General features: G+C 41.0%; 4 protein-coding genes across 10 annotated transcripts in view; 2 read left to right on the top strand and 2 right to left on the bottom strand.

Annotated features, from left to right (window-relative positions):
- Positions 1-26326: 26326 nt before the first annotated feature.
- On the bottom strand, positions 26327-94238 carry LOC131989058 (nuclear factor 1 B-type-like). Of its 6 annotated transcripts, none has more exons than XM_059354225.1 (12): positions 93725-94238; positions 88970-89501; positions 54040-54096; positions 52221-52289; positions 48822-48942; positions 48131-48252; positions 44568-44702; positions 44191-44375; positions 41731-41869; positions 41325-41407; positions 36434-36522; positions 26327-32429 (listed from the first exon to the last, which is right to left on the bottom strand). In XM_059354225.1, exons 1-12 carry the CDS (start codon positions 93740-93742, stop codon positions 32297-32299), a joined length of 1683 nt encoding a protein of 560 aa, XP_059210208.1. In that variant the 5' UTR covers positions 93743-94238; the 3' UTR covers positions 26327-32296. The 6 variants fall into 6 exon arrangements, with proteins under 6 accessions (XP_059210208.1, XP_059210209.1, XP_059210206.1 ...); XM_059354226.1 differs by having other exon boundaries at positions 44568-44699; XM_059354223.1 differs by lacking the exon at positions 93725-94238 and adding an exon at positions 92134-93692.
- Positions 94239-105318: 11080 nt separating this feature from the next.
- zdhhc21 (zinc finger DHHC-type palmitoyltransferase 21) lies at positions 105319-116653 on the bottom strand. Of its 2 annotated transcripts, none has more exons than XM_059354328.1 (9): positions 116524-116653; positions 113930-114026; positions 113001-113178; positions 112773-112871; positions 112378-112489; positions 111351-111489; positions 110994-111110; positions 110213-110256; positions 105319-108739 (listed from the first exon to the last, which is right to left on the bottom strand). In XM_059354328.1, the coding sequence occupies exons 3-9, from the start codon at positions 113152-113154 to the stop codon at positions 108607-108609; spliced, it is 798 nt and encodes a 265-aa protein (XP_059210311.1). In that variant the 5' UTR covers positions 113155-113178; positions 113930-114026; positions 116524-116653; the 3' UTR covers positions 105319-108606. The 2 variants fall into 2 exon arrangements, with proteins under 2 accessions (XP_059210311.1, XP_059210312.1); XM_059354329.1 differs by having other exon boundaries at positions 113967-114026.
- Positions 115919-122137, top strand: plaa (phospholipase A2-activating protein). Its single transcript, XM_059354327.1, has 14 exons — positions 115919-116188; positions 116572-116765; positions 116904-117004; positions 117197-117317; positions 117603-117770; positions 117902-118037; positions 118462-118631; positions 118759-118910; positions 118993-119212; positions 119353-119418; positions 119499-119570; positions 119725-119832; positions 120505-120675; positions 120822-122137. Exons 1-14 carry the CDS (start codon positions 116040-116042, stop codon positions 121388-121390), a joined length of 2397 nt encoding a protein of 798 aa, XP_059210310.1. The 5' UTR covers positions 115919-116039; the 3' UTR covers positions 121391-122137.
- A 206-nt stretch (positions 122138-122343) lies between these two features.
- Positions 122344-126183, top strand: part of haus6 (HAUS augmin-like complex, subunit 6) — a 9589-nt gene continuing 5749 nt past the window's right edge. The window contains exons 1-5 of the mRNA XM_059354326.1: positions 122344-122820; positions 124136-124231; positions 124323-124401; positions 124856-124988; positions 125181-125325. Of these exons, the coding sequence (XP_059210309.1) occupies positions 122678-122820; positions 124136-124231; positions 124323-124401; positions 124856-124988; positions 125181-125325 (596 nt within the window). The 5' untranslated portion in view covers positions 122344-122677. The remainder of the gene's footprint in view (positions 122821-124135; positions 124232-124322; positions 124402-124855; positions 124989-125180; positions 125326-126183) is intronic.

Here is a 126183-nt window from a genome sequence, read left to right as displayed (position 1 = left end):
GATTTGAGGTTCTTCAAAGGCACATATGATGGCACTGGCCTGGGTAACAATAGTAATGTAACTAATTATTCTTGCTGTTAGTAAAATGCTGTAGTTACTTTTTGCAATTTACTTTTTTTCAGCACTGCTTGCACTCTACTTTTAACAGGCACTTTAATTTGCAAAGTCTCAGAAAGTTTCTCAGCCCTTTCCCTGACAATCTGAACCAACTAAATAATCTGAAAGTCATGTCATATCTTATGCTCAGAAACATTTAATATACAGTTAAGATGTGTTGTTTCTACTAAGGAGCAATCCAACATTAGTCTCATCCCAATCTTTTCTCTCACCCTGGGAGGATCAGAGCGGAGACACCAGGCTGATACAACTCCTCATGGCCCTCGGCTGTCACTGATAACAACTGTATCTCATTATCCTCCTTGTGGGGGCCACGGAGGTAGCGGCGACCGTAAACACCATCCTCCTATCCTTCCACAATGGGCCTTTCGCAGACAAAAGGCACTCTCGAAAGCTTGAACTCGAGCCAACAGCTCTATTCAAGTTGCTATGTATGGCAGATGTCTCGGTGAGCCTATGTAAGGTTGCACATCTACGTTGCTCATGAAGACAACTGCAATGCAAGTCGGTGTCTTAAGGCATCCACAGTGTGAGAGGAGTGGAGGTATTTTATTTTTTTCAGATTGAAAAGCTAGATTCATTTAAATCAGCAACTCTCTCTTTTTTGAGTAGGAGTTAGAAGAGCGTGTTAAAAACAGTAAACACCTGTGTTGGTAGAAAACCAATATGTCTTTAAGTGTGTAATATCTGTGCTTTGGCTGACTTGCACGCCTTTGGAAGGGCAACCAGTATGTTCTCATCATTAATAACCCTTTTTCTTAGCGTCCCATTGATTTTGCAGCACTTTACTTGGACACTCTGTGGTAAAAGACAAATTGTAGGGGCAACACCACACATTTGCAGGATCCAAATTGAGGCTTAGCTGTTTTCTTGTTTTAAACTGTTATATCTTTATTTATATATAGTTTTTACATTGTTTTCCCTATAGGTTTGTGGGTGACTTAGGTACACCAATTTGACAGGTGGTTTGGAGGACCTCCACTAAGAAAATGTTGTGTTTTTCAATAAAGAAAATAAGCAGTTTCATATACGATAATAAAAAAAACACCCAAGAAGTTTAAAGATAAAACTTGCTAAAGAAACCCACTAGGAACCAGCTACAGCCATTAGAGCTGGGGAAAGTAATTGAGTTCGTTTTGATGCTCTTCACAATGAGTTTACTTTCATTTGGATTAGGTGGTGCAAAAAACAGCAAGTTTGTATGTAAGGAAGTTTCCTCATCTGAATCAAGAAATGAGGATACTGTACACTGTACAGAATGAAGGGCTGTACCGAATGTCTTTTATTCAGTATTGAAATTCAAATATTACATTTATTTATTAAATACATTTTCTTTAATGAGTCTATTCTATATGCAAATGTAATTTATGGTGTGGATCTAATGCTACAATAGTACAATTATAATAACACCAGTGTAACGTCATCTTTTTCTGCAATAAACAGAATTAGACATAAAAAATGTAAGACATTTTAAAAATGTTTCATTTTTGAATATTCATTAAGACCTGAATGTCAACATTATGAATGCAGCTTTGAGGATTCAAAATATTAACAGATTGTTAAGCACTCTGAAGAAATCTGACTTGATTTTACTTCTCTATGTTTCATCATTATCTAACAATTTGTTGACTGGATGCATTATTAACCAATAACAAAAAAAGAGCAATTAATAATGGAAATAATCATTAGCTTTAAATCCTAATGGAACCTTAAAAAAGCCTTGTTTTTTTGTTTGTTTGTTTTTTTTTTACAAATGTTGCAAAAACAATGTGAATGTAAATTTGTTATCCTGTATCTATTCATTTTTCTTTTCTTGCCAATTCCTGTTCAGGGTCACGGGGGTTTAAATGCATCCCAGCATGCACTGGGTCACAGAAAGAGACAGTCAGGGGTCAGCAACCTTAGGTAGGCACGGGGACCATGATTGGCACACAGTGGCTTAAAGGAACACTCCACCGTTTTTTCATATTAAAACATGTTATTCGGGTAAGTAAGATGGCGGAATAGCACTTGGGAGCACTTCGACTCGGCGCAGTAATATCATCACTCCTGACGGAAGTGAGAGGGAGGGGAAGTGATAATATTACTGCGCCGAGTCGAAGTGCTCCCAAGTGCTATTCCGCCATACATTATAGTTATCCTTTTTATCCGCTTCGAAAAGCGCCACGTTTTATTTTGTGTCGCCATACTTGGTCGTTTAACTACTCGTGTAGCTGTATTTAAATAGGGAAAACATGGAGGAGTTTGGTCGCTTCTAACTGTCCATCTGTGTGGATCCTAATGAATGAACTGGGCTAAGCTAAGTGCTAGCCAAGTAGCTCCGCGCGCCAGGGCGATTGAGTGCACGCATTGAGACGCAAGAGGTCTGTATCAACTCGTCTTACTTACCCAAATAACATGTTTTAATATGAAAAAACGGTGGAGTGTTCCTTTAACAAACGGCACACTAGCAATAACTTCAAGAGAGGTTTTGAAAAATGTTGAAGTGCCCTCTCATCTGCATGCCAAATAACCTCTTAGATAAGGATGGCAGCATTTTTGTATAGTGCTCATATTTCAGTTTGTTACACCTGACATTTGCTGATATTGCAACATTAATGAGGGAATGTCATTTAAAGCTGAAATGGGAACTGTGCATATACAGTAGTGTTCAATATACCAGCAGTCCAATGTGACTAACAAGATTAATCCAGGTTTTAAGTATATTTTTTATTGCTACAAGGTACCAGTAGATGCAGTAGATTCTCAGAAAACCAACATTCGTGATATGCAGCTCTTAAGGCTGTGCAATTGTGCAATTAGTTGAAGGGGGTGTGTTAAAAAATATAGCAGTATGGCATTCAATCAGTGAGGTCATCAATTTTGTGAAAAAAAACAGGTGAATCAGATGGCCTCTATTTAAGGATGAAGCCAGCACTTGTTGAACATGCATTTCTCTTTGAAAGCCTGATGAAAATGGGTCATTCAAGACATTGCTCAGAAGAACAGCGTACTTTGATTAAAAAGTTTATTGGAGAGGGGAAAACGTATAAAGAGGTGCAAACAATTATAGGCTGTTCAGCTGAAATGATCTCCAATGCTTTAAAATGTAGAGCACAACCAGAGACGCGTAGCAGAAAACATAAGACAATCATCAAAGTGGTCACAGGATTGCTAAATCCTAGGAAAAAAAAGTTTGTACAAAATAGTTTTGTGTTTGTAAAGTCAACGGCAGACACTGCTATATTTTTGAACACACCCCTTTCAACTAATTGCCCATTTGCACAGCCTTAAGAGCTGCATATCACGAATGATGGGGTCTTGTCACCCTTGTCACTTACTGGTACCTTGTTTGCCATGTAGCAATAAAAAATATACTAAAAACCTGGATTAATCTGGTTAATCACATTGGACTGCTATTATATTGAACACTACTGTAATTTGTAACCACAGCCTGGTACCTTGGACAAAACACAGCTTTACACCTCTAAAATAATCAAGAAGCCCTCTTGACCCCATGTAAAGCTTTGGTGACCCCCTAGTTTGGATTGGGACCCCAAGGTTGGACACAAGTGGCCTAAATGAATTGAATAAATGGGCTAAATAAAACAACAGATCTGTTGAAGATTTAAGTTTTGATGTAGTGTCATAATTGAACTTAATGTTGATACGACCGACTGATTGTCGATGTAAAAATGGCACTCAACATCAAAAAGGTTGCAGACCCCTGCTCTACATTCACCCAAACAAGCATTGACACTTTAGAGCACCTGAAGGAAACCTAGATATACACTGAGAACATGATACAATCATTCTTGAAATGATGATCAAAAGCCAAACTACAACACGTGGCATCACTTAGCGTTAAGTGGCCGTGTTTTCATCCTCCCTGCAGTGTGTACGACTACAATAATAACTACAGCCCTCCATGACAGTTGCAAAATTTCCTATTAAGAAGTAGCACTGTGTGAAAGTCAGAAAACAATGGCATCATTATCAGCACACAGTTAAACATCTCCCCCAACAACCAGAGCTATTATTAAAAAAGCGAACAAATCAATCATTACTGAGTGTGGCACCCTTACTTTCATTAGAAAATCATATAGATTAAATGTTAATCATAGCTAACTCTATACCAGTGGGCTTCTGCCAAGATGACAGATGGACCATTAATGAGAATAACGAGGGGATCTTAGTCTATACACGGATATGGAGATGCAACAACAATCATAACACCACACTTGGCTTCCAAAAAACTGTTATTTAGACAGAAATAGAAGAGGATAATCAGTATGCACATGCAGAATGGCTTCTTTACGAAAGTCAAAGAGTATGTGTTAAAAATGTGTGAGATCACTACAATGTGGATGCAGACGTGTTTTAAGATGTTTTCATAGTGGGCTCTGCCACAGGAGACTGAGGGAAATTGGTGGTAACACCTGTCACACACATTCAGCATCAGATATTAGCATCCGTCTCTTTTACTGGTCTGTGAGCAATGAATAATTACTCTTGTTTAAAAATCTGCCTATTAGCGCTAACCAGGTTATATTGGACATCTGTCTCAAAAAGCTGACTGACATAATTGGCTGCCGTCGTATCGCGCTTCACTCTATAGCAAAGCTTACTGGCATGACAGGCGTCGGGGAGCGTCGCCGTCGCTTCGTGACGTAGCTCCCACATGTCACTTTCACAAGTGAGTCAAATGAAATTTTGCGAGATGAAAGTTGCAGAGAAAACAGAACACATATGTCCATGTGTGGCGCTCAGTGGCATGTTATTGGCACAGTGTTTTCATCAGGTCTGATAACATATGTTTAGAACTCAGGAGGCTTTGGGCAGGAGGGAATAGTGCGGCGTTTGAAGTCAACTGCCGCATTAAGCAGAGAAGCGGCACAGTTGTGTGGAGATGCTCTCTTGTTCAAAGGGATGGAAGGAACCGCTCCGGGGAGCGTCCAACATCAAGAGCTGACCCCGGCACTGTTTCCCGCTACCTTCTGCCATGCGTCCCGCCGCCGTATGCTGTGATTCCCAAAGACCGGCAGGCCTGTGCCATCTGGCCTCACTTCGGATTCCCCGGACACATATTGGGAATCCAAACTATGCCACCTCCCCGTCTCTCCCTTCCCTCTGCGCTCTCTCCCTCTGGGTCGTCTCTGCGCCTCCACTTCATCCCTGCTTGAGTGTTGGCTCAAGTGGAAGGGGTCTGCTCTCCAAGTGATCCCAGTTGCCCTTTTCCTCTTTAATCCCCTTGTGATGGGATCCAGTAGGAGCCCTTTAAATTCAGAGGGAAACGGTCGATAGTTTTTAAGATGAAGGAAAATCCCCAGAGGGTTCTCCACCCAATGTAGTCTGTCTCTGACGTAGGGTGCTTGCTTCATTACATGACCTTCTGCTTTTTTTCTGATCTACTGCTCTGTAAACAACTTTCACTCAGCCAAAAAGCTGAGAGAGATTCATATAACTCAGCACCTCAGATTAAGAACGAGTGAGCTACACATTTGCTAAATTGTTCCCAACCTTCCAGTTTAAGTGTGCTGATTGTGGCGTTAACGTGTTTACAGAGAAACACAAAGAAAGAAGAGGCTCCAGGAAGAGAGCAGTGGTGGGCTGTACAGTATGTTCTGTAGCACTGCCACAGATTTCACACTCTTTTTGTGTGTCTCTTTCTCTTCCTCTCCTCTGGGCGACGCCTCAGTGGGGAATTCGATTCCCTAATAACTGGGGAATCAAAGTTGGACAGCACCACTGCTGAGAATCATAAAGGAAGCAGTGGAGTGGCTGGCCATTCATTCATCCAGGCCCATTACAACGTATACCAGATGGACACTGCACGTCACCGGGTGACATCTCAAGACAGCCGCGGCCGCCTGCCTGCCCGGCTTGGAAAAGATGAAAGTTATGAGGGAGACGGGAGGCAGGTTGCGTCAAACAGAGACAGATCTGATCAACAACTGCACAGAGATGAAATCAAAGTGGTTGAAGCATGTGGCGTGAGGCATCTGGTATTCTAGCAAACAGAAACTAGTGAAGCTGCCAACGCTTTCGGGGGAGAGTTGCCTCCCCCGCTCAGCAGCCTCAAGCCAGTGGAACTGCTACTGGCTTGTGTTTTAAATCCACAAGAGGTGTATTGTTTGGCTGCGCTGTCCTAAAGGTAATTTTTCCAGGTAGTAGAGAAACAAGCGTGACAAAGGCCCTGGGTTGAAATCCTTGTTTACATGGTACACAGATTTTAGACCACCAAGCTGCCAGGACGCCCCCTGTGCTAAGTTCTTAACACAACAAGTCTAAACAGTAGCTTATTTATTCAAAGTAAATCAATAGCAAAGGTGACATTAGAAATTTGTGCTCGCTGGAAAGGCGCCAGTACATCTGCTCAAATCCTGGGCCACTTTTCTTATCTGCAGCGGGAGCCAAGATCTGATAACAGATTTTCAAAATGGTCTTTTGGTTTGTTCTACATCAGCAAATATTGCATTTTCATACCAGATAGTGGATTGTTACAAAAAGCTAATTATAGTATCCCAACAAATTAAAACAGAGTTGATGTAATGTGGGCTTATGTGGTGTATAACAACATTATGTATGGTGTATCTGTGTACATCTGTACGTCAAGTGTTAAGAACCTGTCAAGCCCCTCTGGCATTGATTTTACATTTCATACTACTTCCTGCATAGAGCACTGTGAGCATCTGATCCCCTAATCTCAGAATGCCAGCTTTCACTCAATGTCATCTGCCAATGAGCTGCAACCAGGCGCCCATCCTGCCTCTGGCACCAGAACTGCACCCATCCAGCTTGTGTGCGCTAATACCCACCGTTGCTAGGCTACAACGAGAGGAATCAAATTTAGGTGGCTTCCACAGCTGCGCTGTACTGTTGTGCACCGAGGGATATACATGGCAGCGTTCCCAGTATGCACCTGGATGGAATGAAACAGGAAGAAGTGGAGAAGTCTAATCTACTAGGTACAGTTGTGGCTGTCTGCCCTGTGTTTGTCCTGAAAGTATGTCCGGAAACAAGAGGAAATCTCATTTCACATTACGGAGTTTCAGATTTTCTTAAGAAGCCTTGCACTATTGACCAGGTAAATGTAATGTGTTTTGCTGACAGTAAGGTCAGCAGGGGGACTGAAAGTATTGGGTTTGGAGAAGTCGGACTCTATCTGGAAACTGTTAGCTTCTGGTCTGATTGCGAGCACTTTCTAAAATAGTGCCACGAGGTGTTTAACTGAGCCGTGTGATAAACAGAAACATATGTGATTTAACAAAAGTTGGAGGAATCTAGTGATAACACAAATCTAAAACAGTCTGTTTTCATCTACGGACTCATAATGCTGCTACTTTCAAGTTTTCTTATTGTACTATGATCTCACCCTCTTTTCATCAGTTCATTGCATCACTGAATGCTCCTTGCTCAGATCTGTGAAACAACAGTTTAGAACGATTGCCTGCAAACAGTCTCTCCAACATGCCAAAAACCATAAAGGGCTTCTCCACAGCTGACTTCCTGCATCTTACTTTCAATGTAATCAGTGAGTCGCGCTGCTCAGACATTGTTCATTCACAGGGCTCACACAACTGTAACAACATCTTAACAATCATGTTTCCAAAGTGTTGTGTGCCAAAGGCTGAATTATTAGATCTTGGAAAACATGCCAGACTGACATTAACAAGACACCTATGATGCAGTCATCAAAAAGAAGGCCTTAGTTGAAAGAAAATGGTTAAAAATCTCACATTTCAGGATGTAACTCACAGTACAGTTGAGTGGACCCTGGTGAGTATTAGAGTTTCAATGTCTTAATGTTTCATTAGCAAAAATATGCCTATAATGTGCAGACTTTCCTTCTATAGAAACATTTAGAATACCAAAAGAATACCCAACATTTATTTGTGCTTTTTTGATAATTTAGAGAAGATTGATACCTGACTCGCTCTTGGAGTCAAAATTGGGTGCTTGACAGTGATGGGAAGTCACAGCGTCCAGCCAAGAAATAGTCTGACACATAACTCCCTGTAAAATCTAGCTATATAACATTTTAACTAGTGAGCTTTGAAGATGTTTGTTGGCAAATTTTGTTACCTTTGGATCAAGCCAGTCTAGCTCTTTTCCGTTTATTGTCGGGTGGGTGTAACTTTATCTTTAACTTTATTGCTCTTCTCATCTAAGTCTCGGAGGAGAGCTTATACGTGTATTTCTCAGAATGTGAAACTATTTCTTTAAAGCAACATTACATAGAATGTATATTTGATGTGATTTCCATTCTACACAAGAGCATCCATAACAATACTAATGATCAAATGCTGGCGATTCAACAATTACACCAATCATGTGTAGCAACACAAGACAGAGATAGGCAGCTTTCCCGGGACCTCCCTAAAACCCAGTCTGAGTTTTACTTTTGCGTAGCGGCCTCTTGCTCGGTCACTCTTTTTTTCCTTCCTCTTACCATCCTCTGTAACATCTCCATTCGGTCTCTCTGCCTCTGCCATAATGTCTATAGAGGCTGCTGAACAAGGATCAGATGGAAAAGCAAAAAAAACACTCTCCATAAAAAGTATCAGAGTCACTTTTCACATGTATTGTACCTACTCACCAAAGTTACAGTGCAGGAACAGGCAGGGAGGTAGCAATACATTATTTTGGAGCTGCAATTTATAAGTAAAATAGTTACATAATTTTGCAATAACAACATATTATGCGTATTGAAAAGTGGAAAAAAAGTTGATGCCTCGAGACATTTACATTTGTCCAGATGTACTGATGTCTGTCTACATACCCAAAACGAATCTCCTTTGAAGTCCTTGTTATTCTTCCAACATTAAAGAAAAAAAGTGAACACAATCAGTGAGAGTGTATTCAATTTTCTTCTTTTACTCTGCCTTGGCATATATGGACATGATTGGTAATCCTTTCACGTGTAACTTCAAAGCTGGACTTAACCAGTGGATGGAGAGCAATCGTTTAACACAGGCTGTCAATAGACACTAATAAATGCACAAATACACTTTCATTTGAAAAAGGGCCAAGTTTCTGGACTTTGGGATCCACCCCCTCTCGGGTAGACATAAGCCTCCTCTGCTGCATTTACTGCACCCACACCAACCAAAAATGTTATCCTGGATCTGCATTGTGGCACTAAACAATTATCTCCGAAGTACATCAGGAGCCATTAGAAGCTCCGTATTTGACCAGTATTTTGTTGGTTTATCCCAAAAGTGCAAAATAAATCCTTTCCCTCCTCCAGCTCCTGACAGATGCTGGTGCCACCATGTTGCCAGCTCTCTCAATGGCAGAGAAGATGACAGGAGCTGCCAAAAAATTCAGCCCCCTTTAGTGGTGGATGCTCAAGTGATGTTTAAGTGCATCCTGTCAAGGAAACTGGAATTATCTCACATGTAAACCGGTATATTAATGTGGACATTTATGAAATATTACTTTAACATTTTTGGCATCAATATCAAATGAAATCCTTATTTTGAAAAGTACACGTGTGATTCATTTTCTGTTCCGTTTCTTCCTTTGCTTTGAGCCTCTTTCTTTTCTTCAACTTTCTTTCAGGTAGAATATGAAGTGTTGTGACCAAAAGCAAGACATTTTTAGACCTACATACATGTGACCTTTCTTCTCCTCTGTACTTGTATGTAGGAGTATGTTTTTGTTTGGCATTTTGAACTGGATAGGTTGAATGGGCAGGTGAAGGAGAGCTGGCAGAGGGAGGCAGTTGGCTTATTTCTTTTGCTCTATTGAGATGTAAAACCTTTCACTATTATGAAATAAGTTATTTTGACTTATCTGAAAATATACAACTTTTTGGTACTTTAAGACCCCAGCTCAAAGTATCCAAAATCAATTCTTTCTCTCATACATTAATGCAAACACTATGTGGGAGTAGAACAATCTTATGACTATGTGTCCATTTGATGGCATTTTACACATACAGTCAAAAAAAAAAAATTAGACCACCCTTGTTTTCTTATAATGAAGCTCATAAGAGTTCAATTTAAGAGCTGATATCTAGCCATTTTCCATGGTTTGCTTGATAATGATTTTGGTTATTATCAAGAAATCCAAATTTTTTCCATGACTGTACATCACTACATTTTACAGGAAAATATTGTACTTCCCCCACATTTTTTTTCAACATTTGACATTTAATGGCACATGATCATCTCATATAAACTATTTGGTACTAAAATAGATTAAAGGAATCCAGCAATATATAAAATTCTTAAAATAAACATTATCTGGACAAGCTGTGACGTTACGCTGTTTACATGTTGATGTATCAGTACTAGTAATTCAGTATTGTAATATCCTCATACCTTTGAATATTTAATACTTTATTGCAATGGACTATTTGTACATTGTGATATTGAAACAGATACATTGAGGCAAAAAGATCATCTTCTACCTCTCTGAATTGTTCCTGTATTTATTTTCCTGCTTTGTGCTTGAAAGGTTAAACCTTTATTAAGATTTATATATATATATAACATGATTGCGCGCGATACCTGATAAGAAAAGTGGTCTGAACTCCATCAGAATTGTCCCAAGTGGACACAGTTTTACACTGACACATGTCAGCAGGTGGTGTTTTAAAATACCCTAAGGCTGTAGTACCAAATTATTTCCTTATGTAGTACTATTGCAAAATCAGGGGAGAATTGTGAAATCAAACTTAAGTTCAGTTTTAATGCGTATTGTCTACTGGCTTGTCTTCAGAGTATAGTTCATGGCTCGTCAGGTCTTTTATAATAAATTGAGAAAGACATTTGAATCAGACTACCAGTAAAAACAACTCAGACTCAATCATGGGGATAACCATTGTTATAAAATGAAATATTAAAATTGATCCACATTGCAACAACAAGGATAAGCCATGTTAGACTTTAAGTATTAAAAATAAAATATGTACATCAACAGACTGGGTGTTGTCTAAAGGATGGAGACATCTTTCAGTGACTGCTGCTGGAGTGCAATTTATGAAATCAAATAGCTATATATTGCCTGTGGGAACTGGCATATCTGAAGACCTACAAGCTTCTCTTTCTCACACACACACACACACACACACACAGTCTCACGCCCCATGTGAACACTCATCTTTAACGAGGGGAGAGCTGCAACCGTGCGTGATTGTTTTAGAGAGGCTGCCCTAAAGGCACGTTATCGCTCAATGTGGGACTGCTTCTCCCCGTCATACGTCCCCTCTTGTTGATTGTGCAGCGTGGATCAGCGTCAACAAAGGCATCATTAGTGGGGCTTTGGTCCCCACCAGGCCTGGGCTAATTATGAATGGGGGGCCCGGTAATAATTCAAGGGCCCATCGGTGCAGCTTGAAACTGAAGAGAGAACTTCACAGATTCAGTGGTGGCGTGCTCGGGCCCATCTGCCTCCATTTCCCAGCCACCTGCCTGAAGATCTGACCCACGTCAGCCACAAGGATGAAGCACCATTATACACAAGAGAGAGGCGCAGGAAACATATGGGATTTATACATCGCTTTAATGAATGATTTGCAGTGGTCATTAAAAGATTTGGACAATTACCTGGTTAGAGCACGATGGCCTGCCTGGTTAACTGTCTAACGTTTGTTAATGTTGCATTCATTTCAGGATTTAGAGTTGAACCATCTCTGCTTCCTCACAGCTTGAAAGTGGTAAACACTGTTCATCTCACATACACCCACACACACACAAATATGCAATTAAAACTATGTATTTGGGGGAAAATATGGATAGACGGATTGGAGATGTCTATTTTCTGTTTGAGTCTGCACTTCCTGTGAAGATTCTACAGAGAAAGAAAAGCTAAAATAAACACTTTAAATCATTTTTGTACACTTGTGGTTCTTCATTGCTCTGATTGTTGTAGTAATTGTGTAATTGCTTTACAGCTTCATAGAGAAGTGATCATCGTTTCCGCCAGAAGAGGGCAGTATCCATTTTCTTAATCACATCTCAAGTGATTTCCCCCTTGGCCAAAGCAAGCACAAACATTGCTCCAATTCCAAACCACACAAAAGAGGGAATTTGAAAGTAAACAAATGAGCCCAATGGGATGATCAGCATTCTCAGATTCGCAGCATAAACTCTTTTCCCATGGAGCTGCATCATAATTTCAACACAGGCCTCGGATTTATCTTGCAGCGCTTGATTCAATTGGTGATGAAGCTGTGATTTACAACAGCTCTCACATATGACATCTTTTTTTTAAATCCAAATAAGAGACAGGGTGAGAATGAAATTTAGGGAGTGCCTTCAACACTGGGGAACCACAGTATCTCATATTATTTATAGATGCTGAGAGTGTATATTGTATCATTTTACTATCAGGTCAGATACTGTAGTAAGTTCAACTAATTTTAAATGTGAGCCATTTGGACAAACTTGAGCCATAAAGTATTCATGAAATCATGAGCTGTAGCATAAAGTGGGGTGGCTGGAATGCAAATTAAGGATATGGTTTTCCTTCCAGATGCTGATGAATAACATGGTCAAGCATACAGTATGTTGAGTGACTCTGTAGCATGCTGATATTAGAATTGATAGAAACTCAAAATGCTGTTTTTACAGAGTTAACATCCACAGAGTTTGGTGATGGATGGAAAGCTCAGTTTGAACTGATTTTTATAAATCAAATGTGAACATGTTAAGTATTACCAGTCTGCCCAGGTCACTCGTTAATATGCAAGCTCTAATTTGGGCCCCTACATATAGGAGTCTTTTCTGAATGGAGCAGCTAATTTGAAAATAATCTAGAGTGGCACACAGCTTTTGTCGGCAATGACATCACCCTGCGGATTATTCACGCAGCTTGCAAAGACATTTTCCCAACGATGGGTTCTAGTTATAAGTAATGCCTTGAGGCAATGAGTCCATTCTCTTTTGTTTTGCCTTTTTTTCACAAAAATTCTTGCACCGAACCACATGGTTTTTTTGCTCAAATGCAACATTTTACAAGAATGTGAGTAACAAATATAGTTTTGAGAGCAGAGTGCACACTGCTACGATGCGTCTCCAGAGAGCTGGTCATATTTGTGGCTTATAATGCAGCGCTGCGGTGAGGATTTGCCTTTTCGCTCCCAGTTCCAGGAGCTACTGATTGTGAAGAAAAGCGGAGCTGAACACTGAGTCACAAAAACACAGGGCTGGTTTTGATCTGGATTCAATGGCCTGGAATAACTGGCCCCTGAAGAGCTCTTGTGTCAAATGGTATCTGTGACAGGGAACAGAGAAGGGGGATAAACATGCTGCATTTAACATGTGGACATAACACCTCCCCCTCACACCATCTGGAGGAAAACAACCTCATCTTCGGCTGCTAAAAAATATCTTGTTTTGGTTGCATTTCATAAACTTTAACTAGTCACAGATTCAAATGCAACAACTTGCTCTGAAGGAGCTAATGTTTTTCAGAAACTGTTGCAAAAATAGCTGCCGAAGCTACAATATGAGCATCCTTTTTACAATCCATCTAGCAGTGAAGATGCATCGACAAGTTGGCTGACTCCTCTCTCCCTTTGAATCGTCCTCTGCTTTGTAATGTGAGGGTGTTTGGAGGCAGGTCAAAAGGCCCTTTCAACCCAAGTCCTCACCTACTTCCTAATGAATTCCCAGGGTCCATCAACCTGCAGGCGCTCCCATACAAGCTAACCAATGATTACACCTTGAGGGGGAGAGGGGGCGGGTGGATGAGGAGGAGGAGAGGCTGGTGAGATAGAGCATCCCCAGTACACACACACATACAACCTCACACACAACCAGCACCACCACCACCATCACCCCCCAGATTGGAGGCAGGTGCAGCAGCAAATCAAGCCTCATTAGCTGCACCTTCTGCTAGCGTATACTGTGGACAGATGGAAGCTCGCCCTCACATGTTACCTCACATCAGATGGCAGTTGGAGGAGGGTGGCTAGGGGGTAACAGGGAGGTACACTCGCCCCCTTCTGCCGGCACTACTTCCTCCGAGCTACAAGATGCCCCCAAGCGATGATCCAGCACCGGAATGCTCCTTAACCTTAATCCTGCTGGCAACTACCAGTTTCCAGAGAATATCTTACATCAGATCAGTTGTAACGTATTCCCCGTCAGGCCTGGCCCTGGTTAGAGAGGTGCATTCCTGGCCCAAGGAGGAGTCGTGGACCTGCAGAGGCCCCCATGGCCGGGTTTCTGCCGAATCCATGTAAATAGAGCTGGGAGCGTGTATGCGCTAGCATGCGCGGGCATATGATATGCTAAAACACACTATGAGGCCACCAGGTAAGCGACAGAGGCTCTACTGCAGAGTATCACATCGCCACCTTGTCCTCATGGTACTGACACAAGATCCTGAGCAGCTAATTGAGGCAACGTTGCAATTCATTGGTGCCGGGCCCAGTGTCAACACCTTTTTCAAGGTAACAGCGGATTTATTCCCATCCCACAAGGGACGTGGGCAGAAAGTGTCAAGGGGAGGCCATGTGCAAATTGATTGTGTCCATGTGACAAGAAATATTGTGCTTTTCAACACAGGTTGTCAAAAGTCGATGGGTTTAGGATGCTGGAATTTCCTGTTGTGCCCCTGGAGAGGTCCTGGGTCTAATCAGTGAATCATCCGTGAAGAAAGATGCACACTTGACAGACAGCAACCCAATTTAACACACGTTTTCATTCAATCCTCAAGTGAGGAGATTGCCGTTTTCAAAAAAGTCCAGCAAAGAAATATCACTTTCAAGATCTTCATCAACTAAAAACTCAAGGAGAAAGAGGTCACAGGACATTGATTGGAAAGCACTGCGCTTTAACATTACTGGTAACATTTAAGTGCTTAATCCAGATAATGTGGTCAGGCCCAATTTATGACTCAGATAAGTGGTGTTTTGGAAAGTCATTAAGTATAATGAATCAAAAATCTATATTCTTAAATTCAGACGTGAGTGAATTTAGGTTTAGGTTTGCAGGGGTGGTGATAGGGAAATTCTTAAAAGGGTGTTGGTGGTGTTGCAGGAAGAATGAGGGCAGTGGCACAATGGGCACTTTGTCTACACTTGGTAGCTAGCAGAGGGAGGGGTCACTGCGGTGGGAATGGAGCTGCGGCATTAATGGATTGAACTTAAGTAGTTGGCTTGGAATCCTCAAGTTTTGGGCTTCTACCGTACAAACCACAGCATGGTATTATTCCTTTAATCCAGAGAATGGCTCCTGTATGGCAGAATTACATTTTAAAATGTGACATGTTGGCAGATAATTTGCCTCAAAACTGCTCCAATCAATAATTTTGTAGAAACAATGGATCAAATGACTATGTGTAATGTATAAAGTTACCACCCAGCTCTGCAGTTCCCATCAGCCAGAGACTGTATATGAGAAGGAGACGTAGACCCCATGATGTCACCCACTGGTTTGCGGGCTACAGTTTTTAGGTTCCATGGTCGCCATCTTGGTTTTTGGAAACCAGTGAATGCATAAAATGGCTCTAAACTTGTAATTATGCTATATTGGATAATGCAAGGTGCATCCATAATTCAAAATGAAAAGCCGGCTTCTAACACTGTCTTTTAATACAACTGATTGCTGACTGTGGCCAAAATCAATCAATTAAACATCTTATATTGTAAATAAATAAATACAAATAAAAAAGTGGGATTTCCATGCCTTTTTGAATTCTAAAGCAGGTCTAGGTGCTATATAACTAAAGTATCGAAACCCTCAAGAAATTCCGTATTGATGTTGAACTTTACTAAAAATTAGTTTTTTAACATTACATGTTTTATTAGAAACCCAAAATACAAAGTATGAACCTGAAAACCAGCACAATATTTTAAATTGTGGTGTAGTGCGGCATGATAAACTGAAATGTCTCAATGAATTCTCTTCAAAATGGATATAAATGCCAGAAATAATCTGCACCAAGCTGTATCTTGCAGTAAAAATCATGCCAGGGTCATGTCAGGTTATGTCTGCATGTTGCTCACCTCCAGGATGACTGGAAGCCATGTTGTTTGACTGGTCTTAACACTTTTTCCTCCTGTCTTTCTTTACCAACAGCAGTGTTAGACTGAAGGTACATGGAGGTAAATGTTTAAAACGCAACTTAAACATCATATATATTTTAAAAATGCGAGCCTCTTTACCGAGGCAATGTCAGAATTTCTGTGAACATTTGTGTTTGTGATGTCAAGTCCTTGTGTAAATGAACTGCGTCCGTCTTGACATTTTTAACAACATTAATTTCAATCAAGCTGCTGAGGAGGTACTTCTGTTTGGCTGGGAGCTAATGAAGAGAAACAGACACACATATGGGACTCTTTTTTTCCCCCCTTTTTCTTCCCTTTTTGTCTTATCCTTCCTTCTACATCCAGATCCATATGCCATATGGGAAAGTGTGGATGAGAAGATCCGAGAGCTCAGTTGCATGTTCAGTCTCTCTCCAAATGCAGCTGAAAGAATCAAAAAGTCTCCCTCTCTTGTCGCGCTCACTCCCATGGGCACATGAAAGTGAAGGTTACACTTGCAGCCCTTTTAATGATGGTCCTTTTTTGATGGGTTTTGTTTCATTTAGAGGAAATCTTCATTGTTAATCCGCTGCCTGTTGCCAGGTTTTGAACATGCGGTGCCATATGTTGTACGCTGCCTTGCTACCTTACTTCTAAACCAAGGATTTTATATTTGTCATTTTGATATGCTTCACAGCCAGACAGCCTGTTTCAGGTGGGCTCATGGTCTTTGTTTATGTGATGCTGAGAACAGTTGCTGCGGAAGTACGTTTTAAAAATGCAATGTGAACAGTTGAGGGGCCCCTATATATATATATATATATATATATATATATATATATATATATATATATATGTATGTATGATTGAAATCCTAGAAGATGTTGCCTTATTCTTTTAAGGTAAAAACCTTAAAAGGTTTAAACCCTTCTATTCTATCAGCCTCACATTAAACATACAACATTTCTTAGTAGAAGGTGGTCACAGTTTCCAGCTTCAGAGGAGAATTCTCGCTCAATCACATCGACGTGCTTCAGCCAAGATGAAGTCTGGAAGCCATTAGTTTAGCAGGGCTTCAGCAGAAAGTACAGTAAATGTTAAGCAGGTGAGGGATTCAAAAGCTATAATGATGTGAATTTTACTCATCAATCTTCTACTGAGAAAAAAAAAAAAGCTGGAAAAAGATTTTGTAAAGTCAGCAATGTTATTTTCAAGCTTGGCACTATTTTTTTAAATCTCAGACACTGGAAAACATCTTTTATCACTTTTAAAATGATAACTGAAATGTGCCGCAGGAATCTTATATAATATATGCAGCAGGGTTACATGAGGCAGATGTTTATGGATACTTGAGATCCTGACACAACCCTGCATGCATTATATACATAAAGTAGCTTCCCCCAACATAAACAATTATTACAGCTAGTATTTTCACAGGTGGGAGTGCAATATTAGTGTGCCAGAGTCCATACATTGCACCATTCATCACATAATTAGATTTTCATGAAGTAGATTGCCTTCTTATTGGTTGTCACTTCGACTCTATGCTGTCAACGAGAGGAGCCCCTTCTGTGGTCTGTTCCATCGGCCCATCTTTACTTTGCATACCTGCCATTGCAGCTATGAAGAAATTACCCTAATCATCACAGTAATTAACATCAATAATTATTGACAGTGCCACAGACTGGAGGGAATGACGGACAAAAGAGTTGCTTTCTTTGTTGATCGCTTTGAAGCCAATTTCCCGGAAGAACTGTCATTTAAAAAGTCCATCAACACGCTGTTTAGAGCGAGGTATAGGAGCCAGGGTGATGTCATATACTCGCTAATGTAGAGTGCCAACCGGCAACAGCAGGTGACCCCCCCAACACACACACACACACACACACACACACACACACACACACACACAGAAACACTCCAGCACTGCCACCCCCCCTGAATCTGCTGTTTGCCAGGAGTGCACCTGCAGCTTATTATCCAAGCCTTTAGGTTTATAATGTAGCGCAGGTGCCAAAGTGCCACAGTACCATTGTAACACACACGCAAGTCAACAAACATAACAGGCACCGAAATGGGCATACACACTTGCAGATGTGCAATGATTAATTAATACTATGGTAGGTAAATTCTAAACGGTGTTTCCTCCCAGTGTTGTGAAACACAGGGAGCACATATGCGAAAAGTCGGATTAAAGCACAACACCACTCATTGTAAAGGGGACACAGTATACTGCACTTTTGGAGCTTTAACTTGTATTTTGGGGTTCTACTAAAACATGTTTACATGCTTTAATGTTAAAAGAACACATTATTTTTCTCATATGGCCAGTCTAAATATACCTATAGTCACCCTCTGTCTGAAGCGCTCTGTTTTAGCGCCTGTCTCCTTCATGAAATAGCCCAGTCTGCTCTGATTGGTCAGTGTTACTGGGTCTTCTGCATCTGTGCTCTCTGCGTCCCTGCACCATCATTGCAGCCTGCAATGGCACTGAAGCAGCACTTCCTACATATATAGTAAAAATATATAGTATAATTGTGACATCACAACCTTACAGAAGTCCCATAATAAAAAATAAAAATGAAAAAAATTCAGGGAGTACTACTTTTCTGAACTGGGATTTCTTAGACATGATGCTGGTAGTTCATTTAAAAACAACAAAACAGTACCAGTAACATTAAAATGATATTTATGGTAATTCATGATGACTGATACTTCATTTTATACCCTTTTTTCTTACTTCATTCATAGCCCATCATGCCACATCATGACACAAATACATAACATGCTGAACTGCCAACTCCGTTTAATACACCGCGCTCAACTTCAGCACACCAAAGACTGTATGGGTTGTAGCTGCTGCTGCTTTAGCGGACCAATCACATGACACATTTAATCTAAGAACACTTGCTGTGAATTTCTGTAAGCAAAACCATCTTCTTATTTTTTTTCTAGATTTGAGTAAAAGGACTGAATCTAAAATATATTCCATTAATGATGCACTAGGTAAACCATAAATTACACCAATTAAGCCAAAACCACATTGCTAAAAACTGTCTGTGCCCTGCAACCTCACACATGGGCCCTACCTGGCCTTCTCCATGCCTCTGTTGATCATGGAGGTGTTGGTGCGCAATATTGCAAAACTGGTGATTTGATGTGTTGAGGTTTAATGTAATATATGCTAATATGATACAGTGTGAAATGATGTAATAAAAAAACTGAGGGGAAACACTCACCTTTTCCAGTGAACTGCTGGCTCGCAGGCAGACATTAAAAAGAAAAAAAAGTGTGGAGAGTCACATGACACTCGGCTAACTCATAAAGATGGACGTTTCAGCACACAGCCTTCTACAGGAGAGGAGCAACAGTCACCTGACTGGCATTAACTACAAGTCAAGGCAATCAACTTCAAGTCAGTCGAAAGCACGACACATGTCCACATTAAAATGCAAGCACGAACAAGAGAAAATCTTACATTCATTCATTGAATTTAAATATAAATGTATCGTTCGTATAAATGCCAGTTGACTGTTCTGATCCTAAAGAGAAAACTAGAGTGGAAGAGGTTTCGGGCTAGGTAGGAGGGAAAACAATAATGAGGAATTTTTTTTCATTATGCAGTTCAGGAAAAAAGTCGAAATGACGAGAATAAAGTGAACTTTTTGTGTTGGAAAGATATTCACAGGTTGAAACTGCAAGCTACAACCTGATTTTCACCAATGTCATAAAATGATCAATAACCACAATATTCAAATCTCCGATAAATTAGCTATTCTTGGTAGTGGGCTACAACAAGTATTGTTTTGGAAAACTTTGCTTTTATGTAATTTATGTGAATGTTTAAGAAATATATTAGACTTATTGAGGAAAGGTTGTAGCTCGCAGTCTACTTTACCGAACTCAAAAAAATTGACTTTATTCTCGTCATTTCGACCTTTTTCTCGAACTGCATAATTATATATTTTTTTCTCCTCTCATTATTATCCGTATCAGACACATTGTTTTATTACAGCAAATGACTAATTATACAGCACAGCTATATCCCTTCTCACTTTAACACAACACAGCTTTAATGTACAGCTAAACAAAGCAATAACATCCACAACTGCACAGCAGGGAGGTAAACACAGGTGATCGTCAGTAGAAGAACCAGCAGTTAGGGCGAATAGTATGTTGCGTAAAGACGCTTCATAACACAAAGACTATAAATAAACGTGATAATCAGTCTCACAAACTCACCATGTAAACGTTGTCGCTGTCTGAAGCGCCCTGCGTCACAGCAGCACGTTAGCATAACAGAGGTCACGTCATGTGACCTTTGACCTGCCGCAGGTCATCATGTGACGTAAACTAACTGACAGCAGTCACATAAATTAATTTATAGCTAAATTATTATCGCTTGGTAAATGTTCTTTTTGTTAAGGACCACCGACAGGCCTTCACATAAAAATTTAATTAACAAAATAAAATAATATAAACTTGATAAAAGGGTATGTTAAGGTGCAAAAGGGCAGGTGCTCAAGTAACCCTCTGCTGCCCTCTGCATGTGCCTGCAGGCCATGGGAGTGGCTGGTCTACCACTGCCTTGATCAGTTAGTTAAATACAGCTAAGTCACACAATTACACAAACAAACTAACCAATCGAGGCAGTAATAGAACAACAACTACTATGTCCTGCCAAGGTATAATGACTGAGCGGCTTTGAAGAGAGCATAAAGGGATATAACGGCTTCAGTTCCCAGTCAAGGCATGCTGTCTGACAGCAAGGTTCAGCTGTGAAAATATTCTAAATATATTGATTTTTTTTTGTCCTCCTCCACAGCAGTACATTGCTTAGTTTCCATCCTGGCTTCCGTCTGCTTCCCCAAGCTGGGGGCGTGCCAACTGCCATATACTGCAGGTAATACAGTGACTATGGATAAGTACCTCATACAACCCCACTTAAAAAAATCCAAACTATCCCTATAACTGCAAAATGTTAATGCCAGGCCACATTATTGTGTAGCCAAGAACATATGTCTATTTTGTTTGTTAGTTTTTATTAATTTCTAGCATACTGTATACAGATATTGTGTAATGAAATAGAAAAAAAGCAATGATTTCAGTCTTTTTACCCATTCCATTTGGTGATGATTTTGTGTGCTCAATTGATGGGAAACCACAGGCGGGCTGAGACACTGACCACAGGCACCCCGATCCAGACTCAGTGACAGACCTTGTGGTGACATCTGCTTTTACTCAGGGAGAGCACTTCAGCACTTAATAAAGCATGTAATCACACTGTTGTAACTTGGGAGCAGACAAAGCAATGCTCAGTGAATGCTTCATATACTGGCTTTTCCTTTTTCCCCCAGAAATGTCTGTTCCTGTTTTTTAGATTTCCATTTATCAGCAAATTTACATCAGGACCATTTTAAATTAAGACAAACAGCTACTTAAAGCCTCTATGATTGATAACAGGCCTTAACCACACAAACAAGAAATTAATTTCATTTTTATACAAGAATATACTACTGTAAAGTTGTTGATCTTTTCCCCTTATACACCTGCATGCAATTTTCAACATGTAAGTGGACAGGAAAAGGCAAGGAGTTGCAGTTAACATTTTTAATCCCAATGTAATTTTGGAGGCTGAAAGCTGCATATCACAACCAACAAAAGGGGTTTTGTGGGCTTCATGACAGCTGGGTTACAGTTCTTCTTTTTGTTATCACCCAACAGGACATGTTGATGAGGCAGACAGACCATGCTACATTGCTGAAATATTTTGCCATCTACAGATTTGAAAAAAAATCTCCCAAATTGTCTCTCAGGTTTTGCACAGACAAAATTTTCAGGCTGCACCAGCTTCGTAGTGCATAGGCAGGCTAAACTGAAACACACTTTGAGTGTGTTCTCTGCATCTCTTCTCATATTTCAGCTAAACTGCCTCCTCGCCAGGGCCAAGGAATGCATCAAGCGCCATAAATCAGGGGCTTGATAGGAACTTGGCGGCCGGACAGCAGTGCAGAGAGCTGTGTTATGTAGCTACAGTACAGTAAAGATGTTTTAAGGTGAACATTACCATCTTGGAGGAAGAGAAAAACGAGGGGGAGGATACTTTGATTCAGGGGAGTTTTGTCCAAATGACAGAGCAATGAAAAACCTTCTCACCTCCTTCAGCCCTTTGCTTTTCTTTACTTGTGAATCACTATGATCACCAGCAGGAGCACAGGCCTCAAACCCCAGTCTGGCACTGCCTTTAATTTTATTTCCACGGTAGATTTTAGACACAGGAAGCAGGCTGTTTATGGTACATATAGTGTACGCAGGTGGGTTTGCTTGAGCTCTATCTTGTGTGTCTTTCTTGTCATGGCGAGGACAAGGGAAAGAGTTCATGTAAAGGAGGCAGCAGGCGCTGTGTGTGCCAGGTTTGTTTGTCACATCTCCGCCTGTCTGCGCCTTATGCAAATGGCCAGGGGGCTGGGAGGGACGGCTCCATGGGAAACTGCTGGTGCTAATCCAGTATGTTGAACAGGGGAGGAGAGGAGTACTTTTCAATAAAGCCCCCCCACCCCTCTGTCAAGTCATACACACACATGTACACACACACACACACACACACACACACACACACACAAACACACATCTACAGCGTGTTCTCATCCTATGTACGCTTTCAAACAAACATCACGGGGGCTACACAAAGACACACACATGAGCTTGCTTCCTCTCTCTCTCTCACACACACACACACACACACACACTGAACACCTGTTTCTTTTCTGCGCATCCAAACAGACATGCTTTAATATGTGAACAAATCCCACGATCTTAAGACCCACTCTCAATCCGTTGGGTGTAATACCAGGGTGCTTTCAATGAGATAACAACAACCCTCAGTGTGATGGCCCTGTACTACCACGTAAAGATAGACTAATAACACGCTCCAGCCACAGTCCATGACTTAGACTATGAAATTTATGCAAATTTGTGTGGGAATACACAGAGCTGAAAGTACTATTTAGGACTAGTGCATTTTCAGACAGCCCTCTTTTATTCCCCAAGCTCTCTTCAACTACATTTTTGCAAACAGACGCAGGCTGTTGTCTGAGATTTTGAGTGTTCCTTCATGAACACTAAACTTCTTCATCCAAAGAGATGGATAACTCCCAATACATTTCACTGAAAGAAAAGAAGGAAAAGAATGAGATGAGAGGATCACTACCGCTCTCATATTTGCCTGTTAAATATGAAGCCACACCGAGGAGATGGTTAGCTTAGCTTAGCATAAAGACTTGAATCTGGGGGAAACAGCAAGGCACAAACCATGGATTCCTGAAAGGGCCGACTGGGCACAGGCCCAAAGTGACCTCCCTCACCTACAAAATGTCACTTACAGAGACGTAAACCAACCAGGAAGACACAGACACAGCAAGAACACAAAGAGACCAATACAACTACAAAGAGACGCAAAACACAAAACAAACTGTGTGCGTGTGTTGCTCCCTTTGTGGGTGAGGTGATAGGGTCAGGACTGTGCCCAGTTCGATTGTCACAAAATCAGCCTATGACTAAAACTATTTTTTTTTTTTACCTTTTCACTTTTGATTTCTTCCCTAAAATGCCAACTGTTTCTTTAAGTTGTTTTATTTAAAAGAGAGAAATTTGTCAGATTTGATCTATTTCAAAGAAGCAAATATTTTGTTTCCTTTTTGTATTGAAATCATGAGCTCGACATTGTCATTGCACCAAGCACTTAAAATATAAATCTTTCCCTGAGTCATAAACCAATGAAAGATCTGCAGAAATTCTGCCTTAATGACTTCCTGCTAGATAAAGTGCATTACACTCATACTTTGATGCCAAAAGACGAAAGGATCAGATTAATTCATTACCTTATTCCAACAGCACACAAGATGAATATTATATTCCTCCCATAAAACTTGGGGATGTGACAGAGTTCTTTGTGCTGGCATTGGCTCGTGTCCAACAGCCCAGTCCAGCCTCTGCACTCACAGGGTTGTGTGAGAGTACTCGCTGTGCTCCCCCCCCCTTCTCCATCCTCTCTTTGGTACACAGTCAGACTCACGTCGGAGAACCACAAGGCGCCCTTACCTCTCCTGGATCCGTGAGGCTAGAAGAAGGAAAAAAAAAACTGAACAAACACAAAGGCAATCAACAAATCCCCTTTGCTTGAGCCCTGCGAAACATAATAGGGCCAAATCATCATCTATTTAGCTTCGTCAAATCACTGACAGCAGGCCTTGATAAAAGAGAGTGGAAAATATGTAGGGTACAGGACGCTGCCAAGACCCTCACCGACTAGAGCCCCCTATTGAAGCCAGATGTTGACTCAACTGGCCAATTTTGATAAATGGCATGATGATTACCATTATAGATCGGGTAATTTTATATCAGCGTGCCACATTGTTGGTCCTCTTTAATGATAGCCAAATGAACTCTGGTTTGTGCCCGAGGCCAGGTGGGCTTTTCTGTGATTGGTGTGCCGCATGCAGTGCCTAAACCAGCCATTAGGAGGGCGCCCCCGCTGCGGACAGGGCGCCTGGTCTTGTAGGCACGGCTGACGGTGCCCGTTGTTGTCATCAAGTGTCCAGCTGAGCCCCAAGTCCATCGCACAGGCCTGTAATGAGACTTAATTGCCGCTTTAGCCTGACTTTTGCTTCCTTCAATGTCCTCAATCCCATTAGAAAGGCTTACTAGATCAGAGCTTCACGTACTTGACACAGTGACCCAGATGGAAGTTACCTTGTATGACCCTCCGAGGTCCCAGCAGACTGCTGTGGTCCAAACACCGTAGTCCGTCTCCCATTCCTCGGGGATTGGGGTATTACAGTAGATTAGCTGGAGTAATACCACGATGGAGCACGGGTATGTGGGGTCATGGGATCGCTCCAGGACATGAAAACCAGTGTTTGCTCTCAGGGAACACTGTCACAGACACACTTCTGAGAATCAACGGAATCCAATTAGTTTAATACTTAAATTCAAATAGTCGTCTTTCCTCTGATTTGGCACTGTCCTTATTCTACCTCTGCAGCATTTACTAACCTTGTTTTGCTCGCTCAGCCTAGTGCGAGAGGCTTTCCTCCGTGAGGTGAAACTAAACATAGAAATATCTCACACAGATCAACAGTTCCCCTCATCTGTTTTAGGCATTGTACTAAAATTATTGGACTGGATCTAAAAAGAAACAAGAAAGACACTCCCTAGCCTTAGTAATATGTATCTAAACTCTTCTCTTGAATTAAAAAAACCATAAAAACTCTGTGACTGTTCGTAGCTTGATTTAAAAGAAAGAGTGGCTGAGTAGACGTTTATTTCAGCCACAGAATAAGTTCCTAGGTGGCTTTAGATGGCCCGGTATTTAAATATTTGGAAGTTTGGAAGTCGTTCTTTGGACTTTGGTGTGTTCATGAGCTTAAGTTGTCATGTGGAAACAATGGAGTTGAATAGCTATGTTTTCCAGTACATTACTTTGCTTACAAATCATGACAACGGAGAGGGATATATATGAAAACAGATATGATAAGCCATGAAATATTATCAGGAAACAATTTTTTTTTTAACGATTATTCTGATACCACATGCATGCAGCACAAATGCCCTCACTATGTTAACAAAAGAGAAAAGTGATGATCTGCCCCGTGATTTGGATCCAATCCAAAATGTAATGGGTCCTTCTTTGCTCCGTGTTACAACCTTGCACAGTGAAAATCAGGCCAGTAGTTTTCCGTAATCCTGCTGACAAACAAACAGAGCCTAATACATGACCTCTTTGGGGCAGGTAATTAGGTCAGATGTTGCTATAGCCTGATATTATCAAATCGATTACACGATGCTGAGTCACATGGCCAAGTGTGTTGGAGACTAGCTTCCAGACAACACAGCATTAAATGTCAAGACAACTTTGTAACATAACTATTTGACCTTTTTATTATTCTAATGTATTTATTTTATGATAAATCTCACAAGGGAAGAAATAATCTGGAATTAGAGAAAAAAAACATAGACCCCACTTCCTCTCCACACTAATAATTTTCATACGGTCCCTAAATTACAAAGAACAATTCAAGGCTTTTTTGGGTTTCCCCGCAATTTCCAGCCAACTGGCTTGAATACAGACATGTGGCAGTTTACCTGTTCATCAAACATAAACAGGAACTTTCATATTTAGGTTTCAAATTGCATCGAAATCACATGTAATAAAGCAAACACAAAAAATGAGCAATAACATAAAAGTCATTTTTGTAGCATAGCTCATTTTATTGTTTAAACAGTTTTGCATAGGAAATATATCCACTTCCAGTAATTGACTGCAGTAAAAACAGCTGCTAGCAGTATAGGCTGGATATAACAGTAACAATCACAAAAAGTTGAGCCTTTATTTACACAGATTTTAATCTTGTGGCAATTTTAGCCCCTGCACCAAATGTAACCAGCTTGAAGGCATCGCCTAATGCTCGGCGTTTCTAAAATCAATAAAAGAAGGGATATCAAGGCCTTCGCTATACAGTTCACAATGGACACCTGTGGCTCCTAAACTGTCAATGAAAAGATAAAAAACAAAAAAAGGTTTCCAAAAAGTCCTCTAAAACGTACATTCAGATACATACATAGACCTTTGCACACACTTGCAGTGTAACTACGATCACTACTGGAGACTGTTTACATATTGTTTTGTTGGTGTTGTTGTTGTTGTTCTTTATATATAATTCCACCATGATTCATCAAGTAGAAATGTGTGCGCAGAGGGAAGTAAAAGTGCCACAAGACCCAAAAATAAATCAGCCCTGCAGAGAAAACTGATGACTAATCTTAAGAAAAGACATTATTTCATCCTTTCACTGCTCTTAATGTAGCACTGACCCCCCCGCCCCACCTCTCCCTCCCAGAAAATAAAAATAAAAAGGAAAAAGAAGAAGAAGAATAAACATTTCCTCTCAAATTTTGAACAAGCTTGATGTGGGCATCGTGTGCTGACATAATTAATAAATCGCAAAAAAAACAAACATCAAAGAAGTAATAAAGAGCATATTTCTAAATGAGTCTGCCACATTCTTTTCTGTGTGATGGTGTTTTTCTTGTCACATATGAAAGTAAGTCTATCACATTTTACAATTATATACAATAGACACTTGGACAGCTTGAACAGGCACTGCATTGCTATCTTTTTGTCTTCTTTTGGTGAATGTTACATCCTGTAAAAATGCTGGTTTTCATGTTTTATAACAACCTGATGCCAAGTGACTAGCAGCTAGCCAACATATGGATGGTGTGTATTGCTCATGTAGGATGAAAATGAAGTTTTAATGTTTTCCTCCAAGTCTGCATGTGTACGCCCTCTCAGTCCCTACAGAGTGCGTGACAGTCAGTTTAAAAGGAAAATCGCACATATTGCATGAGTGCCACAGGTCCTCCTTGCATAAAGTTGTCCTGTTTCTCGATGATTGCAGTGATCAATGACATAATACTTTCGAAAAATAAGGTCAGTATGAGTGTCAAAATCTGCCTCGAATCTTTTCTGATGAGTGGAACACTGATTAAAATTTATAAAGTTTCAAGAACTTTTTGACAGGCTACATTCACACCCTATGTAGCAATAGAAATACGTAACCATGCCCAAATACACTAGCTATTATGAGCTGGAAGGTATAATACCCTATTGTGAAGCACCTGCACTTAATGTAATGTTTATTTGTAGTGTGAATGAAGTGTTTCCTACATCACATCAGGCATAGACAGCATGTGGAATGTGCAAAATGAGTGATGCCTAGATGTTGTCGCTGATCATTAAAGAGATATTTAAGAGCGTCGTCTGCATATGAACAACGTAGACGGCTCAAACTTGGCCAGCCGAATCAGATCTATATCAAAATGTAGCACCAGTCGTGTCACAACATTTCCTCTGGAAAGAAACAAAATCAAAAGAAACTATCTGATAGATTCATTGAGGACGTATGTCACTGCAGATTTTACCCTGCTTCTCGCTTAAGGTCAGGTGCAATTTGGGGCCTTTTTTTCTACTGGATAAGTGAAGCCACCTCCCAGCTGCTACAAGAAACACAATCACACCAAGATCTTGTTGGACAAGAATTCACACCCATTTGCAAAAAGAAAAAAAAAAGAAAAAAAAAAAGAAAAATCACATCACACTCGCTATGGCCACACTAATGAAAGAACAACAATTCATATATTCATGAAGTGTTTCCACAAATGGAAATATCTAAGCACTAACCAAGATCAGAAATAATAATATTAATAATAAAAAAGCCTTCATTGTTGTTGTTGTTTTTTATATTTATGGATCTGTATAGAATATTTCCCCCCTTTTTTGACTTTACATACAGGAATACAACACTTTAGATTCTACTAATTGGGGAAAGCTGGAGAGTTCTAACTCAAATCCAGTCTCCAAAACAAAAACCCAATTTTTTTTTTCCTAAAATGGAATTGACTCATTTTCCCCCAGAATTGAAGATTTACAAATAAGGGCTTCAGAGGAGAACTCTCGAGAAAGTTTACAGTGTACAAACTCCTGTCCTACGGCAGGCTTTTTTTTTTTCAATAGAAAGACCCTCATCTTCTCTCGTTGTGTAGTGTCAGAGGCACTCGATCACACATCCAGCTCACAAAGTCACACACACACACACACACACACACATGCGCGCATGCACACGAACACTCAAGCTGCCAAAGCAGAGTTCAACCCCACAGACTACTGCTATCGACGCAATCAGGATATTTACCTTTATGTACAGTCTCCTATTCAAATAAACACCAACAGCACAGTGACCCTGACACATTTTTATCACACACACACACGCACACGCACACGCACACGCACACACACACACACACACACACACACACACACTTGGGGACAATGCACATCAGTGGGGTATCCAATGGCCAAAGGCTGCAAAGCACTTAATAGTTTTTCTTTTCAAAGAAAAAATAAAAAGAACAAAACAACAACAAAAAAAACACAAAACAGTGCACATAGAACGGGGTGACTTTTAAAAAATTTTCTGCATAAGAAATCTGGGTGAAGACGGAGAGCTTGAGCTTGACTTGAGGATTATTTTAAAAACGTTTTCTGCTTCTCAGCCCTCTGCTTACTACTGCCGGAGAGCTCCTGATCGTACCGCCTCTCCGAGGGGAACGTTTCTTTCACGATTGTAGGGAAAGAGTGCAAAAGGTGTCATAGCAGCATGGGAGGTGCTGCTCTTTCTGTGAGGAAAGTCTTATTTTTTGTAATATTAAAAAATGCTAATAATGATTGATATAAATAATGCCCTGTAATACGCCTGAGAGATTTAGTTTAAGACTAGATTTAAAACACTGTAAGGGGGAGAAGAGAAGACGATTGCCTATGTGCTAGTTAAGTGCTATATTTTTCTTCTAGTGGATTCTATTTATCTACTGGGCCACTTCACATGAAGTTAGGAAACACCATGCACCTGTGGTTCAAATATTTACTTCGACATACTCTACTGGGCTCTCTGCTGGGGAAGTATCTCAGGAATTGACATATGTGCATATCGTATATACATTTATACAAATCTACTACTTATAAAATACTTTCTAAAGGCTTGCTTGAGCCTGTCTGGAACTGATTTTGACAGGTCTCACGAGCAATAGTCGGTGTGTGATTGTTGCGCAGGTCACAGGCCACTTCACTGATGTGTTTAAGGCATCTACTTGGGAATTGCATTCGGTGACGTCTAGAATAGTACGGCGTAGTACTCGGTACAATTGTGCAACAGTATCTGTTGCAGCTTTAAGGGATCTATGAGAGAATGGGATTCTACGCAAAATCAATTCTTAAAATGATTGTCATACTCAAGTCAAGCCGTCTCTCCTGTGAAAAATGAGCTCCTTCAAGGTCACATGCTAGCACCCCAGGTGGAAAGTTAAAAGTAAGAGTCACAGTAGACCAATCAGTGACTTTGCAGCCGTAGAAAGACCAAGGGTGCATTTTTTTATACGTACTTCTAGAAAAATACCACCCCTCCCGCTAAAACTCCCGAATTCAAAATACACTGGAACACGTCTCATTCGGTAGGCCTATATGCTAAAGAAAGAAAAAAAAAGACCTTGTCATACACTGCATAGAAAGCAGTCCCCACTTTGGTCAATAAAAAAGGAAAACACCCACAACAACAACAACATCATCAAGAACAACAACGACAAACAACGATATCAACAAAATAAATGCATTACAATATTGTCTATCTCCAAACTAGCCTCTAATAATTGACGCATCTATAAGCACTACCTACATAGGCAAAACTTGGTATTGCATAATTTTCATAATTCTGAATTCCACCCTCCACAATATTAATTGGAAGATGAACAAAATGAGCATTGAAAAATAAGGAAAACAAAAGATGACAGGTTATTAGAAAAACCACCAAAATACTGAAAAAAAAAAAAATGCTGGTTGATTACAAACTTTAAAACGGCAACTATACACAGCCTTGATATGCAATGTAACTGTGAGATAGAGTAGTACATGAAGTTAAAAATCAACAATTTCATTCAGAGTACAAAACAATTCTTATCATAAAAATGTTAATTTTTTTTCTATAATGATAAATGCAGCAAAAACAAGTGTAGTGATGTCTCTATATTCAAAGGCAAGGCACGTAATGTGGACTATATGTCATCGTGCAAATTAAGAGTATTGGAGAGATTTTCCTTGTATAAATATGTCTGGACTGGAGAGGCAATGGCTGTGAACATGCCGTGCACAATTCTAGATTTCAGGGATTTGCCACCACCTGGATTCATAATTTCAGTTTTCAACCTCTTCCGCTGCAGCGTTAACCTTGCACACTGTAGCTTTACACATAAGCCTACTGTACATTTGCATGAATTGTACATTTCCATGGATTAACACTTTGCATTCCATATATTTTTTTGTAAACATAAGCTTCAGAAGCTGATGGCCAAATGCATATGCTCTTGTTCTTATCGTGAACATTTAATAAAAAAAACTGAAATGCCATTTTTACACACTATGTGTGTCTCATTTCTTTACTTATGTTCAGTTATTTTTTCCCCCAAATAAATAAAAAAAAACTCCCCATAATGATGGGAAGGGCTCAAAAGAAGTGCTGGTTTTTTACTCAGCGCTGCCCAGGTAGCTTAGTGCTTGCCTTCAACTGCCTTTCACGCTTGATGTTTGTCTCATGTGAGAAGACGGATATGTGACTGAAATCAATTTCAAATGTTTTCTTAAACATTTTACCCATAAAACCATTTAATATTTATCCCCCTTCCTTTAGAGTCTTAGGGCTGACAGACTGATAGCTTCCCTTCAAAAATTCAATTGCACTTGCCTCAATCGAGATTTTCTTATTCTCCGTCTTTTTAAATCCTTTTGTAAAGGAGTTGCAAATTCTTTAATGAGGGGGCCAATCTCAAGCCAAACATTTAGTGTTTTTTTAAAACCGCATCGAGAGTTCTCAACTCTTACCGTAAGTATTTATGTTAATTCTTGAAGTAAGTAGCAGTAAAGAATAAACAAGGTCAACACATTTTTTCTGAACAAAGAGTCGTATCACAGTAAACTGAAATCAAACGGAAGAAGAAACACTCTGAATTCACAATTTTTTTTGTTCCTATGGTGTACACAGTGAATTGTTTGATGTGGGAAAAGCCTCTTTTCAAGAGGTCTGATCGGAGAGCTTAGAGTCTCGGAGCCATCCACCAGGCAGAGGTTGTCGATACGCAGACCTCTTCACTTGTGTGTGTGTAAATCAAGATTTTACATCCTCCCCCAACATGGAAAAATAGTAGGAATTGCCGCTAAGAGACTAGAGTGTCATGCAATAAAACATTAAGGCATCTATACATCACAGTATTTGAATGGATTGAAAAGTTCTGCAAACACAACAACTGGCTGGTGGGTGGTGGATGTGTGGGCTGGGTGGGGCGAAGAGACAGCAGACCTGAAGATTTTTCTTTTTTCTTTCTTGTCTCGCGTCTTCACTTCACGGCCAGTGTCCTTCATCGGGAGGGACGAGAGTGGGAAGGGGAGGGGGGGCACAGAGGGGGCGAGATTGGGAGTTAGGGGACGATTGCGCAGCTCATGCTGCTTTGCTGGTTTCATCCATGGCTGTGGACACCTGTAGTGCTCGCTGTGCACCACCAACACCCCCACCCACGCATCCACCCTGGGGGGGTCATCCGGCCTCTGTGTGTTCAGTTCCCTGTCTCAGCAGGGACCAGGGGCTCACCAATGATGTTTATGCTGTAGTTCTGGTGGACATTTGTTGGCAGAATCGGAGTCCCGTTCGACACTTGGAATGGAACTAAGCTCGCCCAGGTACCAGGACTGCGGAGAGAGGAAAAAAAGACAGAGAGAGAGACGGAGAGATTAGTCACATGCCATTAACTTGTTTGTGCAGCATGCAGTCAAAATCAGATTCTTTCTTTCAATTATCCTGCGTCTTCGCTAACAACTGGCATCACTGCTCTGCTGACAGTCATCAAGGTTCAAGGTCTTATTTTTGTGTTGTTCAGACAGAGAGAGGTAAACAAAAAGAGAAAAGGCAGCTCGTTAATCTAAACTGAGGAGATTCCACTTGATTCTCAGTGAAGGACATCATGTGAGAGGGCCGTGACGCAGGATCCTTCTCTGCATTGATGGCAGTATAGAAAAGCATGAGGGGGAGAGTGTGATTGGTGGTGGAGTTGAGGAGGGGGGTTGTGGGTAAAAAGTGGTGTTGGAGGGGTGGGGGTGGGTTCCTACACAAAGCTGTCCCATCCCTATTCATCTCACGCTAATGGCAAAACAACACAGTGATTGTTCCTGGGGAGCAACGGTGCTAACTGAAAACGCGAGCGGGAACAAACAGCATGTTGTTCCCGTGGGGTGCTGCGCTACGTAGATGTCAGATAATTAGCCCCCCCACCCCTACCCCCCTGCCTCCCCCCTTCTCTCCCACAGGCCCCCAGTGTGCACTCATCTAACACCCTCCCACCTCCCACATCACCCTCGCTAAGTTTGAGAATACCTGTGTCGCACATTTTATACCCGATTCACCATTAACTAACTTTTTACGACGTGCTAAAGTGCGGCACGGTGGTGGATAAAACTTAGACGTGAAGAAGAACGGGGAGAGAAGAATGGTGCTGGTGGGTCAAAGAAAGTGAGGAAAAATCTATAGAAGAAGAAATATAAAGGCAGAAGAGAGAAGATGGATGATAAGGAGGAGAGTTGTTTTTAAAATGAACAAAAAAAAGGACATGGCTGAAGTGTGAAGATGCTGGTTTGCAGAACACAGACGTGATTCTTCCCGATTAGACAACACCGTCTGCCTTCATGAAAGCCACCGATCAACCAGTCTGCATTTTATACAAATCACTAAACGCTGCTCTTTTACGTAAAACAATTAAAGTGCAAATTCAATTCACCTCGTGGACTAGAAAAGTTAGACTCTTTAATAAAGACTGAAAGAAGGAAAGAAGACAACAGAAGAGAAGATGTATTCAAAATAAAAACAAACATCACTCAAGTTTTTAGATTGTGTTTGCAAAGAGTAAAAATCAACCTCAAGGCTAATCCTCTCTAGCAGTTTTTTTCTCCTGTCCAGCCCGTCCTCATGCTATCCTCTCTCTCCTGCTTTCTTCGCTCCCTCCTTCTCTCTTTCACCCTGCCAAAAATCATCGGACAGGAAAGGGGGGATTAAGTTTTTCCTACCTTGCTGAACAAAGAGTGCACAGAGTGGCCAAGGGCTGCAGCTTTCTCTTTTTCCCGTTCTTTCTTCCTCCCTCCCTCCTTCCACCTCTGTGTTTCTCTTTCCTTATGAGACTCCTCTCAGGTAATGGCTTACATTAAGGGGGACCACACAGCTACAAAAGCGGACTTGCGGGCCTTTGTGCACACTAAACCGGCAGATCGGTTTTAATCTTGTTAAAATCGATGGCTGTCAGTCTGTATCTGCATCCCATAACCTAAAGCTGCACTTGGAAGAATTTCTATGTAAAGAACTCTTCTATGATAAGGTTAAATCACAAAGCAGGGAGCTGGAAGTCTCCCATCACTGCTCATTGAGACTGAGTCCTAAAAAGCAAGTGAGGGCTCCATGCGAAGAAAGTTCAGGGGTTTAGAATTTGCTTCCTGTACCTTTAAAAGCATTTCACATGATATATTGACATACACGTTAAAAATGCAGGCCACATTACAGGAATTATGGGTATTGTGGTTCCAACTGGTCAAGTGGTTCCCGTTCATTGCAACTTACCAAGATGGCAAAATTTGCATGAAAATGGCACTATTTCTATGTATTTTGTCCCCATATAAAATGTTGTTTCTGCACACTGGACCAAAAAAATATCTGACCTCCATTGCTGTATTTCCTTAGGTAACCTTCAAGATGGCCTCCCCTTGCCCTGTCCAAGCTCCCAAACCTCACTAATTCTACTCCCTGCAAGCACAGCCCGGGCATACAGCGTGCTTCGTTTAAGGATTAGCTCCCTAAATTAGATTATCTAATGGCATCTTAATGGATTGCTGACCCATTTCCTGCACAATGGCAACATGCGAGTCTGGCAGCGTTTTAATTTGGGGGCTAGTAGTGAAGAGGCATTGCGGAGCGCTCCGTTTAAAGGGCAAGCGAGATAAAAGAGAAATCCGACTGATTCCATCTATATGTTGAATAGTTTTATGTGAATAATCCATCAAAGAGGAAAAAAGTAGAATGGAATTACCATCCCATCTTTGTAACAAAATTAACTAAATTCAGTTGGGATCTATTTTATCTGTGCTCATTACTGTACACTCACATGGAGAAAAGAGGAGGAGTTAGCTGGTGTGTGAGTAAAATAAGAGACCTCGAGCTGCTGCAGGGGACATTTTTCTCTGCTACCTCCACTGGCCTATTAGGAGGCCTATTGAAGGGGGTTCTGCTGTGTGCATGTGTGTTTGTGAAAGAGTTTCTAACTTCAGCGGGCACAAAATGAGCTCTACACACACACACACACACACACACACACACATACACATACACATACACATACACATACACATACACACACACACACACACACACACACACACACACACACACACACGATCTACACTTCCATGGAAAAGGGGAAAAGGGAGACGTAACAGGAAAAGGCTTAGCTCAGCTTGCTCGCTCTGCCATGGTGAAATGGTTCAGGTTTTTTCCCCCCGGAGAGGGAGAGATACAGTATGGAGGCAGAGGGGGGAGATGAAGGGGGAGGGGGAGGAAGAGGTGGGAGGCTTTCTGTAACTTTAAGTTAACGAGAGTAAAGCATGACTTCAGCATAAAGTCAAACAAAGCTAAGCTTGTTACAATGTGGAAAGTAAAACATCCTCACGTGGCTTCAAAAGCTGACCTGAAATGACTTCCTTTATTCTACATGGTTGGACTTCATTTGGTCTAATTAGCTTCATCAAAAGTTTGTGTTATGAAATGAGAACATTTTGTTTTTGTTGGGTGTGAGTCCAAGAGGAATGTTATGTTTGGAAACCTGGATCAAATATGATATAAATTAAGTTTGACAAGTTGACAGAAAAATCTCCTAAACATAAATATTAAATATTCTGGTCTAGTCCCACAATATATTGTAGCTTAACCAAAGCAATGCTCTCTTAAAGGGACAGTTCAAATGTATTTTAAGTGAGGTCGTGTATTATATTTTCACTGCTTTACCTTGCCATGAAACAGCCTCATTTAAGTTGAAATGAGGGGAAATAAAGTAATTCTATGCTCTCATGAAAGTCATCAGACTCCATTGACAAGAACTGTAATTTTACCTCACAGAACATGGGAGCTGCTGGTTTACCGCAGCCTCAATGGTTTAGTTTGCTTCTGTTACTGTGGGACTTTGGTGTTTTAAGGGTTTGTTTGGCTTCACCAAAGTGTAAATTTAGATTACACTTCAACTTTCGGTGGGCCTTTTTTTATGTGACTCAAATACATTTTGATTCTGACCTCATTCATTTAAAAAAAATAAAATAAAAAAATCTCAACTATCCCTTTAAGATTAGAGAAAAAATGTACTAATAAAAAAATGTGAAATTGCTGGGGAAATAAGGAAGGAGTGACAAGGTAGATGAGGGAACAAAAATGTTAACTTTTCAGTATTGACACTCACAGCCACAGATCAGTTACATTAGATTTATATATGAGAATTTCTAAAAATGTAAGAAAATTGAGAAACTCATTTATTATATGTGCTATTAATTGAAGTGTGTGTGTGTGTGTGTGTGTGTGTGTGTGTGTGTGTGTGTGTGTGTGTGTGTGTTTGTGTGCTTGTGTGGTGTAAGAGAGACAGAGAGACGGCATGAAAGAATGAAAAGATTACCTTTGCCAAGTAATCCCCAAAGTGTCGTCAGTGGCACTGGGGCCATAATGCCTGCCGTTTTGAGTCACGCTCCAGTCACACTTCCTCAGCTGTCAATTGAAACCTAGCAGTCAGATCACTGGGCCAAGACAACTTCCACTTCAGATTACACTACAACTCAACACTGTATACACAAATGCATGCAGAAGAGCCTAGAGCAGGAGCAGCAGGAATAAAAATGACTCCAAAGTCCTAGCTGTTACTGACAATGTGAAATAATGGTGAATGGAATTCAATATGTGCTGGTGAACATAACAGTAAAATCAAAGCTATGGATAAAACAGACAGAAAGAAAAAGCATGCAATCACAGTTAGTGGTGACAGCTAACCTGGAAGTAAAAAAACTGAGTTAGTTAGTCACAAGTGAGTGGCATCATATTTGTAGTTCATCTGTGAGCTGCTTTTAAAGATGGTTAGCCGATGAAGCCATGCAATCCACTGGATGCATGCACCCTGTCGATAATCATTGCTTCACTGTAAGTGCACTTTCAGATTCAGGAAGGAGTATGCATGCCCTCAAGCATGCAGACTTTTTTTCATTAGCTAAACTGTTTTTATTGATTAGGGGTCAGAATTACAATGAAGTTAAACAGCACGCTCACACACACGCACACACACATGCACACACACGCAAACCCCCTTATTCCCTCGCTCTTAAGACATGCCAACCTTACATACAGATTACAAATTACTGCAACAAAAAAGCCACACACAAACTGTGTCTCCTTTGCATGCATTATGCGAGCGCACGTGTCGGCAATCCAGCTGAGAGCTATCTCTGCCAATACCAACCTAACCTTGCCCTGTGGTCAACACATTCATTTAGTAATGCATCGGGATAAAACTGCACTGTTAGCACTCTGCGTGCAGTGGCAGACGTTTCGCAGAGGCTCTTAAGAGAGATTTAATCAGATATACGCTGAATATTCAAAGCCATTTGCAGCGGTCAAGAAATGTTTTCTTTCTCCTCCGAGCACCTGGTTGAACACATCAGGAGACGATGATGGTTTCCCACTTAACCAATACTTAAATACAGTGATGTGTTTTTATTATGTGGCTGAATTTTCTGGAATTAATGTAAAGTAGTGGCAAGAAACAGTATTTTAATGATAAATCTCTAAAGCCTTTCAGGGATGTAATAACCTTATAGTTTGATATATTAGTTTTACTTGATCAACGGCTGCTAATTTAAACTGAGTAGGAAACAATGCATCTTGTTCCATTCAGTGTGTTTTCTCTGCATTCAGGGAAAGGTTGGGAGACTAAACCCCCACGCCGCTCCCGCGCTCTCCAGCCTGACAAAAGCTTGGAGAGAATGTGCGGGTTGGGCCAGACGCTCGGTGCCACCGCTCCTCGAGGGGCTCGCCATCTGTCCGCTGGCACTGGCACATCAGAGTGGCACAGGCAGCGGGGAAAAGGGGGACGGAGCCGGGGAACGTTAGCAAACAGATGCGGGCAGATTGTGGATTAGGATCCTTCCTTAGATAATACCAAATGACATCTGATCACGGATCTTTCCCTGCGGAATGCTAGATGGTGGCATTCCCTTGAGGGGTTAACCAAGGCGAGAGATGAATGGAGGGTTTTCACACATTCGCTGCCTGGGAATCGTAGAGCAGGTGTGGGAGCGTGTGGTGGTGTTGTTTTGTTTTGTTTTTCCATTTTTGAAGCCTACTGTGTGAGTGAGTTAGTGTGTGTGTGTGTGTGTGTGTGTGTGTGTGTGTCTCGGTACATCTATTTTTGTGGTGCCACATTTTAAAATAGGCACTGCTCTGAAAAGTAATTGCTTTACTACCAAGTTATTAGATGACTATTAAGTTTAATAGTAATAAAATAATATAATTATCATTCATACTTTGGGGTTAACACTGTAGTAGCAGTTTGTACAAGTAACAGGAGATTTATGTATGTGCTTAATATTAAAACAATGATTCCAGTGTTCCAAAAAATTAAACTGTCTTCCAAGTCTTCTGTTTTTTTCCCTCTATTAAAAAAAAAAAAAAAAAAATCAGCAGCAGAGGTAGATGCAGTGCAAGTCATGACCTCTATCCGTCACACAGACAAAGACCCAGTTTAAAACCTTAACTCTCTAGCCATATGTGTGTGACGTGTTTCCCTTTCCCACCAAGCCTATGGCTGCAGCTAAACAGCTAAAAGTGTCGGTAAGCCTCATGGATCCCACACAATAAACATCCCCACTGCCAGATGAGGACAATGACAGAGTATTGGGTGAAAGTGTTTAGTCCTGAGGGACTTGGCTCGGTGTCGGCCCGCTCCGCAAGACCAGAACCCAGGCCGTTAAATCATACCACAGAAAACAAAAACAACTGTGACAAGCAGAAGCATGATGAATCAATGAGAAGACTGTTTAGAGTTCCTTAAGCCGACAAGAACATTTATTCATCTCGGTATAAACGTAATAACCTTCTAGAAAGGTGTCACTGTTGTGCTAACAAATCTTTCATTCTTTTATTTATATTTTAAGCGACTGTTTTTTACTCTTTCCAAACTGTCGAAGATATGCAATCTGGTTGTGTTTAAAAATACTTTGTTTCAATCACACAAGTATGTTTTAGGATTATACAAATTATCAAGAAAAAATAACAGCATTTTTAAAATTAGATTATCCGACTGTATTTTTTCGGAGGGTATTTATATATCTGGCTGATTTACAAATTTAAAACAAAAAAGCCTTAGAGCCTCCGGGGGCAAAGCTTCAGAAAACATTCAGTGGCTCATGCAGCTCCACTCAGACTGCTGCTGTCTTGTGTAGTCACTTTGTGCCTCACTGAAAGAAGTGGTAGGGCTACAAGAAAATGTGGAAGACAAACTACGCGACATCAGCCAAGTGAATCCTCCCTCTCCTCCTCCTTCTCCTCCCGAGTGGAAGAAAAGCATCCCATGACTGCTGACAAACATCCACCGGTATTTTTTTTTTTTTTTTTGCCTTCTCTGATTTTCAGAAATAAATGGGGAGCAAGAAAGGCAGAGGGAGAAAAAGAAAAACAGAAAGAGGAGTGAGGAAACAGAGGCCAGCTTTGTCATCTTTACTAAACATTAAAAAAAAAAGCGAGCTGAGGAGAAACCCAGCGATCATTATGTAGCCGCGTGCAGATGCATTCAATTAGTTGTGGTTGGAAAAGCCTTGGCCTGAGACCAGAGCTTTCAATAAGACGGGGTGGGGGAGAGCACTCTCTCCCGTCCGACAACACCGCAACACTCCTAACCTCACAGACACACACATACACACACACACTCAAACACACAGGGTGACCACATCTGCCTTAGGACCGCTGCTGGGGCAACTGTGTGACGCCAACGCTAAATATTCAGCTTGTGTACCGTAAATGAGTCTACTGATTACATTTGGTATTTGTGTGTGTACATGTGTGTGTGAGTGTTTCTGAAGCAATGTGTGAAGGAAATAGAGCTGAGCACATTACATTTTCAAAGACACCCACATGTCCCATCCATCTTCTGAGCAGTGGCCACACAATGACAGTGAATTTCCTGACTTTCTTTAAAGAAGCTTTAGGAAATACATGGCTTTTTCTAGTTAGGTGGTAGGTTTTAAAAAACACACTCAAAGTTCTTTTATATTCATAAATATAACCCTGATTCTAAAAAAGTTGGCACGTTGTGAAAAATGTAAATAAAAACCGAATGCATCAAATTTAGAATTAATTGTATCTTTACAAATAAGTTTCAACATAAAATATAGTGTCTTTGTAGAGTTTTCAATTCAACATGTGTGAAAAAGAATTTATTGCTTCTGTTATATTCACATTTTCGACAATGTCCTATCTCTTTGAAATTGGGGTTGTAGTAAAAATTCAAGAGCAAATGTAGTAAGCTGCTGGTTTTTTAGATACATCTGCATGGATCAGTGACATTACAAGCACATTTGTAATATAAAATTGGTATAATCTACTCAAATTCAGCTAATGGACATACTAAAGACATTCAATTGTTGGTCGTTTAACCCTCTAAATCCCAAAAACTGTGGCTATGAAAAGCATTTCTTTAAAAAAAAAAAAACCATCACCAATATTACACAATTTATCACTAAACCTACCTACAGTTCTTAAATGAATCATGTGACAAGTTAGTTAGGAAAAACACCAACAATATTTTTTGATGATAATTCATCAAAATCACTTCTTTCTACATGACTCATTTAAAACTCAAAATAAACTAGTACTACTACTTTACCTGTAAAAAACATTACATTCCGCGCTACTGAAAAGCCATGAATCACTCAGCTGAGACCAACAGTCACGTAAAACAACATTTCAGTGAAACTCTGATTGGACTGTTTACACAGAGTTAAGAGCAGAAGACAAGATTAAAGAAGAAATCTAGACAGTTACACTGACATTATAACTGTCTTATTCTGCACAAAAGCCATATAACAGGAGCAAAAAATGCCCCGAAATCGATTAGGGTTCAGAGGGTTAAGGATCTTATGAGGGTGCTTGTTAATAAACTCCAAGTGTTTAAAATAAAACGTAGCATTAAAAAAACAGAAAAAAAGACTACCATATCCATAACTTCAGCTGTCTTCTGTCTGTGTTAAAGCTTAATCCTTTTGAGGTCTGAAAATAATCGATATGTTGCTATTTTTATGCCAATAGTAAATGCTCTATGTTTGACCTCAGCCTATGAATGCTCTGATCTGACCTAGAAATTCTATGATCTAACGAGAGAGTTTAATGCTTCCAGCAAATCAAATTCAGAATGCGACAGGCTTTTGCAGAGGGCAGCGATTTCATATCTGATGTGCAGGGAGATGGGGGACAGAAAATGAAAGGATAAGGGGAGCAGGTAAGTGCTTGAGGGGGGGAGATCTCACCTGTTGCTGGTGGAGGAAGGCGGGATCTCTTGGGCTCAGGCCGACAAAACGGTTAGCCGTCGGGGTGCCAGGGGCTGAGTAGCCTAACACACCATCACAAAAACACAAATACACAAACTTGCATTAATTAGTGTTTCAGGAATTTACACGTAGCTGTTGCTCTTATCCACAGTGACTTAGTGCCAGTCAGTTGTCAACATTACATACAAAAAATGGCAAAAAGTGAATATGGAGTCCCACAAGGTTCAATTTTGGGCCCACTCTAATTATTCAGCCATTTGGACAACAATCACGGGAATATTTTACCCAAATACTATTTTGTTATTGTTGTAATGGTTTTTAATTGAAAATAATTGCAGATGAATTTATTGCAATCAGTGCTCATGTACCCATAGTACCGACTCACCTTCTGTGGATGTGGTGATGGGCTTGGTGTCTGGCATGGAGAGCGAGACAGGTCGCACAGCGCCGTGATGTGGGGAGGGAGCCAGAACGGGGGTGAAGTGGCCTGGGACCTTTCCTACCACCTGACCACTGCTGTTAGGCTGCGTGTGATAACACGAAAACACAGTTCAGCACAAGCATTTCACTCTCAAATAATTATTTATCCAGATTTAAGTGATATTCATGACAAACATATGTGGAGTGGTTTACTGCATCTCTGGAGCTTATCAGCTTTTGTTCTGTTTGGTAGAACAGTTGTAAAAATGGACATTTGGATGTCCATAGACAAATATCAATATCTGCCAGTAATTTATGAGGAGAAATAAACATACAGGAAAAATACGGCAAAAAGCACAGACAAGCATGCTTTGCTAAAAGTACTACTAAAAGCAAGAATTAGTTTAGTCTGCCACCAATGCTTATGTGTGAGGACAGGCAAACTGTGTCCAGTGGCTTATGTTTACAAGCTCTTGTTCGCTTGTAAATGTGCAGTCTGGCAGATCTCAATAAAACAATACAAGCATGTAACAAACTACACTTTTCCAAAACGGTAAGCACTAAACAAACTTAATGTCCTGTCCTTGCTTTTGAGGGGGTAAACTCCCCTTAACGGCTCAGTTTGCCCTCACAGACCTAAAATCAACAACAAAAGGTGACTGGACCGCTCACTCTTACACTTTCTGCTCCGTCTGAAGAAAAGATTTTAGTACTTTTAGTCGCTGTGCTGTCACAGTTATTACTAAAACTCTGGGGGGCAGGAGCAACAATAGATCCTCAGTCACTGACGATGGATTTCCTACATGATTTTAAACAATGATTTTAATGGCGCTCATAAATGGAATTTAGGAGGGCATGAAAAGACAGAGAAGGCTGCAGAGTGACCTGTTACAATGGTGTGAATGTACGAGAACAGAGAGCGAGGCAGAGAGACTATATATATAGAGAAAGAAATAAAAGAAGCTAGTGGGAGCTACTCTTTCAGACGGCTGGAGACTGTCTGGGGCGTTCATTTCAGGGCCGCCCCAAGTTCAAAACTCAAACAGGCCTTTTTGGAAAAGAATTGTGTCCACAGGGTTCCCTTCGATGTGAATAGAATGTTTAATTAGAGTGTAATATAATCTGCGTTTAAGCAAGCATAAAAACATTCTGGCACTCGTCCACGGGATTATAAGCGCTGTGTTATTTGCTGAGCCTTCCCCTCCTCCCTACTCCCCCAACTGGTCTTCCAGCGTTCTCTCTTCCCTACTGGACCTTACTCACTAGCCCACCGCCGCCACCCCCCCATCCCTCTCTCTCCGTTCTCCAGCACCCCAGCAGAGGGCCAGTTAATTCTGCACAAGAGCCGGGCCCCGGCAACGGCAAATATTTACAACCTTTATCATTCCCCGCGGTTTTTCTCTAGAGTAACAGCCCCCCACCACCACTACCTCTACCCCCCCACCCCTCTAACCCGCTCCCTGCTCTGGAGATGGAGCCGTCTACGAGGCCTTTGTTTACAGTGAGAACAGCGGGGATATAAAACTCACATAAATATCACACGGCTCTCTCATCTATAGAGACGCCTGCTCTCTCTCCAACACACTGGCTACAGTGTATACCCAGAATATATAAAAGCCTAAAGCTATTTGATTTACTACAATGTCTTGATACAGTTTTGTATGTCATGTGTGACTGCAATTGCAATAGTTCTTGACGCTTTTATGGTCATTGAGTTCTTTTTTTTTTTCTTTTCTGCATGACTACAAATATAAGGTTGAGAACGTACTATAACTTTGCCACAAGCATTATATCAAACAGAAAATAAACACTTCTCTGTCAATTGAAGTGCTCCACAAAGTTCAGTCTGGGGTTGCACGCAAAATGAAAAGTGGTTTAATTTAACCATGATTTAATTCACTGTAAATGAATCTAATTCGTCAACTCTTTTTGAGAGCTATTGTAATTATAGGTTTCTGACCAGTGTTACTTCCCTACAGTGCTAAATGAAGAGACATGTGTCCATTTAGTGGTTCCCAGGACAAAATAAATCACAGCTTAAGGGCTTAAATGTCTAATTTGGGTTTTATAAAACAATTCTTTTTTTAGATGTTCTGGAGAAAAGAAGTACTGAGTAAAAACAGTTTTATAAACGTGTCATTCTAATGACATAATGAATGAACAGGAGCAGGTTTCAGTCAAAAGAAAAAAAAGCAAGGCAGGGGTGTGTTTCTCTATTTACAAATAGTCCAATGAGGCAGTAATGAAATTATGATAAAGGCATGCTATAATTCCTCTCAGGTCAGATGGGAATAGAGCTGAACAAGATAACTAACAGACTACTGGAGGCCATGAAGCTCTTGCCAAACCAGCCTCTGACTTCTGGCCTACAAACCAGCTTCTGCAAAGCCAAAAAAAAAGGAAAAAAAAAAGAAAAAAGACTGACCTGGCTGCTCTGTGGGCTGGACGGGTCGTATGACGGCACGTAGCTCTTGAGGGGATCAGCTGGGTTGAGGTGGGGCGGGTAGCGGATGGTGGTGTGCGAAAAGTAGGGCGATGGCGCCGGAGGCAAGATAGCCGAGGCCGAGAACTGCAGGGGCGAGTGTGGTGGGGGGCTCCTCGTCGATATAACTGCAAGAGAGAAAGTCGGAGGGAAGATTGAGATTGAGTGTTTGTGTGAGTTAAGATAAAGCGATCATCATTGATCTGACAGGGTAAATTAAGTTGCGACATAGATTTTCCCACTGTGTTTATGAGGAAAAAAATCGATTCGAGCTCCAGAGTTAGCAAGAGAGCTGGTGGTAAAAGTCAACAGTGACTCACCACTGTGTCCTACACCTGTTAGGCCGGGGTGATGAGGCTGAGGAAAAGTGCTGAGTCGTGGTGAGGAGTCCTGCGGGGAGGTGGGGCTGAACAGCGGCTTCTCTGGCTTCTTCATGGTAGGAGAGGACATGTCTGCTAGTGGGAAAAAAGCCAGGCACACAAGCACACATGAACACATGAATGCATGCTCAAGGTCAGAGAATTTGTAAAGACAATATTTTATCTGTACAGGACAGAACATAAGTCCAAGAAAAAAGATGCATGTGTGATGCAGATAAGGTGTTATAAGGTGTTTTAGTACAATTAAATGATACTAAACACTGTACTGATCTTTATTTAGCTATTTATTCTATTTTTATGCGTTTTCTCAGTTTTCATTTCTAGGATTGGTTGATCTAATGCATAATAATGAGAAATATTGTTAAATATTCTTTGATAAAGCCTCCCGAGTACCTTTGCATAGTCATATTGGTGCAAAATCAGTGAAAAATCCATATAGAAAATATCCATTTTTATTCGGGCTCAAAAATTCACTTTATCAGCCAACATATCAGTCAATTTTAAGTATTGGTATTTAATCAAAATATCTCCCTCCAGATTTTAATAACACTCCCATTTCTTGCAAATTAAAGAAATTAAGTGCCAGAAATAAATTACGGTTGAAATTAAGAAGAATTTAATCTGCGTGGGGTTAGTATTATCAAGGGCACCCCGCCTTTAGCAAATGTAGTAGACAATTAAACATTTATTCTTCAAATAACAGACAGTGCAAAGGGTCAGAATCACTCTGGAATTATTACGGTATCACTTGGACATCCCCAAGAAATACGAGTCCTGTGAAAAATCGGCTTTTGTCATGTCTGAGCAGACAATTAAATCCAGTGATCTGATTCACAGTTGTAAAGCAGCCGGTCGCTCAAATGGGATTTAAGAATTTCAAGACCCTCACGTAATCTTAAATAGAACATTACACTGTAACATCTGCTCGCCTCGGCCTTACACGGTGTCTGACAAGCTACTGTAATTCCCCATGAATAATCCTGAAGGCTCTGCAGAAGACGTTAAATTTGTTTGGAAAAACGTGTTCTATAAACTAAAAGTATGCGCAGAAACTCTAACAAGTTGCTCATTATTGCTGCTCTACACTTTCATGAGCAATGTTCTGCTGTCACGGCTGTGCGGTTTTCAATTTTCCATGGTAAGACACAGTGTCTGAAGGGAACGTGATAACAAATAGATGCGAGAGGCAATGGCCTATGTCTGCTCGTGCTTCTTCTATGAACATTCATCAAGTGCTTTTCTGCTCTGCCACAGATTCTCGGGGTGTATCACTTTATAATCATCTATTTCTTTACCCCTAAAATAAGCTATATGAACCCTGTTGTTGATGCATTTCCATAGCATCAACCGCCCATCCCTCGCTTTCCCTCCCACGACAGGGAAAGATCCACCCGAGTGACGGGATGAATCACTCATCTCCAGAGAAAGATAGCGACAAAAGTGGCTGGAATTCAGGGGGATTTCCCAGTCTGAGGTTGCAAGAGGATACAGGCTTAAGTGCTTTCATTTTTGTGTCAGAGGGAGAAATACCTTAGAGAAGATTGATATCACTGCTTAATGTTCCCATGTATAAATAAGAAATATTTTCTGCAGTGGAAGTATTCAGCTTTTCCTCTTTTCTGCTAATTAAATCCCTCAGAGAATCGACTGGACTGCCTCGGGAAATTAAACTGGACAATTAATTATCAGAAAATTAAATACTTTAAATAGCTTAAATAAAAAGTAAAAAAAAGTGTTTTTTTTTATTTAGGCCAGACTAGTTCACAAAAATAATCTTAAAAAAAAATATTCTTAATTCATGCAGTACTTTCCCAGGGAAAAATACAAGCGAGAAACAATTTCTTCCCCTACACGGGGAGGTTTTGTCGAACGACAACCATGTGCGAGAAATGACCACTTGGCACTTGTGAGGCCTCATATGGGTTTAATATCACCCCACTTCTCATTTATTCTCTCCTGACAGAATAATGGCTGTCTTTGGAGGGTTTTCTACCCACTGCTTTCCCTTTCTCCTCGCCCCAAAGCGTCTAAGTTTACGCAGAGCAGTACTCTCAGGCCTTGTGCAAAGGGACAGGCTACATTTTCTTGTACCCACATTGGGCTGTGGTTGAATCCCACCAGTGCTGTGTCTCTCGTGCATCAGCTGGTGTTTTTCTCTCTCAGACTTATTATGCTGAAAAATATTTTTTTTAAAACTGGACTGGACAAAAAATCAAAACTGATGAGGTGCACAAAATAAAAGGTAAAACCACAGAACGCTTTGCTGAGGAAAAGATGGGACATTTTATTTCCAATCATTTTGTCATTTCCTACCACCTCTGCTGGCGAAATCCAGGGGCAGTGCGGGCAGCAGAGTGTAGAGAGAAGTCAGCAGAGAGTGAGAATGATCCGGAAACACGGGACAGTGAGGCCTTAATTAAAAGGGTGACGGGCTCTGCTCTGCACCAGGAGACAACTTAATGAGACATGCAAGCTGTCCCGGGAGGATCTCGCTTTCTCTCTCTCGTACAGAAACAAGCATGCAGGACAGCTTGTTTTTCTCATACGCACATCTCTGCCTTTTTAACTAAGCCCTATGTATGTGCTCATTAGGTGAGCTTAATTTTTTAATTCCCTTCTAACTTGTCCTGTGCCTTAAAGTTGGCACATGATCATCACAACTCCACTGATGGGGGAATTTCTCTCAAGTTCAGCCAAGATGTATAGCCGGCTTTCCTGATGAGGAGTCATCTGACATGTCTGCCCTGCAGGTCTAATAGCTCTACTTAGGGTTAAAAATAGGGATTTCTCTATAAAAAGTGTTTCAACTGTCTGGATATAAAGAAAATGACACAACCAGTATTTGAACACTCACATCAAGTGCTTCATCAGTGGTGAAAATAACTAGAGTGCCGCTATTTTTTAGATACCAAGTGGTGAATTTCGTCTGGAACAGTTTGTTCTTGTAACGGACACTCTGTATTGTGGGATCCAATGTTTCCTTTGTGTAGGCGACAGGTGCGAGAGAATTTACAGATTTATATTCAGACAGCGGTTCAAATGGGTTTAAACATTTATATGAGTTGCAATGCCTGCGGCTATCTCTGTCATGGTATGTATTTTAAGAGGGTTGAACAGGTTCATGTGCAGAGAAACCAGATGCAGTTCATCCGCAATGAAACGGGTGGCGGCATTGATGTACAGTAGCTTTTGACTAGGCTGCAAGTTAAAGAGAGTTCAGCTGCTGTTAAAAAACAACGCGAGGTGTTTGCTTTGATCAAATCTATTTGCATGCGATGAGGGTGAAATGAGTAGCACTCTCCTGTCCCTCATTAAATTCTGTCAACATGCTGCTGTGCAGCGCTGAGCTGTGTCAGACTGTGGTTGCACAAGGGCTGTGCTCTGACTCTCAAAGTTTGTGTAACTCTATGAATGTGATGAAAGGTGTTACTGACAAAGTGCTTTCAACCCTGACAAACCTTCCATAGGTAAATACAGTTGGGTAAATAAAACAGGAAAATCACCTCCATCTCTGTCGTGCCAGTTCGCCCGACTGCTAGCTGGTGAGCTGGGTGACGAGTAGAAGTCAGGTCCTGTTGGGCTGGTGTCCATGTTCTCGTCCATGTTGACGGTTTTGGGCCTTTTGCTGTGGGACACGGAGAGATTTATGGTTACAGGCATTTATTTTTGGTATCATGACTTTCAGGATTGCAAGATGGCATCTGTATTGATTTGAGGCAGTTGATGTGGATGTTTGGCGAAGATTAACCATCGAGTCAGAGCTGAACAATCCAGTATCATCCATGCAAAGTGAAAACATACTTTAAGATGCCTTTATTTTGAAATTTTCCACTTTTATTTTATTGTTTTTATTAAAAAGAATAGATTGTTTTTCATGAAAATATCTAGAAGAGCTCAGTAATAAAATTGTCAAATCATATTTTAGTTGCTTTTTGTGAGTTAATGTCACTGATTGTGTTAACTATATATATTCATATTGCAGACTTTGTGATATCAGCAAATGTTGAATTGTGTCCAAAAAAATCGCTATAATATCATATTGTGATTAAACTTATGATTTACACCCATACAAATAACTTAAAATAAACCAACATCATGTTCTTTATTTCTGTGTTAATAATGATGTACAATGTCACTTCTATGATTGAACATTTTGTCCAAAAAGCTTGTTTTGTTGCTGTAGCTTCCACTGACCTGCCGGGAGGAGAGGACAGGGAGCGATGCAGCCCCACGCTGGAGTTCAGGTCATGATAGTAGGGTTGGCTGGGCATGTCAGCCATGGAGAAGTTTACCGCAGCACCGTGGGTGATGGGCACTGTAGAGGACACAGAGAAAACAAAGACAGACAGTTACACTGTAATCACTGTAAAGAAGAAGTTCAATGTCAGCAGTGTTGTCGGACTGCGTCTGTGTCTTTTCCTATCCTTGCATCTAGAGACGCACAATTAATTGCACAAAAGCCTGACTGACTGTTATTGACGCTTTGTGTTTAGATGCCCTGTGTATTAAATTAAGCGCTCCCTATTCACAGGTACTGACAGGTCTGACCATCACAGGCATTTCTACTGAACACGCTTAACAAGTCACTGCTACCTAAAGTGATTGTGGCTGCAGGTAAGAACATTTTCACAAGAAAGACTACTGTAGCTGCATTTTCAATGGACACATTTTATTATTATTATCATTATTATTATTGAGTTCAATCCTATTTATATATGGCACGAACAAGCCATGCTGACTAAATATTAATTATGTAAATAGACAACAGTAAGATATCAATAGTAACAATAAAAGCACCAAAAGCAGCATGAAATATTCTGTGATGCATTAAATGTTAGATGAGCTTGGCATCTCTAGGAAATCTCAGCAAACCTGAAACCAAATTCACAGTCATCAACATTTTCTTCACTTCTCCATGGTCCGATAAAAAAACTCAGCAGTTTCCCCGCATAGTGATTTACAGTGGAAAAGGTGTTGTTTTTCTCACTGCGGTCAAGGTGAGGGATATTGTTTCAAGGGAGGCTGGGCCAGTGTTTACAGAACAAAAGGAGTTCACCACCCATCCTCACTCTCTCCTCCGTCTCTCTGTGTCTCTTGCTCGTCAGTGTGTGGCCCGCGAGGCAGCCTGCAGCTCGAGCGGTTGGTTGGTTTGGAGTCGATGAGAGGATGGAGTGTGTGGCGCCGTCTGTTGTGGTCTGAGGTTCACCACTGGCACGATCCCTCCGCCAGCCTCCGCCCTGGCAGCCCACTGTAGCCCTGGCAAAGGCCCCTACCCGCTGCTACCCATACCGAGCTGTCTGTGGAGGAATGCATCCGGCCCGAGGACGCTGAATACAAGACCATTGTTTTTTTTGTTTTTTTTTTTCATTCATGGCTGAGGATACCCCCAACCATTTCTGTCTGTGCTGGTTTCTCTCTATCGCTCTTTCTCCATTCTTGGCTTGGCACAATATTTGCAATGCCACTTGGCTGGCATGCCTGTCATCCTATTTAATAATCTGAGCTTTGACTTTTAACATAATAAAAACAGTAAATAAAACAATGATGCTGCAAATCATTTCTTCCAGCAGATTACCTCATTTTAATGTATAAAGGGAAAATGTACTGTCTTCACAAATGTACATTAATGTTTCATTTGCCAGTGCATTCCCACATTTTCTGTTGACAAAATATCTTAACGCTTGCAGTCGAGGCTCCTGTTGCATTAATGAGTGTCCTCGTCAAAATGCTGGATTGCAAGTCAGCCTTGAACTCCGCAGCTCCCTTTGATGGACTTCAAAGAATGTCTCAACAGCCTGGAGAGTTGGGAGAGAAGCGCGATGACGGACGAGCGGCTGCTTAGATATCTTCCCAGGGAGTGACCGGCTGAGTGAGTGACAATTCCTGTGTGTCCGTCGACCTTTTTAAAATTCCAGCTCGACTTCAGTCGGCTTTAGTGAAACCCGGGCTCGGTCACATGAGAGCAAACACGCCAGCGCAGCGGCCATCTGGTCAGGGGGCAAATTAAACACTAAACAAAAACACAGCCTTTCAAAGGGATATTCAGTCTCTGAGCATTGAAACCAGTAGGTTCTGCCTTTCAGAGCATGATGTATGAGACAGTTAAGACAACCTGGCCCATGCTCCTACATCAGAAACACTTTTATACAGCAGGTAAAGAAAAACCAAGGTCAGCTTGAAATACTATTAGCTGTTCTTAGTCTATTGACGCGAATGGCCAAAACAGTTATGTCAAATGTGAGGATTTCTTTATGTGAAAGCCGTGTGAAGAGGAAATACAAATCTTTCATTTCAATAGTTGGAAGTTCAAGGGTACATTACTATAGGAGTATAGGAATGGTATAGGAAGTCTGTAATACACATCATCATTTTATGGCCTCAACTTACAATTATTTTCAATATCGATTATTTTGCCGTTTCTTTCTCAATTAATCATTTGGTGTAGAAAATTAGAAGATTTAAGTTGTCTAAATAGGGAGACTTTCTAACAGAAAACTATGCTTGGTGTTAGCTACTTATTTTTTTATTATTTTATTTATTTATTTAAATGGTCAGCAACTGACTGATACTGAAAAAACAGTGATTGTGTTTATTTGACTGTTTATATAATTTTTATTCATTTTTTTATTTTCACTTCTAGAATTAGTTGACAATGTTGTATGCTTAATGTATAATAATATAAAATATTATCATTAAGAAAAGAGTCTTTCCATGGTCATGTCAGAGTAAAATTGGTGCATAGAAAAGTTTTTTATCTTAGCTTAAAAATAAATTCACTACCTCAGCCACCGTATCTGACATGACTTGAACTGCACTTCAGTGTTCCTGACTGCAGCATTGAACAGGATTTAAACACCACTCTGGATAGACTGGTGCATACTTCAACACACAGACAGCACAACACAGGTATGCTTCTTTTAAACACAGGTTATTGGGGGCAACTGGAGTCTTTGAGCACCCCAGGCATGTTCCAGAGCTAAAGTACAGGAAAACGGCGCCTCGGGGTGCCCGCAGTTATCAGAGGCAAGAGGACTGCTGGAAGAACAACCGTCAACGGATTTGCGAAAGGCAGACATGTCTATACAGATGCACACAGGCTCATACAGACGGCTGCGCGCTCTCTTATTGCAAAGCAGACTGGCCAAACTGGATTTACTACACTACAGTTGTATAGAGGATTTCAGTAAACAGTCAGAGGTTGGGATTTGTATAAAAGCTGTGATACATGTTCTGTTTATATGAAAACACCGGATATATATAAATACATCCGAGAGATTTAAAGGTGTTCTAATTGCCTGATTAGACCTCAGGAGTGTGGGGTCGTGTTCTGACTGTGATTGATTGACATCTCCTGACTCTCATATTAACTAGGTTGCACCTGTTAGGGCAGGGAAACTTACACCTTCAACATTCTTTTAAGTACATGGACTTTGGTGTCCTCAAGTGATTCCCAGCAAAGCACCGCCCAGCTTCAATATGAGCAAAAGTCTAACCAGTGATAAGAGGAAGATTACTGGAAAACACCTGTGTGGGTTTGCACGGTGGTTACAAGTGCAAATAAAATATGATAAAACAGCTACTGTATGTACTTACTTCTGGACACTCGCACCAGTTCTGTAACACTGAAGACTCCTGATTTGATGAAGCTGTCTTCCAAGTAGACTGTAGACACAGAGAGACAGAGAGAAAATCATCAGAAATGTAGCAAGAATATAGTCATTAATGCAATATTTTCAGTCAAAACAAATGGAAACAGAATATATGAGTTCAGTCTTAAACCTATAAACAAAATCCTAATGTCTTGTTTTCAGTTTTATTATTGATTAACATTTTATATTTAGAAAAAGAACATAACTCCACACGGAAACAAGAGGACTAAGATGAGGTCATCAATTAACCACAGTCAAATATGCATGGACAGATCATCAGACAGGAATTTAGGCACTGTTATCCCACACTTTTTTTTTAAAAATGGTAAAAAGAGAATAAATCAGTGTCAGTGAGCGTACCACTTCATCCCGTATTTTTTCACTGTAAATCATCTTTATTTAATCCTATTTCCATGATAATCTAGCACTGGATTGACAGAGCTGAAAATGAGCGTTTTGTAAGAAGGAAAATACTTCAGTTACTGTGCTTGTTTTTCAGTTGAAGTGTTTAAACTAACAGCAGCGAGCCATTGTGTGCAGCACAGTAAAGAGTGACAGGACAGGTGTGAGGAGGAGGGAGTGACATGTAGACTCCTGCTGCTGGGAGCACAACGAGCGAGGCCGCGCTGAGCCGTAGGCGCTGCCGATTTCATTGAATACACAAGCAAAACTTAATAACTATCAATATTGACACTGTTATGGTAAGATATAGCAACACAGCGAAAAAAAATCCACCTTAAAGAGTAATTCACGACAGTATTTATATGAACGATTATTTATTCTTTCTAATGTAAATAAACTGTGTTAACCGCTTTGGAAGCAAAATGAGGTCAACACAAAAAAACTGCTTTCAGAAAACTATTTTTAGACTGAACAAATGGTAATATTTTTAAAGCATTTGTTGTGTTCCTGTATGACCTGCCCAGGACTCAGCAACACTAATCAGAGGCTGTACGTCAAGTAAAACAGCCAGACAAGTTATTGACACCCAAATGACTCCGGCTCAGCTTTGATGCAATGCCAAGGGCACTCAGGCCGTGCCAGAAAGATAGGCGGGCGGCTCGATTGGCACCTACAAAGCCTAATGCCTCCAGTGAGCCAACGGCTTTTGCGGGGAACTGTGCCACAGCCGAGGGCCTCCAAGGCCTGAGTCATTGGCTCGCTCGCATGTTTTCCTTGGCATCTGTATCGGCAGAACCTGCTCTTGAGGTAGAAAACTAATTATACTTCTCGAACTATTTTCATTCCAATATTGTGACGACACAGCGCAGGTCAGTCCAGGGAACAACAGCGCTGTCAGAGAATATTCTCTACAGCTGGCTCACTGTGACACACTCAGCCACCAGCCAACGGAGCAATCTGCTGAAACGTTTTCACTGCAGATCTTTAGTTTGATGTTGCCACTAAAACGATGACAATTCAGATTTAATTAGTCAATCTGATTTTATTCATCATTTATGCAAGGAAAAACTACAGCCACAGCCAGCGGATGTTTAATTACTACTAACAATAAGTGTGTCAGTTTGTACTAAAAAAAAAAAGCTTTTTTAAAAGTTGACACTGGATCACATGGGACAAAAGACGTAGAGGACATTTTGGTTTTTCTTTCAAAGGCGTTGCTATTTTCTATAGCAAGTCAATGAGTTCACGGCAGATCAACACTATTTAAACTAGGTTAGTTATGGTGTACATAGGCCGCTGTACAGAGGAACAATAGAGCGATGACAGGAGGGAGGAGGGAGGACGACTGATACTGTACATACCTGGAAGAGGGTTCTTGCCTGGCTCATTGTTACTGGGACTTCCTGACTGCGTTGAGTCTGCAAACACACAGAGAGATGGGAGGGGAGAGGGGCTTAGTTTAACACGAGGACAACAACATGCCATCTTACTGAAACACGGTTTTCCTACCAGCATTAATTATTTCCAGCAAATATAACCTGGTGTTGAAACCAGCGTATCCTCTAACTCATAAAAAATAATTAAATCAGAACTTTTTTCTTACTGATGGAAATTGTCTCACACCTTTAGCCTAAGTGAGGTCACTTTAAATGAAGAAATAACTTCTGTCAAGACACTCAGCAAGACAAAGTGCATTTCAGGACTTCCTGGGTGCCTTAATGTTTTTCCTTATCTAGCAGTCAAGGCGGGCATACCCACTGTACATTAAACAAGAGAGGCTTGTTTGAACAGCATTATCATTAATGGGAAGACAAACCGAAGAAAAAAGCTCTCTGTCTGACACTGGATAGCCGAAAAGTTTTTACCGGCAGACCTCTGGGTAATTTTTCAAAGGGGCTGAGGGAGTGTTAGAGGGGGGCGGGGGGGTACAGAATGTGTTCGGTCCTGCTGTGCAAGGTACGAGCACAGAACAAAACGTGTAGAGAGGACAGGAGGGGCGGGGAAATACAAGGAAACATGAGTGGAATTCTTTCCACCGGCTACGGTGCGCAGGCTTTGGTATGAGATGGCCTGGACTGACGTATTTTACCTTGAAGCCTTGATGGGAGGGGAATCTATCATTCCTCAGCGGTTCCTGCTCTGGTTGATCACCAACGGGCATATGGGCCTTTTTTTTCATTTCATATCACACAACAGAAAAAGTTGTGTAACACCAAAATTAACTGTAGAAATCAGTCAGATTTCAATCTGTGCATACAGTATGTTATATGCTGGAAAGAAAAACTGACTCGACATAGCGAGGCCCTGCGATCACACATGGAGCAGCACTGAACTGCTGCCGTGCCAAACAGTGAACGTCTGAGTGGACCCCTGTAATGATCCAACTGGCCAAAGCCCACACATGCCCCGAGATGGAGAGGGCCCAATGAGAACCAGCAGGGAGATTATCATCTACGTCTTTAACACGAGAGAGCCGAGACAAGAAGCTAGAGACAGTGAACTCAGATACCCTCGCCTTGCAACAACACCCCTTTTCCTGCCGCAGCTCTCATGAGCTGCGTTACAGAGAGAAGGAAAGAGAGGGGGGTGGAAGAGAAAGAAGAAAAAAAGTTGAAAGATTTATCCCTTACTTGTTCTCTCTCTGTGTCTCTCTCCCTCTCTCTCTTGTTCCCCCTCTCCTAAATTTGACTATTAAACAGCACTGCAAAAACAGAATGTTCTTGGCCGAAGCTCAACAATGACAAAGTAGGGAGGGAACAGGACCATACGTTAAGGAGAAAAAAATCCCCTCTTTCCAGTATGCTTAGCCCTAAAAATGTACGAGTAACACACAAGTTATGGTCTCACAATACATCTCTGCTCTGCTTCCTAGGATCATAAGTGTGACTTATGCTTTTTCATCAAATAGTCCGACATTTTTTAATGTATTTCTGTTCAATTTCTCATGTGCACAAGCTGAACAATTTGTTGATACTTAAAGCAGTTAGCTGCACCTCGTAATTATTTTTGAGTCTACAAAATTTCAGAAAGTAATGAAATATGCCCAAAAGCCCAAGGTGACATCACGAAAAACTGTGAATAATAATTTAATAATTAATAATTAATGAATTCATATATTTTTTTATAATAATACAAATATTAAATTATATAAAAGAAAAAAACAGCAAATCTTACTATTTAAGAAACTGGAACATTAAAATGATTTGCATTTTTCCTTGATTAATCCCTTTATCAACTATAGTCAAAAAAATGTATATCAAATTACAAGCTTCGCACTCTTGAACAACATGTTCAATTCATTATCTGGTCTCAGCAAAGTTGCCTTTGCCTTGCACCACTAAGCAGCGAGTCCCTCAAGTTGTCCAATGCGTGCACACACACACACACACACACACACACACACACACACACACACACACACACACACACACACACACACACACACACACACATCCACATTGTGCAATGCCGCTTTTGTGGGTTAGGAGAGGTTTGTGTGGATTTGGCACAGCACATGTCCATAAAGTGATTGCAGGGAGCTCAGTGGCCTTGTCTCCCTGTCTTCTCCCACCCCCCATGCCACTTTCAGAGTCATCCATCAGTCTCGTTACGACTGCCAAGTCTATGCTTGCGCCCTGAGAACTGCTGAGAGGGAAAGAAAAGGGCCGGGGGAGAGAAAAGAGCACCGGAGAGTGGAGGGGAGGTAAACACTGCAAAGGTGGTACAGGGAATGAAGGAGCAAAGAGGTGGAGGTGGGAGCTTTAGATCGGATCAGAGTTTTGTGTTTTTTTCTCTTCTTCGAGGGTTGAACAGGCAACCATGACAAAAAGAGCAGATGGTAGTGGCAATTAGAGATCCCAGGCAGCATCTTCCAGCATGAGGCCCCACTGTAGCACCAGGAGAGACCACCTGGATGACTCAAGGTGGGATGCAAGCATATGGCGCATCTGCCAGGCCTGCACCGGAGCTGGAAACACCTCCCCTATTGCATTACATTTTACCTTTGACCCGAGAAGGGCAGCTTCATGCTCCTTCATCTCCTTTCAGGGTGATTACATTGTTTTGAACAGTGCTGCCACATTTGTCAGGCTGCAAGTGTGCAGATTATATCAACTAAACACTTTATTTTACATCTGATCACTTTTACCACTCAACAGGTATTTAAATGAAGCCACTATTTTGAATCATACACAGGTAAAAAAAAAAAAAAAAAAGAGAGAGAGAATTCTGGATTACAAAAAGATTGGATTTAAAAGCAGATAAATTGCCCCTGAGTTTAAACAAAATGCAGTTTATAAAGTGCCAAATACAAAGTAAAGAAGTGGGATATTTGAGGCCTGAGGCCTGTTATCTGTATCTAAAAGGTGTCCTGTGCAGAAGCCTGGCCAATCCGATAGTCTTCAAATAAACAGTAGTGTAACCTGTAAATAAACAGTTGCGGTCGAGGAGGCTGGGCTTTGCCCTGGGAGCTTGGCAGGCCTCGATCACAGGGCCAGACACCACACACACGCCCTCTCACACACACACACACATACACATAAACACGCACGTACACACACGGCCCTTTTCCAAAAACAACATTTCTTGGCACTCTCCGTCCCTGCCACTTGTTTAAATAAACAAACCGCTTCATGAAGGAAGTGAAAAAACAGTACCACGTATGAATCAGATTATCTGCAGTTACTCAGCAAAAAAAAAGCAAGGGAAAAAAGTAGAAGAGAGGGCTTGTGGGTATTTTGGATGTGTCCACGAGTTCTTACACCTTCTTGTCCGGTGGGATACTTATCATACCACTGTAACGATTAGGGCAATTAGGGGTAATGGCAACAGAAATCTGGCTCTGCAAGAAAGTTTCTCAGTGCTTGTGAGGTTTCTCCACGCCCAAGTGTGTTCCTCGCCTGGATTTTATAATCACTAAAACACTCACACACACTCTCCCTAACCCACCCTCTCATTTTTTGGCATTAAACCCATTCTGTTCCCACTAAATTGCGGAACACACATGCACATACACACACAGTGTGGATTAAATTAGCCACATAGTTTGGGAAACTTTCTTTTTTTTTGACAGTGGCGGTGCACGTTCCTAGCCCGCAAACACTTGCAGACACGTACAGATATCCTCCACAAAAAAACAGTGCGCACGCGCAACACGCACACCCTGCAGATGCATACCGCTGTCGACATTTCAGGAGGAGAAGCCTGTCTGGCAGCCATTTTATGCCGAGCGGGGTTCTGTGCACATGTATAGCACTCTGGCTGCCAGAGGCATGGGTCCCGAGCCAAGACGCATTTCAGCAGCCTGGGGAGGCGAGGGGAGGGGAGTGTGGAGGAGAGGTGGAGAGGGGTGGACTCCCAGAGAAGTAGGGAAACAGAGAGAGGGAGAGGGGCAGAAAATATCGACCTAATTACGGAGCAGCTCCGATGCGTAATGTTTCGACAATACAGCTGCTCCTGAGTAAATATTTGATGTGGCCGAGCAGACTTTCTGCTCAGTGTCCTCCTGCTTTTCTTTCCCTTCCTGCTGCAGGAGATCAGTTTGTCCTTCCTTGAAAAATGCACAGACCAAATATGTGTGTGTTTGTGTGTGTAGCATGGGGTCATGCAAGTCTTGACAGTATGCGTAAATGACTGTACATGTGCCGCTATGGAATGTGTGTGTATGTGTGTGTACTTTGTCCTGTGTCCTCCTCTGCTCCTGGTTTCTATCATTCACAGCTTTGTCGATGACCTCACACTACTCGGGCTGGCTTCCAACAGCCAGCAGAACCTGCTCTCTTCTCCAAATCTCTTTCTTTCTTCTCCTCGCTATCTGTCTATCGCTGTCCCTGTGCCTGCAACAGTATCCTTCCTCTATTGTATCTTTTCATACCCGCCTGTGTGTATATCTACTATTCAGTGTGTATCTGTGACGATATCGTCTTATCCGGCGATAAGTGCACACTATGTCTTCAAATTTCTTTGTTTTTTCCCCCCCTCATATCTCCTGTTTTTAACACTTATCTCTTTCTTTCTTTTAATGTCTCCATCTGTGTTGGCGCTCTCCCCCCTTTGCCGCCTTTTTTAATGCCCCTTCTCTCTCTCTCTCTCTCTGTTTCTATCTCTTTGTCTCTCTATCTCTCTCTTCTCTCCCTCCCTCACGCTTTGTTGTCTAAACAAAGTGCCCTTTATCAGGATGAGCCGCAACCCAAACAAGCCAAACAAAAGATATGGGCGAGGAAATCTGCCCGCAGAAGAGGGAGGATCTTATCGTGCCAGCCATTGTGTGCCAGCCTGCCAACTGGCGATGCCCCCCGCCGCCGACCCCTCCCTGCACACTCACACACACCAAATTCTGGCATCTCCCACCCCGGACTCATGCATGGTGTTCTGCAAAGGGCTGGCACCTGACCTGGCCGAAAAGAAAGTCATATTGACGCCGAGGGTGAAGGGAAGACAAATGCTGCAGCCAAATGGGACGCCATCTTAGCGTGGCACTGTCTCACAAGGAGGATGAGCTTTAAATAAATAGTGACACAAAAAAAGAACTTCATTATTTAATTTCTTTATCAGTATTTGGGAGGGCTGAACTTCAACACTTTTTGAGCACCATGTATTAAATATCACCTCTTTTACCAACTCTTCCATGCATTATTGTTGGATTTATTATCAGTGATAGTTCTGTAAAGACAGAAATGCATAGTATTGTATTCCCTTTGACAAACTATGACTATGTTCCCCCAATGGTGCCTATACATTGTGTGACACTGTAATGATTATCTCATAATTGGAACAAGGCAAGTATTTCTTATTGGCTTAAAGGAGCACCTGGTAATCTGGATAGCTACCCTATCGGATGACTGCCAGTGACGGGGAATGCAGGTACAGTAGGATGAGTTACACACACACACACACACACACACACACACACACACACACTCACTCTCTCAGACGAAAGCGAGAGAAAGGCAGATAGAAAGTGAGAGGGGCAAAGTTGAAACGTCTGTGAGAACAATGACATTTTGCCTTCTTTTCTCCAAGCCAGACACCACAGACTTGTTCAATAGAGCAGGAGGGGACACACACACACACACACACACACACACACACACACACACACACACACACACACACACACACACACACACACACAGTAGGACTGTCAGGGTTTTGAGACTTATGGAATCAAGTGGGATCCCAGCCCAGACAAGAACAATGAGAAGCCATACAGTGTATGTGTGTGTGGTTGACTGTGTGTGACCCAGCTCACTTGTATCTCTGTGTGCGTGTGCATCTCTCGATGTGAGCATTGCCACCTCTGTGTGTATGTGCATGTGTGCACGGATCATCAGTGTGTGTTTGTTTCTAATCGGTGCATACTAATGCCGGTGAAGAGCGGGCCCTCTTTCTCTCCGCAGAGTCTCTGTGCCTTCTCCTCAGTAAACTCTCACGGCAGTGAAAAGAGGAGAGCATTTTAACCGAGCCGGGAGGACAACAGGCTCCTCATTGAGGTCACCAAACAGTGTGGACGGGGAGGGAGCGCATTCAGTGGCGAGTGGGCCTTGAACAAGGGACTGAATGGCCTGACGGATCATTAGCCTCACCGGCCCGGGAGAGGAGAAGGAAGAACCTGGCAAGCACAAAGGGATACACAGCCACAAAACCAAGGATGCAGATGAGGGTTAACCCATCTAAATTCAACTTCCCCACCTTTTAATTTGTGAAATAAAGTTTACCCACCTCTACACGGATGTATATACTGTGCACACAAACACAAAATCCAAAGCAGAATGCCGAATGCTTGCTCTATAATGCTGCATTACGTGAGCACACATACATTTAATTCACATGCTGGCATACATGCATGCACAAACAGGGGCACACACCCAGCATCCCGCAGCGAGCTGATCTGTGCTGTACATGTGCGATGCAGTCAGCAGCCGAGCTGCAGACAAACTACACAACACAACGCGACACAGTGGCTCATCTGTCCCATGAAAAATGAGCAGGCTGGCCTCCAGTCAGCACACTGCGCCCCACTTAATGTTTCCACCTCCTCCCTCTCTCTTTCTGTTTGTCCTTTTCTCACAATGTGGCCTTTCCTTTCCCTTTTTTATTACATTCCTTTATTTTTTTCTTTTATCCCTATCCCCTCTAATTCTTTCTATTCCTGTCACTTTCCTCTTTGCATGCTGATCAAACTTTTTATCTTCTTTGAAGCACCTGGCGTCATTTATTGCAGTTAAGTGTTGCAGATATGTCACGATATGAAGAAAAATCCTTGAGATGAAACAATTAGTTATAAATCAGTTAGTGGAAGGATGAGACCAGTCCTTAAAAAAATGATCATCTTTTGAAGTTACTTGATATTCAAAGTATCAAAAGTTTTCTCAATTTTTATTATTGCAAACTGAATATCTTAGTTTGGGTTCTCGGAAATTGTAATGGCCATTTTATAGACCAAACTTGATTAATTGAAAAAAAAAAATGTCAATAGATTCATTGACAATGAAAATTAAATTTTGGCTAAGAATATTTCACAACGGCATAGATTGGCTGATTTTCCAAAAGTGTGGTCTCATCATTCACAAACTTAATCAGCGTCAAGTCTAGCCTGTGAGAAAAAATAACTTTGCATCTGCGTTGAAACAATGGGCCCATCAATGGCCAACCTCGGCATCTTTTTGGTATGCACCAAACAAACAATTAGCTTTGTTGTGGCGTAATTGACTGGCAGGACCGGGTGGCATTTACATTCGCCCGCTGTTGCCACCCTGCCATTCGACGAGCCGGGATAAAAAAGAATAGGTCTATACGAGGGTGGAAGGTTGGCCACATCTCTCTGGTTCGAAGACACTGCTTTTTTTTTCACAGTGGCAAACTTCCAAGCAGGAGCGTTTTTTTTTAATGCACGGCTGTGGAGGAAGGAGGGAAGGGAGGGTGGAGTGAGGACGAGACTATAGATTTAATTATGCATGCGTGTTTTCTCATTCATTGTAGTGGTGGGAAGGGGAAAGGGAGAGGGTAAGGGGTGTGTGGTGGGAGGGTTGGGGGGGGGGGGACAGACCAATGACATTCCGTCGTTGTAGTCCTCCTCCTACACACACACACAAGGAGCAGTCTGGGAGCGAGCCGCTATAGGCTAATGAGGTGACACTCACCGTCTGGAGACTAGCCAAAACAGTCCATTAACTCCTAGCCAGTAGTTAAGAGGAGAAGAAGGAGAAAGGTGGTGGTGGGGAGGGTGGAGAGGAGAAAAGAGGAGGCGGATGAAGGGGGGGGCGGGCAAGTGGGTGAGGTGGTCGGCTAGCCGATGGGTCGGTGGGCGGAGCATGTGAGGGGGGAGAAAAAAAAAAGAAGAGAGTCTGAAGTCTTTCAGGATGTGAGGGTGGGGGGTATTTCTGCAGTTTTGTAGTTGTGAATGAACCAGCGGGGTGGCTGGTAGAGGGGGGGGCTGTGCACGAGCGTTCACTGTCGGCGATTATGCTCTGTGGAGGCAGCTCTTGAGGAAAAGTAAGACTGTGTGTGTGTGTGATGGAGTAGAGGTGGTGGGGTGGGCGGTGGATGCCGCGAGAGAGAGAGGACAAGGGAGATAGATCCAAAACCCCCCAGTCAGGCAGACAGACCTTTGACAGAGGAGCTCTGTGATTCGCCTCTTTCATCTTCAGAACCCCCCCATCCAGTCGGATAATTATGAGACAAATGCACTGGACCCCTGCTGCTTGAGTGGCAATGGGCATGGGAGGCCAGAAACACAGAGAGAGGGTTCAACCTAAACGTCTCGACTGGTCTAGAGAGGGGGGGGGCAAAGGGAATGAGGGACGGTGGGGGTGTTTAGGGGTCTGGGAAATTCCCCACTCTCCCAAGAGAGACAAGTTGGCCCACAGATCATAGTTCAGGGACAGCCTGGTTGTGATACTAGCGAGGCTTAACTGGTTTAAGCCGCCAACTTCCTTTCAACTCCCCCCACACACACACATCCAGTTAATAAATACTGCATTGTTTGGTTTTTCAAATGTACCTTTCTGAAAAACATCTGAAATATGCTCCCTGATTTCTGACTTGCAGCTGGCGGAGTGTGTGACTGAACCAGTTCACAACGTGTTGTTTTATTAATGTATTTGATGGTGCTCTGGTCTTCACTGATAAGGAGAGCGCGGTTGCAATAGTACCTACATCTTTATCTCACACCAAGCACACTTATACCCTGACAGCCTTATCCCTGAAGCAAACATGAGTGCAAAATTCAATTGTATATGACTACAGATTCCAATCAAAATCAGTGAAACTACTTTAAATTTAAAAGTGTTTTATGTGAAAATATTGTGGAAATATGAAAGTAAGCAAAAGAACAAGCAGAAGTTCAAGCCAAAAAGACTCTTATATTGTGATTATTTCATTTTATTCATATCTCCAGATGAAAATGGCTTTTTCTCTGTATTGCAATTTCAAACTCACTTGTGTTTTGTTGTTTTGACTCAGGCTTGTGTAATGTTGAGTGTCTGTGAAGCCTCAGCCAGTGATGTGTCAGTGATTGTCAGCGCTTACGACGGCATCAGGCCTCAGCCAAGAGGAGTTCCCACTGGCGAGAGCAGCAGGCCGAGCCAGGGCGACTGGGTGCTCCCTCACAGGGCAAATGGCTCTCCTCCAGCTGGGCGAGAGGCCACCGAGGATCCCTGCCACCCATTGCCACTGTTTGCACTCCCTGGGCTCTGCCAAGCGAGCACTGGTAAAGCGCACACAAACACACACGCGTGCACACACACCTTAAACTGGGGACGTGGAAGGAATTATCCGATCATAGAATGCCACCACATCTAAGACCAGATCTTGGCCCAAAACAGACAAAGAAAACAAAGCGTGCACTCATTCAGACGATTTTGCTGGCACTGCTCCCCTGGAACGGGACATAGGGTGGAGAAGGGGGGGGGGAATCAACCACAGAGTTTAATGTGTCATTACAAGCATAAAAACAGACTACTGACATTGCCAACAGATGTCGAGCCAGTTTATTTTTGCCATTACAACTCCAGTAGGGAATGAAGCGGCAGGTGCAAATAAACAGTCTTGTAGCTTTCTTCTTTAATGTCCAGGCTACTGTGCTGCTGCTGCATCATCATTTCTCCTGATCCTGTAATTCACACATGCATCATGGAGATTAGGGTTGGGTCGATGGATGCTATCGTCCATCACCAATTGATTGACAATCATTGAAAGATGAGCCCAATATCATGATTTAAAAGCCCGCATTTCCATCCACACCAACACTGGGCTCTGGGTGTGCAGTGCCAGATTGATTTGGGGAAAAAAACAACAATATTCCCAAAATCTAGTTTCAAACCAACGCCATATGCTGTTTCCGTAGTCATCACTTATCCTTAGGGGGATAGGGCTGATTATCAAAACTAAATCCTGATTTGGTACTGTCCACAGCAGGTGCTGTAACCAAATAAGTACAAGAAGCTATCACATGTATTGTATTGGCCCTTGCATCAAAAATGTTCTGTACCTATGTATCCTACATATGGATTAGATACCTGTGTAACACATGGGAAAGGACGGTACCTTCTGGCAAGGTGTAGGCTAATCTTCAAGAGCCTTAGCTCTAATAATGCACACACCTTTCTAATCCCAATAGTGCAGTAATGACGGAAAGATGTTTGAGCTCTTTAGGGTATATGTTGTTCAGATGCAGCGGGCCGATAGAGGAGCTTGTTGGTGGTTTAAATGCCGGCTGCCTGCCGCATGGCCAGTAAAACCCCTCCTTTCCTGTTAATGAGCCTGGAGACGGAGGCCCCCAGTCAGAGCTGGCCCGAATCAAAGCATCTGTGGGGATCGAGGCTGGGGGGCAATTGGGTTTGTTGAGGGAGTGGGGTTCGGGTGTCTCTACTGGCACAAGACCAGGGAACGAAGCTTTTAGGGCAAGAAGGAAATTATGGGAGTAATTTCACAGAAACCACTACTCTTATAAAGAAAAGTGTTGGTGGTTCTCGTGGAATCACAGCACCAGGTAAGTGCTCATTTGGTGAGCCATGGTGAGATGCAGAGCAGTGGTTTAAAAAAACAGCATCATAAAACAGGTTCTCACATAACTCAAGAGGGAGTGACAGCGGCTGTGCCCGCCACAAGGTCAGAGCGTTGGCAGCCATCCAGAGACAGTGGAGCTCCTCCGCTCCTCTTGGACCCTCCAACTGTCTGGAGATATCCAGCTAACAGCAGTTAAGGTGCAAACCATCTTTGCTCTTTGTGGTTGTAGGTCCCAGATGCACAATTCAAACACAAGCACCCAGAGACTGAATACAGTCAACAGCCCGTCACTAACCACAACAAAGCACCATATAATCACGACAAAACATCTTGGTCTTACAGGAGATCAAAATGCAAATCTAATCTCTCAGGTTTAACAGACAATTCCCTTTGCACACCACAAGTGTATGATTTATAAATCATACTTAAGTGCACGCTAAGAGAGAATTCACAGCCAAAGAGAGAGAGAGAGAACTCTATTCCACATTCCTGGCAAAAAAACTGAGAGCAAATCTGTTCTGTGCTACTAAGGCCTGCTGGGGCAGCCCCCTCTGCCACTGCAGCAATAACAACATGTGGTTTGGCTGCACAGCGCCAGTTTACAGTGGGAAGACGAGAGGCGCTAAATTAATTTCAGATTCTGTTGTTTGAGAGTCATAAACAATGTAACAGCAAAGCATGGCATCCAGAGATGCAGCCACAGTGTTTGGTCACATGGTTAGAACACATTACATCAGTAGCTTCTCAGGGTTTTTTGGAGTATGTCATTATGCACTGCAAGTATTGAGATATTACAATCAGATTTGCATAGAAATTTGCGCTCTTATTGAACACACTGTACCAAACAAAGGTGTGTAACAGGCATGTGTCCTCAGGCAGGGCAAGCCTAGTCCTCCCTCGCTATTAAGGCCGAGAACGTAAAGGGCCTTTGTTTCTGGGTTGTTGCCAAAAAGCTAGGATAATACGCAGAATAAAGACATTTGTCATCAGGCCTCACCTGGCAGGTTTCTGTTTATTTGCAGGTACCTTGAATATCGTGGTTTTGCAAATACATTCACGCTCTGATAAAGTAAAGAAGGGAAGGCTTTCTGTTAAAGTGAGTTTAAGTCGGGCTGCCCTCGCAACGCTGCTTCAGCCTTTCCCACGAGGCTCCAAAACCATAATCTCTTGAAATATTTGCACAGATGACGGCAGCGCTCGGCTGTTTTGACATGGAGCGGTATGAACGAGATCGAGCACTCACTTTTTCCATCACTTTTCAGTTCAGGAAAGGGAATTCCCCTTTTGCCGCTTTTCCCTGTAACCCGCCCGCCTGCACGCCTCCCACCAACCCATATAACCCTCCCAGCACTCCTTCCTCAACTTCCTCAGCCTGCTAGGATTTGTCCACTCAGGGCCACACCACGGGGGCCTTTGCACCCGCCTCACAGCCAGCTCCCACAGTCCTTGCTTTCCACTCGCCCAAGCATGTTGTTTTCACTTTATCTGAGATGCCAAAAGTTCATTCACTGAGATCAGGGGTGGGTGGGAGGGCAAACAGGGCTGGGGTACATGCTGCAGGAGGGTGAGGAGAGAGGTGGTTCCTGTTCTGCTCTGGTTCGGCTCAGGAAGCCAAGCAGGGCTGTTTATATTTAATGTTTCTGGCAGGGACGTCTTAGAGCTCCAAGAAAATGTGGCCCCTGTTTCTGCTTTTGACTGTGACTTGATTCCCTCGATCATCACGACTGCTCACCCACACCCCACCGACACTGGCTCAAGCTACAGGTGGGGCAAAAATATACAGTACACATGTATATTCACACACACCACAGATTTTCCATGTAACCTCTCTTAAACGCTTATGTTAACAGAAACGTGATGCTGTTGTCATATGCATTAACTATTTTTGCCTCTGGGTGTTTTTCCATTGTCTACCTATTGTCCTTAAAATTCTCTTTCCCTGTTCTTAAATACCCTTTATTGCCTTCTAAGAAAACTCACACAGATAAATATTATATGGTAAATATACACATCAAATATTTTTCATGTTCCATTAGCCAATGTTGTTCTTATTTCGATTAAAATAAACACATACTGTAAATCTATATTTTCTGAACCAACGTTAATGCAATACATTTTTATTTAATGTTACAGTTGCAATGAATTTGGTTTGGAATCCATCGAAATATCATAAAAACATAATCTCATGACAGTCGCCACAGTGTTGCATGATGGGAACTGGAAGGAATATCAAAGGGCCACCACTGGAGCAGACTCTATAATCCCCCTTCTGGCAAGCATCTACATATATACATCTCTCCTTGCCTGCGTTTTTTTTCTCCTGAGTGCCTGCTTGAATGTGCATGTAGAAAACACTATCTCTTTACTGACACTGACGGCACAACAGTCTTGCAATCACAGCTCTCACAAGGTTGGCAGCCCTGCAGAAACACTTCCCATTTGCGGTGCGGGGCTTGGTCCAAGCCACTTGAACTTGGCAGGGCTTACCTGGAACAGCCTACCAGTAGGACTGCCACAGACTCTCCCACTCAGCCAAGGCAGGAGGCCTTACTGTAAGCTACAACAGCTGATGACAGCCACACCTCCAGAAAACTGCCTGTGAGTGACTTCCAGGTATTTATCAAGGAAGAAGGAAGTGAAAATGCAACTTTTTTCCCAGATGAGCTGGTTGAACTGCTTGTTTTCAGTGAGTATTGTCAATCAGTTGAGACACTGATGTCAAGTGGATATGGATGTTGGCTCTTATGTGTGGAACCCATTTGCAGTATAATATTTCATAATTGTATAAGCCTGTTTGTAACTGGTTGGAAAAAGTGTGACCAAATGTTACAATGTAGTACATGCAGTACAGAGGCAATAGTGCCTTTCACAAAGGACAGAATTGTGCATACAAGGTGACTTTTTTTTATCAATTGAGAGAGAATTACACAGATCGTATGACACCATATGGAATTCTTTTTACACATAATGTATTTCCTTTGCAGGCGCTGTGAAAGGCGAGGCCTACAGGGAGTCCTCTTTAGGAGGAGGGGAGGAGAAAAAAAAGCTGTATGTATGGTGAAGAGGGAGGGGGGTGGGGGGTCGAGGGGTTTAGTGGGGCGGTCCAAGCACGCTCAGCGAAAATATGCCTCATGCACTCGTTGAACTTGGGGCCTGCGCGGGCTTCTCTCAAGGTTACAGGAGAGGCCTGTGCTGAGAAGAGCAGGAGAAAGAAACCATGCAGCAGCAGTCCACACGCAACAAGCTTTCCACTGGCCTGTTTTTTGCTGCTTTCACTTTGAGTAATTGTTTATTTTTAGTTTCCTGTGAATGCTAAAACATGTGAAATAATTTAAAACGTGTGCCATGAAATTTTATACATCTAGCTTATAGTTTCCCCAACCACACACTTAGTCTCTGACTGTCATTGAGTCTTACTGAGAGCGTCTGTTGCTCAGATAACAGAAGCAGCAAGCGATCGCCTTTGACACCAGGTTTCCTTCCCTCCTCGGAGCCTGCCGGGACCCGGGCCATGTATCCGCTGCCGCACCCCTGAGCCCTCGACCACACAAAGGTAGGAAGCGGCCACCGGAGCAGGGCGCATTGTGACGAGGCCACTAAATCACCTCTCGTTTTATCCACCGCTATTTACGCACGTTTCGCCAGAGGAAACCATAAAGACAACAAGGCCTAGTAAATACATCTGAAGAGGCTTGCTGGAAAGAAGGGAGGACAGGCTATTAGCTAATTGAATGATATGGATAGTTAGGATATACAAAGCTTTGTGTGATGTCTACACACAAAGCTTAAAAAAACTATGCATTCACAACACCTACACAGCACAATGTATTGAAACCTAGTGTAATAGATGGATAGCACTATGATAAATACAACTTACTTATTAAACATTAAGTTTTACTCAGTGTAAAACAGTGTTACACTGCACTGAGAGTGCTGATTCAACACACCTTTGTGGTCATAGTTCCCAGTGATGTGTCAGATCAAATCTACTGATAAGATAAGATATCGTACCCGTATGGAAATTTGTTCTGGATGCAGAACAGAAGATACGATCATGCAAACTACATTGTAAAACATCGCAACAACACATGTAACAATTTACATTTCTTCTATTGTGGCATCCCTAGACAAAACAAAATGTTAGGACCACTAGGATTGGTGAAAGATGCCTTATTCAATGGCCAGTAGCTGACAGCTATTTGCCACTGAACCATGAACATTATGACTTAAAAGCCAACATGCATACATAAAAGGTATAAAAGAAAGTATATAAACAAAAACGATATACATGCGTTCATTGTGATATTTCACTGCAAATATCACCATGGCCATCATGTTGACAACCACAGGTAGCTCCTAATACTCCAACTTATTCTCTTCTATAGCTACTTTGCTCTCTTTATTATGTTCAACAGGGATAAGACATTAGTATTTGGTCAAAGTGCAAGAAAAAGGAAAAAAAAACGTAAAAGCCTCTCTGACACGTCTAATTTATGGCTGATGTGTTGAAGACAAGGGTCTTATAATGTGTTCGCACTCATGTTACAGATAAGATCATTTTACACCTGCAAATTACTGCAATGCACAGTAATTGCATATGTTATGGTATACAGCATTTAGGACTGTAAAATCAACATGTCAGGAAAGAATGCAAACACGGTGCTTGTGCCGGAACAACAACTCGCATTTGACTTCACCCTGACAGAAAGAGGTCAAAGGGCAGTAGGTAGTAAACACTCAGCTGAAGGAATTGGTCACTTTGACTTTCCTCAAGAATTAGCAGGCCATTAGCACCTCATAAAAGGGCCACTTCTCTGCTTTACAACAGATTAGGCCTGCTTTCATACAAACAGCCCAAGCAAAGTGATTCAATGCAATCACATAGAGTATGGAAAGCAGGAAAAAAGCCACAGAGGAATTACGTCAACATAGCCTACTTCAATGCAGATATTTCTTTGATATAAGCTTATGAAAAGGACCAAAAACATTTCTTCACAGTCAATCCCAGCTAATTTTCCCCCAAAACAAATTAGCATAAGATGAAGTGGGTCATTCTCATGTCTTGATTAAAGTAGGCCTCAGCTTTGCCCAAGTGGCCAAGCAGCAGACTGCAAGTTCAAGCAATGCCCACTGAAGGCCTTATCGGGCCTCTTTCGTAAACAAGAAGAGGAGGGGAAAAATAGCCCTGTGGAACATAATAAAGGGAGCATCAAAGCAGCTATAGAAGAGAATCAGTCGGAGTATTAGGAGCCACTTGGGGTTGTCAACGTGATGGCTTAGATGTCACTGGAGAACATCTTCATGGACGTAAAGCGGGCAAACAAATTAAGAGGGATGAGCTCGCACTTGGTGGATTAGTTTTAGATTTATGGAGCCATTGCAGAGCAGAGAGAAAACAAGTCTGTCAGAGCTGTAAAGACGTCCACATAGTTACAGCAACTAATAATAAAACACTGACATTAAAGTATGCGGCACTACGTAAGACTTATTGTAAAGTTATTTGACTGTGAAGTTGTTTTCAGCAAGGAGGATCTAAGGTACTTTACAAACCGGGTTGACTTGACAGAGCACTTCTCATTAATGAAGATTGTAACCTCATTTCCCTTAGTTAACCTTGGCAACTGTAGTACAGCCTGTTCTGTAAACTCAACTGTAAGGGCATGTGTGTGTGTGTGTGTGTGTGTATGTGTATTGTGTGTCCTAGTAGCAGGTTATGTATACTGAGCAGTAACCCTGCGGCAAGCGCTTGCTCTCATCAGCACATAAAACCAGGGTGTGGTGCAGGTGTGAATCGAGCAGTGTGGAGGAACCTATAGATTAGATTCACACTGTAAAGGTCATGGAGTGTTTGTCAGCGAGGAGAGAGACTGATGGTAACAATCCTCAAAACAGTTTAGCGTCTTGATGATTTCAGCAGATGAATTTCATCCCCGGCTGCGAGGACTAATACAGCGCCGGGTCACGAGCAGCAGAAGACACTCAACAACCCAAATGTGAGACGATGGGAAATGCACATGCAAGGGTATTTTTAGGCCAGCGCAATTTCTCGGTGACACATTTATGGCGGAGGACCTCAAGAGTGATAACATGCACAAACCGCAGTGTGCCGAGGAGAGTGACAGCAATACTTGGAGCCACAGGAGAGACGGGCCAATTAATGCCAAGAAGTCCTCCGAGTGCAGCCCTCTGTATAATCCCACAACCCACTTTATGGGGAACGCTCCCCTCTTTCGCTGATGTGTGGATCATTAATCACATTTCGTATCAAACGCCTATCCCTTGCCACAAATATTCATTCCCCAAACTCAGAGCTATGTATGTCAAACACCCCCCTTTACCAGAGCAAGCTTCTCAAACTTTCCACAATCAATTATCTAGAGAGAGGAGCTGGTTAAAGTGTATAAATGTGTATTTTTGAAAAATCATCCAAATACTTTTGAGCTGAAGTACCTCCACACTAGTATTTCTGTGCCACCACGTGAAAAGACTGAAAATACACTTGTGAAAAGAGCTTGCCAACGTCATTAGAAGAAGAAAAAAAGCATGATGGTTTTAACTCCAATTTAACCAATGCTACTTAAAGCCGAGCTCTCAAAATTCTCGCTCAGCACGCAGAACTGGCACTTGAGACATGAAAGGGCAGCTGCGACGTTTGGTTTACATTATATCTTAGTGGTTTCCACATTGTGGCCAGGGGATAAGCATCAGGAGAGGTTTATCTCTGTCACAGTGCTCTATGGAATATGTAAACACTATGTGTAATCAGTGCTGCAGTGAAATGGAGTGCAGGGGGGCGTGTGGGAAAATGGAGTGCTTTAGGAATAAGCCGCCATCTTACTCCTTGAGTTCAAGGAAAGATTAGAAACTGGAGGAAAAGCTGCAGAAACTATATGTTTCTTACAAAATACAGTTCAAGTTGAAGAAAAACTAAAACTAAACTTTTTTTCATGCAGCACAAAACTTGGTGTTAACTTTCCCTCTGCGAAAGACCTTCACTCTCATCTGTCCTCATCCCCTCCGTCTCTTGGCTTAACTCTGTCAGCATGTCTTTGTCCCCATCATCCACCCTGTGAGGCAGCGCCGCTCCTTTTTGTGGAGGACGGGTACTCGTTTTAGGCGAAGAGCCTCTCTCCCGTCTAGAGCCCAAGTTTTAATATGGTGTCCAATCAAAAGTGATTAAGCATCGCAGAGCACAAACAATGCTGGCCCTTAAATCTCTGTGAACCCTCTTTCACTGGAGCGAATGAAAGAACACTCTGTCTGCAGCAGCAGATGACAGACGTGCGCTTGAAGATAAGTCTTCTCCATGAGCCCTTATCCTACGAACACCCGCCGTCCGGCCAAATAAAGAAATAAATAAATAGATTACAAAACGCCAAATACAGCAGAACGGGATCCCACCTTGAAGGCATCAATGGGGATGTGAAGAGTTTATTTTGAAAGTAAATGTTCCCTTTTACAGCAAAGTGCCTTGACATGATACCTAAAAACCAGTGGCACCAGACAGACCAAGTTGAATGAGTGAGCCACCATGGATAACTCAGCTGAAAGGAATTAAGACGTGAATAGGAGACAAACACAAACATCAGCATACAAAGACAACAAACAAAAGCCTGTAAAGTATAAGCATGAACTTCCAACAAGCATGAACACCACATAAAATCACTAATAAAATCAAGCAGCTACCTAGTACAGTATCTTTCACATGAGAGTTATTTCAAAAAAGTGAACTTGGCAAAAATTTCCCGCAAATCATCGTGTCTTGCACATAAATTATAGACAATCACAAAGCATGATGTATGCTGCATGTAACACAATACCCTGAACTAATGCATTAGATGCATGCGGTTCCTGCAAGGCATACGGCAGCATGAAGATTCAGGGGATACTGTTCTTACTAGTGCCTTTTTAAATGCCAAGAGCAAGAGCAGTGTTGCAGCTTACAATGACACAGCGGTTGGATGAATGTTTCATCATTAATATAATATGAACATGAGACAGTGTTGCCTAAATACATGTTTTCAGCACATGTAATGCAATCTTACATCTGGTAAGCTTCCATTTGTAGTGGGACTGACTGGGGGAAATTATTGGCTGGGTAAAGTCAGATTGAGGCTTAGCAGAAAGTCCTACAAGGGGGCGAATTCTTCAAAATAGATGTTAGCTCTTTATAAAACACAACATATCATTTTATGAATTTGGCTTCCAAATTAGTCAAATGTTGCAGACGACAGTATTAGCAGAGGGATTCAATAAGTGCATACACGGGCAGACACATTTGCAAACTTGAAACAGAAAGAAGCATATAAACATCATCACTGGGAGGTCATGAGAGGGAGGAGCTGGCGCAATGACAACAAGACATCAGCCGTCTGCAGCCTGCTGCCGTCAACAAGTCAGCATGAGCACTACCATCTGACTGGGCTTTCCTTTCACTGCCCCCATACACTCAGCCAAAACTAGCTATTGCTGCTGCTGTTACTGGCTCCTGCTTTCAATTTCACTAGAGTGGGCCAAGTAATGGCTTCAGCATTTTGTGGTCTGCCGACACATATGGTCCGTGTAGTGATATGGTGCTGCCCCCCGCCACCGATCACTTTGGGATGTGCAGGGAGATGTGGGCAGAGGGAGACAGACACAGCCCCAGGGGCCGGCCACAGTTATGGTGGGGCACGTATGGGTCTTGTTATGACTGTTATGAGAATTGGGCTCAGTCGGGCCACGGCTGCCATCAGTGCGCTGCCGCAGAGTGTGGAATCAACCAAAATAGTGCTTGTTCATTTCTACCAGCAAGGTTCGGGCCTTTTAGAAATAAATTGGGGTGGAGGTGGTCTACTTAAACTCCTGTTGCACCATTGCTGGACTTGATTTTGATTGCTTCTTGATTTTCACTGCATGTTTTCGACTTGACTCCACTCAACTGACGTTTGATACCAGGTGCTGTTCTTTATTTTTTCACTGTGAAACTGTGAATAGTACCCCTGCAGTGTAGGTGTGATTATTAGCTGATTGCTATGGTGGTGCTTCACAAAACCTCCCTGGTGTCATCTTCAACACAACCCTGGAGCCTTTAGCGACAATGTGTGCACTTTGTCAACTGTACAGCATAGTGTATGGCGTAGTTTTGCAGACTGCTATAATAAAATTGTGTTAGCTAATGACGGTAGCTTTTCTGTGACATACTGCTTGGATGGGTGAAAATGTTTCAGCATCTTTCCCAAAGATACTTAGCATTAGTGTAGAAGAATAGCCTCTCATTAACCCTAACAATCTCCACGAAAATAGTGTTTAACAACTTTTTTAACCAGTCATAGGAATGACTACATAAGCTTCTCTTTATTACTTACGTCACCCCTAATGCCATTGCGGGTACTTAGGCTACCACTGCTGCCCCTATCTGGCTGCACGACCTAGATTAAAGGTTATTTGCTCAAGTCACTGAGGCAGCTCCTTCAGCTCGCCCTTGTTGGGTTTCCTTATCTGGGATTGTCTGGACAAATCTTGGACACAAAGCGCCCATTTTGTGCTCCTCTCTGGAGATCCTGTTACAGTGTTCCAGACACGACGCGGTCCACCAGCGGTGCTTCTGGGAGCATGGCGTTTGGCGGGGCGGCACGATTAGGTGCTTCCTCAACTTCAAGCATATGATACATGTGCACTCCTCTTACGTCTCCGAGCGCGCTATTGTGCTGTGATGGGGTAAAATGATCAGCGAGGGGGTCAAATGATGTCATGCTGCGAGAATTCAGATATAGAGTCCTCCCATCCCCATTACCAAAGAAAGAAAATATACAAGCGGATTCAACAGTGCTTCAGGATTCCCTGAAGTCCATTTGCTGATTGCTATAATAATTACATTATTGCTCAAGCACCTTCTGCCTGTTTCTATTGGAGATATACCAAGTAATTGTCATGGCTTTAAAATATGTTACAAAACAATGCTGAATCAAAACATAAAATAAGTGATTTTTGGAGTTAACAGTACAATAACACCTTTATGGACAGTGGGAAAGTTGTTGCTTGTCAGTTGTAATGATGCAAATAACTAAGCCTCTCAATCCAACCGCACACATGCGCGGTTAGTCTGTGAATACAGATGCCTTGAAGTTGATTCGGTGGCCTTATTCTTCCTGTGCTCAAAGGACAAAGTACAACTAAGGGAGTGAGTGAGAGAGAAGGAGGGAAAATGAGAGAGTGAGAGAGAAAAGAGTAGTGTTCGCTGACCTCATTCTGACAACAAGCCCGGGAAGAGTCTTTCCCTGGAACCGTTTCGCAATAGCACTGTTGTTTATACAGGTGGCGGCTGAGTCGAGCAAGATATGCAGAGAGCATGCATTTTGCAACACCTCATTATGAATACTAAACACATGCAGCATGTCAAATCACGCAGACACACACAAACACAAGCACTTTATCCCTTGTCCAAAGTGTGGCTTGAGTTTCGATTTGGTTGTGACATTTGCAGGGAATGTGCCGTTTTGTCGGCTTCGGCCAAATCACCCGTCGCTGTTTGAAATTCAAAATCAAGTTCCCTTACGCGATCCAAGAGCTGTCAAACATTACTATCCTCGGGTAACGTCCAGTGAGTGCTCGCCTCCTGGAATGGAGGCCTCTGGTTGGCTCGTGTGTTTGGCTGCAGGGCCGTCTCCTGCAACAACATCCACTTGGCCAGAGTTCAGCCCACGTGGAAGGCTACAATAGCCCAAAGGTGGCTGCCCAGACCATTGTTTATGCAACAGCACACTATTGCCAGGTTAAAGGGAGAAGAGCAAGACACTGAATAAATATGCAGGTCTCCTGGAGTTATGCTTTCTTTTAATCTTCCATGTACAAATACAGCTTAGTATGGCATTTTATTATTAAATTGTAGATTTTTACTCATGCATAAGAGATTATCTTTGAAGATTGTTTTACCATCACAAAAAGGAGGGCATTAACATATTCTTAATTTCGCTTTATTTTGCACATTAAAAGTATTGTCGCCTCTTATTAAAATACTGATTTAATTGAACATGTTGCTGTGTAAGAATAATGCTGTTAATTAATATTATATTGGAGGTAATGACCTATGTTGTTAAATTGTGTTTGTTTCTAAAGAAGTGGCTCAATGTTGCACTGATACCAAATGGAAATCTGGCACCTTAACCAAAGTCATTTAACTTTAATGAAATCTTACCCAAACTAAATAGATTTTTACGCTGTTATTTCTGTAACAGTTGAAGCCTGAATACAAACCCATGCATAAGTTAATGTAGCGCCTATCTTATTTTCCCACTAACCAGCGAGGTGAACCAAATCCATTACATCTTAGAGAGAGGTGGAGAAAAAAAGATCCACACACCAGCTGCTTGGTAAACATACCAAAGTAATTGTTCCAAATACCTTACTTTAACACAGATTAAATGCAATTAGAGGCTGTTTATCTAACCACAACAAGTTTCTCTGCCAAAAGAAAAACCTCTGTCATTGTTTGTAGCAGTTCTGCTCAGAGGCATTACAGCTGGGAATAGGGCGACTTTTTTTCAAATGCAGCTTCCTTATGTACAGGAAGGAACTTTTATACACAAACAAAGCGTACGCTCATTGCATAGGAAGACTATAGGGATGGAAAAAAACGGTTGGTTGGCTAAGGCAAAGGTCTTCTGAGGTGAATATGAGGAATTTAGGTCAGTGCAGCCGAGACATTTAACCAGCTCAAGCCGCTGCAGCCTGGGTGGAAATAGCATGGGAGGCCACAGAGAGGGAAACCAGTGCGTCACAGCTCCCGGCCCGATTCCAGGCTCCCCCCGACGCAAACAAGAGCCATAACTTCCCTAATGATCCCAGATCATGTACGCCTCGGACATATCCCACCAATAGGGAGCACTTCCTCCCCACCTTTGACCTCAAAGTGGGTGTGCCTACCTCTGACTCTGCATGAAGTTGAGAACACGTAGGCTTGGTGCGAGTATGGTTGGATGAATAGTTGGCAAAAAAATCATCTATGAGGTTTGAATGTCCCATTGTGAAAAATCTCTAATCCGAGCATGTACAAAATCTTAATGCAACACTCCTAAAATCTGAGAAAATCCTATTCTAAGACCTAACAAATCTCTTAATATCTTAAATATTTGCCAAATCTTGATAATCTGACACTCTTCTTGCTTTCATTTCAGTCTCCCTGTCACACACAATTGCGCCGTGATTCAGAAGTCCGACACCACACTCACACACACACACACACACACATTGTAAACAGTCTTTATTGAGACGTGAGTGCTTGTATAAACATAGCCAAGCCCTATTGAGGGTCCAGGGCTAGGTCGAACAATAAGAGGGGGAAAGTTGCTGGACGTTCCTCACAGACGGTGTGTACAAAATCCAATTATCAGAGCCACGGCATTAACATTCCAGCAGTCTGGCAGGTGACGGCTCCGTCTTTTCAGCCCCCACACCACCCCCCCACACACACACGCACCACCAGCATGGGATAGAGTCGCCCGGCAGCACCTCGACAATACACACACTCACATGCAACCCTCTTCAGCTCCCCCCCTCTTCTAAGATCCCCCAAGTATTGAGACATATAGAGGGAAGAAGGCAAAGAGTGGGGAGGCGGTTGGGGGGAGAAGGGGGTCCACAAGCGACACTGGTCTTTTCTTCGGGAGATCAGCGCGACCGGCCTAGCAGGCAGTATCAGTCAATGGGGCATTCTTCTCCACTCTGTCTCTGGGTGAGAATATGTTGATCGCTGATAACGTCGCTTTGATTGCCATAATGGGGAAACCACTTTTTGTTTTTAAGCGTTTGCTTCTAAACAGTGCGCGCTTTGTCAGCCCTGGGTGATGTTAGTGGCATACAAGATGGCGATTAAAAAAAGGTTTAACGGTAAAACAAAAACATTGTTGTTGTTCTTGGCTACAGGGCAAGTTGATAATGGATTAAAATAAAGTCTGCGGCGACGGGCCTCTCGCTGACAAAGAGCAGTGCAGCAAACCCAGAGAGCAGCACAGTGCAAGTTTAACCCTGCAAAAACTTACAACACTAAAAATACTTTTTCTAATATACCCTCTGACGCCTGTAATTAGCCTATTCACCTTTTTACAGCATCAAAACCACTGGTATGATTAACAGTTGTCCTTTCCTTTGCTTTACATACAGTACATGTGGTGTACGTGATAGGGTGCATATGATATGCAACGCCTCTGCCTGGTGTCCTGCTCTGTACCCTTGTCAGGTCCTATATATAAACATACATCTGGCCCCCATTCTGCTCTTTCCATCATGTCATCTCACAGTGAAGGCTGTAAGAGATACACACAGTACAGAACATTATGGTACAGCAGGTCTGGAACAAATTATTATTTTCATTATGAGTTGATTATTTTTGACTGATTTTTTTTTTAGTTGACAAAATTTTAAAAAAGAAACATGTCCGTCATAATTTACCAGAGCACAAGAGGACTTCTTGTTTTGTGCGAACAGGCTTAAGCCCAAACTTATTCAATTTGAAAAGACATTAAAACTGAAAGAAGAAGAAAATCCTCACATTTGAAAAGCCATGACCATTATCTGATTATAGAACATTACCTTACTGTCTATAAACTAATGAATTCTTCAACTGATCGCATCAGCGCTAAAGTACAGTACAGTGCAGTACATGATCCCTGCAGATTCCTTAAGCCCCGTCACCAAACACCTCGAGCAGGGATTAAGTTAAGAGTTGAAAGTGTGTCTGTGTGTGTGTGTGTGTGTGTGTGTGTGTGAGCATATACAAGTTAGTTTAAGGGCAATGTAGTTGCACATGCCAGCAACCACTACATGCATTTCTGTATAATAGAGTGAATGAAAATGGTTTATGTCACTCTAAAGTTTTTTTATATGTTTTCTTTTATAAAGTATTTTAAGAAGAACCACTTAACAGTTTTTTACTCCACCTTTGGTTTCACCTGCTTTCTTTTTTATAGTTAAGAACTCTTTGTTCCCAAACAAAACCCCAATCAGTGTTTCACTGTCCTCCTCTGCGGTGAGATGTTAGTCAAGTGTCTTGTGGCTTTCTCCACCCTCATCAGAAGGCCTGCGCGCGGTTAATTATTCTTGGATGGCGGATGAAAAAAGTAGGTTCTTTCTTTTTTCTTTTTTTTTTCATTAGCTCAGCAGCGGTTTTCCCATTCATAACAGTTGGCACCGGTTTCGCACTGCCTGCCAGAGATCACACCCCAACCATTTTCATTTTCCTTCATCCATTTGTTTCATTCATGTCATAGATTTGGCAGGGGCCTGCATCGTTTTCCTGATGGCCGTCGACCCTTCAACACCCTTCTTTTGAGTCTCGAACTCCCGTTTGTGGCTTTGTTTTGACTCAGAGAGAAGAAAATGTGGAAACAACAATTCACACTGGTCTGCATCCAAGTGACTTTTTTCTTACAGTATTTCAGTTTTGGAGTTGTTAATTGTAATCTAAAACTGAAATGAAGATAGTGTAGCAAGGCCATGTAAAGCACTGCTGACATGCTCTTGGATGAGGAAAAAGGCTTCACACATTGAAACTTTTCCTGGGAAAGTGGATGGATATTGTTTGTGTATGTGAGTAGCAGTGTTGGAATATATCCAAAGTTAAAAAGAACCATTAAGTAAGTGTGGGCTAACATCCCCCTGCCTTCATATAGTATATTATCCTGTAAGACTGCGGCGGTAGTGAATGCACTGTTTAAAGCACTCTCCCCCCGCACTTTAAGTGCATTACACAGTGCATTCAGCTATCTGAGGCCCCAAGAAACAGCAGTTTATCATCATACAACTACTGGAAAAATGCCCACTGACAGGAAAGCTATATCATACATACACACACACGCATTGCTCCCACCCACTTGTTCAGCAACCAAAATAAATCTATCGACTGCAGCTGCCTGTATGTGTTTTAATGCATGCACACAAGCTGAAGACACGTGAGTTTATATGTGCATGTGAGCATCTGAGTCCAAATACTCTCAGGGCTGCAACCCAATCCCAGAGACCTCCAAATTGTCAAATAAAAACCCAGGCTCTTTAGCGTCAGGAACCAGGCTTCCCAACATGGAAACAAACAAGATGGCTACCGTGTCTCCAACCCAAGCATGCCTTGCAGTGCTCACCGGCTCCCATCTGAATGGAGTTACAGGCTGGCTAACAGAAGTGCAGAGGAGAAGAGTCTCCTGGGGCAGTTGGCTCTGCAAGCGGGACCAGAGGATGGCTGCACCGTGGATTAGGGCCCCACAGTGGTCCATTGTTAATTGGGCGCCATGTGTGAAAGCTACAGAGAGATTAGTTTGTACAGCTGCTGCCATTTGTCATAACTGCCCTTAACAAGACACACATGGCAACCCAAGTTACAGCCAGAGGTTTTACAGAAAATGGGGAGAAAAATGTCTGGCGAGCGTCTAATAGTTTGTGAAACAGACCTGCATAAGCAGATGAAGATGTTCCTGGGAAACACCGAGCAGACTCAGCTGGGATCCCATAAGAGATGATGAGTTTGAGCATTACTCATTTAGCCATCTGTAGGTCAACTAGGGTCATTACCATAAATGCTAAAAGAGCCATGTTAAGCCAGTAGAAATCCCAGACCACAGGTTGCAAACAATTCTGTAAAAACAATGAGGGGAGTTCAGCTATTACATCATGACCCCATAATTAGACGGGGTCTGTGTTTTATTAGACAGGCAACAGAGATAACAAGTGACTGTTATAGTCTGATGACCTCTTGTTAGCCAGATTTCCTTGGTAATGTGGGCTACACCAAGAGAGGGGTGGTGGAGCAGAGTTATTTTTTGGTAACAATCCACAGTGTAATTGTGGGTTGTAGATCTGCGCACATGTTGGAGGCCTAATTACAATCTTGACTTGGCAAATCCGGAACAACCTTTTAAAGCCCTCTCACTTTCAATTTTTGCCCGACACGCTTGGACAAGTTTTGTTATTGAGGAGTTGCGGTTTCTTGAATCTAAATGTAGTCTTTTCAGCTGAAGTGCAGGTGAGCAATAATCTGTTCATGGTTTTCTGCATACACATGTACTGTATAGAGGCGTGTGAGTGCAAACATGTGTCCCCATGCGTGCATTTTTGTGTTTGCATATAAAAATTTGGAAGGGTTTTCTAAAAGTCACTGTAGAAACTACCAGCTGGAGCCTTGTGCCGGTAAGGAGAGCGAGCCAATTCTGGAGCTATCTGGAGCGAGATCATATAGGCTTTAAGAAGGCACCATGGTAACAAGCCTGCCCTGTAAAAATAACGGGCTTCATTAACCATCGTGTTAGTGCTGCAGCGGGATTTAATCACAGGGTCCAGACAGCACTGGACTAGCTTGTTCCCAACTCAAATAGCTGCACAGTGGGCAAACAATTTCATCATTACTAAACCCAGACTCAGCCTTTCCTACTGGTTTAGAAATTATCCAAATACCTAAAAGTGCATCTAATAAAATTTTACAAAAGTCATTGCAAAAGGGACTAATTGCAGCAATTGCTGGTAGTTTCTAGAGCCCAACCAAAGTTAGCAATTGGCTGATGTTGGAAAATTCAGGATTTATGTTTATTTAGCTATTTATTTTTAATTTCTTCTTTATTTTCTCAGTTTCTTGAATTGTTTTACAGTGTAACAATTTGTATGTATGATGTTTAATTATTTATAATAAGTTTAAATGTTCTATAATAAAATTTTTGCTCAGCAAAGCAGCCTTCTAGGTACATTTGTCATATCGGTGCAAAATTAGTGCACAATCGACAAAGAAATGGTATTTTGTCATTCTAGCTAAAAAAAAATAATCACTATATCAGCAGCCATGTTCATAGCTGGTTAAGTTCTCCTCTTATATTGGTATCTAAATTGTTTGTGTGTTTGTATGTTTTTTATACCATAGCAGTCAGGCTCTACTAGTTTGTGATCACAGAAATATGTGGGAAAGGTGCATTTTTTTGTTTTTCCATTTATTCACTGTATCATAAAGCTGTAACACCTGCCAGTGATGCCTGCTTGGTGATCCTGAGATATTAGATTCTCATGTTGTTGCAACCAACACGGTGTGTAGATTTCCTCTCCTCCTCACTTTAATCAGAGACAACACTGCTCAAAGATGCTTGCTGTCATAAAAGACTGCATGTTTATGGAAGTGCTAAAAATGTAAATGACTTATTTTCCTACTATCCTTGCTTTCCCCGCTGTTCTATAACTTTTCTTACAGTATGGGTCAATAAAAACAAACAACCATATTGGGGGTTGTATTGTTTATTACACTGACTGCATCTTCTGCTGATCGACAGTTGGTTTCAAAATTTGGGAGCTTTTTGAGAAGTGAACCTGACATATGTGAGGGAGGAGTGGAAGCTCTTTGGCTAGCTTTGACAACTCAATGGGGCGCTGATGAATCCGTCCCAAGCAGGCCATTCCCAAGCCCCAGACACCATATCCCCTCTTTGACCCGCTGCACTGACATTAGAAAGAAATCCTCTGGGGGATTCGCCCACCACCCCTAACAGCAACACGCCCACCCAAAAGTACATTTTGCACAGCCCTGCGATGGCAGGCCTTTCTTTTTCTGTCCGGCTCAGGTCTTGTCGAGCCGTCACAGTGATGGGCCGTACTGTACCGCCAGACAAAGGAAGAGACAACCATCACTCTGGGCCACTGATCGGCCCTGTCTGGACTGAAAAGACTTTGATGGGGCAAAGCAGGGTGGGGGGTGCTGCACAGAGAAGTTAGTGTCTCCTGGGCAACCACTCTGATTGTCTGTCCTTGCCTAAAGTTCCCCATCACACCCCACCTACTACCCCTTCCCTTTTTCTCTCCCTTCATTGCTTGTTCACAAGGCTCCTTAAAGAGGTCTGGCTTTTGCATGAAAGTCTCAGTCTGGTACTTGAGCGTGCTTTTCTGAAAAAAAAATGGGAGGTCAAAAAAACATCTTCACATGAATTCTCCTCTCTGAACCTTGTTGTCCCTCTTGCCACTGCAGGCCCTGCTGTCTAACATGATCAGTCCAGCAGGCAGATGGGACAACGGTAAGTTTTTCAAGTAGTTGTGTGAGAACGATGGCAAAAAGAGAGGGCAGCCATTGGATGGAGAAACTCAAGGCAACAGGGAGGGCCTGCTTTGTACGGCAGGACAGTGAGGTACAGTGTAGTGCCTGGGATAGGGGGTGAATGTACCCATTTGTCTTCATTTGGGAGGACCGGCAGACAGGGTGGGGGTGGGGAATCTATCCGGGAGGAGTGGGAGGTGCCGGTCCTCCAGTCAAGTGGCCTCGGGGGGATTTGAAATGCATTTGGGGTCCTCCCCAAAAGCCTGGGAAAGTGTGGTGAAGCTGAGATCTTAACCATAGACTAATGACACAAACTGCACTCCTTAACCAAGTGTAGCCACAAACGTAAAATTGAGTCTCCTGCTGAAATACACAAGAAAAGCCTTTTCACCAAATGCCGTGCCTTAGAAAGCCAAAGAAAAGCCCTTGTCCCATTTTTTGACGGATGCAACAGTGCAAACTGTGACACAAGCAAATTAAACACAGTGTAGCAGAGCAAAGGAGGGTAGTTGTAAATTTTGTTGAGAAAGAAGGCATCCACATTTCTCAGTGGCCTCTGCTCCGAGTTGCCTTGTTTCCATGGAGATTTATGTACACATGGCACACAAAAGAGGGCCAAGGAGGTAACACGGCCTGTTTAAGCCTTGAGGTATTTGCTCGAGCAAAACCCCGCTGCTAATAACACAAGCTTCATACTGAGCCAGGCAACCTGGCTGCACTGCACACAGGTTAGTGTTTGAGAAAGAGCAGGAGGGGAGAAAAGGTAGAGGAAAGTCAGGTTGAGATCACAAACAACCAAAGATCCTGGAGAGGGAGCGAAGGCATTAAGAAAGAAAGAAAGAAAGAAAGAAAGAAAGGAAGAAAGGAAGGAAAAGGAAGACAAGAGGCAAGAAAGAAAGCAAGAAGCAAGAAAGAAAGAAAGACCACTGCAAAACATAAATAGCTCCCGGGTTAAGAGAAAAAGGATCGGGAGGACATTTAGTGGGAAGCGGAAATCAATAAGGCAAGCGGTGAAGCTGGGAGGGAGTTCTAAGTGGATTAGATTGAGAGAATGTGTTCGATAGGTTATGGCTCTGACAGAGAGGTAGCCAGACACCGCAGGCTCTATTGCATACTAATAAGGAAGCCAGAATGGAAGCTGAGCACAGGGTTGTGCAGTTCAATCTGAAGAGTTTTTCTATATGGCTCTGGAGTCATCGGTTAAGGTTTTTCCCAGGAGTTGTATTTTACGATCTTGCTGATTCTGTTCTGAATGTTCACTGTTAAAATTCATGTCCAAGAATAAAATTCCACTTAACTTCCAAAAGAACCAGTCCTGAGACTTCTTCCAGTATCATTTCACCAGGAAAATTTAAAATTAAATGCAGCTGAATAACTTGACATAACCCCCTCAAAAAAAAGGAAGACAACAGTAGTGTTTTAACGCTGTCTGCTTACAACAACTTTTGTTTCACACTTCTGGCAGGAGACCAGCCACCCTCTCTCTGGCCAAGCGCCTGGGCCGGGGACAGCTGTCATGGTCGGAGTCTCGGGCTTGAGGGAAAGCCAGGGAGTGAGAAAAGAAAAGAGACTGGGAGAGAGAAGGAGTGAGAGAGTCATTTGGCCAGGCAGTGTGCCGCAGGGGTGATTCCTGATGGCAGAGGAGGATAAGGGGATGGGGGGGGGGGGGGGGGATAGATGTTGTGCTTAGTCACAGACCTCCACTGTGACCCAGAAGGTCAGGCGTCCACACTGGCCGCCTGACCAAAGCCTCTGAGGCAGCCGGGTGGAAAACAAGATGCAAGCGGCTACCCCACGCAGTGTGGTGAGCAGGCATGGCCAGTCTTGGAGATAGGGACCAGCCAGACGACCCAGCCTGAGCGTTTGGAGAGGGGGGTGTCAGTGGTACCTACTCCCCCTCACTTAGGCCAGTGAACCAAGGGACCACCAGCCAGACCATGAGTAGTAGCGGGGGGAGCGGAGACAAACAGTTGCCAAGAGACCACCGGTGATCTTGCGACCGCCGCGGTTTGACCCCGATTGAGGAGGTCAACAAGGGGGGCTTAGGAGCAGCTCCCCTGCCTCCTCCCCTGACCACCACCCCCCTCAGGCAAAAAGTCTTCCTCCTCCACGTGCCCTGGGCCCGCAACAGCGCGTTTTCACTGATCTGTTTTGCTCAATTAAACTTCAGAGGACACCCTGCCACATCTCTTTGGAAAGGTCACGACCCCAGGGGCAGGGGTTAAGTCTGCCGCTCGTAAAACAAGGTCTCCATTAACATGGCAGCATGTTTTCAGAGGTAATCCATCCATTTCCGCAAGCTATCATGACAGTGTGAAAAAAAAAAGTTACGTTGCTGGGGGGTGTCAAGGTAATGATGTTTTATGGCTGTGTTAACTTTCAGTACCAGAGTAATGGGAAAGGCTTGACCTTGACTTATTTAGTCTCCCATTGGACCACCTCAGCAATCCTCTTCTGTCACTGGGTAGAAAGCACTGACAGCTTTCACAAATGCTCAGAATTTTATGGAGTCATTTCTGCTACCATTCCTACTACTTATTCCATTTGCAGAATTCATTTATAAAGGTATAAAGTACTGTAGGGATTGGCTATATGGAGAAAATCAAATATCTTGGACCAAATACCTTGATCTCAATATTGTGGCCATATTGTAGGGTGGCAAAATAAGGATATTTTTTCCTCAATATTCTTTATCAATGTGGATATGAAAATAAAACAGTCAGAAAATTCGCTTTTAATCACTTACTACTGTAATGCAGCCTTTAAAACCATGAAAAAAGACAGCACAATGTTCAAAATCTAAGACGTCATCTAGTCTTAAATTATATATGATATTGATATAACATGCCATAATGAACGGCATAGCATTCCCATAACGTTTGTTGTATTTTAACAACATCTTTCAGAATTGTTTTATTTTCATATTTTATTAATTCCAAACATGAGTATTGGAATGAAAAAAACTGAGCTTTCAGTGACTATATGATCTATATTCGTATATTTGTTGAGGAGATAGTAATGCGCAGCTTAACAAAGCCAAATACAAACGAGGCCTCCAGTATCTGAACATGTCCTAACATGATCATTATCTACATGCCTTGTTACAACTATTCCATCGAGCTGTCAAACTGGATATGCATATGAATCCAGGTGGGGAGAGGCGATGATTCAAAGAAAAAAACGAAGCACTTCTTGTTTTATCAGATAACGATAAAACAGTGCATTGGAGTACAACAGCCGTATGTGTGTGTGTGTGTGTGTGTGTGAGAAGCCAGGGCCCTGTATTGAACACGGCCTGCCAGTTGGCACAATGGATGCCACAACCCCCACTCCCAGCCCCCAGCCTACTTCCCAGCGGGCATTCATCTGGGCATGCACATGGGTGCTACAGCCCTGCCTGGCTAAACGCGTCTGTGCCCCAGAACAAGGGGGCTGAGTGCCCTCTCTAAATTCACCCAGCACACTCGGTGCCAACCCGCCGACCTTTCTCAGGCAGCAACCCACCAGAATCAAAAACAAATACACTCTGAACTTATTGATTTTTGCCAGAAAAAATAACAAGAAAAAAATACCGTTGTGTGTAAATAACGGCAGCAACATATTTTTTTGTAACCCAATTACACAACACAGCAGAAGTGAGCGGCTGCCAGGTAGCAGGACAGAGAGAACAATATTAAAAGCACAGTCCGAACCCATTTTTTTCCAGCAGTTCGCACAAATACCAGATTCTGTTTCAGCCCGAGCCGTTTGCTAGTTTCTTTGTGTTTGATTGTATGTTTGTTTGTTTCGTGCAGTTGCAGCAGAACAAAGGCGAGCGGCTTCCATTCTGCCACTGTCAAAAAACTTTCCAACATGCCCACTGCATTGCGGATGCCAACCAACGAATCAAAGGCATGCTGCAACCAGACAAAGAGGGTTTGATGCCAACCTCCAAACCTCTAACAACCATTACTGGTGATTTGCCTGCCTCCCTGGCACAGTGCAAAACAAAATGGCGCCGCACCACACGCTACCACAATATGGCTGCATTGTCTGGAGATGGGCACCGCTTGGTAACTTGAAGAAAAGGAAAAGACGCTTTAGCTTGCAAAAAAACGAAAAAGGGAAAAAAGAAGCATGGCCGTCTCTGTGATCCCGGTAAAAGAATTCTATTTTGTATTTGCCAAAGTTTCGACCAACAGAAATTTTGAGGACATCGACGAATAATCGCTCTGAATCAATCAATGCGATGCTGAATCAAAGTGAATTTATTCTCCGGCGAAAGAGAACATTATGTTCACCGTATATTTCAAACACTAAAAATTAATCTTTTTGCCAATAATTTGCTTTTCCTCCATCGCGGATTCATTCTCCTAAATAAAAAGCCGGTGAAATACGATCTATTATGTACAACACAAGCACTAACTTATCATATAAATGGTGTATAGGATATGAAAACCGCACTAAAGAGCCATTCTCAACTTGGTACTGAACGGTTAAAAATGCAGCAGATGCAAACTAGAGAAGCAGTGGCATCCTACAAAAGACACAAAAGAGGGTCTGATGCCAACCCCGGTGCCAGTGGCAACCATTATTGTCTGTGTGCTGTGCCTTCTGCTTTCCCTGGCACTTATCAAACACAAAATGGCGCTCAGGGTTTGATGATAATGAGCTAGCTACACCACCATTTCTCCCTCAGTAGCAAAGTAGTGGTGGTTATTCGGTGCTGCTGCAATAGATTCTTATACAGGGGAATTTCAACAGGGAATACTATAGGGGGGATTCCTGTGGGGTCAACAGATAAAGGGAGGAAGTTCACCGTGAGGAACATGAATGACTGACATGTAAGTATATAATGTAAAAAACATATTGTGCTTTAATTTTGACAATTTTTGCTTTAAAATTGACAGATCTGGTGTCCATATGAGAATTAAAAAACAGTATTGATTAGAAAATCTGAATTAGAAAATCTATCTAAACAATATTTTCTGTTGAACTTCTCATGCTGCATTTTCTTTTCTTAATTACTGTTACTGTGGAATATCAAATTCAAGTGTGTAAAAATTCACAACTACCTTTTTTCAATTTACAGTCTGGAAGACATTGCAAAGCTGCTTTTTTTTAAAATTCTAGTGATATATTTTGGCTTGAAAACGTGTGGAAGTGTGTTACATTATCTCAAATGCTTTTGTGAATGCCAGTATTTTATAAGCGTGACGCATTTTTTTGGTTTTGTATCAATGTGAGAAATTAACTAAAATAATTTAATTTGGAAAAAAAGAAGGTTTTTACACCTCCATTCAAAAGAAAATGTGCAAGTAGAAACCTATTCCAGTACCTGGCAACACATTTCTTCAACCTCTTATTTAACACTGTGCTGAATAAATAAATTCAGTCTTCACATCGAGCAGATCACTGTCTGCAAAATGCTGTCGTGTAAAATTAAAAGCAGCTTTTCGGGAATTAAGAAAAGTCGGATTTTAGCACAAACACGATCACATGTATGATTTATAATTTATAATATAATTTCTTCAATGCTCAGTTGTAATGTGGCTGACTATCAGCAATGCATTTATCGATACGGTTATGTAGCTATTACTTTTTTATAATGGTGCAAATTTGATTTTAAAACAAAATTGTTCTAATGCAATTGTTCGATTTTTTTAAATTTCATAATGTTACATTTTATAATGGGGGCTATGGGACAAAGGCAGTTTTTAATAATGTGCTAATAAAACATAAGCATGTTATTGATACACAGAGTCAGTATTGAAAAACTATAATACTGGTTGGTTTATTTGAATTTATCCTTCTATACTGCAACTTTTCACATTTGTTTGTACTTAATATCCCAACAAATTAAATAGGTAAACAGTGTGTGTGTGTGTGTGAAATTGTACAAGCCTGTGTGTACGAGATAATACAAACACTGTCCAAATTATAAAAACTGCGTAATTACTGAACATGAGTAGGAGCTGCTGCTGGAGTACAGCAGAGCAAAGACACATTTAAAACATGATCTACATTACATATGAATTATAAATTGTATTTTTGTTTAGTACGGGCCATATAAAAAAATATTTGCTGCATATACAGTTCTGTCGATAAGGTTTCTGGTGTTTATTTGTCTGGCGAATGAAGTGGTAATTTCAGCCAGACTCAGCAAGACCTGCCAAAAAGTAGCACATGTGACCCTTGACCTTGCCAAGCCATCATTCACACATGCGCGTTAGCTCACACACACAGGGAAACAAACACACACAGCTTGAACCTACCTTGGTCCTGGACATAGTATGCTAGAAACAAGTCCAGCTCCTTGACCGATACTGTTATGTGGTGTGGCTGGACACAAAGTGCTGGGTTGGTGCAATGTGGAGACTTGACGAGGCGTTCCCCGTCTGTACTTTCCAGAGGGATGCCTTTGAAGAGGATGACCATCACCAGGTCCAGACGCCAAACTTTGTCGGCCTGCCGCAAACAGTCGATCCGGCGGATCTTGCCCTTCTGGTCCGGGTTGGATAACACACAGCACGGGTGCTTTTTGCCCGTCACGCTGAGGACAAAGTCCTCCCGGTACTCCTGCCGGATGTCCTTACGCAGCTTGGCCAGCAGCCTTGATGCCCATTTCTGCTTTACCTCTGGCTTTTCACTCAGAAGCTCATCCTTCACCGCACGCTCCTCGTCCTTGGACATCCTCTTCTCGTGCTTCTTGAAGTACTTGCGTTTTCTGGCCTGGAGGTTGAACCACGTGTAGGCGATGGCACGGACGTGAGGAAGAAGTGCCTCGATGAAGGGATGAAATTCATCCTGGAGCATCCGAGAGGAGAGGGAAGAGAGAAGGAGAGAAATGTAATCAGAAACTCATGTCATTAAACAAGGAGGAGAAATATGGCTTTAGTCAGCTACTAATCTGAGGCAGAAGGGAAGTCAGACCACAAATAAACAATTCCTCATAATCAGTCACATAATATTGTATTTGGCAGTTTCAACAGCTTTAAAGCAGGAAGTTTCTTTTCACATAGCAACACTGGTTTTACCATCCGAGATGTTTCTAGGCGTACTGCAGGTATGACAAGGACATTCCACTGTTTATATCAACTGCCAACACTACAATAGCACCAAGCCCCGGTGACTGAACGCACTCTCCAATCTTATTTCCCGAGCATGAGCTCTGAGCGGGACTCCTGTGCTGCTGCTGCTACAGGGAGCATGCGCCCCTCACAGTTGTATTTCTCTTATCAAACTATCCGCATTCCAACGTGAACTTATCCCATGTTCACGAAGGATGCAGGATAAACTGGATGGGGTGCAGTCACAAAATAGGAAGTTAAGGAGAATCCCATTCTCCCGGCACATACAAACAGCCTTGTATACAGGCTGTATATGCAAGATGTATTTAAAAAAAAACACAAGCAGAGGAGAAGGGCGGCATATTCAACGAAGCATTCTTGTGAAAGGTGTTTCCGCAAAGGTTAAATTAGGACTGGATTCTAAGTTCATGCCAAAGTGTTGAGGTTAATATGCATCATGACACTTGCCCAGTTTCATTCCAAACCCCTGAGTCAGTAATGTTGAAATCAAGGCCTACTTTTAAATTTTCCATCCATCTTTAAATTAAAAAACATGTGACATTAAAATATTTTTTTCTGATAAATTTTCAGAGACTCACATTTATATTAGCTGAAATATTTTCAACACTTATTTTACTTTTCTTCAATTTTGTGTGTATTTTGCATCATACTGTAGTACACTTTATACCACATTATGTTTCATTCTTAACTGAAATATTAAAGCAAATATGAGTCAAAAAAGAAAACTTTTTCGATGCACATTTGACGGACTTTCTTTTTTTGAAATGTACAACTAAAAAAGCATTACATTTCTACAGCATTTTATCGGCCTACGGGCTTTTACATCCCTAATAGTACAGTAAGTCTCAAACAAATTATAATGATCTCTTAATGCTTGTTTTCTGTAGGTTAGGGAATGTACAGGATAGTGCGGATGATTTAAGAGCCAACAGAAATTACAGCAGCTGCTAGTGACAACTGGAAACATTAACAAATCTTTCTTTTAGGTCATTAAAATGTCAAATTTAATAAGTAGAAGCAGCCCTTTTAAGGCAGGCGTTTGAAGAGTTAAACCACATATTGTTCTTTTTGTAGGCAGCCAGGCAGGCCGGCTATAGGAAACCACAGAAATCAACTCCCTATCTGAGCCTGCCGCTGGTGCTCCTCTGTGAAGCCACATTTCTGTTCTGCACTTTCAGGCCAATAAAACTCTGCTCCAGTAAAGTAATGTCAAATTATAATCGTTTATTATACAGTGTGAATAAACATTTAATTCTCTCCAGATAAATTTGAAATGTATTATATTTACTGTGGATACTAGACATATCCACAGTCTTTTAGAGAGATAAAAAATAAATTAAATAACTTGAGAACTCCTTTAAACGTCATCTCACTAAAAATGTCGCCAATTAAACTGACAAAAGCAGGCAGTAAATGCTAGTAAATGTGCTCGGCAGCAACTGTTTCTGAAATCCTTTTCACTCCTGGTTTCCTGTGCAAAAACACTTTAAATATTCTGTTAATTTTTTTCAACAAGGCTAAAGCCAAATGCTGTAAAGATAAATGACTTGGCCAGGGCCTATGCAGTGCACTTCAGCTGGGGCCATAAAAGCACAATCCTCTTAAGTACAAACTAAACCACATCTCAGTCAATCACTTACTTATGCCAAGTAAAATATAAACAGTAAAACTGAGTCAGCCAAAACAGTCAGCTACTCTGTCCAACCCCTGAATCAACCTTATCATGCGTTTGATCTTCCTGCAGTGAAAGTGGCTTTATCTTCTTCCAACTTCACTTCCCTAAAGTATAGGGGTTTTACACTAAATAAAAATATACACGTGGAAAAAAATATAAACACACTTCAAGCGAGGCTGGGAGGTGTGTGTGAGGTTATTGGAGGACGCAAATAATCTAATTAAAGCTGAGAAAAAATGAGCATACCTGCACCAATTATACAGGACTGATAAAATGACAGTCTTGGAATGCTATCATAAAATCCATCTTTACGCATAACTTTACGCACACAAAGAGCGCATAGAGATTGGCACTTGAATTACTTTTTAAGTGCCTACAGGACAATTAAATGATTTTTCGTCAGGGCTTTCGCTGGAATTTAAACAACTCAAATGTAATATCCACAACAAATGTGGCGCAAACACGTGCATTCTGTTCTAATAAGTTAAATTTCTAATAATTCGAAGGCTTAATATTTACAAAAAAGACAAAAACTTTATCAATTATAAAAGCATTTCTCAAGCAGAGCTTAAACTGAACAATCCTGGCGCATACAACTTCCAATCCACTCTGTAAAACATATCAAATAAGCAAATCAAACCAATTAAATGTATATGTAAAAAGACCCAAATACCTGAGTAAGACAAATTGGAGAATACATGACGAGACGGCTACACAAAAAGTGAATGTACTTGGACTGATTCCTCTGATCACTTTATCGCGCCATTCCTGGACCGATGTGCACCATGCAAGACTGTGGAGCTCTCCGCGTAAAACAAAAATAAATTATCCAAGAACATCCATGAATTTTTTTGCGATCCAACGATTGTCGTCTCCGCGGAGAAATTGGAGATTTTATGCAGATTTTTTTTAAGTTGACATGCACGGTAAGCACTTGCAGATTGTACTCGTAAATCCGGTGCAAACGGGGCTGCTGCGTACTCCTGTAATACACTGGCTCTTTGCGCGTCTCGGTGCTGTGATATCTCGTTCATAAAAGCATTGTGGGAAGCTTCAGAGGGCGCCGAGTGTGTGATGTTCACCCCTGCTTTAACCAAACTTGATATGAAATCGACCGGTGCACCTTCGGTCCTGCGCGATTCCAGCAAATCAGACCCAACTTTTTTCTTTTTTTTTTTTCACCCACGTAATTACACAGTCACACTCCTCCTCCTCCTCCAAACACACAACCCCTATCCACCATCCAGCACCTTCTTCTCTTCCTAGGCTATCTGAAAACACAGCATACAATTCATTTGCCCCCTCACACTCCAGAACATTTTTTTCCTGTGCTTCGGGGACTTTGGACCACAGCCTTGGTCACACAGAAACGGCAAAGGGACATTTCCCTCCCCAGCTCTGGCACCCTTTACCCCCGAGCTCCGTGTCAACAACATGCGCTGACTGCTTTTCCACTTCAGATAATTCAACAGCAGGCTTATACTTTCTGTTGTTGTTTTTTTTTAGTTTGTCTTGTCAGCCACACTGTAGCGACCTGAACTCAGTTTATTCGCCTTTAAATGCTATGAAAAGTTACTAAAAATGAATCATGACAAGAAAAATAGTAACTAATACAGAAGATATGGCACATTTTATTCAAATATTACAGTAATTTTAAATAAATGAATCTAAAGCCCGTCTACTTAAAGGTAATGATTTGTACATTTTATTGTTTACTGTAGTGAGCATGTAAGGCTGTACAGACATGTAGCTTTAAAAAAAATACCTATCTTAAAACTTTGACACGCTAAAATGAGGTAATATTGGGGATATTTTATGTTTTTTTTAATCCAAAATGGCTTTTTAGTGGCCATTTAGTTGGCCGAATAATTACCTGAATACCTTAATACCATTTTATATTGAGTTAACACTCATTACTAATCTAGGTGTAACGGTGTAGCAATAATGCAGAAAGGACTGGAAGTTAAACATTGTTATTTTGTTGCTACAGTGTGTGTTTGTGTGTCCTACAGAGCTGTCACCAGTCCATATAGAGTTCATTTGCCAAATTAAGGGGAATGGGCTGTTAACATAGGCTGCCGGAGAATCTGTGCCAAGTTTAGTACAATTTTGGCCCGACCGTGCCAGTGTTGTGGTCCGTGTTAAGTTAACCCTCTTCTCCGCATTTCTCGATCGTCGTGAGGACAGGACAGTATTACAAAAAAATGGTATCACATCACCGTTATCACAACATTTCAAAGTAATAATAATCCATGTTCACGTACCATTGCACTGTACTGCATGGATTAATAGGGAATCCTGGAGCCTGGTTGAAACACACAAGCCGGTAGCTTCACATTTCTCACGTTCAACTTTGTGCTTTGGAGGGTTTTCTCTTGCAGTGCTCGCAAAAAAAAGTCAACACCGGAAGACAATTCTTTGCAGATAGCGGTGAACAGAAGTTGGGAGCACCTCGCGTTTTTTTCTCTTTTTTTCTTGTCTTCCTTCCTCTTCAAGTCTTACTTTTTTGGATCGGTTTTTGGGGTTGTTCAGTGAAGTTGAACGTGATCCAGAAGAGGCTGAGTTTTCGGCACTGGGCTGGTCTCCGCCTTCACTTTCACTGTCTGACTGACTGCCGCCCTCCGGCTCTCAGCTCTAACTGTCAAGCCGCATATAATTACAACAAGACAATTTCCGGTACGGCTTTTCGAAATAAAACTTATATTTCACAAAAAAACGCTCGAACCATTCCCCTTCTAGTGTATACACCTATTCAAATGAAATACGAATACAATGCCATTTAATGTGTACATTGTTTGTATGGAAGATTCACACATTTATCCCTACATAGCCTATTTTCTTCTGGCTCAGTTTAAAAGCATAATATACTAAATATGTCCCGCCAAACACTTGTAATTAACAACAGGAATAAATTGATGCACAATGGGATTTTTAAATATTATTTTCAATGTAAATAATGTTTCAAGTATAAAAGTATCAAAATATAGCTTGTTTATAAAAAACGATAAAACAAATACGTTTTTTTTTTAAGTGCCATGGTTGGAACCCAGGAAGCTCCCAATAGAGGTCCTGGGCGACCCCAAATGTCCTCAAGTCTTAGAAATTTCAAACTGACTAGTGTGCTACAACTGGATTTGGGGCCTTTTAATTGTTCATTCATTTAATCTGGTAAATATTATAATATTATGTTTGTTTATTATTTTGTTCCATAATTTGCAAAAATACCCCCTGGGCTGCGTAAGTTAAGTGTTCCTCAAACTGCTATAAGATTATAATAGTTATATAAGTTTTATCGTTACTACTGCTGATTAAAGATGTAAAAAGCAGACCAAAAATACACATTTTCAACCCCAAAACCAGACAAATTCCACCTCTTATTTTGAAAGCAAAATCTCCACATTTCCTGGGTGTCATCTCGCTGTTTCTCCGTAGCTTGACACAGCTCAGTTTTGTAATAGTGTTTGCATTCTTGCCTCTCATTGGCCAGGAGCAGTGGCCCCGGGACTCTCTACCCTGGGCCCCTCACTTCCGCTCCTCTGACGTGCTGTTTGGGGCTTGACAGAGCCGCTGCTGGACATCCAGCCTGAATAGCGATGTGGTCAATGAGTGATGGTGGAAATCACAACACTGCAGTAATTACTGCTCTGCAACATGCAGTAATGGAAATTAGATTAGGATTATAATAATTAGCCTATTATGATTATTATGAATATTTTTTTATTAGTCCAATAAGCATTGTGATTATTATGGTTATTACCGTTATTGTTATTGTTATTATGGCTATTATATTTGCAATTATGAGAGATATCCTCCATATACATCTAGCAATACCAATAAACATACAAGTAATGTAGCTGCATCACATGTTCACACAGTACAGTATAATGGTAAGGCCTTTTTTTCTTTCTTTTTTTATTAAATACTATGAATTTGAAATACCATGATGCCAATATGATTCCAATATTGTCTTTAATTTAACATTTAATCTTAGCAATCATAAAATAAATAAAATAGTAATTTCTCATTCAATTATATATTAAGAACAAAACTGGCATTGAAACCACTGATATGGACACTATTTTACAGTATAATTGTAAAATGATAGAAATGTATCAGTGCTGTTATGGTTCACATCAAGTGGAAAGAATGGCAGTAGTTAAATAGTAACAGCAGTGACAGCTTACCTTCACTGGATGTCCATTACAGAATAATCACAACAGGCTGAATGATGAATTGCATGGGGAGTGTGACAATAGATTTTACTCCTCTTTCATCACTGTTATTACAACATAAACACAGTATTCACGCCATCTAAAAATGTCAGTGCTGTCGGGATCCAGTTTCTACATCACACACACACACACACACAGTGTAATTCACTTCCAAAAATAATTACGCTAAGAGCACTCAGTTGTAGAAGAAATGTCTATAAATTTCTGATCAATGACTGTTTCAAGGCTTAGTCCAGTCTAATATTGTTAGTGTGTCAGTTTATATTGTGGCAGCCTTGAAGCAAAGCTCTTTGCTGGGTTAAAGCAAAATAGATCTCCTCGATCTGACTATTATGTCTTAAAAACATTCATCCAGACCTCTGCTATGTGGAAAATTTCAATAACACTCAATACAACTGGGAACATGTCGCTATATACTCAGTTCTTATTATCTGTATCTTTTTCCAAGAATGTTTTACTTTTAATTTCTGTTAATGGGTAAGATAGCATTTAAGACTAGATCATTATCTCATGCCTTGGCTGCATACTCTCTCTGCCTCCATTTGCCCAGCATTATATCATGCCAGTCTACTGGTGCACATGGCATGAGCCTTCATCACTCTGAGTGTGCACCTACCGCCCTCGTGTGGCTACAAACATAACTGCAAGTTGCTTGTCTGGGACCCACTGGAGAATGAAAATAAAGGTGCTGTATAGCTTGTAGCTCTGATTTTATAAGGGGAAGACATTAAAGTGTAATTAAGCAATTTATATACAAGGAGAGCTACAAAGTCTAGTGCCTGTATATTTCTATTTATGGATATAAATATAATTCTGTATTGGCACAGTGTTGTTGGTCACTATGCTAAAAGAAAACTTCACATACAGATCCAAAATTCTTGTGTTGTTTTATTACATGCTAGAAATTTCCCTGTGGAAATATTAATACTTTTTTGCGAAAACACAACTAGTACAAATATTCCTAATGGGGAAAGCACATGTGTTTATATTAACATGAACAATGGCTCTGTTCTTTTCACAGTAAACCAGTATATACTAGTATACTTCTGCTACACACTAATAGTTTCCTTTTTACACCAGTAGGTGGCGATGTACCAGTGCTGCTACTGCAGTGAGCTCCATCTGGTTATAATCTAGTACTGCTTATTATAGCAATATTCTGGACAATAAATTTAATATACACGGTCGCCCATAAAGTTGGAATAATTTTGTTTAAAGACACAATCCTCTGTTAATTGGTTTCATTTTCATTGTGATGTGTTTGGCAGAGATTGATTAATAAAGTTTTGAGAAGATATACACTTTATCTGTCAAGAATAAATCACGTTGCCACAATCATTTCATGGAAAGAGATACAAAAAAATGTTATTCCAATTTTATGGGCAAACATAAAGAAAGGGCTAGTGAGAAAATACAAAATATGATTTTGATTCTCAATAACAATTATAGATGGGGCCATACAGTTGCGATACAGGCTAATGCTTGTAGAACCTGAGTGATTTTAGGTTCTTGGTTTGGTTTATTTGTCAACTCAAGTGCAGCATTACAGGTTCCTCACTGTGTGATCATGTAATTTCCAACCAATTCTATAATATCCTGTGGGCCTTTAATAACAGCTGTAACTTTTTTATGACAAGGCAGCAGGTCAGCTGGTCTCTGCTAAATCTTAAATAATTTAAATATTCATTATTTGTTATATTTTTATTTTTTATTTTTTTACAAAATAAATAAATAAATAATTACACTGTCGCCCATAAAGTTGGAATAAAATAAAATGCATCTAAGAACAAAAACATTCTATTTATAAAAGTAGCATATTTTAATCAGAGGTATGCTAAAAAAAATGTAAGTACATGTGGTTTTATTAATCTGTCAGTTTCACTCATTAATTTAATCATGATCACTTTCCAGGAACTAAAAAAAAGTCCCATATTTCTCTAATTTATTTGAATTCCCTCTGAAATTATAGATATACTTCACAACATGTTCTGTCCCTGCTTTTAAATATCTCCTGACTTCTGGAAAGACTCTCCCATTATGGACTTACAGAGCTGAATTTATTGTATCTTCCTTTAACACAGCATAAGCTAAATGCATTTAATAAATGTCACTAAAGTTAACTTCAGACCATGTACTGTACTGTATATACTTAGACAGGAAACAGAATAGCAAGCATTAGCAGCAGCATGGCCTGAGCAGAAAGGGTCAGTTCTCTGAGCTCACATGCACTGACACACACAAACAAACCTCAACTTAAACCCTGGTGATGGAGCACAATAAAAGCCTGCCTGTAGTCGGACAAGTAAATAAATATTCAGAAAGAAATGTCAGCCTGTGTTGCCTCTTCAGCATGGGAAAGGCGCGGGCTGGAGAATGGGCTCTTTGTCCTACACTATCAAATTAACACTGCAGAGGGTGAACAGAGAGGTGCACTTGAGGAGCGCTCTTACACTGAAGAGGCTAAATAGTTGCTTTAGTTATTCATCTGGGCGATGATTTTTAAAGCTCATTTTCATCACTTCTCGCCTTCATAATCCTCGATTCTTTGCTGTATAACTACTTTTAAAGGAGTTGACTAATCAAAGTTGCAACTGCTGGCCTTGAGTATCACATAAACTCATGAATATTAGTGCCAGGGACACTCAAAAATATTTTTTTAAATAAATGCTGAAAAAACATTTAACTTTAAGGCACTTAGCACATGACAAACTAATTAGAAAATGTGACAATACAAGTAAAGTGTTGCAGGGAAAACTTTTCATATTAATTAGCCTCCTACACACTTCAGCAAACATAGTCAATCTTGACCTGGGCACAGACACAAATAAATAAACAATGGAAATTATGGTTACAAATGTAATTAAATTTTAAGAGGGTTAATGGCAGAATATAATAGTCTGGTGTTGCAATTGGAAGCGAGACATTAGCTAGCTAGATATTTATAGACATATTTTCCAACATTTTCCCAGCTTTTTTTTAAAGTAGATTTTGCTTTACAGTGATGTTCTTAAGGTGATTTTAGAGGAAGAAGTCAAGATAAAAGAGCTCCACTTACCATCCACCACGTCCTAGCTGACATGTCATAACAAAGCTGCCATTTAATGGACCTCTCCGTCAGTTTCCCAGCCATCACTGTTCTCCCGGCTGTCATCGGACTCAGTCCCGGTGGAAGATAAGACACCTAATCAAAGGGGCATCAGTGGAGGCATGCTGTGCCACATGTAGGCCAGTCCTTTACAATGTTGCATCATGGGAAAAAAAAATCCCAGCAACAACTTGACCAGTGACTTGAACCTGACTGTGGTAATTACGAGAGCCGTGACCCTGCAACCCTCACCATCCCCCTCCTACACCATCCTCCTCCCCTTCTCCCCCCACCAGCGCTGGGAGTTATCCAGGAGCCGAGGCAGCTTGATATCACTGTTACACTGAGCTTAAGGTCATTTAAAATGGGAAATGTCTTCCTACTTCTGCACATAAAAATGCTTTATTGTGAGGATTTAGTGAAAAGAGTTTTCTAATGTCACTGAAAATGATTGTTCTCATTCAAAGATGGAAGATGAAGATCAAGGTGTCATCGAGAGAGCTGTTGCATTTAACTTAGTGTCAGGGCTTAACTGGAGCCAACTGTATTTTGATCCATGAATTAAGACATTTGGCGTGTCCATGTAAATGTTATCTGAATGCCAGCTGAAAAGACCTTTTCTCTCCTGCCACATTCCAATCCTCCTCACTGAGACTGCTCGGTGGCAGCTGGATTTCCCCACAGAGATGGTGGGTGGACTTAGCAACAGTAACTTAGCATTAGTTACAACAAATAGATGAAGTGGGGAAAAAAAGCTTGGAAATGAAGACTGTCACTATATTGTACTATATTGTAGAGTTTTGCGCATCTTACAATATTACAGCAAAATACAGGGTCACCCATAAAGTTGGAATCATTTTGTTTTCAGACACAATCCTGTTAATTGTGGTTTCATTTTCCTTGTGATATGTTTGGAAGAGATTGATTAATAAAGTTTTGAGAAAATATACACTTCACACATCACATTGTCACAATCAGTTCATAGAAAGAGGTAAAAAATATTTTATTCAAACTTTATGAGCAAAAGTTTATAATTGACCATTTCACAACAATGAATGTGGGCATTATATCTTTCTGGCAATCTTAACGTTTTTGAACCACTCGCTGCAACTCGTTCTCATTTCCTACATGTACTTCTTCTGGTTATTTTGAGGTGCCAAAATTACTGGGTTATTTTTAGGCAACAAAGTTGATTATTGTAAGAAAGAAGCTCAGGGTGCAAAGTGCCACCACATTGCCATTACAATCATTCACTGGCTGCAATGGCAGAGAATATACAGTGTTGGAGGCTAGGCCCCATTTATTCCTAAGAAAGTTGCTAAGAGGCACATAAAGCCAAAAAAAAGTTCAACTTCTGTGTATAAATCACCCTGATCTTATATCCATTTTCACACACTTACTCTTTTCTTCAATTTAGAGTCTCCAATTAGATTAGATTAGATTTAATTAGAATAGATTTATTGTCCCCAAGGGGAAATTCATCTTCACATCACTGTACATTCTACAGATAACACAGACGCTCAACATTAACATCACACAACACATGACATAGAAACATTACATGGCAAATAAACATCCACTCTGTGCTCATCGCACTCTTTTGTTAAGAGCAGCAATGGCTGCAGGGATCAGGCTTTTTCCAAGGTGAGCCCTTTTACACCTTATAGTTCTGTACCTCCGACCGGAAGGCAGTGGGGTGAGGTACTGGTTGAGTGGATGCGTAATGTCCTGTTCTATTGTGGTTGCAATGCGTTAGATGGCCCTGTTGTTCAGTTCTGTGAGACTGGGTGTTGGGAGTCCGATTATTTTGGCAGCAGTGTTGGTGACGCGTGTGAGTTTGGCCCGGTTGGTGATGATGCTTTGGTATAGCAGAAGGAGAAGATGAGGGGAAACATATAGTCCTTTAAGTTTACGTATTGCAGACAGTCTTTGTTGGCTCCTCTTGAAGGTGTCGGTGGTGTGTTGATTGAAACCAATTCTATTGTTCAGTGTTACTCCCAGGTATTTAACCCTTTATCGGGCGAAGAACCGTATTTGGTAACTTCAGTGGGGGAGGTAATATTTTGAGAAAAAAAGGGCAAATTTACTAGTTTAAAGTGGCAAATCTACAAGAAAAAAAGTTCCAGATTTAAGAGATTTAAAGTGGCAAATCTGCGCAAAAAAAGTCGCAGATTTATGAGAAAAAAGTGGGGGAAAAGCAACTTTTTTCTCGCAGATTCACCACTTTAAATCTCGTAAGTCTGCACATTTTTTTTCTTGTAGATTTGCCACTTTAAATCTCATAAATCTGCACATTTTTTTCTCAGAGATTTGCCACTTTAATCTCGTAAACTTTTTTCTAAAAATATTACCCCCCTCCCCCGGGTCTGTATGTTTTTTTTTATACATTCTGGCAGCATGTCCAATATTCTCTAGGGTTGAAATTTGGAATTTGCAAGTATTTCAATGAGTATTAAAACTGTCGACAGTTGCAATCTTTTGGCTGTTGATGGTGATGTGGTGTTGTGTTGGGGGGGGGGGGTGCTCACAACCCTGCGGTGCTCAGGTGTTGATGGTAAGTGCAGGTGATGTGGTGCTGCCTACCTGCACAGCTTGCAGTCTGTCGCTGAGGAAGTTGTGCAGGAGATGGGATGTTGAGATTGTGTAGTTTCTGGATCATCAGATGCCTTTGGATGTTGTTGAAAGCAGAGCTGAAGTCCACAAAGAGGATCCTGGAGAGTCCAGGTGCTGGAGGAGGAGGTGCAGCAGGCAGGCCACAGCTTCCTCAGTGCCCCTCCTGGCTTTTTAAACACATTGGAGGGGGTCCAGTTGATTAAACCTCATCTGCAGGTCTTTGGACTGTGGGAGGAAGCCAGAGGCCCCGGAGAGAACCCAAGCTGACACGGGGAGAACATGCAAACTCCACACAGAAGAGCCACAGGTCGGAGTCGAACCAGCAACCCTCTTGGCAAAAGTACAAACCACTACAACACTGTGTAACCCCATTGACATGAACAGAAGAAGGAAAATAACTTGAAAAGCCTTTCGGGCATTGTGATTTAAATAAAGGTTATTTAAGTGTTCATACTCGGATGTACCTCAAAAATGTATCTGTTGATTTACTGATGTCTCTTTACCACTGTACGTCTATGGAAAAAAGTGTTTTTGGGGCATCACACTACAGACCCGGATCTTGTAATTTCACAGTTTCTTGCCCCATATGTCAAATCGGCTTCCAAGCTTTGAGCTGTTCATGGGGACTTCCCCAGCTGCACCTCCCAGATGTGGCAGATCAGATGCTAAAACTGAGATTTTCAGATGGAAGGTGAATACAGGTACAATCAGACAGACAGGATGAGGAAAATGAATGTGCTTTTTTTTAACATTAAGCATGCAAACCTGTTCTAGTAGGAACCAAAAAAACAAGTATGAACCTAAATATATGCATATGTCCCCTTTCAACACCCTAATTAAACACCTGCGGTACAGGCAACATGCTGTGCAGTGTGTTTGACTCACAGCTGATTGTAGTGTATAGCTGCTTTTAATAAGTGACTGTTCACAGCTGACCTTTTCAGCACACCTGACGTTAATAAAGCATTCATTCAAAGCCTAATTAGGAGCTGGACAATCTAATTGGCTCTTAAACACAGAGAACAATGAGACACTCAGCAAAAAGTCAGCTCATGACGAAGAAATTTGGAGTAACTCTATATTATTATTTTCAGCATTTTATATTGGTTTTTGAACGTTAGATGTTGCTATATTTTATTTCTTAATTAACACATTATTTAGTATTTCAAAAATAACTGGTTTAATGTGTATGTATGGTTTGTTTAAGAATCCGTTTATTACTTCTGTTTGTAGACCCCAGCTGTAAAACATGGTTAAATATGTTGTATAATCTATAGTGTTCTTACTCATGTAAGAGAAATTCAGGTTGACTTAGTTTCTGATACTTTGTAAAAAGTTCTATCAACATCAATCAAAGCTTATAAGTGCTCATAAGAGGTCTAACAGAGAGATTGTCATTTGGAGTTCGATTGACCCCAAATATAAGCTAGTGTAGTGTACATTCCTTTGTCCATGAACATAATCTTCATTCTTTTTGAGAAAGGAAAATGTCCAGGGCCAAGAAGAGAGAACGAGAGAGCCGCGTGCACCTTATTGATTTTGAGGGTAAAATCGATACATTTCATCGTCTTGATTGGATTAACTGTTCTTTTTTGTTCAACTTTTAATTGGATTTCTACTTTCTACAATGAGAGCTTATTTGAAAATCAATAGGCCAATCAATACCTCCATGTTCAGGAAGTTCAGCTGCAGAGCTGAAAATGGAGGAACGTAGCAGACACCTGCCACTGGGAACCCTAACCCTCATGACTCGAGAAACTCTAGAAACTGCAATATTGCCCTTATGGACATGAGTACAATAACATTTTCTTATTATGTTTAAAGATTTTTAAAGCTAATTGTTTTATGCAGCTTTTTAAATGTACAGACAATTTCCTGAATGATAAAAAAAAAAACACCACTAAAAACAACTGCAAATATTGCTTTTCAAATATTTTGAATCTTTATATAAAAAAAGTCAAAGCACAACTGATGTTGGGGATGACCCTAATAGCCGGGTCATTTACTGTGTATGGCCCATATGGATGGATATCAAAAAATGATCATGCTACCCATAATTTTTGATCCGATCATAAATTTTATCTTCCATCTCCGAGGCTTAATCCTCGTCTCGGCTTGGCAAAATGGCAGCAGAACACGCCAAGCCACTAACTCCAATCCTAGACAGGTAAACAGCCTTGTATCTGAGAGATAACTGTTCCAAGCATAGTTTATGTTTATAAAGCATGTGGCTAATTATTTCTTTTGTTCAGCCAGATGTCATAGACTGTAAAAGTAGCAGGTGGTCACTTATTTAATTAGTCCAGTTGACCAACCATTACCAGAGATTAAGAGCACATTTAACCCAGGCCGCTGCAGACTGCTATTATCTAGACAGGCCTCACTAATTAAATTTCACCCCAGGCTCATTAAAACACACTGGTGTGTTTGTGTTTTATGACAAAATAACTGGTTTGTTTATTTGTTCTGGATCTTTTGTTATTGCATTTTTTATTTATCTGCAATGTCTGTATCTTTAAAAATATTTTAAAAGCACGTACAAGAATAAAAAGCATCAAGCATAATAAAAGGCACTGTATTAAGGCATTAGGATATTGAGGACAGCTGTGTAATGTAATATTTAACCATGACAGTATTTGTGAGTGATTCTTAAAGTGTGGTCCAGGGATCAGGAGGTTTGGCGTCCCTGAAAAAAGTAGGATTTTCATTTCACTGCCATGTAAAATGTTAATGTAAAGACAACAAGTATGGATTTAGATATTTAACATTATATATATATCTCGATCCCCGTCTTCTGGCTATGTCTGTGATGACCTTGTTGGGGCCGCTTTGACCTCAGTGTATGTATAGAACATGTAACCATTGAGACAACACATAGATTATTTTTCATGGATCATGCACATGTTAAACACGCCTCACTGAGACTTCAGACAGCACAATAAGCATGTGGTTGGAATGAACTGCTTGGGCTCTTATTGTGACAGAGACACACTGTACACAGAGATTCAAACTGCAGTTGAACCATTCAGGCAGTCTGACTTCAATGCTGCAGGGTCAGGTGTTAAATCCAAAACTGACTGAAAACTCGAAAGAAATAATATTTTTTTATTTTGATGATTCCATTCAAATGCTACTTGTGTAACATGGACATTAAACAGCTAATACGGTAGGTATTCTCTCAATTAAAGTAAAGGGTCTGTTGCCCAGAATCACTCTTGTTATGTCTGACTGTGGGCCTCAGTGTCATCCCATTACACATTTTACGGCTGATTACATCACTTAATAGACAAAGGGAAGCAATTTGTCTGCAGTCTTTGAATACACTCCATCACTTTTATTAAGACATTGTTCTTTTATAAGTATTGTCCTTCTCACAAGCTGCTCCCAAAGCATGAAAAAAGCCTCTTTGCTCATTTGGACAGCTGGTGGATATGAAACTGACAAAGTGTAGTAATTATGTCACAAAAGCATATTTTCTTGATGAAGAATAGACACTTCTTCACTTGAAAATGACGATTATGTCATGAAGAAAGAAGCATGTCTGTTAACAAAGTGGTGTTGTTAGCATTTTAGCTTAAATGCTATAGCTATTGTTGCAGTGATGCTACAGCGGTATGCCGTACAGCACTACAGGGATACTCAACTTGTTTTGCATGGGTTGAGTATCACTGCATCACAGTACGTGTATGACTAATATTACCTGCACCATGACTGATGTAGTTTTATGATTTAAAAAAAATAGTTTCAGCTAGGTAGCTAGCTGTTTGAGCTGGGATAAAAATAGACCTTTTAGTATGTGGATTGTGCACTGATTTTGTACTGATATGACTATGCATTATACACCGTCTACATCACCATAAAAAAAAGGTTGCTAAATGATAAGTAGAAGAAGAGAAGAAGAAAAAGCAGAAGAGAAGCTGCTCAAACGTATCCAGAATGTAATTTATTAGAATATGAATACCTCTATGATATTTTATATAATCACAATGAATACAGTTTCTCTAACATTTTTCATAGGCTTTCTAGACATGAAGAAATGAATAACATCTTTATGGTGTATTTAAATTGCAAATCTTAACAGTTGCAGTGTTTGAGGTCTGAATTAAAAAAATAAAAATAGCTTGAAACACATTCCAAAAACAGCAAATGAACAATGTGAACAGAACTGCACAAAACCAAACCGAGAGGCCAGATAACAGCCCGAGTTCCTCACACCTTCATTCTCCTGCAGCTCTTGATTCAAAACATGAGGCGCTGAGGCTGACATGTTCAATAATACACTGTAAAACTATACACAGCAGCTACAGTAGTGAGATTACTGATGTACTGACACCAAGTCAGGTGACCACTGGTTCATCCATCCAGTTTAAGATACTAATCAGATGTTCACTACTGTTGTAACAATATGGATGGCTTTACTTATACACAATGCTTATTGCTTTCAAAAAATATTTTAAAAAGAAACTGATGTAATCGGTACCCCCTTAGTTAATGTCAATCACACACAGCCATTATCCCACCACAAAACCAAAACAATAAAAATAATAATTCACACAAACATCCAAGAACCTGAATCTGAGTTATAAAAACCACTGAGCAAAGTTATCAACACACACTCATGCAAATGCAAACAATTTTGATTTAAGATATGAATAAAACAGAAGATACACATAAAATATCAAGAGTGCCATTGATGCAGTAAAACAGACTGTGTGCTAGTGTGGAAATCAGTGCATAATAGTGAACCGCTACCTTCAGAATTTTGGTGAAACATGCATTTAGTGAATGCTTGCTGACTATTGCAAAATTTCCCCAGGTCTTTGGCTTTTATGGAGACCAACGTGATGATGATGTACCGTGAGAGTAAAAAGAAGACCTAGAAAGGCACTTAAAACTACTTAGATATTCTTATATTCAAACACATGGCAAGCTTTGTTTACGTACAGGTTTAGCTATGGGATTGCCAAGTATTATAGACAATGGCAACCACGCTATGCCACTATTATTATGCACTCCTTAAGTTTTCTGTTAAAGAATTCTCTAAACAGTACTATAGCATTACAGCAAAACCACCATAAATAAATAAGTGTTGTGGCAAGTGTTAACTAGCTGCATGTCTCCACATCTGCTAGGTTTTAGTATTACTGATAAAGATATACATTTATAAAGCCACTAGTTCAGACACATTTAAGACCTAACTATAACAGCTACAGCACTAAAATGAGAAGTATAAATCACAAATTATAGTCAGTAATGGTCAAATCAAAGACGTGTTCAAAAGTGATTTGTGCTGATGCATTATAAGTGCTATGGTTGACAGAGCAGACTTAAGCTAAACAGACATTGTTTGATATTTTGGGAATAACATGCATTTGCTTTCTTGTAGACAGTTTATGCTAAAAGATACTCTGCAAGAACAGAGAAAGTTGTACTTTTTCTCAAGGTGGCAAGAACAAGAACAAAGTTAGTTCTGGTCAGGACATTTCATACTTCATGAGAAACTCAAGTGCAGAACTCCTGGGAAGTCCTCATAGGGCCCTTCCACTGCAACACACGTCAAATTCAAATTCAAGTTTCTGACCAATCACACAATAGTTATCGGACACCACACAAGAAAAAAGTTCTGCCCAGATGATGTGTCAAGAACAGAATGACGTCATTCTTTTCTTGCAGCCCTGGGAGAGAGAACACATTCCTCTGTTCTTGCAGAGTGTGTATTAGCCTTTACATGAGATGATTGATATCATTTTCTTGTATGTTATGTCTCATGTTATGGGGGCGATCACACTGAGACACGTTTCTAGAAATGTGTCACCACTAAAAACATGGTTTTCCTATGGTACAGAGCGCCTGGCATGTGCTCCTCCCTCACATTTTTAAAATATTTTTTAACTTTTTAGCACAAGGTGCATAGTCGCATGGCAGCCAACCAAATGAAGCCAGAGGCAGGCTTTAGGACTCTGCCACACCGTTTTGATTCCGGCAGATAAATGCAGATCAAAGGTTGATATGAGCGATAAAATTCATAAAATTTACATATAAATTGGTGATAGCATACATGGAGTTATGGAGTATGTTAGCAGTGGGTGAATCTCTCTAGTGAGTATAAAATGTCAATTTCAGTGGTAATAAATAGACTAGCTAGCTGACTGAGAGATTCAAGCCACTCCACAGACACACCATGCTTTTTCTCCTGAGCCCCAATTATTTTCTGGCAAGAAAGCAAAAAAGTGTAATTCCAAAAATGTCGAACCATTTCTTTAACCCCTGCAATAAAGATTTCTCCACAGGCTATGATTCTCTTTCCTTGAAACTCTGAGAAACAACTTGATTATACAGCAGGGTTTGACTACAACATACAGTATACAGCCAAAGATTGATAGTACAGACTTGTTTCTAATTTTGGATTTTTACCGAGGCATGGTGAAGTGTTAACAGTCTGCTTGCTATTACACATCTTCATACCCGGCTGGTCATGTACCCTAAAAGTCACATGTCAGTATTCAAGTGATGGACTTTGTTCTGTGGCCATGCTTCATAAATAATCACTTCATAGATAAAACGTTCATAGAACAATACAAGAAAACATTCATGAATCTTCAAATGAACACCAACTACAGGAATGCAGTCGACCCCAATGTACCTTCACTATTCACGAGAAATATTCAGACTGGAAGATAATCATCCAGAAAACATAAAAACTGCTCATGCATGAGAAATAAAAATGACATATTTAAAAGAAACAAGGCACAAACTTTATACAAAAAAATGCCTTTCTAATAGACACACTGGTTCTGTCTGTAGCTGATTAAAGGTCAGTAGTAAAGGCTCTTTGTTAAAGTAACCTGAGAGGGGTCCCTTTCGCCAGCTGCTTTCAGGTGAAGACTTCCATCCTTCTGATGCAATTAGCCATTAAAAGTGGTTTCCAAATGCTGAAAGTAGCAGTCACAGTGAGTAAAAAAGCAACATTTTCCCATCACTCCCTTAGGTGTTTCTTGACCCTGTTTACTGCCAGTCTGGGCCTCATGGAGAAAGGCAAAAAAAAAAAGAAAAAAAAAAGCTCAAAGTATCCAAAAACCAAGACTGCCGCCCAGCTCCCATAGCACAAAAGAGGACGGTGAAGGCGAGCAGATGGATTTTTAAGTGTGTATACAGTGTTTCATCATGGCAGCCCCCTACCATCTGTGCAGGCAGGAGGTACGCTTGTGCTACCTGCCTACACGTGGGTACGGAAGTGATGGCTGGCTTGGATCGGCTGCCTGCTTCGGAGTGGGATGAGCCACAGGAGTTTCCAGCGAGTGCCACAGACTTCAGCTAGCGCCCAGTGCCAGGATTTCTTGGAGCCATATCTGAAAAATAAAGGGGAAAAAAGGCTATTAGTCAAGTTAAAACTGAGTGACAGTGATATCACTGGCATATTTTTCCTTGGGGATTAATAAAGTTATTCTAAAATAAAGGAAAAAAGAATCTGTTCAGGCTGAAGCTAAAAAGTAGCAGGCAGTTAGCTTGGTTTTCAACAATGCAACCTGGTCACAAACTCACTTATATTACAGCTAAGGAGAAACTTAAAATATGTTTCTAAAAACATTTGAGGCAAGAAATAGGCAACGCAGTAACAGAAACTAAATTCATATTTGATCAGCGCTGCCTTGTTTGACAGTTTGACCACAGATCACAAGCAGTCATGGACATGATTGACAGGTGTTAGAAAAGGCTCGATTGGTTGTTTGCTATAGGTGCGGCGGATTTTCGCACATTCTGTCAGGATATGGAGACAGTTTAAACAAGTATGACAAAAAGTTATTTTTATAAACTTTACAAACTGTACCTTAAATTACATCACTGCTGTTGCAAATTTAAAGCGTCCCAGATCAATGTCGGCAAGTGAATCATTGAGAATAAATGCATTGTTTTGATAAAAACATGAAGAATAAAATAAATTGAGAATGGATGTTTCTCTTGTGCTGATGTAACACTCCACTGTAATTTCACTACGTATGGATTAAAATCATATGTAGCCCATCCAGTTTTATATAGCATCACCATGGAGTCTATTGAGAATTTGAATTGCAGAAAATAAGCTCTGTGGCAAACACACGTTTCTGATGCTTACATTTTGTTCAGTAGGATAAACTTCACATATGAACACCACTTTTATTATGTTTGAAGCGTTAATGCAGCCGATGAAAGTAAAAAGCTAACATTATGCTATAGTAAACCAAACCACGGTCGTGTGAGTCTCCGACAAGCTGACCAGCGTTTTTTGACAAGCTAACAAAACTGTAACCTAATATTTTTTTATTAACCTAATCTCTGAAAAAACCTAATCTCTGAAAAACACAACTAGAGACTGTAAGGTGCACTAGTGAGAGAGTTTCTGTCCATGTCCAGCGTGATGACAACCACTGAAGTCTTACCAGTCTACCAGTCTAACCGCCTTTTTAAGAACACATAGAAACTCAAAATTTCACAAGTGGGGGTATTTACTAACGCATTTTATGTCGAGGTTAGATCCCATGGCGATAAAATGCTGACTTACTTCCTGGTTTAAAAACTCATTCCTGTGGCGCCCTATCATGCTTGGTTGTTGAACACTGGTTGTTCACTACTTTTCACAATGCATTGTGGGAGTCCACTTTATAGGGTATATCAACTGTCACTATACATTTAGACAGCGCTAAAAAATGGCACACTCAATCTATAGTGCACTTACAGTGAGTTGTGAGTCATTCCGCACAGAGCCACTGATTGGACAGACATGAGAGTGATATCGATCTGCTGAGCTAACTCTTAGCAAGAAAGTGAATAGACACAATACTCACATTTCATTTGAGAATTGAGCCATTTTCTCAATGGTGGTAGTATCCTGGAAAAAAGAACGAAAAAAACAACGCAAAATGAGAAAATAATTTCCAAAAGTAAGCTCCATCATTAGGATTCTGGACCTTGATTAAAGTGTCACATGATCCCCCATTAACAGCATTAATCTGTTTCTCTATCTATTCCTGTAGTCCTCCTGTACACAGCTCCATCTATGGAAAACTTTTCTCTAAATACCAGCTTGCTGTTCCCCACCTCATCATGGAGGCTAAATATAGACTTTACTAACATAACAGCTCTGCCAGAAATCTTTATGAAAGCTGACTTTGGTAATAAAATTACATCATCTATGCAGGTAAATGCTGTCAGAGATAGGATGTACAAACACATGTTTGCATGCACACACACACAAGCAGCATGACCCCAGACTTTCTCTCTTCTTTTTTTTCTATTGATCCCTCCATTACTGGCATTGATTGTTTTATTTTTGTGGGCAGTCATTTGGTTCTGTCGGCAGCTTTGTGTGCTGCTGCATTGTTTGCTAGATTGTTATTAAAAAGACAGAACTTGCTTTCAATAAGACAAACAAGCTAAATGATATTGTGAATTAGTACTATCATGCTTATTTTATAGTTCCAACAAAGTGACACTAAATGGTTACATAAGCTTGTAAATGTTTGCTGCAGTCTGTTAGGAGACAACATAATCACATCAACATAATTACAGCAGTAAGTGTCATTTGAAACAACATAATTGGTCTTCGAGTCATTACTCAGTACTCACAGAGAGGATGCCTGTCATCTGAGTGTAAAACAAGCTAGTCATGCCTCCAAACATGACCAAACCCATGAGCGCTGACACTCGCAGCAGAGCCAGTTCATGTCGCGTTGTAAACTTCTCCTGGCAGAAGAAAACAGAAAAGCAGCTAAATATTACCTTGTTTTATAATCTTTAATGACTTTTGACTTTTATATTCATGTTGTAGCTGATTGTCATAAGGAAAAGGCATTTAGTACTGACAGATACATCCAGTTAATACTGGTGTAGTCCAAACTGATCATGTCTGAAATGCAGTCTGTAAGCTCTAAAAATAGTATTCTGACAACTGATATCATTTACTTAAATTCCTGTAGAATATACCTGATCTAGTCCTGTCAGTGGCTGGAAGTAGTAATACTGGCAGAAGTCCAGCACCAGGGTGAACAAACTGAGGACCTGAGCGTAAAAACAGAGCTGCAGGAAGAGCCAGTGGTTGTCTTCTCCCACACAGTTATTGATCCTGGAAGGAAATAAACAGGATTTAAGATATAACCTGATATTGTTTTTGTCAATTAAAAAAAAAAAGTTTTTTTCCAGAATTACATCCAAAGCAAAAGTCTGCAATTTTTTAAATGATATAATACATTTTATGAAATGTAATAGGGCTGTGCTGAATGTCTCCAACATCCTCAATTTGAATAAGGTGATTCATTGGATTAAATTAGTAAATCAGTTTGCTACCGGACCGCCCTGCTAATACAGGTATGTACCTCCCTTTGTGTAGAGCATACCGTTTTGACAGGTTTTGACAGGTTTTGACAGCAACAAATATGGTTTTGACAGCAACAAATATGGATAGTAGTAGAACATTTCTTTTGATAAAACGTGTTGTGAATTTTGTAAGTTATCAAACATTTCTTTTCAAAATAAATGCTGACTTTTAAACCTTACAATGCTCTGGAATTATTGGAAAGGTTTGGATCACACTAGCCACAAACTATCCAACACAGCCACCACTGCAATCTACTTCTAAAAATAGTTTAATAGTGATAATATTAGTGAAGCCTAATCTTTATCTACATCTGTGCAGAAATAGCGGGTTTAAACAGAATGAATAAACGTGCAGAAAGAAAAGTAAAAAAAACGATTTGACACAAACCTAATTTAGGGTAAATAAATAAATAAATGCATAGAATGCAAATCAGCATTTTGGCAAATGCGTGAGGTTCTGGAAAATGTCTCTGGGCTTTGTAGTATGTATGATAAACTATACATAATGCCATTTAATACACACATCATAAACTCAGTTGATGAATGATTTTGTATTTTGTTGTTTTTCTATTTATTTCAACTTCTCAACAGTTTTAGGTGTCCAATATGAAAGGTAAGTGTGCGTGTTTATCCTTACCAAGGACAGTGGTGGTCCATTCTGCGTACACAATGGCCACAACGACTGCAGTGGTGGGACCTTTTAGGTCTCATTAGGTTGCATTTATTGCACAACTCCCAGTGCTCTCGCTCTGTGACATCAAAACAACAATTTGTTTATTGGTTATCACTGGTACAGAACATAGTGAAACAGTAATAATACAAACTGAATGAGAAGTATTAGCTACTATCAATTTCCTAGATATGACCACAATATTATTTCTGATAAATGTGCTCAAATTATGTATAATAAGGAACAAAGCTGGTAGAGAATGAAAAGGCTACATTCACTACGTTCAGTTATTTACAGGTATAAAGATGTATAGAAAACAGTTAAATGTGCATGGTCTGACACTAAATATTCTGTGTCCATACCAGAGTGAGGTATGTGGGGGTCCACAGGAAGACGGCCTGGATCTGCCGTGGAAGCTCTGAACAGGGCCGCTATGCAGAGTGCCGATGCTATGTAGTAACCTGAGGGAACACACAGTGTTTAATTGTGTGATCCATAAAACCCAGTCAGAAGTTAAAGTAACTTATTTTCAGTTATGGCTCTCCAACAGTCTTGTGTGTCAACAAGGATATTCCTACACAGATACTCACAAACAACAATGGCCCAAGGGATGTGTCCCTCATTGTAGTGTGGATGTAGAACCAGTTTAGGGACAAAGAAAGTGTTGTAGAGCCAGATCCCAAACACCAAGCTGATACACAGCCAGCCCATGGGGTCCACCACAAAGTGCAGTCGAAGCTTCATAGCTGCTGGAACCTACAGTGAAACCTACAGTGAAACCCAACACACCGAGAGATGCAGATCTCCATTTGATGACTGGAAACAGATCTACAGAGAACAGGCAGGAACTTAAGAGCCCATGCTGTCTTACTCATAGTTAATAACCTATGTTTCATTGGAACAGTTATATTATTTATTTCCTGCGTAAGTCTATGATACCAATATCATCAGTGTTACTAGTAGTTTCCATCACAAAGCTGCTTGAAGACAATTTAACTCAAATACTCTTAATGTGCAAGTTATTATGTTTAAATGATAGATGACAGAGCAGCAACAAAACATACTGGTTAAGATACCATCATCTGTACAGAGGGGAAATGGGTCACGTTTTCTTTATGGGATAAAATCTTAATACAGGCCTGCTACTACTGTGCTATTAAGCAGGTGTCTATAAACAAGCCCTACAATAACTAGCTTACAACACTTGAAACAGGTTTTTAGCATTAGCATTATCTGCTAATCTAATCCAGCCTAAATCAGCATGGCAGAACTCGTAAATCTGCTAGCCTGAACTACAAAACCTTGTATGACAAAACCTCGCCTGCTCCATCATTCATACTACTGATAACACTGACGTCCGCGATGGGCTTGGCTCCATAGCTTCACTGTGTTAGCTAACATTGGCAGGCTAACATGATTCAATTCACTCGCGTTCATATACAAATTACATAATTTAACGTCTTTGGCGCCAGTCATGATTTCCTTCGCGAAAGTAAAAATATGAAATAAAAATACATACTTTTTTTTTTTGCTGCTGTCCTATTCAGCTCACGTACCAGTGTAGCTACTTCCTCATCCGAGCCTCTGTGGGCTGGACAGAAGCAGCGCTCTGCTACCTGCGATATAGAAAAATGCACACATTTCCGGTTGACTTGTGTTTAAAAAATAAAAGCACCCTTAGATGGGACTATTCTCGAGATGCATAAAACACATATTGTCACCCTGTTAAAATGATCGCCCTACTCATTTTTTTCAAGTTTTGCAGGAAACACAAAAAACATCACCAAAAGTGTAACATATGACATTTACTAATCATTTCACTCAAAAAGGATGTAACAAAGGATGACTACTGGCATAGTAATAACACTGTGTGTATATTATGTAACTTAAGAGAAATAAACGACTAAGGCAATTTTTTGAACATGCCTTTGTGATTTAAGCAAGACATGGTAACACTTTGTTTTGAAAGAGTCTACATAAGAGTCACACAAGCCTGTCAGAAACATGACATGACAAGTATCATGAGCATTAATGTTACTTAAAATGTCATTAATGTTCATGACACATCCCATGTCATGTTTATGACACGCTCATGTCACTCTTATGTAGACACCTTAGAGTAAAGTGTTACCAATATTAGTGTCAACAATAAACGCTGATAAACTAAACTGATAACTAAACAATCTCCCTCTAGCTCCTCTTTGCTGGGTTCTTATCTGATGCCTGTGAATGTGGCAAATTGTCAAAGAAGTGATGATCTTAAAGGGGTAAAATCACATGATCTGATCAACTGAGGATGTAGACGATTTTACCATGGCCGGCGTCATGAGGAGATGATTTAGGCAAAAAAACAAAACAATTTTAACAAAAGTGACTTAGGGCGATAATTTTAACAGTGTGAAGATATTTAGTAGCTCTTTGTCATTGTTTAGCTTTATTAATTGATTTGAAGACATTTACATTTATTTTACATTAATAAACTACAACTCAACAGTTTAAGTTCAGTTTTAATCAGCAGCAAGCATGATAATCGATTGATCTTTGACCACAAGACATGAGATATGTGTCCTGTTGCAGTTTATTTAGAGAATGTTGGGGGGTTCAATTTTCCTTACATTACGTTTTTTGTGATGTACTATCTAGAGTCATGATTCATGAAAAGGTTGGTTAACAGACACAGACTGAGAATAACAATTCTTCTGGTGGGAATCTGATTAGACTTTCCACCCCTTAAGCTTTTATTTGAATGAAAACGTTTAAGTGTCATCCTGTATCCTGGCTGTTATCCTTGTTGGCAGCTTGATGGAGCAGGTGGGCGGTGGACTCGGTTTTATACAGTCTATGGTTGGAGCACAGTGCACCAGCGGCTACAGGGGAAACAGTCTGCTGCCACCCTCTGGTCAACCGTTAGTATTAATTTACATGAATTTATTTATTTGCTACTATTTATTAGTCTCTCTCTCTCTCTCTCTCTCTCTCTCTCTCTCTATATATATATATATATATATATATATCTATATATATATATATATATATACACCATGCCCTATTTCTTAATTATTTATTGATTGTTTTATCTAGCTTTTTAAAAAACTCTCTATTGTTATTATTATTTACTTTTACTTTTTAAAAATCTTTTCTTTCTTTGTTTTTAATAGGATGGGTGGATGGAGGTTCAGGGGTGGAGGGTTGGGGATGGGCAGAGAGTGTTTGCTTGTTTCTATGTTTCGTTATTATTGTTATTGTTATTATTATTATTATTATTATTACTACTTTCTCCTTTTTATGTAAAGCACTTTGTGTTGCATCTCTCTTGTATAAAAAGTGCTATACAAATAAAGTCTGATTGATTGATTGATTATGAAGACATTCTACTTCTCTCACTTCTGTGATTTTTGAAAACTCTGTCGACGCTTTAAACGTACCGCCACCTAGTGTAGTTATATATTTTATTTTATTTAGTATTATTTTAAATCAAATTAAACTATAATTATTTTGTAGGGCGAGTTCATTGACATGACACAGTGACGTAATTCAACTTCCGCTAGCATTAGCGGCCGGTGTTTGTTGACAGCAACGCCGCCTAGCCTAACTCTACTGTGGTAGTTTCATCGTGTTGTCGGGGCAAAATGGCATCATCTAATTCATATAAACTCAGGTGCTCTATCCCGGGCCACGAAATGGACGTTAGGGGACTCGCATCTGCTTTTTTTCCAGAGGGATCTTTCGTGTCTGTGTCCAGAGACCGAACCGGAAGAATCTGGGTACCAAACTCAAGGTAGCTAGCATTAGCCTGCTACTGACTAACTAATTGTGATGGTTGGCTTGGAATTATTTCAGTTTAAAAATAACTTTGTTGTCAGGAAAGTTGTCGTGGCCAACGAAAGTAGCAAGCCAATTAACAACCCCAGTGACGTTACTTACTAGTAATAAATTCGTGTTAACGTTGTTAGCTAAGTTAGCTAGTAAGCGGTTTGCTAACGTTTACTAGAATTAGCTTTGTCATTCATTGGACTGCAACCCTGATTGTACACAGCGCGGACGATTGACTTGCTAAAGTCCACCAAAAACAGATTTGTGTTGTGACTTTTGTCTGCCAGTGAATTTACTGACCTTTTCATGAAATTCCATTCACTTAAGTTGCCTTTTGTCTCTTCACAGCCCAGACAATGGTTTCACAGAGATGCATAGTATGGTTGGCCACTCAAATTTTGTTTCCTGTGTATGCATCATTGCACCCAGTGAAACATATCCTCGAGGACTTATTGCCACAGGTGGAAATGATAATAAAATATGTGTCTTCACACTGGACCAATCACAGCCACTGTTCACTCTCACTGGTCACAAAAACACAGGTGAGTTGTGCCCATCTATAAACTTCCAGCATAATAACATATTCATAAGCATCTAATTTGCTCTGCTGTTATTTGCTACTATGTCAAGCATATCTTGAGTCTATCTGGTTCCAACTTTTTAACTTTTAATCCCCACAGTTTGCACTCTTTCATCTGGGAAGTTTGGGACTCTTTTGAGCGGCTCCTGGGACACTACAGCTAAAGTCTGGCTCAATGAGAAGTGCATGATGACACTACAGGTATGCTCAAGCGTCTGTAATGCAACCCAAGAGGAATTTTTTTAAATATTATTTTGTCTTCTGTGGCCCTGACTGTGGTTGATATTTGAACTTTGACAATTTGTTTTGACATTTCATCTATGCCACTGTAATGAGAAATGTATTAAAGGATGATGTGACAGAGCATGTCTCTGCTTCTTAATTTTGCTACAGGGCCACACTGCAGCTGTGTGGGCTGTGGTTATCTTACCTGAACAGGGCCTTATGCTGTCTGGATCAGCAGATAAGACCATAAAGCTTTGGAAAGCTGGCCGCTGTGAGAAGACGTTTACAGGTGAGAGTTTGCAGGTGGTTTACATAAGTAAACATATTTTCCCCCTTGTTTTTCTCTGTTTTTTATTAAATCTATTTGTGTTAACTTTTAGCCAACAATACTTATTGAGCTGGAGGAAAATAAATTACAGAATTAAATGAATTTAGATCACAAATTAAAGTACATAGTCACATTATTTTGGCTAATCTTGTAAACTATAATAATTCAAACCACTTGTCTTGGGGTACAGGGGCTTTATGTTTAAAATCCATTATTACAACACAACCCGTTTCTCTTTCATTGTAGGCCATGAGGACTGTGTAAGAGGACTGGCAGTGATCAGCAACACAGAGTTCTTCTCTTGCAGCAATGACGCTAGTATCAGGAGGTGGCTGGTGACTGGCGAATGTGTACAGGTCTATTACAGCCACACCAACTACATCTACAGCATAGCGGTCTTCCCCAATAGCCAAGGTCTGTTCATTTATATTTATATTTAAATGCATATGCAAGATCTCAATTGGAGACTTGTAGTGTGTGTGTGTGTGTGTGTGTAAGATGATAGCTGGCTCACCCTGACCTCATACTAATGCTTTTTTTTTCAGATTTTGTAAGCACAGGAGAGGACAGGACTTTAAGGATATGGAAGGAGGGAGAGTGCTCTCAGACCATCCGCCTGCCTGCCCAGTCTGTCTGGTGCTGCTGTATTCTACCTAATGGGGATATAGCCATTGGGGCCAGGTAAGAACTGCATTTGGCATGCTAATGTGCAGTCGGTATATAATTTCCTTGATCATGTCATACCACAAATATTTAAACACCTTTCTCTACAACTGTTTGCTGCTTTCACTGCTTTGATTTCTGACATCACTCCTGCATTCACACATCATTTACTCTTTTATTTTATTTTTTATCTCTAACTCTGTTTTTTTGATTGAGTTTTAATTACTATTTTATTTTTTTACTGTTTTTAGTATTTTATTATTTTCATTGTTTTTATTTATAACTATATTTGTGTATGATTTTTATTGTATTTTAATAACTGTACAGCACTTTGGTCAACTGAGGTTGTTTTTAAATGTGCTCTATAAATAATCTTTGACTTGACTTGACTTGACGAATTTCAGATTTGTAGTTAACCCAGATGCTGCTTCTCTGCCCACAGTGATGGCATTATCCGCATATTTACGGAAGCTGAGGACCGCATGGCCAGTGCAGAAGACCTGCAGGCTTTTGAAGATGAACTCTCCAAAGCCACCATTGACCCCAAGACAGGCGACCTTGGAGACATCAAAATGGAGGACCTTCCTGGAAGGGAACACCTTAATGAGCCTGGTATAAAAATGAACTGAAGTTTTTTTTAAATCATATATAATCCCTGTATCTGGTGTTTCTGGTTTGTACCTTAAACACCCAAGATTGCAAAATTCAGTCTGATGATTGGTTTGCCTTTTTAATCCAGGAAATCGTGACGGACAGACGCGTCTTATTAAAGAAGGACAGAAGGTGGAGGCATATCAGTGGAGTGTCAGCGATGGGCGCTGGATGAAAATCGGAGATGTGGTTGGAGGCTCAAACCAAAAGACCTCCAAGAGCGTGATGTATGAAGGAAAGGTAAGACTGTAAGCTTGTTGAGAAGGCAAACTCTGCATGCACATATGAGAACAGTCATGAATGACTCCCGTTCTCCCCTCAGGAATACGATTACGTCTTCACCATTGACGTGAATGAAGGAGGGCCGTCCATGAAGCTGCCTTACAACGTGTCAGAGGACCCCTGGCTGACAGCGCACAACTTTTTGCAGAAGAATGACCTCAGCCCCATGTTCCTCGACCAGGTTGCCAATTTTATAATAGAGAACACCAAAGGACATGTAGTGGGACCAGCCATGCCCGCTGGTGGTGACCCATTCACTGGTGAGGCCAAAAGAGACATACTTGTTTTTAAAAACAGTCATTGTCTTGTGCTTATACACTGTACGTCTGTATATTTTCAATAAAGGTTATTAGAGTAAATTTATATAGTCCTAAAGATGTTTTGTCTCTTTATCCTACAGGAGGAGCTCGTTATATCCCCGGGGCTTCTGATGATGGGCCAGGTGCTGGAGCTGATCCGTTCACAGGTACAGTATGTTTACTCAAAGATGTTTCACAATCGAAACATCACCAGAGATCTTCTTTTCACGTTTTTTCTCCCCCACAGGCTCCGGTCGTTACATCCCAGGGTCAGGTCCAAACCAAAGTGCTCCTGTAGGTGTGGCAGATCCCTTCACAGGTGAGTTATTTACTGAAATTAAGGGATGACCGGGGGTTAATTTGTGACAGCTGAGCAGACGTAGACCGATGTACACATTTCTTCTATTTTGAATCCTTTTGCTGTTGAGGTTTTCACTCATTGGACTCATTTCACACTTTTCCCTTCTCTTCAGGGGGAGGTGCCTACTCCTCAGCAGCCCTCAGACAGACAGCAACCAACATCTACTTTCCCAAGACTGATGGTGTGACCTTTGAGCAAGCCAATTTCTTGCAGATCATTGGTGAGCATTTCAAGCTTGGGCTCGATGATACAGTCTGTGTGTCAGTTGTGAATGACACACATTTCCAAAGACTTTATTTATAGAATTTGAGATATTTAAGCTGCGACTGAAGGCCCTGAAAACCTTTTACTCTCTTCCAGCTTAGAGTAATGGGGATCCTATGTGAACACATATTTTTCTTCCAATCAAGGACAATTTAGAGCACATTTAGAGCTGTAATGAGTAGTCAACTTATCAATCAAGTATGTTTTAATGCCAAGATGACAAGAAATGCTGCTTCCAGCCTCTCAAATATGGGGATTTCCTGCTTTTATCAGTTTCATATCATATTAAACTGAGTATCTTTGGGTTTTGGACTGACAAAACAACACATTTAAAGACATCACTATGGACTTTGAGAAACTAAGATGGACATTTTCCACTATTTTCTGAAATTATCAGACCAAACAATTAATCTACAAAATATCTGGTGTAGCAGTATGTTAAGCTAAGTTTTGCCTTTATGTTGCTTAGTTCGTCATGAAATTTTCATGTTTTCAAGAAAATGGCTTCAAAAGTAACATTCTAAATTAGTTTCTTGTTATAAAGATATGCTCCAAAACGCCTTTTCGGATAGGTCACTGAGGCTTCCTTACTGTGTCAAGGTCAACTATTTTTTTCTTTCCTCACCAGCCAAATTAAAGGAGCTGAATGGAGGTGCCCCTCAGGAACACAAGCTTTCCGAAGAAATTCTGGAAAGCCTTGAGAGGTTGCTGGTGTCTGTCTGTGAGCCCAGCTCCTCCCAGTCACCACCAACCATCCAAGAGATCAACCTGCTGTGGAAGGCCTCTCACTGGCCTGAAGGTGCAACCTCATTCCAACCCAATTTATACTTTTATTTTTTAATCTCATAATTGTCGATTGATTTTATGGTAATTATCAAAAACAGAGAAATGAACATGATTATTCTGTTCAGTAACCAAACTTATTTACTTTCCTCTGTGTGTCAGACATCGTGTTTCCAGTCCTGGACATTATGAGGCTGGCAGTGCGCCACCCACAGGTTAACGAGACCCTCTGTGGAGAGGCAGAGGGAGTCCAGCTGTGCAACCACCTGCTGAGCCTGATGAGGCCTGAGGGGCGTCCCGCCAATCAGATGCTGGCGCTGCGGACTCTGTGTAACTGCTTTGGTGGCAGGCACGGCCGAGCCCTCCTCATGGCCCAGCGTGAAACGGTGCTATCACGTGCTGCCGACCTGGCCAATGTCTGCAACAAGAACATCCACATTGCTCTGGCCACTCTGGTGCTTAACTACGCTGGCTGCCTGCACAGCCAACCCGACCTCGAGGCCAAGGCCCAGTGCCTGTCGGTGGCCAGTCGAGCTCTGGAGACGGTACAAGATAAGGAGGCTGTGTTTAGGCTGCTGGTGGCCTTGGGAACCACTGTGGCCTCAGACCAGACAGCCCAGGACCTGGCTCGCTCCCTGGGGGTCAACTCTCAGATTTCTAAGTACTCATCAGTGTCTGATCCATCTAAGGTGGCCGAGTGCTGCCAGCTGGTTTTAAAAGAACTACAATGATGTGAATGATTAGATAAAAGAGCACTTGTTTCTTACTATCACTCTGTTCTGCTTAATCAGTTGTGGTGGAGACTTAAATACTTGTATGTTCTGCAATAAAAAAAGGACAAATTAAATCCTCGTGTATGCTCAGCCTGTGTTTTTTTTTACTGCACCACCTTTCCAAACCCCTTGACCAAATTGTTGGGTAAATATGGGGTGAATGAATATGAAAAGGGCTAAAAATACACTGTGTAAAGTTAAATATATGTATGTCTAGCCCTTAATTATGTTATTCTATTTCCAACTGAAAAATGTTATTCTATTTCCAACTGCCATGTAACACTGACATGGGAAATAATACCTCAATAAAAATGTTATGGTGAAATGCAAATTTAAAATAGCAAAGAAAAAAATAAATTCTGGTAAAGGATGTGAATATTGTGATTGCTGAATGTCTTGACATATATGATGGCTACTTAGAGGAGTGAATTAATTGACAGTTGGTAATCTTTAGAGTACAACTTTTATTTGAAGCTTGGTGAAGGTTGTCTTCCAATTGTTTAAAAAACTAGACTGAGGCCTGTAGTGTTCTCTACTGATACTGCAGAACCAGTTCGCCTTGTCCAACAACCTGTGGAACATACTCATCTGTTGTCTTTTTCCTTGATCTTTGCTTGTGTTGTATTAACTCTCAAATGTACGTCACTTTGGATAAAAGCGGCTGCTAAATGAAATTGTAGAATAAAATGATCTTTGTATACCGTATCTACACAAGGTTGATTGAAACGAGGTACTTCCATAAAACTATAGTCATATTTATCTTTTATGGCATAAAATATATAGAACAAATCAAATATAGCTAACCTAGTTATAGTTAATGGTACAATTAAACCATAGACTGTATATAAATGAATTAAACGCAATTTGTAAGCGCATTCGTTCACCGGAAGTATTTAACAACATCCGGGTGACTATTGGAAAATTGGCGGTTCGTTGTTTTGTGGCTGCGTTTTCCTGTTCCTGACTAAATATTTTGAGAAATTTAGCTCTATAGATGTGAATAGCACCGTAACCTATCTGGACCTACTCTTATAACACATGTACTCGTTCCTCGACAGTGCCTTGATTTGGTTACAGTTTGTTAAATGTATGTTGGCAAACTCGAAACTATTGGAAAGCTACCAAAAGTTAGCAAACGGTGAACTTAGAGGCTGGGTCCTGCTAGCTGGCTAGCTGTTAGCTAGGCTGGCTTTCTGACCAGTCTCCACCGGACACTCACACTGCTTCTTCCACCACCTCCGAGTAATGGCGAACCCGGCATGGTTGCAGAAAAAGAATGGGAAATATCTGTGGTTTGCTCTCCTTGGGCTCGGTCTTCAACCAGACGCTGCAGTGTCGTTCATCGCCGGCAAAACCAACGCTAGCGCTAAACACATCAACCTGGGACCGTGAGTCTGCTTTTATTGTTGATACATTAACAATTCGTCACCCTGTTAAAATAATCGCCTAACTCATTTTTTTCAAGTTTTGCAGGAAACACAAAAAACTTCACCAAAAGTGTGACATGACATTTATTGATCATTTCACTCAAAAAGGATGTAACAAAGGATGGCTATTGGCATAGTAATAACACTGTGTGTAAATTATGTAACTTAAGAGAAATAAACGACTAAGGCAATTTTTTGAACATGCCTTTGTGACTTAAGCAAGATATGGTAACACTTTATTTTGAAAGTGTCTACATAAGAGTCACACAAGCCTGTCAGAAACATGACATGACAAGTATCATGAGCATTAATGTTACTTCAAAGTGTCATTAATGTTCATGACACATCCCATGTCATGTTTATGACACACTCATGTCACTCTTATGTAGACACCTTCAAAATAAAGTGCTACCATATCTTGCTTAAGTCACAAAGGCATGTTCAAAAAATTGCCTAAGTCACATTTTATTTTGACATTGGCATAATAAATTTTGACAAAAAATAATTTGGGCGATTATTTTAACAGTGTGACGATATAACTTCTGCAGAACAAAACCTAAACAAACACAAAAAAACAGGTCACACAGCTTGCATACTATATAGACATACATAAACAAAAACATAAACACACCACCAGATTGACACCGTAATTCTAAGATATGTCAGAGTCATCCATGTACATCATTTATTGAGGAACATTGAAGCTCAGTCCAGAGGGGTTCAATATCTAAAACTGGTTGCCATACCCTTGTGATAGCTCCCACGTCATTATGAAGAGTATAAGTCAGTTTTTCCAGAGGAACTATGCTCATTACCTCCTTGTACCAATCATCCAGTATAGGAATGTCCTTATGAATCCAGAACTTGATAATAGTCTTTCTTGCCATATACAAGAGTATTCTGATGTATGAGTATTCTGTTTTGCGTTGTGATTGTTCCTTGCGCTTGGCACCTTGGCTGCTAAAACACACTGAGGAGGTGATAAGTCCAAGTTATGCCCAATCAGATTGTCCAGCTCTTTCTTCACGTCCGTATTCCAAAACACTCGTAAAACATGTGTGCATAAGTACCAATTTCTCTATCACATTTATTACTGCTTTTATTGTTGATACATTAACTGTATTGTTAGCTTACTTATTAAGGCATATCTAAGTTTTTGTAATGTGAAGCGTTGATTACGACTTTTCAAATTCGGCTGTCACTTGAAGTTAGCTTTATTAGCTACCATTCACAGTTTAAGCCTGTCTTCCTGTTTGCTTTTGTTTTTTGCCAATAGCAATATGTTCGACAAACCAAACAAGGATGCCTTCTACATAGTAATCAATTTCCTGTTGGAGAGACTCAACCCGACAAGATTTAATGAGGTGTACAGGTAACGTAAGGCATGATCAACTATTTCCATTTCATATAGCGACATAGAATTCATTGTTAAAATAAATAACAAAATACATATTTCTTTTTAGGCACTGCTGGCCTGTTTTGAGCCACAAAGCAGATGCAGAGTTCCGTAAAGTTACCTGCGCTTGGCTGCGAGAAATAATGGTAAGAGTTTTTGCTATTTTCATCTTATTCATCTGCCCAGGTAGTGAATTTTCACAGACTTTATAGCCACAAATGGGGAAATAATGTCCACGCTTTCTTTTGTGGCACTCTTCCTTATGGCTTTCATTTCCTCCTCTCTCATCTTCTCCTTACATACTTACCATAAAGGTTTGTGTGCAGCTTTTGAACAACATAAAAGGGGCATAAATCGAAATATGAAATGTCCTGTCTCTGGTCTAGTTTCCACTAACTCACTTTTTCTATCAGTTTTCAGCATATCGCATCCAGCTGAAGTTTGCATAAAGTAAAAAATGTTCAACCATATGCAAATTAGGTTTTTCACACCCATGATCAGATGTCTAAAATATAAAGAAAATATTTTTTAAATAATTTCCTCTTCCGTTGTTTGGTACATTACTTTATTTTATGACAACCATCTGTTCTTCATCTGTAGGATGAAACTGCTAATGCAGGATCCAAAGTGGTAGCGTCTTTGTTCCTCTCTCCTGGAGGCCCAAAGTTTACCAACTTGATGCTTCATTTGGCCAATCATGTCATGCTGCAGGAAATGAAGACATTCACCACAGGTAGGTTCTAGTTCAAATATTATCTTTTTTTTTTAAATGCCAGCATGAGTTTGTATTCACAATCAGACTTGAGTCTGAAAGTGTAGACTGACACAACCATGGCCATGTGTTGTTTTTCTGTGTTTAATTTAATACCACATGGAATTGGCACACAAAACATTATTAAATAATCCTGAATATTGTCATTGTCAGATGATAGCTGGGTTCCTGCGGCTGCAGCGATGCCGGCTTCTTCCCTGGACATGGCAGTGAAGAGGCTCAACTTGATCCATAGCAGGTTTCTGAAAGCTGCAGTGGATCAGGACCGTTTCCTTCAGGAGTACCGGAAACGAGCACAGTAAGTCCTTGGTAGTCCATCTTGGCACCTGAGCAGAACTAGATCTTATTTCATATTTAGATCAGTAGATGGATGCTTTCTATATCACTACTAGAGAAAACACAACTAACATACCGGTTGTCAGCAAAAGTGATGACAAAATAATCCAATTTCTGATCAATGGAAGATGTTTTGTAGTGTTAAGTAATTACCGTTGATAAAAATAACTATTCATTTTTCTGGTATATTCTTGATTCAGAAGTAGCAAAAGTTTTGCATTGCCTATGCCTTTTTATTTTAATTGTTACTTAAACAGTAGCAGTCCATTTAAGATGACACTTAATTGATTAAAGGAGATGTTTTGTCATAACTTTTTCTATTTACTTGACTACTTAACATGTTGGAATAGAACAACTGGATTTAATAACAAGGTGTGTTTCATGTATTTCCTGTATGGCCTGTTGCTTGCTAGACATATTTCCACTATTTCTATTCCTTCTATTCTTGTACTGCGGTTATATTGTTTTACCACTTAATCTATTTTCTCTCACTGTAATGATCTCCTTTTTTGAGGTATTTACTTTGTCACTTGATGTTGGATGTTTCCTTTGGCAAATATTTTCCAGCCCCACCTGTTTTTATTGTGATCTAATCTAATAACATGTAGTTTCAATCATTCTCCTTGTTTCAGACATTTTGATTTGTCATAGCAGGAAAAACACAGGTGAAACAAATTTAGTTAACGATGGCTCCGCCCATGGTCTCCCATTAAGCCAAGAAGGAATCTTAATCTTATCTATTAAACCTGTGCTTTTCCTGTCGAATGCCTGCTGGGAAAAATCCATCTTGAAACCATGTGCACAAACGGCTATATTATGT

This window comes from Centropristis striata, chromosome 17 (assembly GCF_030273125.1).
Source record: "Centropristis striata isolate RG_2023a ecotype Rhode Island chromosome 17, C.striata_1.0, whole genome shotgun sequence".
NCBI lineage: Eukaryota > Metazoa > Chordata > Actinopteri > Perciformes > Serranidae > Centropristis > Centropristis striata.
The sequence above is the reverse complement of the archived record's forward strand: the minus strand, read 5'-3'. Positions and strand labels throughout refer to the sequence as shown.

Bases quoted from the DNA above. Each gene is read 5' to 3' on its own strand.
- plaa (XM_059354327.1), top strand. From the start codon at position 116,040: ATGGCATCATCTAATTCATATAAACTCAGGTGCTCTATCCCGGGCCAC. The intron at 116,766-116,903 runs GTGAGTTGTGCC...TAATCCCCACAG, and splicing joins CACTGGTCACAAAAACACAG to TTTGCACTCTTTCATCTGGG. The intron at 117,771-117,901 runs GTCTGTTCATTT...TTTTTTTTTCAG, and splicing joins GGTCTTCCCCAATAGCCAAG to ATTTTGTAAGCACAGGAGAG.
- zdhhc21 (XM_059354328.1), bottom strand. From the start codon at position 113,154: ATGAAGCTTCGACTGCACTTTGTGGTGGACCCCATGGGCTGGCTGTGT. The intron at 112,872-113,000 runs GTGAGTATCTGT...GTGTTCCCTCAG, and splicing joins CCCTTGGGCCATTGTTGTTT to GTTACTACATAGCATCGGCA. The intron at 111,490-112,377 runs GTAAGGATAAAC...ATTTCCTTCCAG, and splicing joins ATGGACCACCACTGTCCTTG to GATCAATAACTGTGTGGGAG.
- LOC131989058 (XM_059354223.1), bottom strand. From the start codon at position 92,160: ATGTATTCTCCAATTTGTCTTACTCAG. The intron at 48,253-48,821 runs GTCAGTGGAAGC...CGTGTCCCACAG, and splicing joins CTGTCCTCTCCTCCCGGCAG to CAAAAGGCCCAAAACCGTCA. The intron at 44,376-44,567 runs GTGAGTCACTGT...TCTCTCTTGCAG, and splicing joins AACAGGTGTAGGACACAGTG to TTATATCGACGAGGAGCCCC.